The sequence below is a fragment of the Capricornis sumatraensis genome, chromosome 14 (genome assembly GCF_032405125.1).
Source record: "Capricornis sumatraensis isolate serow.1 chromosome 14, serow.2, whole genome shotgun sequence".
Taxonomy (NCBI): Eukaryota; Metazoa; Chordata; class Mammalia; order Artiodactyla; family Bovidae; genus Capricornis; species Capricornis sumatraensis.
Window position 1 is genome coordinate 51,254,109 of NC_091082.1, and position 143,518 is coordinate 51,397,626.

The 143,518-nt window shown below is 48.2% G+C and overlaps 2 protein-coding genes and 1 pseudogene across 2 annotated transcripts; 1 reads left to right on the forward strand and 2 right to left on the reverse strand.

Moving 5' to 3' along the window:
• Positions 1-4,529: 4,529 nt before the first annotated feature.
• On the reverse strand, positions 4,530-15,326 carry TMEM201 (transmembrane protein 201). Its single transcript, XM_068986461.1, has 6 exons — positions 15,214-15,326; positions 8,539-8,659; positions 8,009-8,200; positions 6,713-6,889; positions 5,179-5,531; positions 4,530-4,752 (listed from the first exon to the last, which is right to left on the reverse strand). The coding sequence occupies exons 1-6, from the start codon at positions 15,324-15,326 to the stop codon at positions 4,530-4,532; spliced, it is 1,179 nt and encodes a 392-aa protein (XP_068842562.1).
• Positions 15,327-20,185: 4,859 nt separating this feature from the next.
• Positions 20,186-51,762, reverse strand: SLC25A33 (solute carrier family 25 member 33). The gene is made up of 7 exons (XM_068986150.1): positions 51,648-51,762; positions 36,036-36,215; positions 30,060-30,137; positions 27,970-28,070; positions 25,432-25,498; positions 21,855-22,135; positions 20,186-20,652 (listed from the first exon to the last, which is right to left on the reverse strand). Exons 1-7 carry the CDS (start codon positions 51,701-51,703, stop codon positions 20,450-20,452), a joined length of 966 nt encoding a protein of 321 aa, XP_068842251.1. The 5' UTR covers positions 51,704-51,762; the 3' UTR covers positions 20,186-20,449.
• A 56,881-nt stretch (positions 51,763-108,643) lies between these two features.
• LOC138090237 (developmental pluripotency-associated protein 2 pseudogene) lies at positions 108,644-109,453 on the forward strand (annotated as a pseudogene).
• The last annotated feature ends 34,065 nt before the right edge of the window (positions 109,454-143,518 follow it).

A 143,518-nucleotide genomic window follows, 5' to 3' on the forward strand; every position in this document is an offset into this window, starting at 1 on the left:
GCGGTACAGATCACACCACACGACCCAGTGGCCCCAAGCCAGAATGTCAACCATGCTTCTGATTAAGGCAACTGATTACAGAGGGGGAGGGGGCAGAGGCAGTTAATAAGGGATTAGTCCGCCTTGTGGACGGAGCTGCAGAGGTCCAGCCTTACCTCGGTCCCAAGGGACAACTGAGCCCAAGGACAATGTGCCGACGGATGGGCAGGTTGGCTCAGGCCCTGCAGCAGAGCCGGGGGCTGGCTAAGGCGCCCACCCCAGCTGCACACCTGGGGTGCCGCTGGCCAAGCTTCAGTCTACTGATCTCCCTGGTTTTCACCCTTTCCCCTCATTTTAAATAACTTCTAAGAGGGGGGGTCAGCTGATGCTGGCCCGGAGACTCACGTGACCTTTTTATTGCCTTTCTAAGTGCCAGGAGGCCACCTGGACTTTGGAACCAAAGGTGGGCCCAGTGTTTGCGGAAACAAGGGGAGACATGGGGAAATCAAGGCTGTGGAACCTATCAAGCAAATCTATAAAGGACTCTGGGCACCTGGCTGGCTGGCCCCAGGCTGGACGCACCTACATTCCACCCAAGGACCCGTTCTGCCCAGAGTGACCCCTACCTCCTTTCCCTCAAAATGCCTGGGGAAGGTTCTGACTCTAAACACAAGACACAGGTTGGTACTGTCATTTTAGAACTATGATGCCATGCAGCAGGACAGTGACGACCGTGGGGAGTGGTCGGAGGTCGGGGGGGGATGCTCGGCACCGAGGGGCAGCGTGGGTGCACTGGGACCCTTGGCTAACTTGCTCCAGTCACACGAAGCCCGGCTACCTGCACCTATACCCCCAAGACCCCTGGCCGTAGTGTGCGGCAGCAGCCTGAGGGCACGGTGTGTGGGCCATGGTGGGGAGTGGGGGCGGGGGGGAGGGGGAGATGACGACACACACACACACACACACACACACACACACACACACGCCTGAGCCTTTCCAGGGGGCGGCAGCATCTCTGCCTGCCCTGGGCTTCCTGTGCTACCTCACTGGGCAGCCCATGGGCTGGGCCAGGCCAGGCACTGGCCAAAGTACACCGCAAGTAATTGGCAAGCTAAAGCCCAGTCAGGCCATGGGTCTTGGAGGTGGCCAGCTGGGCCTGACCAGCTCCTCCCTCCCAGGTCCTGCTCACACCCGGGGCTGCCCATCTGGCACAGGTGCTCTCCCAATCTCTGATGCAAGTGAGCAACGTGGCACTGAGTGGTTGGGGGGGAGGAGGGGACGGTTCTTCAGTCTGACCCTCTTGTTGGGACATGTGATGGCATCACTCAACTAGCAGATCGTGTGAAGTGTCAGGCATGAGCCCTTGTCCTGGCTCCACAGAAGACAGTCCTCGGGAGCCTCTGTCAAAGGAGCCCCACCTCCGCCAGGCTCCCGAGCGCTGCACTCAGACCGATGCTTCCTCTTAACAGCCCCCCACCCAGAGACCACCTGCGCCCTCAAACCGCATCTCAGAGAGGCGTCCGGCCCCGGAACCCAAGCCTGTGTGCCCGCCATGATGGAGGGGGTCTGGGGAAGTGGCGGGCTGCTGGCTGCACTGCACCCCATCTGACACTGAGGGGGGCCTCTTGTTCTCCAACCCCATCCTGGCCCAGGCCGGGAGCAGGAGAGAGAGGACAACACTTAAGGAGCAGCTTAGGGAGACAAGGAAGTAAACGTGCCACCCGAGGATGGTGGGCCCTGAGCTGCTCGGGGCCCATGTTGCCAGCTCCCAATCTTGACTCTGGTGGGCGCTCCCGTCCCTCGAAGCCCCCGCCCCTGGCAAAAAAGCCTCTGAAGGAACGAGAAAGAAAAAACAGAAAAGACGTGGTGCCTGATGCCCCCCGGTCAGAGCAGGGCCCCGGAGGCATTTATTGAAAATACAGCATCAAACACACTACATCTAAGGCCAGGAGTTGTGGTTACAGCAATTACAGGGTCACTAGACAGTCATCCACATCTACACAACAGAAAGGACGGGACTCGGTGACAGTCACAGGCAGAGGGGACACTGGCCTCTCCCGGGGCTCCTGGGTAAGCATTATGAGGGAGCCTACTTGGCCTGGGGTGGGGGGAGAAGACGGTCCCACGCCCCCACCCCTCATTATGCAGGGTCTGGAGGTGGTCCCCAGTGGAGGGGAGAGGAGGCCAATACACTCCCAGGGAATGAGCCACGGTCCCAGTGGTGCCCGCACTTCCTCAGCTGTCGCCAGTAATGTCGGAAGGTGCTGAAATATGCTCCACGTAATGGAATTTGAAGGGATAGATGCGTGGTTTTAAAAATCACACAAACTCTAAAAAAGCCAGGAAGCCTTCCTTCGATGAGATCCATCTCGCGACACGGGGGTGTCTTTCCGTCCCCGCCCACTAGAGGGCAGGAGAGATGTCTGCTCAGCAGGCTCCTGGCCAGCGTGAGAGCTGGTTACGGTTATTATAAATAATTTAACTTAAATACACGCGTACACACAGATGTCCTGCTTCTACTCAATGCCAAGAAAAGCAGTAATTAGCACCATGCTGCCAGTTTCCTTGAGAACAGGGGATTCCAGAGACCAGGGGACATACAGCCAACAGACACGGGTTCCCCGCTTGGCTCCCGCCGCCCCTCTCCGGGAGACTGGCTCACAGAGGTGAGGGACAGGCCGGCCACCCCACTCCTCCACCTTGTCAGTGCTCTTCCACCTCACCCTCCACCCAGAGCAAGCTGGGCCCAGCTCCTGACTCACCCAGCTCTCCGCCCATGTATCAGGGTGCAGCGCCACCCAATACACAGGTGGGTGGGTTGGCTGGCTTCTCAGGACCCCGAGAACAGAAGGATGGTGAGGATCGGGCCTGAGCTGGGCACTCTTCACTCACCCTGTAGGCTCAGTGAGGTGACAGCCCTTTTCCGAGTGTCACCCTCGCACATGTGACTGGCTCGTGCAGTTCCCCAGGTCCATACCTGGAGCGGGGTTCGTGCTTACCACGATTAGAGTAGGACACGAGGCCCTGCAGGGGTGCGCAGCCTTGCTCTACCCTCTGCCACGGCCCTGGAAGGCGGCCCCCAGGCTGAGAACAGCCTCCAGAGCATGTCCACTCCCACGCCAGCACCCCAGGGCCCTGGAGGGGTCCAGCTCTCATTGTACAGATGGCGCACAGGAAGGGGTGGTGGCGTCTGGCAGGCCAAGGCCCTGTGGACTCTGCAGCTGCCCCACGGGGAGGTGGAAAGCAGGAGCCTCCCCATGGGGCTCCAGAGGCCAGGAGGAAAGTGGTGACAAGCCAAAGAGGGACAAGGGACAAGGACCCAGTGTCATGGGCCTGCGTGTCCCTTGGGCCCCTTACCCAGTGCTAACTTCGGGCAGTTGGAACTTTTTCTGGGCATAATAATGGAGGTGGGGTTTGGGGAGGAAACTGGGGACATCCTGGCACGGAGGGAGGGGGGCAGGGCCCGGCTACCTGCCAATCAGAGCCACCTTGGCCCGGGAAGCCTGAACCCCAGCCCTGCAGGGAGCGAGTGGAGGGCTGGGCTGTAAGGGTTGGGGTCCTGCCTTTCCAGGGCAGAGCCAGGGGCTTCCCAGGAGAGTGGGCAAAGCGTGTGTGCCCCAGCTACACTGTCTGGCTCACAGTGGTGCTGAAAAGATAGGGAAGTAAAGAACGTGTCCCCCCATCGTTCTGGGCGATCTCCCACCATGGCCTGGCTGTTAGGAGAAACCTGCTGGCCACGGGAGAAGCACGATTTTCTACCCTCCACCTCCACACGGGCCTCGCCCCAGACTCATGGTCAAGGCCAGTCTGGGTCTAAGAACTGCATTCTCCATCCCTGGGGAAGAAGGCTGAGGGATAACGGGCTCTCAGAGCAGGGAACCCAGGGGGTCAGCCCTGCCTCCTCCTGGTTTCATGAGCTCGGGGGGGCTGTCTGGACAACAGGTAGGACCAAAAAGACAGACCAGAGAAATGAGGGTGGGACGAGGTAGGGGGCTCTGCTTGGCCCTGACTCAGCAGCACCTGCCCACACCTAGCAGCCCGAGTGGTCAGGCCACGCGGCGAGGGCCCAGCCTGTAGCCACCATCGCCAGCCCATGTCGGGGGCTCAGAGACGGGGCAAGGTGAGAGAAGAAGCAGAGAGCAGGCCCGTACCCCTCTTCCGATGGTGTCAGTGCCAGGAAAGGGGCCATGGCCAGTGTGGGGGTGCCTGAGCTGCCGGTGGAAGCCACGGGGCAGAGGCAGGCAGTATGGGTGCTGCCCTGTTCTGGTCTCAGAGCAGTGGCGGTGGGGTCTTTGGCCAGAAAGGTGGCGGCAGTGGTGACCAGCTAGAAAGCACTTGGGGGTGCTGGGTGGGGGGTGGCTTGGTGGAGCCAGAAAGGAATGGGGGGCCTGACTCCTAGGGGAAGTGGAGGGGCTGGGCCAGGACCCTAAGGTGGGGGGTGGGGGGTGGGGAGGGAGTGAGGCAGGTAAGAAAGAAGCAAGACAGAGGTGCCCTGTCCGGGCTGCGGGCAAAGCCCGGGGCCTGTTGGTCCGTCTGTCCTCCCCCCGCAGTCACTGCTGCTTCTCTGACCTTCGGGGCCGGGACCTCCGTGGGCCTGTCGCCTTCCTCGTGGCCACGGCTGCCGTGAAGCCCACCAGGCAGCACAGGGACGTGGTGCTGAACTTGAGCGTGTCCAGCCAGCTGGGTGAGGCGGCCTGCAGGTACTGCTCAGCCAGGTGCAGCCCCAGCAGCAGGGCCCACAGGCCGGTGGAGAAGGCGTCGATCCTCCGGAGCCTGTGGGGAGAGTGGGAGTGAGGGCCCATGATAGGGGTGAGGCCCCTCCTGGCCCCCACCTCCTGCCTCCTCCATTCACCCCGGCCCTGCTCAGAGGAGAGCACTGAGGGCCTGAGCAGAGCGTGGGGCTCTGAATGCCGCTTCCAACACTTCCTCACCCCCTGGCTCTGAGTCAGTGTTTCTGAGCCTCAGTGTTCTAGTCTGTACAGTGGGGCAAGGAAACCTCCCTCAGAGCTGCGGTGAGAGAGAGGGGATGCCGTTCGGTACAGGGTCTGCATCTGCACAGGCAAGCACTACACCCTGTGAGCTAGGTCACCATTGCCTGACTGAGGTGAGGAGCCTGGGGTGGGGAGAGGACGCAGTGTGGCCCCCAGGGCCCCTGCCTCCGCTGAGCTTCCTCCCACTGCGTCCCTGCCCCTCACGCACCTGAGGCGGCCGGCCAGCAGCATGGCCAGCAGGCAGGTGAGCAGACCCAGTGCCACGACGCCCATCTGGTGGCTCTGCCCAAAGGCCCAGGCCTCACGCAGCTTCTCAGCCACGTGCTCGGGCAGCAGGCCCAGCAGCTGCCGCCAGCCCTCAGCCCCGGCGGCTGTTCCGTTGTCTGGTGGGGCCGAGCCATTGCTACCAGGTGGCAGGGTCGGGGGCAGCGGGGCTCCCGGGGCAAAGGGGTTGCTGGTGCCATAAAGCGCGGTGGTCAGCAGGAAGGCACAGGCCAGGAAGGCGAGGGCCCGGAGCACAATGACCTGCGCTGGGGCCTTCACCGCAGACGCGCAGAAGCTCTGAGAGAGGGAGAGGGAGAGGCAGGTCAGCGACAGGGCCAGAGCCACCAACAGCCCTCTGGGTGCCCGCTCTGTGCAGGGGGGTCTGGCCAGGGGCCCCCAGCACTCAACAGAAGAACCCCCAGTGGTCAGAGGTGCCCTACATTCTCACGCACTCTTGGCTCCGTTTCTGGCTCACCCCTGGGTCCCATCAACCTGTCTCGCTTCTGGGCCTTACTCCACTGCGAGCTGCTGGGGCAGGAGGACCGTGCTGCCAGTCTCTACAGTACTCCTCCTGCGATGGCGACCTCTTCTTTCAGACACGTTCCCAATCATTCCCAAGTTATCCTAAGAAACTCCTGCTGTCTGGTTTTAACTAGAATTTTAATGAATATACACACAACCCTGGTCAAAGTTAGAAAACACCCGTTATTAACTTTGTTAACTTAGGCCCATAGCTGTCCCTCTGAAACTGTCACTATGTTGTTAATTGTCTATGCTCCGACATAAAATACAAAGTTAAAAAGAAAGAAAAAACAGTAAGTTGTTCAGTCTGAAAAACAGCGGAGGGGAGGAAAACAAGGGTCAGCACAGCTCTCTGTGCAAACAGGCGTGCGGGCCAGTGGTCAGGGGCCTGGCTGCAGACCGGAAATCTCACACCAGCTGGTTGGCCAGACGGCCACCACCAGCTAGGCACCTCTGGGGACCCCGGGCTTGGGGAGAATGGTTTCTACTTCTAAATCCATCTGCTCCTATATCACATTTTTTTATGCCAGGACACTCTAGCACCTGAGCACAGTGACAGAAACTAATGATGGTTTTAGCCAGCTGGTCCAAGGTTCAAACCCCAGGGATGCTGCACACTAGGCCCTCTCCCCGAGACTGAACCTCCCTGCCTGGTTTCCAGGGTACCTCGGAGAGCACCCACTACAAAGGTGCTGGAAGAATCCCCAGAGGTGCTGGGAGGTGCCCAGGCTCTGGAGGGCAGCCCAGAAATCCTGGCCACACACGCAAATGACACACATTCTCCTTGGGACCCCCCCACTCCACTCTGGGTTGGAGCACAGGTTGGGAGGCGGCCCCACAGAAAGGTGGCTGCCCCAGGGGAAGGGCCTGGCTCTGAAGAGCTGCCCCCAGTCACTGGCCCGCCCTCTGGGAATGGGTCTCCGGCACAGACTCGGGGGCTGGGAGGCCCCTCGCACCTGCATGTAGGTCTGGTCTGCCTCCCGGCGCTTGAACTGGTGGCTGAGCAGCAGGGCGCGGAGCTGGCGGTTCTGGTGCTTGATGTAGTGCTCCACAGCCGCCTGGCACGGCCGGCACAGCTTGTACATCTGCTCCAGGTGGTGCCGGTACACCTCGATCTCCTCGTCGTACCTGCCCTGTGGAAGGGGCACAGGCTCAGGGCCCCGGGGGTGACCATGTGCAAGTCATCCCTGTTCTGCACCTGCTTCCTCGGGGGCTCGACAGGACCAACGGCCTGGGAAGGGGGGCCACCCACAGCCCTGGACACAGCAGGGGCCCCAGGGGACATTCCAGCTAGTTCTGTGGCTGCCAAGGACACACCTCGAGGCCAGAGCCTGGCATGTGGCCCTTGCTCAGGCCCTGCTCCCGGACTCCAGACACCACCTGGGCTTGGACAGATGGGCCACCTGGAGGTAGACCTGCCTCCCCACTGAAGCCCAGTGGCCCAGGAAACACGAGAAAGCCCCTGGCCAGGTCAGGGCCTCGGCAGGAACTGAAGGGCCTCTGCACTTCAGGAACAGCCCAGGAAACGCGAGGCCCACCCTTCCTTCCCCATGAGATGCAGCACACCCCTCCCTGTTTGCAGGGGAGCCAGACATTCCAGTCTGCAGGGGCAGGAGGGTCCTGGTTTGGTCTCTTGCTAGGAGCGAACGTGCCAGACACCTGCCCTGGATGCCCCGTCACACGTGCCTGCCCTCCTCTTGGCAGCCTTCCCAGCTTTCTCCGCCCAGCCCCAGCTCACCTCTATTTTCTCCCTCCCCACCTCCCTCCCAGACTGGGCCTTGGGGAAAGTCAGGGTCTCTGGGCTTCAGCAAGCATTGTCTCTTGACGTCACGGAACCCCCAGACTAGGAGAGGAGAGATGGGCTAGACGACAAGGCTGCTGGCCTCCATGTGGACCCAGGAGGCAAAGGGCTGACATCCAGCCTCTGGACAGCACCCGCCTCCCCTCGCCCTCCACGAGCCAGCTGCCCACCAGGCGGTGGGCTAGACGGACTCAGAGGGACACAGACAGGATGGACCCAACAGGGCCCCGAGCTGGAGCCCAAGGACCCTGCCTTCCCTTGCCCAGGGACAAATCCCTCTGGACTGGCAGGTGCTCCTAGGCCTGGGGCCCCCACAGCAGTGACAACGAGACAGGAAGTGTGAGAAGCGCCTGGCTGAGATCACACACCAGAATGCAGGCCAGCACGGGGCTCCGGGTGAGGAGGGGGCGCCCCTCAGGGGCTCTACTGCCTCCAGGACCCCCCCACTCACCTCGTCACGTGGTGAGAAGGCGGCCAGCTGCTTGACCTTGGTGGTCTGGTGGTGGCTGCACCTCCGGCACAGCAGCACCTGGCTGCTCACCCACTGCGGGGGGGCGGGGGCGCGGGGGCCAGGCGAGCCGCTCACCACGTGGTTGAGGTGCTCCAGGTACTGTGCGGGGATCGGCTTGTTGTAGTCACCATTCTGAGGGAGGAGGACCTGAGTCAGGGGGAGGCCTCCCCACGGGCAGGAGCCTCCTGCCCCTGCTCAGACCAGGCGACGGACAGAGGCCCCACATGCAGATACTCCCCCAAGGTGGATCAACACTCCCTCTCTTTACATGAAACACAGAAGCTCTTCTTTCAAAGAACTTCACGGGGAACCCCAGCTCAGGCGAGACAGAGTCTGAAAAGGCCTGGGTCTGAACATAAACCCGCCTATGTCAGTGCCGTGACTCTGCCCACGTCACCCTGGCTCCCTGAGCCTGTGCGCTGGTCCTCAGAGGAGGCCCTGGATGGTGGCCGGGGCGGGCGGGGGCACACCTCCTGGAAGCCGTTGTACTGCTCGCAGTGGGGGCAGTCCCAGCAGTTGCGGTTCCCGTAGGGCACCACCGTGTCCTGGTTGCAGAACCAACAGTTAACGACGGTGTGTGTCGGCTTCATCCTGCGGACGAGCACAGAGTGGAGTCTGCGGGAGGATGAGAGACCAGGGAGGGTGGGCGGCAAGCAGGGCGGGGGACACCATGAACCCGTCCATGGGACCTGGGCTTATCCTCAGCCAACCAGGCCAAGCCTCCTTGACCCTGGGGTCAGCTGGAGACGCACCAGGAACCCGGGGCCAGCCAGGCTACAGGCCGACAGGGACCTGGCTCCAAGACCTCCTTCCCTCCCTCCCTGCAAGGCCCACAGACCTGGGCCCATTCCCAGGCTGCGGAAACGGTGCTCCCTGGGGAATTTCCAGATGGAAGGGGCCTCGGTGCTCACAGAAGCCCCAGGAGAGCCAGGGCCAAGGAGACCAAGGGTGGAGACTGCAGACAGCTGCTCATCCCGGGGCCAGCCCTCCCTGGCTTGGGGACAGGACAGGCTGGCCACAGTGGCCCTCGCCAGGCACACGCGTGGTGACAGGTGGGTGTGCAGGATAATCCCGGCCCAGACACTGAGGGATCTGTGCTCGAGTCCCTTCCATCCATCTCCCTGGCTGTTTGGTGGGTGTGTGTCGGGGGTGGGGGTGGGGGTGGGGGAGGTAAGGACGTGGCAACTGCCAGGGAAACCTCTCCAGTCCCAGAAATCTATGATAACAGGTGGTGGCAGCTCAAGCCTGGGGTCCTGGCCTTGCCACTCCTGTCCCCCTGCTTGCCCCTAGAATCCACCTCCAGCTGTGGGGTTGCCATCTGGGTCTCTGCTGGGATGGGCAGTCATATCACACGTGGACACCCCTGTTGTCCAGAGGATGGCACAGCCCCAAGCTTCTGGGAGCCAGAGTTCCAGCTCTGCCAATCCCTCCTCTCCCAGCCTTGGCAATCACGTGTTATCAGGGCCCAAAGACACAAGACACGCAAAGGTGCTCTGTAACATAGGGCGCTGGCTCTGGGGTTGTCGGGGGGCCTGGCCCCCTGGAAAGAGAGCTCCTGATTCTGACACTGAGCTGCCTCTTGGCCTTGCCTGTCCATGGACCATCAGGTCACAAGAGTTCTCCAAGCCTCAGTCTTATTACCTATCATCTGCGGACAAGACAAGTGTGGGAAGTGCTTCCAGAGTCTGGCTGACCGCTCAATAAACAGCAGTTTACATGGGGAGGGCAGGGGAAGAGAGGCGCAAGCCCAGACAGAGGACATGGAACCAGACCCTGCAGGGAAGGGTCCCAGGGTCCACAGCAGGCACCCTGGCTTGCCCCAGCATCATCGAGCTGGAGGGCAAGACTCAGAAATAGCAGTGCTGGGCAACCTGGCCCCGTGGTCACGGTGTGGCCTTCAGGGAAAGTCATTTTTTTATCTGGCTGATGGCGACAGCAACAATCCCTGCTCCAAAAAGGGTGCAGAGGAATCGAGTGAGAGAACTGAGGGAAGCGCTGGGCTAGGCAAGTGGTCAGCGGAGGCATTCTGACAGCCTCACTGGCCTTCAGGCCAAGAGCAGTGGAAGGAGGTGCCTAGTGGTATGGGAATCCTCTCTGCCGAGAAGCCGCACTTGGGCAATTAAGCACTTGGCTTTCTCTCTGTTAATTTGTAACCGCTTTACAGGCTTCTCTGTAATAGTGCACCAAGGGGAGGCGTGTCCAAAGGGGCGATGAGGCAGGCCTAAACACCTCTCTCCCCTGCTCCCCCAGGTCCTGCTGGCCTCATGATGGGCCCCTCTGCCCCCTCCACCCCAGATGCCCACCATACCACACCTGCTACTGGAGAGAAGCCAGCGGAAGAGCTGGCAGCCCACGAATAAAGACAAACAGGGAGTGAAAAAAGATGACCCGTGGTGGGCGACCAGGAACTGAGGCTTTGGGTTTGGGGGGCCAGGCATGAAGCCCCTCCTGCCCAGGAAGTCATCATTTTTGCCCTCAATCACCAGCTTCGTTGGTGGGGAAGTGAGCCCGGACTGGAAAGGGGTGACCGGGAGGGGAGGGGGGATTAGGCCTGGGCCAGCCCTGGTGGTGCTAGTGGTAAAGAACCTGTCAGCCAACGCAGGAGACGTACGAGACGGGGTTCCATCCCTGGGTCGGACGAGGGGCCTGGAGGAGGGCATGATAACCCACTCCATATTCTTGCCTGGAGAATCCCATGGAGAGAGGAGCCTGGTGGGCTACAGTCCCTAAAGTAACAGAGTCAGACACGAGTGAAGCGACTTAGCACGCACAAGCTGAGCCAGCAGCTCTGGCTTGGTAATCCCTGCTCAGGGTTGTGGGGGTGAGGGTCTTCTCTCATAGAGAAGCTGCCGGCCACCCCGGCCAGATGGGTTCCACCTGGTGGGGTGTCATCCCTCACAGCTCCCCTGGGGAGCGCCCTGAAAGCACGCTAAGGCCTGTGAGCGGCAGATGGACCAGCGATGCCAGGTGGGGATGTCAGTTCTCCAAGGACCAACGACGCTCCCACCTGCCCGGAGCTTCACATGCCAGACACGTGGGCGCATGTGACTCACATTCGCGGGCTGCACTTGATGGCTGACCTTGCAGCTCATAGTGTCCACAGCGGCTGGGCGGCGTTGGCCTGTGAGCCTGAACCCACCTCTACTGGGCCTGACGCGGGAGCCAGCTCAGCCCCATCCTGCTCAGGCTAACGCCCCCACCCTGTGCCCCTCCTAACCCCTTGACCTACTCCTCTTCCAAGCCAACCACCTCCGTCCCCAGCGAAGCTCTGGTCAAACCCCTTGTGGTGGACAAGGTCGGAGGGGCCAATAGAGAGTGACCTCGTGACACAGGCAGGAGCAACTTAGATGGGTCAAGGCCTGGCCACCTCCAGTAGAAGACCAGGCTCCAGAGGATGGGCAGTTGGCTTGGAGGCTCTGGAAGGTGCTTGCCCAGCTCCTGCTGCCTGTGTGCTGAGTTTCTCGGCTCTGCTTGGGTCAGGGGAGGCCTGAGGCAGCCAAGGGTAGGACGGGCCCTGTGGGAGGAACCAGGGGGCAGCTGTGTGTTTCGGAACCATCCCTCCACAGCCCCAAACACACAACGGGAAAAAGATGAACACAGGCCCTAATGATGGTATTGCCTCGTGAGCCCCAAACGTGCATGCTTAGTGATGGCAAAGTGCGTGCCCTGACATCCCACTACGTCCTAAGAGGTCAGGCGGGGGCAGGGGGTCAGTTCCAGCTCACCACTCTGAGGGCTGCAGCCCCATGCCCCTTGGACCTGGCCCCTGCCGGGGGTGGGCATCAGCGGTGAGCCCAGTGCCGTGTGAGGCGGAGGAGACACTGTGGGCTCAGTCCCTCTTAAGGGTTGGGGGCGGGGGTAGGGGGCTCAGAGTCTGGGGGAGGCTGATGTGTCAAGCAGTCTCCACCACATCAGGCTCTGTGAAGCCCCTCAAGGGGAACCGGGCACACAGCCTGTGACCCGTGTGCTGGTCCAGCGGGTCTGGAAGATGGTCTCTGACAGTCAGGCTGGTTCCCTCAGGACTCGAGAGGTCAGCCTCCCAGGTGAGGGGTCCCTGAGGGATCCCACACACTGCCTTGCTTGCAACTCTGTGCCCTGAGTATTGTGCAATCCACCTGCAAGAATCCAAGGGCCTCCTGCAGGGCAGAGGCACCAGCACCAACGGGCCTCCAGACTGCCCACTCCAGCCTCTAGGCAAAGCACACTTCGGTCCACAGTGGTCCAGCCTACACCACACAGAAGGCCTGGGGCTCTCAGTGGACGGCCTCCTCAGCATGGCCCAGCTGGAGAGGCACAGGCTGGGCTAGCAAGGCGGCAGAGATGCACGAGGCTCCCCACTCCTGAGCCGGACGCAAGGACAGAACGACGACTGCACAGGGCAGCTGAGACAGACGCCACAGCAGAGAGCCAACGGGCAGAGTGTCAGCCGTCACCCTCAAGGACAGGCCTGCCGGCCAGCAGGGCCCACAGGCAGATGGCCTTCAAACGGCTGGGACTGCCAGGCAAGGGGGCAAGGACCACCCAGTGTAGGTGTGGGGAGCCAGACTGCATGGCTGCAGGAGAGCATGGTGAGAGGTGTGCAGGAGTGTGGCCAAGGCTCCACTCCTTTACCCGGGAGGCTGCGCCCTCTCGTCTCCAAACACCAGACAGTGGACAATCCAATAACCACGTCTGGGGGCTCCAGCAGCCGTGAGCAGGCTGTGCTGGCAGAAGACGAACACGATGCCCAGCAGCAGAGTCCGGGGGCGGGAGTCTGGGTGAAGTGGGCACAGGAAGCCACCAGGACTGCCCGGGTCCAGGGTGAGCAAGCCCAGTGAAATATAATCTGGGCTTCCACCTGGCCTCCTGGGTGCAGAGCGGCAGCCAAGGTGCTCAGTGAGGACCGAGGGCATGAGGCTTGGTTAGGAGCTGAAGGGTCGTGGTGTTGCTGGGCAGGAAGCCCGAACTCCTCGGCCTCCATTTTCTCATCTGCTGAGTGGGGCCACCAGCAGCAAGCACTGCCCCCCAGGTCCCAGGCAGTCCAGTCAAGAGGACTCTATGGGCAGGAAGCCAGGCTGGCCCTGCCCAAGGCTCTGGGGATCACAGCACTTCAGAGAAGCAGGCTGCTGCCCCTGCTCCCTGGCCAGTCCTCCGTCCCTGTCCCTCTCTGCTGAGCCTGCAAACACCCACCCGGCCAAGTTCACTTCCAAAAACAACTCTCCTCACATGCCCTTTCCAGGGTCATTTAAAACCCGCACTATGGCCAAAGCCATTCCTCACTGTCACCGACCTCCTCCAGGAGGGAGAGGGGCTCAGTCTGGGGGCTCGTCTTGCTTCTGAATCGTGACCGTGGCCAATTTATGACTCCAGACAAAAGCCAGCACTCAAGGAGAATACCAGAGTCTCCCGGGAAAGGGCTGTCTTCTCGGCCAATGGGTCCCAGGGCCACATCACGACTCAGGTGTATCACTGGTACCCCCGTGGCTCCCCTCAGAGCAGCTCGCAGGACACTGCACGCAGGTCTCAGGCTCCTGCCTCCAGGAAAGGGAAGGCTGTGGCCGGCAGCCCAGGAGGGGAAGAAATAGGCGCCCCCCCCCCCCCACCCACCCCCAGAACAGCGGTAGCGCAAGACGGAGGCACAGTGGGCATATCCAGCTCAAATCCAGCCACACAATACGGGTGGGGGCCACAAAGCCTGGTGGCAGTGCCTGGCCCAGGCTGTGATCTCTGGGCTGACACTTCTTCATTCCATTTCCTGGGAGGCAAACTGGGCTCTGGACACACCTCTGCTGTCAACATTGCTCTGGGAATCTGAGCAAGTGGCAGGCACCTCTGCACCTCAGTACCTTCGTGTATAAAATGACTGATGTGAACCAGCTGATCCTGCGAGCCCCTCCAGCTTCCAAAAACTGGGCAGAAGCCTGGACATGTTGAGATGTGGGCTGTCAGGGGTCCCGCGAGGCCACCCCCTCCGCAGCCTGCCGTTCTGGCTCATCCTGCAGACACAGCTGATGTCCCTCCCACCCCTTCCTCCCCCGGGAAGACTGTGACTCAGTCGCTCTCACGTCTTTTCCCCTTGGGTAAGAAGCGGTACATGGTGGTGGCTAAGGAAGAACAGACAAGCCCTCCGGGTTCAAGTCTCAGCTCCCCCGCCTGCTGTTGACTGGCCGTGGGCAAGTTCCTTCGCTTCTCCCACCTAAGAGCTGCGCTTCCAACATCTGCTGCTGAAGCTACAAACCCACCCACCCAGAATGTTCTCACAACCCCACCTTTTTTCCTGTCCCCTGCGAAGGTGGATCAAGTGGGGAGACAGTGGAGATGCCCCTGAGGTCCTCCTGAAGTAAGAGGGCCAGTAAGCTTTTATCCCTGACCACGGAAGCCCATGATAGGCCAGCTCTGCATAGGGGTCAGCAAGGTCTGTGAACCTGGGCCAGGGCAGGGGGCCGCCGCTGAACCCACCCAGCAGGAGCCCAGCGCAGTATTTAAACACCCCTAAAGTATGTCATGTCAGGCTTTCCTGCTCTTGGAGCCTCCAGAGTCCAAAGGTTAGGGACGCAGGCTCCACGGTCGGGATGCTTCAGTTCACATCCTGACTCGTCTAACTGATAACAATTTTTGCAGCTTTTGTCCCTCCGCTTCTCTAGACATAGCGCAGTTGTGACTGAAATGGGCTTATGTGAGATTACAACAACGCCTGAGGCAACCTATGCCGCCTCAGGAATCACCGGCTAGTACTCAACCTACCCCAACGTGCTCCTGAGGACCAGGGATCAGGGCTCCTGGCGGAAGAGAGCGCGGCCCGAACCCCGCTCGACTCTGCCGCAGGGGTGGGGGGCCCTGCAGATCCTGCGGTTCGGTCTGCACGGGTCTCCGCGGGGGAGGAAGTTCGTACCCCTCACGCGCCCCACATTCCTGGGCTCCCCCAACCCGCTTCTCCGCCGCTTCCCGACAGAGGAGCCCCAGCCCGGTTTTCTTTCCGGGGGCGGGGCGTGCACGGCGGGTCTCGGCGCGGGGGCTAGCGGGCCGGGCCCCACCGCCACGCCGCGGCCTCGAGGCTGACGGACAAGAAGGTGCCGGGCGGCCAGGGGGCCGGCGCGGGTGGGGGCAGCCGCGGGCGGAGGGCGGGGGCGCGATACTCGCCGGCTGCGTGGGCCGCGCGCACTCACCTTCGCGCGATCCGGTAGAGCAGCACGCCGGCGGCGGCGCACGCCGTAACCCCCAGGCCGCCGGCCAGGCCGGCTGTGGGGCAGCGGGCCAGCAGCGCGCTCACTCCCTCCATGGTTCCCGGCGCGAGCGGTGGGCGGTGGCAGGCGGCGGCGGCGGCAGGGCCGAGGGCCGCGGGTAGGACTCAGAGCGGCGGCGCGCGCCTCCTCCCGCCGTGACCTTCGTCGCTTTGTAGCCGGCGCGGGCCCGCCCCCTGACTCGGCGCGCTCCCGGCGCGCAGCCAATCGGAGCGCGGGGCGAGCCCGGTGGGCGGGGCGCCGGCGGAAGTCGCGGTGTTGGCCCCAGCGCGCCCTCCCGTGGCCGGAGGTGGGACGTGACGCGGAGCCCGGCCCAGCCCTCTTCTGCTCCCGCCTCTCTCACTGGCGCCTTCCGCAAAAGTCCGCCAACTTCAGCATCTCAAGCTAGTGTCTTCCCCTGCTTGTCCTCTTTTCCCAATGCCTTGCCAAACCCGGCCCGTGCGCGCGATGCTGTTTTGCGGCAACTTGGAACTTCTTATGCTGCTTGCACTGAAGCCACTCCAATGGTCAAAAAATTAGTTTGTAGAAACATGACCCCTGCTCCTTGGATCATGGGACAGCCAACGCTTCAGAACGTAATCCAACTATTAGAATGTCAGAGCTATAGGTATTGTCTTAGAGGGATGAAACACTTAAAAAAAAAGCAACATGCACATTAACTTTAATAATTTATGTTTGAATAAACTATCATGTGTTGTTGTTCAGCTGCTCAGTCATGTCTGCCCCTGCGACCCCGTGGACTGCAGCACACCAGGCTTCCCTGTCCATCACCATCTCCTGGAGTTTGCTCAAAATCATGTCCATCGAGTTGGTGGTGCCACCCAATCATCTTATCCTGTCGTTCCCTTCTCCTTCTGCCTTCAGTCTTTCCCAGCATCAGGGTCTTTTCCAATGAGTCAGTTCTTTGCATCAGGTGGCCAAAGTATTGGAGCTTCAGCTTCAGCATCAGTCCTTCCAATGAATATTCAGGACTGATTTCCTTTAGGATCGACTGGTTTGATCTCCTTGCAGTCCAAGGGACTCTCAAGAATCTTCACCAACACCACAGTTCAAAAGCATCAGTTCTTCAGTGCTCAGCCTTCTTGATGGTCCAACCCTCACATCCATACCTGACTACTGGAAAAACCATAGCTTTGACTATATAGACCTTTGTTGGCAAAGTAATGTTTCTGCTTTTTAATATGCTGTCTAGGTTTGTCATAGCTTTTCTTCCAAGGAGCAAGCATCTTTTAATTTCATGGCTACAGTCTCCATTTGCAGTGATTTTGGAGCCCAAGAAAATAGTCTCTCACGGTTTCCATTCTTTCCCCATCTATTTGCCATGAAGTGATGCCATGATCTTAGTTTTTTGAATGTTTTGAGTTTTAAGCCAGCTTTTCCCCTCTCCTCTTTTGCCTTCATCAAGAGGTTCTTCAGTTCCTCTTCACTTTCTGCCATAAGGGTGGTGTCATCTGCGTATCTGAGATTATTGATATTTCTCCCGGCAATCTTGATTCCAGCTTGTGCTTCATCCTGCCCAGCATTTCACATGAAGTACTTTGTATATAGGTTAAATAAGCAGGGTGACAGTGTATAGCCTTGACATACTCCTTTCCCAATTTGGAACAAGGCCATTGCTCCATGTCTGGTTCTATATGTTTATAGAAACAGATGATTGTTAATACTGAACTGCAGTTACCTGGGAAGGGCGTGGTAAAGACGATTCACTTCATGCAAGTGTTTTAGTATTGGTTTGCGCTAAATTACTTCTATAACTAAGAAAAAAAAGGAATGCTTGTATTTAATGATGCAATATCTCAGTGTCGCCACAACTATTTATGTTTTGAGGTTAACATTAGAGTCCTTACTGTCCTGGGCTGTACTGGGTGATTTAGCAGCAGTTACCCTTGACTCCTGTTGCAGGTCAACCTGTCCCACATCCTAGATCTGAGCCTTCACCAGGAGTTGCCAAGAGGCAGGGCAGTGAGGAGTCTGGCGGATGCTCCACTGTCTTGAAAGTCTTTCCCACATTTTTGCTTTCACCATAAATCAGGATCAGTGAAACTCCCCTTCAAAATGTGAGACGCTGCATTTAAGCACCATTCTCTTTCCAAGGAAGACTGCTGGCATGACATTCCCCTCAAAGGAAGGGCTCTGTGATGTATGTGGACAGAAAATGCACCCCATTGCTCTGCACTGGGCATGACTAGTACAAGCTCATCTTGAACATCATAATCTTTAAGTGAATGGAATGGAACTATCTGCTGGACCTTGGCCTCAGAGCCAGATCATCGCCCAGGCTCTGCAGCCCCTTCCACCCGACATGCATCTACTCAACAGGCAGCACAAACCACGAGTGGTCGGTTTACAACTTACCTTGGCAAGCCTCAGTGCCTCTCACATCTGTAAGGTGTCAACGGAACTACACGCCTCACAAGGTTGTCAGAATTAAATTAGAAATTAAGTAGCACCTACTGCTTGGCACAAAAACAGGTAAACGATGGGTAAGCCACGGGACTACTGAAAAATGGTGAAATCTCCATGATTAAGCTTGTGGAGAAGAAAGCAATCAATCATGGGATTTCTCCATTAGCAGCTCAGTGATATTTCCCACTTTAAAATCCAATAACCCCTTTATAGAGAAAGTATTGCTTTTTTCCTGCTTCTCCTCTCCCTGCTTGTACTTCTGGTATTCAACATTTCTTTCATTTCAATGCCCTGGTGCTGAAACAAGCAGAGAACTAAAGGATGTCAGCTCAACATCAAATTTACCACTTCAAGAATGTGTAAGAATTACCTCCAAAAATTCTCATACCCATCTAGTGGATATTAAGCAAACTTTTTTCTAAAAAAAACTAATTTTGGCTGTGCTAGCTCTTTGTTGCTGCACGGGCTTTGCCTAATTAGGGTGAGTGGGCGGTGCTCTCTGGTTGAGGTGTTCGGGCTTCTTGTCGCAGAACAGGGGCTCCAGAGTGCAGGCTCAGTAGGTGTGGCACCCCGACTTAGTTGACCTAAGGCATGTGGAATCCTCCCGGATTAGGGATCAAACCCTATCTCCTGCATTGGCAGGTAGATTCTTAATCACTGGACCACCAGGGAAGTCTGAAACCTAACTTTTAACCTATTAAACTCTTGAGGAAAAATTCAGACTTTCATGCATGCAAAGGGTTTCATTCAAGCTGGTTTGGTCATGTCCAACTCTTCTGCAACCCTGCAGACTGTAGCCTGCCAGGTTCCTCTGTCTGTGGGATTCTCCAGGCAAGAATATTGGAGTGGGCTGCCATTTCCTCCTCCAGGGGGTCTTCCTGACCCAAGGATCGAACTTGCGTCTCCTGCATTGTAGGTGGGTTATTTACTACTGAGCCACCAGGGAAGCCCCCTCAGATCTTTCCTATGAATATTAAAATAGGAAGATGTCACTCAGTTAAAATGAGCTTCTGGAATAGAAATCTCTTTGCTGTCAAGCACTACAGAGCTTGACTAAAGTCATTTATTTTGATTTCCATTTAGTGTTGACAGTTGGAGCAAATTATACTAGAAGGCTCAGAAACACCAACCAACCTACTTTATGACCAAAAGTGAACAAAAGTTAACTCAACTGTATTTCAATTTGAAAATATCCTCCTCTCATCCCTACCAGAACATCTGCCTGAAACTGAAACTGAAGCTACAAGGTATCCATGATTAGAATCATTATCTTGCTAAATATTCAGGGTGAAAAATAACCTTAATGTATAATACATACAGACTGCAGTGAAAGGGCTAATGGGAAGATTGTACATAGATCTTACCTGCCTTCTATCTTACTTTTTGTTGTTTATTAAAGTTCCTTTATAAATGGGGGTGGAGCGGGGAGTGGTTTAAAACTCTGCTAATTTCTCATTTCCAGGACTTTTAACCTTTTACTAGGGTATTTCAGTATTACCTGTGCCTCCTACCAGGATAAAAGGGGACTCTCTTGGAGGAGCAGGCAGTCAATCCTGCACCCTGCCCCTCTTCTCCAGTGGTGGAGCCCCCACAACAGGGCTGAAGACCCCAGAGGGCAGGTCTGTCGCTTGCTAGCCATGTTCCACACTCAACCAACTCGGGAGGTGCCGAAGGCTCTCACAAGGTCCCTGGGCTTGACTAGGCTGAACCTGGGGAAATACACCCAGGGGCAAGGAAGTTGGTAAACTGTTCTTTAAAACTCTTGCCTTTGGCACTTCCCTGGTGGTCCACTGGTTAAGACTCCGAGCTTCCAATGCAAGGGGAATGGGTTTGTTCTCTGGTCAGGGAACTAAGATCCCACATGTTGTGCAGTGTGGCCAAAATAATATAAACTCTTGCCTTTGGTTCAAACTGGGGATAGAGGATAACTTCTGGGAAAGGTTTATGTATGCTCAGCTCCTCAGTCGTGTCCGACTCTGTGTGATCCTATGGACTGAAGCCCTCCATGCTCCTCTGTCCATGGGATTCTCCCAGTCAAGAATACTGGAGTGGGTTGCCATTTCCTCCTCCAGGGGATCTTCCCGACACAGGGATCAGACCTGAGTCTTCTGTGTCTCCTGCACTGGCAGGTGGATTCTTTACCACTAAGCTAACTGGGAAAAGGTTTATAGTTTAAAATATTTAGTGTCAGGAAGTTGTATTTTTTTTTTTTTAACTTGGCAGCTGGAGAGCTCAGATGATCTAGAAATGAAGAAGGGAGACCAGCTGGGAGGTCTGTCCTGGTCTGCCCGGTGCCATCAAGCTGTGACACTTTTTATCTTTCCATCAGAGCAGGATATAACATATTAGAAAACAATTGTTCTTTTAGTTTATCTCTGCATTTCTAAGCTTATGCTTAACTGAGGTCGTTAGCTACAGTTTACCATACGGTGGACAAAAAAGAGGACACAAACCAAATTTATACTTAAATTAAATACCATGATTTAATTTACTGGCTGCTTAATCCTGTATTCTCTTAAGTTAAAAAAACAAACAAACACAAACACCAACCAAAAGTAGTTATAATTAACTGTTAACGTTACTGAATTTACACCTTCCAGAAAGCATGAATCCAAAAGGAAATGTCCACCAGGTGATGTGAGCCAAGTATTCTATGGCTTTCCTGTTTCGGTCTCAAACATTCTACATGTCAATGGAAAAAAAATTCTCTAGGGTTTCTCAGTTTTATTCTTCTAGAGCACAGTTTTCTGGCCTGTTACTGAGCATGGTCTTCTAACAGATACACAATTAACTCGTAGGTAGACAACACAATGGCAGTGTTTGGTATCTGCCGGATGAGCTGGGCAAAGAGTCCTCTATAAAAGGCCAGGTAGCCTTCTTCCCGGAAGACCAGCCGAGCAGTCTGGACGAAAGACTTGTACTTGCTGCCCTCCTCCCGGAGCCGCGTCCTGATGACTTCTGCGGGAAGAGACACGCATTTCAGGCTATGGGTGAACTGAACTTCCGAAGGGTGCATGGAGAGAAGGCAAAGCACACAGCTTTACACACGTTAATGTGCAACTGTGGCTCTTTGCCACCTCAGCTCCGTTAAGATGGGGCAGCCACACAGACCATGAAGAGTTCTTTTCAGAACATTTTCTAACTCTAGGAATTGGTCAATTGTCCCAAGACTTATTATGTATACTTCTAAGGGCTAAGAGTGCCAAATGACTTCTAAAGGATTAGAAAAATAATAGTTTCATTTGAATGAGACAATTTTAAGACAGTTTATCGTTTTCTACTCCTAAGTAAATGCTGTCACTTCCCTAGAGGCCTAATTTATATTAAATATAGTGAGTGGTATCTCCAAAAAGGCTTATCTTCCCATGTACTCCTCAACTTTCACATCCTACTAGGATCCCTCTCCACTCTATCCAGCTTAAAAAACCACCTCCTCCTTTCTCAGAGTCTTGCCCACCTGGCCCGGCCTCACCCTGGCCCGTGGCATGACACCTGGCACTGCCCGTCAAGCGGACTTCAGGGCATGTGACGTGGGAAGTGGCAGAGCCCCTCCCTGAGAGCCCGTGGGGCTGCACGGTGCCCTGGCACATGACGAGGCCTCAATGGCCTGTTGCAAGTTGGCCGTGTGCAATGCCACAGCTGACCGTGCAGCAGGCATTGGAAAACAAAACCTGTTTTTCATGGCACAATAAACTGAGCTTTTTTTTTTTTTTTTTTAAGTAGTTCAGCAGAACATGAGGTCTATTATGAATTCCTTACAAAATAAACTTACCCAACAAAGTAGCTTTCCTCAGCACTCCATTCAAGGTGGAAGCTGAGATAATTTTTTTTTTAAAAAATGCTTGGCTCCCGTATCATTTTTTAATTGAGGAATTTTAAATAAAATCCAGATTTTTTTTGTTTCTTTGAAAACATCAGATGTTCCACAACACAGGGCTCACATTCTGCCGAGTGCTGGCCACAATCAGATGGAGCCAAGGAAAGCAGAACTCCCACCGCCCGCGTGACCTGCATGCACGAGATGAAGCCGGCTGCACTGGGACTCAGCTACCTTGCATCACCCGCAGGTACCTGCATCTCCATTTGAACCCCAGAGACCTGGAAGTACTGACACACACCAATGGCCACTGCACCGTGCCGGAAGGCCAGGCAGGACCTACCGTGGGGGTACGCGACACAGGAGGCGCATCCCTTAGAAAGAGCAGCAGCTGCCATAAGTCCAAAAAAATTTGTGGAATTTTTCTCAGTCCCATTTGTAGAAGAGGCTAACGGAGCTTCTTTCAGATACTTCTTTAAACTTTCATAAATAGCAAAACAGATGATGGTTTCCGAAATCCCAGCATACGAGGCAGTTAATCCCCTGTAGAAGCCACGGATGCCTTCCGTCTGGTAAACATATCGGGCACACTGGAGTGTGTTCATCTGCTTGGAGCCTCGCACTCTGCACAAAGGGGACCAATGACAGGCCGTTACGACACATGCTGAGGAGCCTGCCTGCTGCCCCCGAGTCACAAGGATGATAAAGAGAAAGTACATGGGGAGGCACCATAGTCCTCCTTGGTCTGGGGTTGGCTGAGTCCTGTCCACTGTGAGGCCAGGCCCATCAGCTACGTGGGGCCACAGGCGTACAGGATGGCACACGCATCTGTCCCAACTCGCAGACAGGCGCTCACAGTCTTCGATCTACCTTTGGGAAGAGCTAGATGGAGGGTGTTTACCAAAGAGGAAAATATGACTGCAACAGAATCAAAACCATCCATGTGTCTACACATTTGGATGGATGGTACAAAGACTAGACTGAAAGAGTCGTGAAGGCAGTAAGACATGGGGAAGCGCTTAAAGTGGAGAGCAAGACGAAATTCCATGAAAAGTACAATTATAATACAAACACGCTTTAAGGAAACGCTGAAGGAAAACCTGCCGAGAATCTCACCGGGTGGAGCTTATGTGCTCTCTGTTTCCACTGTAGTTTCCAAATGCTGTTATTTTGACTCTTTCTTTTTCGAGTTTACTTATCTGGCCGCGCCGGGTCTTAGTTGCGGCGTGCAGGATCTTTGGTTGTGGCATGTGGGATCTCAGTTCTGGACCACAGATTGAAACCAGAGCCCCTGCATCAGGATCTGGGAGTCTTAGCCGCTGGACCACCAGGGAAGTCCCTCCATTATTCCCACATTTGTAAAATTATAAACATGGGAGAAACTATACAATAACTAAAAGGCCTTCAGCTTGGATGCTCCTGCCCCACGACAGGAAGTTTCCATAAACTGCCTGGATACACACAGAATCCCAGGACTGGATAGCGTTCACACTGGGCGCACGTCGGAGACACTCCTGTGGGGGAGCAGATCAATGTACTGGGTTACCCCACTCCGGCTCCCTACCTGGAATGACCTTTGTAACGCAAATGCAAGCACCCCACTGCCCTGTTTACCATCCTCTCATATGGGGTCTCTCAGTCTTGGCACTACTGAGATTTCTGGGGCTGGACAGTTCTCTGCTGGGGGTGGTCCTATGTGTTGTAGAGTTCTAGCAGTCTCCCTGGTCTCTACCCACTAGATACCACCTAAGCTGTGAGAAACAAATATCCAGACGCTGCCAAACATCCCCTGGGGATAAGGCCCTGGAATCCCTGCTCTAATAGCTCTACACTGCCTCCAAATACAGCCGAGTCCAAGCTCCCGTTCCTCCCCAGGGCCTTTAAGGATGCGGCTTCTCCAGCGTTATCTCCCTGTACCTCTTTCCTTCCCCAGCACATTCATGACACACCCCATCTGTCTGCTGCTCAGAATGAACAAAGCTTCCCTGTCTCCAAATTGGCTGCACACCTGAGTCTCTGCCTGAGGCACCTTCACTGCCAGTGCCCACTGGGCTCCTGGGCATAGGGAGACATCCCTGCCACAAGAGCCCCTCCCTGGCTGCTTCCCTGCACGTCCCATGCAGACTGCATCAGGGACTCCTCTCCACCCCCTCAGGGTCCTGGAACACTGCTGGCCCCTTCTCCCACCAGCCTGTAATTCTATTTTCTGTGAGGCTGTGAGCTCTGGGAAGGCCAGGCTTGTGTCTTGTTCTCTGCTGCTTCTGCTGCCACTGGTGCACAGGAAAACATGCAACAAACCCTCGTTGTTGAGGGCTCTGTCAACAGAGCCCCCCCAAACATAGCTTTAAAATGTCCTGAGCACAGGTCATACCAGGCAGACTGTAACAAATGCACATAAAGAAGGCTCTCAGCTGACCCACGCGTTTACCCCCTGCTAAACAGAAGTGATGTGAGGACATTGTGTGCACACTTGGACGTAACTGCCTGAGGGTCTAGGAGAGGACTGGTCAGGAGGTCGCAGGACAGGAGGTTCTTGAGGGTTCTATCCCTGGTGAGGAAGGCAGATTCAAGGAGACCGAAGCAAGAAACCACGTGACATTTTTTGAAAATTGCCAAGGACCTTGAAGGTTAAGCTGAGGAGTTGGGATTTGACCCTGACAGTAACTGACATTCATTGAAGGCTTCTGAGCAAGATATCTCTTTTAAATGATTAGACTAGACCTGGTACATTTTAGAAGGTTCCTTCAGGTAGAACGGACAGGGAATGTCAAAGACCCACTTCAGAGGTTACCTGGGTCATTCGAGAGAAAAATAAGCAAAGGCAGAGCCCACCTTCATTTCTAGGTGGAGCTCTCGCTTGTTCTCTCCCCTCCTTTCTCTACAGGTAGCTTAAGGTTAGACTGGACTAGCTGGAAGTTTCCAGAGCCCCCCACAAATTTCTAGGCAACCTAGTAACAAAAGGGTACTTAGAATCCTGTCAGAAAACGTTGTTTATCATCATCATCACTGACTTGAAATTACAGTAGTTACTGGGATGTTCCTTGATCTTGTTATTTAATATACTAAAGAAGTATACTAACATATTATAACTTCTAAAAACATTGATAATTGTGTTTCAATAATTGGTTTTCATTGCTTTTAAAAATGTCATTCTAGGGCTTTCCTGGTGGTACAGGAGTTAAGAATTTGCCTGCCAAAGCAGCGGACATGGGTTCCATCCCTGGTCCACGAAGATTCCACATGCAACTAAGGGGCAACTAAGCCTTCAAGCCACAACTATTGAGTCTGTGTGCCTAGAGCCCATGCTCTGCAACAAGAGGAGCCACTGTAATGAGACGTCCAAGCACCCCTGCTCAGTGCAACTAGAGAAAGCCCACTTACAGCAATGAAGACCCAGTGCAAAAAAGAGAAAAAGAATCATTCCAAAAAGTGCCTGTAGGCTTCACTAGAGACTGCCAAAGGAGCCCAGAGCATAAGAGATGTTAAGAGTCCCTGGCTACAGTTTTGGGGGAGAAATCCAGGCTATTCGAGGGCCTTGGGAGACTAAAATGCCCCTTCTGAGGCTTTGGGCGCTGCGGTTCTGGCACCTTCCCACAAGAGAGGCCATTTAGAGCACAGTTCACAGCACTCCACCTGGGGGCGGGGTCTCCCAGGACTACCCCGGGGATCAGGGGCCACACCTGAATGAACTCCTGACATGCCCTTGTGTGTTATTTCTGCTGGCCTTTGTCTCCCCCCTGAGGCTTGGCAGTATAAACCTCAACACAAGAGAAGTTTCTACATATGCTTATATGCAGATAGAACAAAGATGAGGATAGCTAAGGATGCTACAGGTCTCACTCTATAACTGGAACTGGCGGAAGAAAAAAACCCCTAAGAATTCAAGTCTTACATTAGGGAAGTAACAAGTAAAAACTTACTTCCGTTCTAGCTGCATCCGGGTTTTAACCATCCATATAGGGTTCATTAAGGAATTCGTGACAAAAGCTGGAAGAAAAAAAAACAAAATAAAAACAAATACAAAATGCTATCACCGAACAGATCTAATGCTTATTAAAGCCATGTCTTCCATATGATAAACCTTGAAATCAGGCTTTCAATGGGTTAATAATAAAAATGGTTAGAAGCAGTTCCATTTCCACACAACAGATGAAAAATATAGTCCCCTAAAATGTAACATCTATTGGTAATTCTGAACTAAAGTAAATCTCAATTTTCTTGAGCCCTGTCCATGGACAGAGGATCCCGCCTGGAGAGTCGAAAGGGTCACAAAGAGGAGGACACAACTGAGCAACTGAGGATGACCACTAGTCCTTCCAGACTCTAGTTGGTGCTGTTGGTATTCCTGTTAATGTGATTCCTATGGTGGTAAATATGAAACTACTCTGAAACTCAATTGAAAGCATCAGGTCCAGAAATAATTTGTTTTAAAGAAATGATGATCTAATCTGAAAGAATATCTTATATTTAACTTAAAATAGAAGAAACTAAATCTCCATTTACCTGAATCCAAACTTAGACATTTTGATATCTGATTGATCATTTTAGGAAATCGACATTTTAAGACTGGTCTGCCTATAGGAACCATCTTTAAGTCCTCTCCACCTTAATGTTGTTAATCACTCTGCTGCTGCTGCTGTTAAGTCGTTTCAGTCGTGTCCGACTCTTCGCGGACTACAGCCTACCAGGCTCCTCTGCCCATGGGAGTTTCCAGGCAAGTGTCCTGGAGTGGGTTGCCATTGTCTTCTCCATCAACCAAAAAAGCACAAGTATCCTGTATCACTGACTTGACACACAGCAAGTCCTCTGGAATATGTCATCCCTTCCACAGTCTAAATAAATTGATTAGATAATACGATTGGTGCTGTTGGTATTTCTGTTAATGTGATTCCTATGGTGGTTAATATGAAACTATTCTAAAACTCAACTGAAAGCATCAGGTCCAGAAATAATTTGTTTTATATTAGATATATAGACTTATATTTTAGATTAGATAATTAGATAATATGATAAATTGATTAGATAATATGACCCTAGACATGCTTCAGTTGTGTCCGACTCTTTTCAACCCTATGGACCCTGTCAGGCTCCTCTGTCCATGGGATTCTCCGGGCAAGGATACTGGAGTGGGCTGCCATACCCTTCTCCAGGGCATCTTCCCAGCCCAGAAATCAAACCTGCATCTCTTACGTCTACCTGTACTGGCAAGCAGGTTCTTAACCACTAATGCCATTTGGGAAGACCCACGCAGATAGTCCTCAGGTCAACAGGACCTACTGTATAGCATGGAAAACGATACTCAGTATCTTGTAATAGACCATAAGAAACTGAATCACTCTGCTGTATACTTGAAACTAACACAACTTTGTAAATCAACTACACTTGCATTATAAAAAAAAAGAAAAAAAAAAGAATGCTACCAGGAAGGAGGGGCAAAACCAATTACAGCAACATTAGCTCCTTGAAACAGCAAATTGAGGATTATTTAAAAAACAAAATTTCCCTTCAGGTCCATTTTATTTACCAACAGTTTCTCTAAGTTAATTTGTCAAAAGTTGCAAAACCGGTACACAGCTTTTAGTTTATGGCTAACTGACTATTGGCTGAGGCAGTGAGGCCCCACACTCCATCCCTTTGACCTCCCTGCCAGCTCCATATCCTGTAAACATCTTTCTTGTGAAGCATCTTTGCTAATGTCATTTTCCATTTGGGATCCAAAAATTATCTGTAACTATTCAGATGGATTCCTAGTACTTTTATTTGGAGGAACAGGAACAAAATGGATACATACAATTTAGAGGTCAGCAGAGGGTGGAAATTTTTCATAAAACGTCAATTTAATTCTCTAAAATACCTATTTAAACAGACATAAAATTTATATTGAAAATGGCATGGCCTTCTTGCAGCAATCTACAACTGACATATTTCTGCCAAGAATTTCCTGGGAGAAAAATCCTGTTGTGAATTTTCTATGGTAGGTGGAATGATTCCCTCAAAAAAGAACAGAAACGACACCTGATCTATCACCAACCCTGCTGAACAAACCCCACTACAAGCCCCAAGCCCTCATCACAGAATCCAGCTGCTAAGGACAACTGTACACAGGGTATGCTAGACACCTGGGAAGTCACAGAAAAAGCAGCTCAAAGTTTAGAAAGTAATGTGATAGAAAGACATGAAAACACATTAATATTCCTTTAAAAGACACATCACACTAACCAACAGCACACATGAGAACATGTCAATCTTAACATGTCAATCTTAAGGGAGAATAAATGGAAGCAAGTTACAAGCTGTTCTCAAATACTCAGATTTCATCAATTCTAACATAGTTTCAGAAAAATGAGTTCGGGTGCAAAAGAAACAGAGAGCTAATTTTTAACTCCTGGAAAGAGACTTTCTGGCACAATGCATGCTTTAGGGAGCTGAGACATTCAGCACTCACTGGTGTAACACACCTGCAGAACCAGCTGAGAATATGTGCACGATGTTGCTGTTAGGCACGAAGACGCCATTGAACTGCTCTTTGGCTTTGGAGTAGCAGGCGAAGTACACAGCCCTGTCAGAGCAAAGAGAGAACACGGTCAGGACATCTTGGGACACTGGCTCCATGCAACCTCTTGATAAATTCAGGAATATGGGGAAGAGGTTAACAGGTAATTGCAAGCTTAACCTCATCTGGGCTCAAACCAAAACCTGCTGCAGGCGCCTTGGGGAAGCTCCCTTCTTGTCCCTCCAGAAAGTGTGATGATGGAAGTGTCCTAAATAACTGAGGAAGACGAGGTTTTGATAGTATACATATGAAGTCCATTTACATTCTTCATTCTGGATAAATGCCAATCCTCTTAAGCACCAACATATATTGTAATTGTTAAAATTTATAATAATTTCCAACATGTATCACATGTGTCCTGCCTTACACCACAAGGAGTGTGTCACATGTAATTTGGACTTTTTTCCTGATAACTCAGAACCACAAAGGAAACATGCAGGCTGGCACACGTTTCCATAAAGGTCTCCCTCCACTGATGCACTCCCAACCCCAGAAGGGGACCGCCGGAGGGGTGGCAGCCCCTCCCACCCCGCCCCAGCTCTCCAGTCTCCTCTGCCTGTCTGCTTTCCCCTCGTCTGTCTCCTCTCAGATCAGGGCTGAGGAGCAGAGCCTGCTTGTGGTTTTCCCTGCTCTTCACCAGCAATGCCAGGGAAAATGGCATTCTTTTTTTCCAGCTGGCCAATGGATCAATTACAGAATGTATTTTTCAACCTAGGATGCTGACTACTTATCATGGTTGTGTTATGAAACTGTCTTTTTTTTTTTTTTTCTAGGTCCCAACTGTTCTAAATGGGTGTGGTAGCTAAGACTCTATATCAGACTGATGGGCGTTACCAAGTTAAGCACTGTCCACAAGTAGAATGATTCCAGTTCTTCATCAACTACATATATGCAGCATGTCTGTGTTCTCTTAATAATGTGTGCCCCGTATAATCTCACAGGCTAGTACTTCCTGTATTTTCAATAGATTACACACACACAAGCTACGGAACTTCTAAAGGAACAAAAGGGTTTAATAAGAATCTGCATATTTATGATATCCTCAGGAAATCTGTGTAGAAACTGGAGCACTGACCTGTAAGAATTCAAGAAGCTTTTAGTCTTCACTTTATATAAAATGACATTCTCATTTTTGTTATAAAGATTCTCCTTAAAGTCTATTGTAAATGTCAATTCATATAAGTGTCCTAGCAGTTACACCCAGCTCCCCTTTCCGGAAGGCAACTTCTAGAAGCAGTTTCTTACCTATTTTTCAGAGATACACTGCCCCCACCCCTCCACATGCAGAAACATTCATTCCCTTTCATATCCACATGTGTGTATCCTCTGCATCAGTCCTGCCCAACAGAACTTCCTGAGGAACTGGAAATGCTCTACGCCTATGGTCCCGTAGGCAGGAGCCACTAGCCACATGTGAATGTTAAGTATCTGAAATGTGGCTGGTGAGACCAAGGAACTTAATTTTTAATTTTAATTAATTCAAGTAGCCCCATGTAACCAGTGGCTATTGTATTGGGGCAGTGCAGCTCGATGTATTCAAATAAACTTTAAAGAAATTAAACCTTGTAACAAAAATGGGGATTTTAAAAAAATACATAAAGTAAAACCTAAAAGCCTTTAAAATTCCTTCAGATGAGTGTTTCCAAATGCAAATTTTGATGTGGGTCTGAGATCCTGTCATATAAATCAGCTCTTCGGTGATGCCACTGCTGCTGACCACACACCATACTTAGGAGGAGCAAACAGAGAAAGTTCTAGGTGATGGGAGCAGAATAATTTTCAACTTAAGAATACAACAACCAACAGCCTCTTTCTAACACACACACACTGAAAGACATACCAACAGTTAACACTATTTCTATACATCAGATGCATTTAGGATTCTTACACAGAAAAAGAAACTAGTCATCTAGCAGTACTGCCCCTCTGGTTAAGAAAGGACTTGGTATATTACATACTGTATGTTGTGGGCTAGCTGAAAGGTTCAATGCTTACCTTGATGGTGCAACTCCAACCAAATTTGGACCCAAGCCTCTAAAAAGTGACTTTGGTCCCTCCTTCTCCAAGATTGACCTGAATAATAAGAAAAGGTGTATCTTTAAAATCCTTAGGCAAGGGCTATGCAAAATGATAAGGGGTAAATCTTCACATTAGCTCCTTGAATAAAGAACAGAATGTTTACAAACCCCCTGAGGTCTTATCTGATTATATTACAATACAGAATCAGAAGACTGAAGAATACTGCCTTCATTACTACAGTGAAAAAACATGCTTCAAAAGCTCTCCTGTCCACACAGGAGTAATGTTCAAGGTTTGCACAACATATGGGCATTCCTGTAAGGCAAAAAGAGCACCTGACAGGTATCACAGAATCTTTTCCTTACTAGCTGGTATCAAGTCCAAGCCTTGTAAGTGACCCCAAGGTGCACTCTTGTCTGCAAGGCCCAGACTCACTCTCTGGTCACGCTGAGGGTCACTAACTCTCTGCTCACCACACTAGACACCTCACTAAAGTACAATGCACATTTCTTTCTTCATGGCATCTGGGGAAGGTCAAAGCAGTGTGTTTCAAATGAAACCTGGCCACACAATGGAGTATCATTTGGTAATAAAAAGGAGAAGACTCTTTGAGAGTCCCTTGGACAGCAGAGATGAAATCAGTCAATCCTAAAGGAAATCAACCCTGAATATTCATTGGAAGGACTGATGCTGAAGCTCCAATACTTTGGCCACCTGATATGAAGAGCTGACTCATTGGAAAAGACCCTGATGCTGGGAAAGGTTGAGGGTAGGAGGAGAAGGGGTTGACAAGAGGATGAGATGGTTGTAGCATCATCAACTCAATGGACATGAGTTTGAGTAAACTCTGGGAGATAGTGAAGGGCAGGGAAGCCTGGCATGCTGCAGTCCATGGGGTTGCAAAGAGTTGGACATGACTGATCGATTGAACAGCAACAAAAAGGAAGTACTGATGACTCATACAAGGATGAAGCTTCAAAAAACATAAAAGCAGACACAAAAGGCCATATGTTGTATGATTTCATTTAGATGAAATAATCAGGAGACAAGTGTATCGATAGAATAGTGGTTGGTTGTCTAGGGCTGTGGGTTTGGGGATGGGGAGTGACTGCAAACAGTGAGGGGATTCTTGTAGTGGGAAGGAAAACATTCTAAAATCAAACTGTTGTCAAGGTTGTACAGAACTCTGTGAACATATTAAAACAGGTGAACTGTGTGCATTTAGTGGGCAATTGTATGGTACGTGAATTACATCTTAAGTGCATTTTGAAAAAATTTTTAATTGACTTTATTTTTTCATTTGGCCACACCATTTGGCATGTGGGATGCTAGTTACTGATCAGGGATCAAACTGGTGCCTGCTGCAGTGGAAACACTGGACTGCCAGGGAAGTACTCTGAATTACATCTTACTAAAGCAGTTAAACCAAGAAACCCAGAGACTCACTGAAGAAGTTCTAAAAGATGAAAGAAATATTGGCAGTAACAGTTTTCATGGTTTTGCTCTTGTGCTAAATCAATAGCTTAACAAAAGATAAACGATATAACTGGAATACAGACTGTGGATTAGTTATATCAATATTAAATTTCCTAAATTTGAAAACCAAACATTTTCAGATGGTTCAGGGGATAAAAAAAAGTATGTATATAGAGCAAAAACAAATAAATAAATGTGGCAAAATGCTAAACACAAGAGACCTGAGGTAGAGTATAAGCAAGGTATGTGCCCTGTTCCTGTCACTTTTCTTTAAGTTGGAAATCATTTCACAATAAAAAACTTAAAAATGAAAAAGCTATAGGTCATAGGTTATAAAAATACTGAACTCATCCTAACACTCTAAAGGAACTACATGTTTTACTGCGTTTTCACACTGGCCAGAATCAAGCCACTTGGTCCTTAACAGAGACATCAGAATTTGGTGTTTTCAACTTTAAATTCTTTACTGTTAACTCTTTCTCAAAACAGGATTCAGTTTAAAAAAAAAAACAAAAAAAAAACCATGCTCTCTGGGAAAAAAAACTTCTCTCAAATAACCACACCTTGAAGTGACCTACATCTCATAGTATAGTATGTGAAAGCTTTCAAATGGTCAATACATTTAGAATTTCTTCAAGTTTAGGCTCTGTCTGTGGTCCCCACAACTGTTCACTGTACCGCCAGCCCTAGGAGACACTTAAACACAATTAAGGGCGTCTCTGGCTCCAGGAAGCTGGGAGCCACGCATCTATAATGCAGTGAGGAACTGGTGTCCTCAAGTGACTCAGGCCTTTTAAGAGCTGCAAAAAGGCTGTCTCTATAGTGACGCACATTAACAGTGGGCAAAAAGTCAAATCTGTTATATAATTCAAACTTCCAACCTATCTAGATGTTTACAAAACTTTTCTGGAACAATCAAGTGCCTACTATAAATGGTACTCCTCAGCTTCAAAATAAAGCATGTTTAGGGCCCAGACTAAGTTTCCCACAGTCCTATAAGCTTTCATTTAGGAAAGAAATGCAGAAGGAAACTAGGGTCTTGTCTGGAGTGTTTTGTTCTCTTCCCTCTCTTAGATCAGGCGATGCATACCACAGATCAAGTTCCAAGACAAAGTTCTGAGCTGAAGCCATCAGCTTTTAAAATAAAAACTACCTCACTAACATATTACTTTTCACGTTAAAAAGGTACTTGAAAAAATCCTGAAATAGTTTAAAGAACAAGAGTTTTGACTGGAACAATTATTTTTTTAAAGATTATGTCCTAAGACTTTTTAAGGCAGATACTTGAATAAACTGATTATGACCCTTTGGAAAATTTAATAGAGAGAGCCTAATTGTGTTAACATCTTGTCTTCAAATAACTATATTCAAAATATAAAGGTAATCAGTGCTCCAATGGAGAATACCTTTTCTCTAATAAATTAACCTGAGACATAAGCATACACTGATTTGTATTTTGAAAAATAAAATTCCTGTAAACAAATTCTGTTGTCTGTTAAGTCTTTAAATGTAGCACTTCCTGGAAGAATAAGATTAAAAATAGGCAGCTTAGTTTTAAATGAATAACCATCTGACTATAGGCCACCAGGCTCCTCTGTCCATGGAATTCTCCAGCAAAGAATACTGGAGTGGGTTGCCATTCCCTTCTCCAGGGGATCCTCCCAACCCAGGAATCGAACCTGGGTCTTCTACACTGCAGGCGGATTCTTCATTGTCTAAGCCACCAGGGAAACCGCCTGATAAACCCAATGGCTTCTAATTGTGAGTAGATGACCTTGGTGGACTTTGTGGGACAGAGAAAAGGCCTGGATCCTTGCTCTCAGTTCACCACTTCCTAGAAAAAGAGCCTGCTCAGTAGCCCCTCACCACTGCTCTAGCCTAGGGGTGATTAGTGGAAGAATCAGAAAGCACAGTCCAGTAATCCAGGAGGGTGAGGAAGGTGGTGGGGAACCAAAAAGCAGTCATCTTCTATTAAACTATCCTGAACGACAATGCTGCTTACACTGGTATACTGTTTGATGCAAGTACTGGGTAACATTCTGCTTTCAGAACTTAGTGACAAGAAACATATGCCTACCCCGAGGAGCATGTGTGCTTTCTCCAGATGAGAGCTATGTAGGGTGACAGGCCCCCTTTTGCCTTCATTACCAGGAAACTCAGCTATAAATCTTATGTTTAAAAAGTACAGGAAGTAGGTATTATGACAGCAGCTAATACTGGTTATTTGCACGGCAGAGGGAGGAGTGGGTGTCAAGCTCTTCATATTCAACATCTTACTGATGCGTCATGTTCTCTTTGTCCTGCATTCTTGCCGTGAGGCAGGCATCATTCTCAGAGATTGGGGACACCTCAGTTGTCAGAACAAATCGAAGTCCCTACCTCTGGGGAACTTCTGTTCTGGGGGGGAGCCCCCGCAGGGAGAGAAAATAAACAATATAAATCAGTACATTACAGTGCACGATGGACAGAGGTAAATGCTGTGGATAAAAACAGAGCAGGACAGACAGAATGTGAAGGAAGGGCCTGGTTTTCAATAGCATGGTCACAGGAAGGCCTTCCTGCAAAGGGGACAGCTGAGAGGCAGCCACGCAGATAATGTCCAGCAGAGAGGCCCTGTTGTGGAATGTTCCAACGTTCTGGTCTTTTAAAGGGCCAGTAAGGAGGCCAGTATAGCCAAAACGGTTTAGGAGGGAGAAATTCAAGGGGGCGAAGTCAAGGAGGTTAATGGGAGGGGTCCAGGAGGCCCCATAGGTAGCCTCAGCTTTTACTCGGAGTGAGGGCAAAAGGATCTCCTCTGCTTTGCTGAGAACAGCCTGGGGATGGAGCAGGGTGCAAGGTCTTCCGCCAGGCCAGTTAGGAAGGTGGTTGTCTTGCATGTGGTGTGGGCGCTGTTCATGTGTTTTAAAAGATGGAGAGGTTGTTGGGTTTTTTTTTTTTTTTGGTTTACATTTTAGTAGAAGATGTGTCGTAACACACCTGAACTAGAGAAACATTCCCATTTATCTTAGGGGCTTGGCCTCAGTGACACCCTCGACTTCCGGGTAAGAGGTCCCCAGTTACAGTAAATAAATAAATCTACCAGTCATGCAAGACTGGCAAGTATGTAAGAGGAAGTTCACCTTGGATGTTAGCAAAGCTGGCAAATAACCTCTGTTTGACTATGTCCAAAGCCCTTCAAGTTCCTCAGGAGCAAGGCGTCACTGGAGACACTGCTAGTGACTAGACGAACGGGGACTGGTGTCTTCAGAGCCAGTCTCTCTCCTTGCTGACAGCAAAGCGCGCCTCCCATCTCAGTGCCCCACCTTTCCTGGCCTGCCCCTGACCTTCTGCATTTTGTGACTCCACAATCCTTCTCAGCATTCAATTAAAAAAAAAAGATTTGCCTCGAGTCTTGGCTATCAGCGACCTCTTTCTCTAGTTGGGACCTTGCCCTCAGCAGCTGGTGCTGTTGCCCAATTTGGCCCGAGCTTGGATGTACCCTGGTACATGTGTTTGGTGTGGGTGCCTGAATTACCCAGAAGTTGGCTTTACAAACAAAACGTACCTAAAAATAAATTAAGCACTTTCAAATCCATTCTACCTTATCTAAACTGTAACTGAACTCTGCTCCAAATTCAAAGTGTTGTTGTTAAGAAGACAGAGAATCTCCATTTTATTGCATCTTTTTCTAACGCTTCCCCACTAAACATCCACACTGGTACACGGCTGTGTCTCTCTTGAACCCGCGTTCTCCCAAAGATCAGCTTTAGAGCTCTGAGTGACACGCGGAGTCAAGTTCTCCTTTAAAAGCACAGGGTCCCCAAGCTAAAATGCAGACATTGCCAAGTGCTCTTCTGAATTTCTGATTTTGCCTTAAGCCAAATTCAACTTAAGAATATTCAGCGACTTGGTAAGCAAATGAAATATTTTAATACAGTAAAAACAGATAAACTAGGTGGGTAGGCTAGGTATGAAACAAAAATTATAAAGATCAGCTTATTAAACATATATTGTAGTTTTCCTATAAATGTAAAATTATTTTCAAATAAAAAGTAAAAAATTACAACATTTTGTTTCCATATTACTTCCTCTTAAAATACTAACAACACTTCTCTTGTGCAATTTTAAAATTCATTCTACAAGCCTCAGAGCTTCTCACTAGCACTCAAAAGACTTGGGGCAAGAGGAACACTCTGATGTAACAATTTAAACATGGATTGTTTTGAGTTTGCTTTGTTAGGTTTACTTTAACTGGCCCTAGATGGTGATCACTTGCGTGCCGGGAGCCCTGAGGCTAAGAGAGCAAAGTCAGAGCTAAAGACATTGGTATAGATACCTAGTTCTTAAATTTGGTCACAGCCTCTACAAACAGAATATCCCATCCAATGGGCCGGATAAACATTCTGTGTTGACATTGCGGGGTGCGTGGGGGTGGGGGTGGGGTGGCAGGGAGGGGAGGTGCGGGTGGCATGAGGCCAGAACCGGGACTGCACTTACTTCAGAACCTGTAAGAGTCCAGGCGTCACTGACGTTTGTCTCACCACCCCAGCTCCGCTGATGGTCCCCAGATGAACCTGAGGATAATAGACTGTCCGAAGAGCTAATCTTGAAGACTGCAACCTTGTCTTAATGACTTCTAGTGGACAAGTGAAAATAGCACCAACCGTGCCCCCACACCTGTAAGAAAGGAAACCACAACAGGGTCAGAAAAGCTATACTGAGCTGTGCATACATGAAATGGGAAATGGAATTTTTCTCTATTAAAAAAAGAAGAAAAAAAGGTACCTATGTTCATTTCACAATTAGAGCATACCAACAGGGTGGGACAAACGGAAAGAGCAGCATGGAAACATTAATACACTAACATATGTAAAACAGATAGCCAGTGGGAATTTGCTGTATGACTCAGGGAATGCAAACCAGGGCTCTGTGACAACTGAGAGGGGTGGGATGGAAAGGCTCAAAAGGGGAGACATATGTATACGTATGGCTGATTCATGTTGATGTATGGCAGAAACCAACACAATACAGTAATTATCCTTCAATTAAAAAGAAATTAAAAAAAAAAACTGGTTGAAATCCCAGTAGCTAAAAAGATAACCACCGCTAACATGTTAGTACATCCTTCAGGGCTTTTCATTACTGGCTTTTTAACCTCACATCTTTTTCTTCTTATCTAGATATTATGAATGTCTTTCCATGTCAATATATATACACCTACATCACCACCATTTGCAATGGTTGCATCCTATTCCTATCTATCAATGTGTAATATTAGATGTTCACGTCATTTCCAATTTCACTCTCATGCTGCAATGAATATTCTAGAAAATGTATCTTTTCACAGTGAAATAAAAATTATTCAGGTAGTGCTACTATTTCGAAAATCAGTGTTTACTACAAGTCAGATTTTTATTAAAATCTGACTAATTTGGACTCCACTGAAAATCAAACTAAAGCTTACCTTTTAATAATGAAGTCTGTGTGTTTCACTCAGAACTAATCAATTCATCCTCCAGAATTTCATGCACTGGCTCTGTGGGTCAGAGTTCCCTTAATGATCCTTCACAATTGGTTCATATAAAAATATTACCTGAACTTAAAATTTAAATATTTTCACCTATTTATCCTAATATACAGTACGTCAAGGCTGTGTATTGTCACCCTGCTTATTTAACCCATATGCAAAGTACGTCACGTGAAATGCCAGGCTGGGTGAATCACAGGTTGGAATCAAGATTGATGAGAGAAATATCAACAGCCTCAGATATGCAGATGATACGGCTCTAATGGCAGAAAGTGAAAAGGAACTAAGGGCCTCTTGATGAAAGTGAAAGAGGAGAGTGAAAAAGCTGGCTTAAAACTCAAAATTCTGAAAACTAAGAGCATGGCATCTGGTCCCATCACTTCATGGCAAATAGAAGGGGAAAAGTGGAAACAGCGGCAGACTTTATTTTCTTGGGCTCCAAAATCACTGCAGGGTGACTGCAGCCATGAAATTAAGACACTTGCTCCTTGGAAGAGAGCTATGATGGACCTAGACAGCACATTAAAAAGCAGAGACCTTACTTTACCAACCAAGGTCCATCTAGTCAAAGCTATGGTTTTTCCAGTTGTTGTGTGTGGATGTGAGGGTTGGACCATAAAGAAGGCTGAGAGCAGAATTGATGCTTTTGAACTGTGGTGTTGGAGGAGGCTCAAGAGTCCCTTGAATAGTCAAGGAGATCCAACTAGTCAACCCTAAAGGAAATCAACCCTAAATATTCATTGGAAGGACTGATGCTGAAGCTCCAATACTTTGGCCACCTGATGTGAAGAGCTGACTCACTGGAAAAGACGCTGATGCTGGGAAAGATTGAGGGCAGGAGGAGCAGGGGGTGACAGAGGATGAGATGGTTGGATGGCATCACTGACTCCATGGACATGAGTTTCAGCAAACTCCGGGAGACAGTGAAGGACAAGGAGGCCTGGCGTGCTCTAGTCCATGGATTCGCAGACTTAGCAACTGAACAACAATCATGAAATAGCTATTTCTGTCTTTTCTTAAACAATAATATCCATGAAACTGCATGTCTGGTGGGCTGGTTCCAGATAACAATGTCCCAGTACCACCTGAAGCCACTCCTAGACCACCAGTCACAAAGGTTCTTCTCTTTGGAGAAGATCAGAACACTGACGATCAGAACCTACATCGTATTCATCTTTGTATCCCTGGCATTAAGATTCACAGGTTCACAAACAATATGTGTTCGTCAGAAGAGGAATTACTAAACTGCCCTATAAGGGAGCTAAATGTCTGAAAATAGCACTTACTCTCTACCTTCTATCACAGGCTGGAAGGCAGGAGGTGTGTACTGTATGTTCTTGCACTTGGTTAGAGCACAGTACCGGCCAAACAGGTGGTTCAATAAAAATGAAACAGCAGAAGCATCTATGATTGGGAAAAACAACAAGAAAGAGGAGGGACAGGCCTTGGCAAACACAGAATCTGAAAGTGAGCTTTCTGACTCAATGCAGGTGTTAAAAATCTGGAAGCGAACCCAGCCCCTCAGCCCCCAGGACAGGCCCTGAGGTAAGGGGTGAAGTCAAGTTCCCAGGAAGCATTTTAAAACCAGGAGTCTATAGTTACATATAGCAAGTAAAATCCTGATAACTACAAGCTAGATAGATGCTATCAACTTAAACTGCACTGCTGCCACTGATGAATGATTATTTTATGACAAGAATTCAACCCTCCAACAATCCTACTAAGGTAGGATTGTTTAGCTTCAATTTACCACAAAGAACCTGAATGTCAGAAAAAAAAGAATGACATACAGACTAGGGAAGCAGGGAGGAGAGGAAAATAGCCATTTGGAACTACGTAGGTAAGTTCAGTTCAGTCCAGTCGCTCAGTCGTGTCCGACTCTTTGTGACCCCATGAATCGCAGCACGCCAGGCCTCCCTGTTCATCACCATTTCCCAGAGTTCACTCAGACTCATGTCCATCGAGTCGGTGATGCCATCCAGCCATCTCATCCTCAGTCGTCCCCTTCTCCTCCTGCCCCCAATCCCTCCCAGCATCAGAGTCTTTTCCAGTGAGTCAACTCTTCACATGAGGTGGCCAAAGTACTGGAGTTTCAGCTTTAGCATCATTCCTTCCAAAGAAATCCCAGGGTTGATCTCCTTCAGAATGGACTGGTTGGATCTCCTTGCAGTCCAAGGGACTCTCAAGAGTCTTCTGCAACACCACAGTTCAAAAGCATCAATTCTTTGGCGCTCAGCTTTCTTCACAGTCCAACTCTCACATCCATACATGACCACAGGAAAAACCATAGCCTTGACTAGACGCACCTTAGTCAGCAAAGTAATGTCTCTGCTTTTGAATATACTATCTAGGTTGGTCATAACTTTTCTTCCAAGGAGTAAGCGTCTTTTAATTTCATGGCTGCAATCACCATCTGCAGTGATTTTGGAGCCCCCCAAAATAAAGTCTGACACTGTTTCCACTGTTTCCCCATCTATTTCCCATGGAGTGATGGGACTGGATGCCATGATCTTCGTTTTCTGAATGTTGAGCTTTAAGCCAACATTTTCGCTCTCCTCTTTCACTTTCATCAAGAGGCTTTTTAGTTCCTCTTCACTTTCTGCCATAAGGGTGGTGTCATCTGCATATCTGAGGTTATTGATATTTCTCCCGGCAATCTTGATTCCAGCTTGTGCTTCTTCCAGTCCAGAGTTTCTCATGATGTACTCTGCATATAAGTTAAATAAGCAGGGTGATAATATACAGCCTTGACGTACTCCTTTTCCTATTTGGAACCAGTCTCTTGTTCCATGTCCAGTTTTAATTGTTGCTTCCTGACCTGCATACAGATTTCTCAAGAGGCAGGTCAGGTGGTCTGGTATTCCCATCTCTTTTCAGAATTTTCCACAGTTTACTGTGATCCACACAGTCAAAGGCTTTGGCATAGTCAATAAAGCAGAAATAGATGTGTCAGAAGAAATGGAGTAGCCATCATGGTCAACAAAAGAGTCCGAAATGCAGTACTTGGATGCAATCTCAAAAACGACAGAACGATCTCTGTTCGTCTCCAAGGCAAACCATTCAATATCACAGTTATCCAAGTCTATGCCCCAACCAGTAACGCTGAAGAAGCTGAAGTTGAACGGTTTTATGAAGACCTACAAGACCTTTTAGAACTAACACCCAAAAAAGATGTCCTTTTCATTATAGGGGACTGGAATGCAAAAGTAGGAAGTCAAGAAACACCTGGAGTAACAGGCAAATTTGCCTTGGAATGCGGAATGAAGCAGGGCAAAGACTAATAGAGTTTTGCCAAGAAAATGCACTGGTCATAGCAAGCACCCTCTTCCAACAACACAAGAGAAGACTCTACACATGGACATCACCAGATGGTCAACACCGAAATCAGATTGATTATATTCTATGCAGCCAAAGATGGAGAAGCTCTATACAGTCAACAAAAACAAGACCAGGAGCTGACTGTGGCTCAGATCATGAACTCCTTATTGACAAATTCAGACTCAAATTGAAGAAAGTAGGGAAAACCGCTAGACCATTCAGGTATGACCTAAATCAAATCCCTTATGATTATACAGTGGAAGTGAAAAATAGATCTAAGGGCCTAGATCTGATAGATAGAGTGCCTGATGTAGGTAAACCTGCCTTTAAATCATGATGGTAATACCACCCTAAACTGAGCTTTCACTGCCAAGTGCCTGGATTCAATCCCTGGTTGGGGAACTAAGCTCTCACGAACTGTGGCAAAAAAACAAATGTAACAAAACAAACAACAGAGCTGTCTCTTTACCCAGTGTTTGCTGAACTGTGGCCAAAACCCACTGAACACAAAGCAACCTAGAGGTTATCTCAACCAGAACAGGAAGGGAGGATGGCAGGAAGGACTTGACCTGTGCGTGGGACAACTATCATGTAAGCTCCTGATTTTGCAGGGTGGTACCATCCTGACCTCACAGGGAACCTGGGTCTCGATGAGGTTTATATACTTTCTCAAAGCCACGAGTGCCTAAGTGTCTCAACTGAAAACCAAATCCAGACCCTTTGTCTGCAGAGCCTGTGCTTCCCTCTATACTACGGTATCCTCTCTGGGAGTATTACGGAAGGACAGGTATTTATATATAGTTTGTTAAAAGCTAGTTCACACTATTTGCAATTCACAGTTAAGATGGTAAATTGTCAATTAAGACAACTAGGACTTATAACTTTAATGTGTCTTTCAGTATGAAGAAAAAATCCTGAGCCCAACTGAATGTTGGTTGATATAACGTGCTCTGAGCACAAAAACATATCTAAAGAAAATGGGATATAATAGCATTTTAAAAAGGGAAAAACAAAACAAAAACAAAAAACTCTTCCAAACCTGTATTGATTCACATAAAATAAATTGCTCTTAATCTATTACAATAAAAACTAGGTAATGATTCCATGTCGCTGAAAAAAAAAAAAAAAGCCCAGAGGTTGCGGTAAATTCTTGCATCAGAAAGTCAACAAGTTCCAATAAGACACTGGTCAACCACCTCTGCCTTGTCCCCAGGTCAGCTGTGTTTCTTACCTCAGCCAACTGTCGTCTACACGGATGCCACCGGTCAAAGGACGGCCTGCAGAAGTGCTAAGCAAACACCCGCTGACAGCGAGCTGGTCACCTCCTGGGTGGGGGTGGCAGGCCACACTCGCTCTACAGCCACCGTTCTGTATGTTACACACCCACATGCCCAGGGCAGAGGGCCGGGTGGTAAAAAGAGCCCAGGCTCCTCCAGGGGCAAACAGAGGGTCTCCACGTGCCTCTTCTACAAGAGGGGTGGTACCGCCTGCCCCACAGCATCCCAGGAAACATACATGGTGCTGGGAAAGCACTGCAAACTGTAAAGCGAGTGCGGCAAGAAGTACCTGCTCAGCAGCTAAGTCCCTTCTCATCTACCAGGAAACACTTAAATGAAAACTACCCAAAGGATATTTAATTAGAAGACAAAGGTTCTAACATTACACTAAATTGTCCAAAAGAAGATTCTTCCCGAAATTTAAGACATTCCATAGCAGAATTTTAAAAGCTAATCTTTCTGGGACTTCCCTGGTGGTCCAGTGGTTAAGAATCTGCCTTGCAGTGCAGGGGGCATGGTCAGGGAACTAAGATTCCCACATGCCTCAGGGCAACTAAAAACTCAAGTTCTGCAACTATTGCGCGCCGCAAAAAAAAAAAAAAGTTAATCTTTTGGTTCAACTGCTTTTTCTTTCTTTATGAACCAAACACGCAGGACATTCACCAGTGTGAGGAAGACAGTAGACAAAAGGAATCAAAATACTGACTTCTCTGAGATCAGCTTTCCAAATTCTCTAGATATTTAATGAGGTTGGGTCCAAAGCACTTAAGAATACAACAAATTATATTCTTTGTAGAAAAAAAGGCCCTGTCAATTCTCAATGCTTCAGTGCAAAGACCTTCCAAGTTAGCCCAGCTCCTCACCATGATCAATTACCCGGGATGAAGCCCCATCGACAGCGACTCTGCTAAAGGTATTAATATTAACCAAGCTTTTCAGGAATCTCCAGTCAGAAAGGGTGGAGACATCAGCTCTGTCTGCCAGTCCTCCCCAGCCCTTGCCAGTACTTCTTTTCAGCTGTTCTCCACCGAATCCCGCCTCTCCTGTCCTTTCAGCTTTTCAAATTTAGTCCCCTAGAACTTCAGTCTCAAATCTGATTCACAATTTGCCTCTGCCACTGCCAGCTAGACTGAGGGGACTTGGTCTGCTCTTTCACCTCTGCCCCATTCCCATCCTTTCAGGGCTCTCTGGGCACAGGTCTAGGTCTAGCTGTGGGTCCACCTGGCTACGTGTTACGTGTATATGTATTGGTGGCCTCATCAAATGTCATGAGTCAGTGTAAATGGTGTGCAGGCCTCCTCAGGGCGCTGCTCAATTCCCCCAAGAGCCCCGTCACTGAGAAGCCCTGTATTCAGACCCCCAGCAGTCCACCCCCTCATCTCCTTTTGGCCTGAGAACCTTGCTGGCAGCACTAGGTGTGTCTCCCCTTCCTCTGGTCCTCATTCCTTGACATTAAGCCAACGGGGCCCACTAGTGTCCTTCCACGCCCACCACGAGGCAACAAGACGGACACTCAGTAGGAAGTCACCCCAAGCCCTCTCCGAGCATACCACACCAGTCCCTTCTCATCCTGCTGGCGGTGGCTGATAAGGCAGCAGCCTTCCCCCTGCAGGACGCCTCTGGACACAGAACAAGGTATCCACATCTCAGCCTCACAAGCGGCTGGTGACAGGGATGAGAACAGTGACGGGCACAGCCTCTCAACACTCCACAGGCCACAACGCTGACAACTATAATCTATAGCCTTTCTGCCCTGCATATGCAGCCTCGGATGCAGTGGCCGATGGCTGTCCTCCTTCTAAGTCTCAGAGTAGGTTCAGCTGAGGGCCCGGGTAGCCGATGCTCAGACAGCAGGGAAAGTCACACTGGATCTGGAGTTTCATGGTGACACAGTGCTGGCCCTACACAGTTGGGCAACTGACTAATTCTGATCGGACACCTGTATTTTAGGCCACTAACCTCCACAGTGGGAGAATGCTCTAAAAGGCACGTACAAAGATCCACGGCCTATAGAAAGAAAGTATTACAGTCAAAAATAAAATTTCATTGTATTTAGAATCACCACCATTTAACTTCTATTTCCTGTGTATGTTTTATAACAGGTATAGAATTAATACGTTAATATAAATATACATGGGGATATGCACAAACATTTTAATCACAGGCTTGTGTGATCAGTCTGAAGACCACTCTTCTAGACCAGTGGTCTCAGCCAGGATGCTGCTGCCCTGGCTCCAGTGACATCCTGCAATGCCTGGAGACACTTTTGGTTGCCAAAATTGGGGGAGGGGTTACTAGCACCTAGGACAGGGATGCTGCTAACATTCTACAACGCACAGGACAAGCCTGACCTCTAAACAGTTGTTTGGCTGAGCTTGAGAAACCTGGCTCCAGATCGGTAAAATGGACAGTGTGTGTATTTGAAGGTGGTATAACCAATGTGGAGTACTGTTCCCAGCATCCATTCCTGCTTTCTCTGTCCCAAATTTCTTAAGTCATACAGTTTGGACAGGCTTCCCTGGTGGCTCAGCTGTAAAGAACCAACCTGGGATGCAGGAGACGCAGCAGGAGACAGGGGTTTGATCTCTGGGTCGGGAAGATCCCCTGGGGAAGGAAATGGCAACTCACTCCAGTGTTCTTGCCTGGAAAATGCCATGGACAGCTCATGGAATCACGAAGAGTCGGACACGACTTAGCCACTAAACAACAAATAGTCTGAATGGGATTAAACCCATTTCTAGTTTAGTCCTACGGAGAAGGCAATGGCACCCCACTCCAGTACTCTTGCCTGGAAAATCCCATGGATGGAGGAGCCTGGTAGGCTGCAGTTCATGGGGTCGCTAAGAGTTGGACATGATTGAGCAACTTCACTTTCACTTTTCACTTTCATGCATTGGAGAAGGAAATGGCAACCCACTCCAGTGTTCTTGCCTGGAGAATCCTAGGGATGGAGCCTGCTGGGCTGCCGTCTATGGGGTCGCACAGAGTTGGACACGACTGAAGTGACTTAACAGCAGCAGCAGTTTAGTCCTAACTCACTTAATCAACATAAAGCCATGTCATCTGTTCAGAGATGGCACATGATTCAGCCCAAGATAAGTGGCATAATTCCCTGGGGAGCAATACCACTTTAGAGCTGGATGCACATCCAAGTTGGTCCAGTCAGAGTTAAGCTCAAGGCTTGTTCAGTGGAGGAGAACAAGCTGAGAGGTGCTGGAAGCCATTCTGTGTTCATGCAGGGACCAACCTTGGAATCAAGCAGATATTTCTGGAAAGCAGAGCAGTCATCGAGGGGTCCCACAGTGACACTGTTGAGCTGTTTAGGTAAGCCCTCTCTGAAGACTGTGCTCTAAAATTTGGGTATACATGCCAATAATCAAGGCAGCTCTAAGTGAATTTGATTTACTACTTATAACTGAAAGTCTCCCAAATGAGCCTAGTCAATTAAAAAAAAAATTATACCCAAGCTTCTCAAGAAAGTACTTAAAGGGATTAACTATTACCAGTAATCTTCTAAAACACACTGAGGACTTGTGTTTCCAGTGGACTATGTTTCTAATGGCTATGAGGAAATTCCCTGGATGTTAATTTAATTTCATTCCTAAAATCCTGCTCTAGTCACGGATGCCAAAGCCAGAGACCACTGGACTATTCCGTACCCAATACCCAATACCTCTGGGATATTCTATTCAGTGAAACCATCCCAAGGGCTTGAACAGGGCAACAGAAAGGCCATGAACAGCAGTTAAATCATACATGTCTCAGAGCAGCAACAAGAGGCTCTCTGAAATCTATCTGCCTGATTTCCTAAAACAAAACAAAACTTATGACCTGTATTTTTCTGTACCTTTTTCTTCTTTTACTACTTGTCCTTCCCCTTACCCTCATTCTCTACCTTTCGTTCTTCCTGCTCAGAACTGAAGTCTCCTGTTTATTACATAAAGATGTATTTAACTGTTTATCTTTACCCATGTAGGCCTTGCTTTATTCTTCTAAAGGCTGTGGATTAGGCTCCTCCCCTCTACTTTATAGCAGAACAAAGCTAAGCTGGACCATTACTACTACAATATATACACTAGAATTTCTTCTATAGTCCTTATGTGATCAAAGATGAATTTTTACCTTTAATACATTTTTACCTTTTAACTCTGAGTTGCAAGTAACAAAGAGAATTTTAAAACCTAGACATTTTCAACAAGAAGCTGTTTTCTATACATAGACTCACTCAATTTAGACACTAAAGCCAAGACCAAAACACTCTTTATCATCATTGCTACCGAATTGACAGTAAACTGGTTTCTAGACTCACAGCTTACATGTAACTACAATATGGATTCTACTGACTAATAATATGGCCAGACACCCTGTGATCCCTAAATTCAGAGCCTTTGATAATTTCTCCCTTTCATCTGCTATCCCTATAGTCACTGTCTGAACAAAAAAGGAATGAATGCCTCTTTACACATAATTTTCTGGAATGTTTTATTTGAATACTTAGCACAAGGCTTAGAAGATTTTGATTATACAAATTCTGTGTTCACTCAGTAAAGCAAAATGCTTCTTTTTGATGCAGCTAACTATCCTTTAGATGCTATTTTCTATATCCTACTTCATTTAGGGAAAAAAAATGAAGTAGCACCTGAACCAAAAACTCTACTGTGGACTTCCATGGTGGTACAGTGGATAAGAATTCGCCGGCTAATGCAGGGGACAGGAGTTCGATCTCTGGCCCAGTTAGATTCCACGTGCCGTGGGGCAACTAAGCTGGTGCGTGTGCCACAACTGCAGAGCCCCTGGCTCTAGAGAACTCCTGAGCTCCCTTGCTCTAGGGCCCATGCTCCACAACAAGAGAAACTCCCTGCTCCATGCAACTAGATAAAAGTCTGTGCACAGCAACAAAGACCCAGTGCAGACAAAGATAAATAAATAAGGACCTAAAAAACAACTTTACAGTACTTTCTGAAATGGAAGAGAATCAGTATCTTTTACAAACACACAAATCCAAAATGTTACCTTATACTAATGCAGTTTTAGCAAATTTTACTACAGAGCCATGTTTATAATTACAAATACAGTAGAGCTTTTATTTGGGACAATTTAACAGGCTACACACCTCCAGGTTAGATGCACAATACCTTTTACTCATCTAGTTACTCGTTAAACAAGTAGCAATGATGTTATCTCTAACACATGGGGGTTACTGTATTTGGGATGGATCAGTGAAGAAAACAGACACGGCTGCTACCTGTAAGGCTTAAACTTACATGACGCATAAAGTTTAACAGGAATCTTTCATCCAAATATAATACATTAAAAAAAAAAGTTGCATGTATGAAATACACTGGAGAAAATCAATTTACAGCATTAGTATACTTATATAAGCCTCATATAAAATACATGGGCATACTATATTTGTCTTATCAAAGCTTCTTTAATCACTGCAAATAAATCATGCATCTTCTGTATATGGTTCCTGACCAAATATATTAACATATGCCTAATGAAAGTGAAAGTTGCTCGGTTGTGTCCCACTCTTTGTGACCCTATGGACTATACAGTCCGTGGAATTCTCCGGGCAGGAATACTGGAGTGGTAGCTGTTTCCTTCTCCAGGGGATCTTCCCAACCCAGGGATCAAACCCAGGTCTCCCACATTGCAGGAGGATTCTTTACTGTCTGGGCCACAAGGGAAGCCTAAGAAAACTGGAGCGAGTAGCCTATCCCTTCTCCAGTGGATCTTTCCAACCCAGGAATTGAACCGGGGTCTCTGCATTACAGGCGGACTCTTTACCAACTGAGCTATCAGGTATACCTAATACTTCAAAGCTAACACTTAGCTGATACAGATTAAACCTGCAGGGACAGGGACAGTACAGAGTACAACAGGTGACAGCTGTCTGCAATGAGGGGAAAGACTGAACTGTGAACATAACTTAGATTATATTATTTTTAAAACCTTAAAGACATACATATCCCCATTAAAGTACAGTTTAAAGGTCCTGTAAATACATTTAGTGACAAGAGAAAACACCATGCCATAAAAATAAGACCTAAAGCGTATAATCCAGGCCATCAAGCTCTAATCTAAAGACAGCTTAGTAGAGCTATTTCAGGTGCTAAGTACTCTCCTGAATGCTGCTTGTTCACAACCAGAACTGCCAAGTCATTCCACATATGTGTGCTCAGTTGCTTGGGCATGTCTGACTCTTTGCAGCCCTATGGACTGCAGCACTCCAGGCTTCTCTGTCCAAGGGATTTTCCAGGGAAGAAGACTGGAGTGGGTTGCCACGCCCTCCTCCAGGGATCTTCCCAACCCAGGGACTGAACCCACGTCTCCCATGCCCCCTGCACTGGCAGGCAGATTCTTTACCTCTAGCACCATCTAGGAAACCCAAGTCATTCCATAGGGAAAGTTTAAAAGATTTTTCTCTGTCATGAGGTCTACACATGGAAGGGCTACTTTGGAGGATTTCCGAGTTTCTCTTAATGGGTTGGGTTTAAATAGTAAAAAGGTTTTGATAGGTTTTGTTTTGTTTTGATAGGTTTTGTTAGGGAGTAACAGTAAAATTGGTTTAGGTTTTTGACAGTGCCACCCAGATTTGGGGATAGGAGAGAAGAAAGCAGAAAACAGTAGAATCCCTAAAGATACTACAGTGAAAGTGTTAGTCGCTCAGTTGTGTCTGACTCTTTGCAACCCCTCGGACTGTAGCCCACCAGGCTCCTCTGTCCATGGGATTCTCCAGGCAAGAATACTGGAGTGGGTTGTCATTCCCTTCTCTAGGGGATCTTCCTGACCCAGTGATCGAACTCAGGTGTCCTGAATTGCAGATTCTTTAGCGTCTGAGCCACCAGGGTGGCCAGAGACACTAAAAACCAACATAAATGAATAAGGTTTGCTCACACAAAGAACCCACCCTAGGAGATGGCTAATGAAGGTGCTGATAGCGATCAAAAGTCTTAAAATTGTGTTTTGACTCAGCAATTTTACGTACCATTAACACAGTTTACCCTCAGGAAATAATCAGATGACTACACAGGTACACATAAAGATGTCCAGTTTTATAATGGCAAAAATTAGCAACGAGGACTTCCCTGGTCATACAGTGGGTAGCAATCTGCCTGTCTATGAATGGGGCACGGGTTTGATCCCAGGTCTGGGAAGATTCCTCATGCTGCAGGCAACTAAACCCCTAGGGCCACAACTACGGATCCCAAGCTTTAGAGCCTGCCCTTGAGCAGAAGCCACCACAATGAGAAGCCTACATATCACAGCTAGAGAGTAGCCCCCACTTGCTGCAACTAGAGAAAGTACTCGCAGCAATGAAGGCCCGGCAGAGCCAAATATAAAAAGAATTTCAAAAAAAATGAGCAATGAGAGGTCAGAAAGAAATTATGTAATCAGAATAAATTAGGTAGCCCTGTCATAAATGATGGTAACAGCCTCACTGAACTCCTGCCACTGGGCTTGGAAATGTTTACATTCCTCACTGCAACCACGGAACAGTGAGGGTTGATTAGAAGTCTATTCAGAGAATTCATTACCATGCTGCCATCAAAACTCAACATATTTCTAAGGAGGAAGCAACACATAAAGAAGGGGAGCCTATTTTAAAATTAACTATGAAATTACCTTTGCTGCATATATATATGCACACAGACCTGATTCTGAAGTGCTTATTTCTAGGTATTGGTTTGTGGGTGGTTTCCTCTTCAGTTCTCCTCTTTCTTAAAGGGCAATGCTATACTAAAAAGATGACTATTAATAAAAACCTGACTATTACAGGTTAATTTAGGAGCATTTTTGCCTCTGCAAAGAACCCCTGCTTTTAATAATGTAGGAAATTTAAAAGACTATATGAGTTGTTTTGGGTGAGGTTTTTATTTTCTAGGATCTAAAATTAATTTTCAACTATTCTTAAGTCTGTTAGACCTGGTAAAAATATTAACTCAGTATCATCAATTAGTGATAGCATTAAACTTGTTTGATGTCAGTTTCCAACAGCTATTCAATAAGTAGAAGAAATGTGACAGTCTAAAAAGTAGGGTCTCTGACTTCTTTTCAAAAGCAGTAAACTCAGTTCTCTGGAAAGAGGGCAGCTTAACAGTGGAAGCTAGTTACTTTGAGCAACACAGCCTTCCAACAGACAGGATGGGACCACTGCACTGCCTGATTTTAACTGCAGGATACACCCACCCATTTGATATTTTAGCTCCTTTAATGTTCTTCCCTAAAAGAACTGGAGGCACTGTATTCTAGGCTGGTGGGAATGAGTCAAAATCCAATTAGCTACTCTGAAAGCATCCTTTTCAAACACTTATTTTCTTGCAGATCAGCAAGGAATCTTGAACTGCTAATGAAGGAATAGAAACCTGTTAGATACAATGGCCCCAGGCACCACCCTAATAACCTCCCCCGTTTTAATAAGTTCGGAGCTGTGCTGGCTAATGCAGTTTTCCTCCATCACAAGAGGCTGGTGCTCCAGCAGGAGAATCAGCAGCCAGAGGGCACTGTGAAGGGCGCGCTTGGGAGAGTCAAGTCGACAGGGGAATCGATCACACAGCGAGCCTCACAGAGGCTGCTCCAGAGCAAGGAACTCTCTGGGTTCGGAAGACAAGCATTAGAAAAAAAGACCACCTCACTAGAAACAGTAAATCAAAATCACTGAGAATAAAATAATTAAAAAAAAAAATCCCTGTTAGCTTAAGAAATTACTTTAATAACATGGCCAACTTGTTTAAAATCCTCCAGAATGACAAATCAATATTCTGTCTTAATTTAGGAACGCGGCCCCCTCCCTAAACCTTGTGTTACTCTCAAAATAAATCTCAATGGAAAGATGAAGCAAAATGAGAGGGAAGGGCAGAAAAGAGATGAATGAGAAATCATGCCTATGTCTGAAGAACAATCAAATTTTCTGACCGGACAAACAGAGTACCTAGGTAAACAACTACAATAAAAAGTACAAAAAAACTCAGGAACACTCTCATCAAGGGTATTTTTGCAGACAAATTCTTAACCACTGCTTGTTTGTAATAAGGAACATATCTGGGTAGCAACTAAAACACAAAACTGCAACTAAAATACTCAAATCACAACAATAGGATAAGTCCTACTTCATGTAGAATTGTCCTACACTTAAAAATGGCTGTGCCAGGGCTTGTGAGGTCCTTAAACAAGACTCCAAACATCTAGAAGACTCCAAAAGCACCCAAAGGCTGTACTGAAAGAAAACAAATCACTAATACAAAATATTTTAACTTCTATCTCCCGAAAAACAAAAACACCAGCTCCCTTCCTAACCTCCCTAAAAATACGTTGCCGCCACTGAAACATAAGATGCCATGACGATCCGCCAAACGATGCTTTCAAAACAGGGCACATCTTAGAATTACGTTGTTTCTGACGCTCCAACCAGCAGGTAAGAAGCATTTCAATACACCTTCCCGTTCTCACTTGATCCTGCGGTCCCCCATCAGCCCTCACACCGGTTGCTGACCCCAGCATCACGGTTCACCAGCACTTCCCAGGCCCCTGCTGATGCCCAATACCGGCATCTCTACCTTATCAACTCGTCCCTGCGCTACACTGAGGAACTCCCGGGCCACACTGAGCATCTCCAAGCCCGCCTAGGGCCTTCGGGAAAAGGCCTTGGGGGAGAACTCTGAGGTCGCTAAGTGCAGCGTGGCCAGACAGGACCGCCGAGTGACACTCGTCAGACCAGCCACTAATTGTTTAAGAGAAGAAAAAGGAGGAGACGCCGCGGGGATGGGGATGGGCGTGGGCGCCGCGTAAAACCACCGTCGGGGGATGTGGTCTGGTGGGGGACAGGCCTCGCGCCCCTCAGGCCTCCCCGCTGCCCCATTGCCCGGACTTCCTCCTTCGAGAGCCCGCATTTCAGCCCAGGAAGGGCCGGTAACCGGCCCCGGTGCACCGAGGGTGCGCGGCGCGGCAGAAGGGCGGGGGCGCGGGGTCGGGCCGGTAACTCACCCGCCGGCGAAGAGGTGAAGCAACGTGTTCTCCTTCTGCTGAGTCCCCGTCGCCATGGCCGCGCCGGCTCCGCGGCCCGCAGCCGCTGGGTGCCGCGGGCTCGAGGCGGCTCGACGGGGTCGCGAGGTAGTCGCTCCGCTCTCCCGGCTGCCCTCAGGAGGCCTCCGGTGCCGCCTCCATGCGCGCGCAACCCCGCGACCGGCTCCCTCAGCTCGCGCCCTCGGCCGCGTGGCTGAAGGCGCCTTACCGGCCACTGCAGCGCGAGCGCGGCAGCCAGAGAGAACCAGCCGCGCGGCTGTCACGTGCGGGGGCCGGGTCGTGACGTCACTCGGCGGCGCGGGCTCGGGGCGGTGCGCGACGGGGGTGTGGGCCCGGATTCCGCGCGCCTATTGGTCAGAGGGCGGACCTGGGCGGAGCCACTGCGCAGCCCTGGAGGGTGGGAGCCGCGGGAGCCAATGCGCTTGGAGTGAGAACCGGCTAAAGCTGCCTGGTCCCTGATCTGGGAGGCTTAGAAACTGGGATTGGTGGAGCCTAGCGAGACCGTGCGCCTGGCCTTTGTTCATTTTTATAGTCGTTTACTTTGTGATACTTAAAGTGTGTAAAAAAGTATATAAATTACGTATGACAATTCAAGCTCTGTGCTTATCACCCAGTTTAGGGCAAAAACAAGATCCAAACAGTTTTAACTCCCAGTGGTATCATTTTGTGTTTCTTTGATTTTTCTAGAAATAGCTTTTTGGTCTCTTTCCTGATCATTTCCAGCCCAGACGTCTGAGCTTCAAGTTTCTGTATCCGAGCTGTTTCTCTGCTTGTGTGTCTTTGGGTCATCGTCAAGCTTAACCTGGCAACGTAACTCCAAGTCTCCACGCTCACGCAGGCCTTCCTTTGCCCCCGTTTGCTGTACGTTCTACCACGTGACTCTAATTTCCTCACATAGGCTTCTGCTGGTTTTTTGTTGTTTTATTTGTGTAAATTGTCCTTCCGCCCCTGGAGTGTAAGCTTCAAGAGTGCAGGGACTTTGTTCCTTTCTTTCAGGGTTTTCCCTGAGAAGGTGTCTGCCCCTTGGCAGGTACCAAGGTATAGGCCCAAGAAAATAATGAATGAATGCCCTGAATAGGACTCGTCACTGCATTCTTCCCCTCCCCCAAACCTATCTGCCTCTTGTATTTCCTGTCCTGGAAGAAGATGATGCCACCATCTGCACAGCCACCAACGCCAATAACTTTCCTATTACTTTCGACTCCTCTCTCTCTTTCTCTCTCTCCTCAGCCCACCAGGCACTTCTGTCCTTGGAATTCTCCCGGAGTCATCCCCCTCTCTGTGTTCCTTCCACTGCGGCCGCTGGTTTCAAGTCTTCCTGTCTCTTGCAGCAAAAATCTTCCACCTGTCACAAGCCACCCTTTCATTCCTTTAGTTGGTTGCCCTCCACTCTCATCCCCCTCCAGAGGCACCAGGTACAGACTATACCAACACTTTGTTTTCAATCTCCCAGGGCTGCTAAAAGCAGTACCTCAACCAGACCAGGCTGCTAGCTGTCCTGTGTGTAAACACAGTGAGAGCTTAGGCAGAAGGGAAATTGTGTGCAAACACAGGAGCTGGGTATTTGATTGCTGGGGCTCTTTAAAAACAAGTCTTACGAGCAGTCATCCAAAATACAAATATGGTGACTACTGTATATTAAAGCCATTACTCCCCCTAGGAGCAGGAAAAGTCACATCAGTGCTCCATATATAGGGAGAAATAAGGGAAGAAGGAAATGAGGCAGCCAGGAAAAAAAGAAAGCTGTTTCTTCCTGCTTCCTGGATCTCTCAAATCCCTTGATTCAGTTGCTCAGAAAGTCAATGTTTGTTTTAGCTGAAGATGGTTTATGAGGCATGAGTAGAAAACAGGAGAGAGTAATGCAATCATGTTAACCAGGAGAAAGCTGTTCCCATCCCGGTGAGATTCCAAACCCAAGGAGATTCACTCTTGGAGCACAGCCCTCCTTCTTGGCTGCTTTTTCACACAGGTGTCTGAGGCTGGAACCCAGGCTTCTCACCCACACAGCAGCCCCCCGTCTCCTCTTTCCCTAAGCATTGTCAGTCTAGTCTGTGCCGGACACATAAGTGTGTGTGTGTGTGCCAAGTCGCTTTAGTTGTGTCTGACTGCGATCCTATGGACTGTAGCCCACCAGGCTCTTCTGTCCAGGGAATGCTCTAGGCAAGAATATTGGAATGGATTGCCATGCCCTTCTCCAGGGGATCTTCCCGGCCCAGGAATCAAACTCACGTCTCTTATGTCTCCTGCATTGGAGACAGATTCTTTACCACTAGCAACACATAAGCAGTCTCCCCCATCCCCTTGTTAATGGTAATGCTGCCTTCATGTTAGAGTTTTTCCAAGGTCTTTCTGTATTAATCTCATTGGATACTCACACTGTTTGGCAGCCCTCTTGTTTTCCTTCGCTTTTATGGATAAGCAGGGTAGATTTGCCCAAGGTCACTCAACTAGTTAGTGGATGATGCAACAACCTTTCATGCCGCCTTGACTTGGGCCATGCTGTTGCTTATGATGTCCTCTTCCTCAGTTGGCCAGACTCCTTCTGGACCTTCTCTGAAACCAGCTCAGAAATCACCTTCTTTGTGAAGTCACCCCATGGAGTGCTTCTTTCTCCTAGCCTTCACTGCTCAGCCTAGAATGCTGACAAAGGTACCTATGGTCAAAGCTATGGTTTTTCCAGTAGTCATGTATAGATGTGACAGTTGGGTCAAAAAGAAGGGTAAGCGCCAAAGAGTTGATTCTTTCCAATTGTGGTGCTGGAAAAGACTCTTAAGGGTCCCGTGGACTGCAAGAAGATCAAACCAGTCAATCCTAAAGGAAATCAACCCTGAATATTCATCAGAAGGACTGATGCTGAAGCTGAAGCTCCAATACTTTGGCCTGATGCAAAGAGCTGACTCACTGGAAAAGACTTTGATGCTGGGAAAGATGAAGTCAAAAGGAGAAGGGGGCAGCAGAGGATGAGATGGTTGGACAGCATCCGTAACTCAGTGGACATGAATTTGAGCAAACTCTGGGACATAGTGAAGGACAGGGGAGCCAGGGGTGTGACAGTCCATGGGGTTGCAAAGAGTAGGACATGACTGAACAACAACACACCAGCATTCATTCCCTGGTATATGTGTTGGTGGGAGTGAAGACTGGGACATTTTCAGAGAGAAATGAATTTCTGACAATATGTTGAAATGCATGTATGCACACATCGTTTGATCCCCATGTCAAGGAAAGGAAGCTATCTGGTTCATTTTTTCAATACATTTTTATTGAGCATTGACTCTGTTCAGAAAAAGCACTTGAGGGACTTCCCTGGCAGTCCAGTGATTAAGACCCCGCTTTTCAATGCAGAGGGTATGGATTCAATCTCTGGTTGGAGAGGTAAGGCCCCACATGCCTCCGAGTGTGGCCAAAAATTTAGGAAAAAAAAAAAAAGACATTTGATAACACAGAAGACCCATTCCTGAAAAAAGTTCTTAGCAAACTGGAGCAAGGAATGAAAGGTGTCACAATAAACCTACAGCTGACATCATAATTTTTGGCATAAGTCTGCATGTCTGTCCTTCTAAGGTGGGCAACAAGGAAAGATATTTACTCTTATCATTTATTCAAAGTGGTACCTGAGGTCACAGTGCAGTAAGATAAGAAAAAGAAGAAAAAGGCTTAAAGATTGAAAAGGAAGATGTATAAATAACTGTCTTTAGTCATAGATGATGTAATAGTTTACTAGGAAATCCTAAGGAATCTATATAACATCTGCTAGAACTAATCAGTAAATTTAGCAAGATCAAAGGAGACAAGGTCAATATACAAAAAAAGAAATACTTCCTTTGCTAGCTACAAACCATCTGAATATGAAATTAAAAAAAATTATTTACAATAGTATCAGAAAACCCCAACAACAATAAAGGAGCCAGACATAAAGGAGTACATGATTCTATGAAAAGTGTGAAAGCGTTAGTCTCTCAGTGTCCAATTCTTTGCAACCCCATGGACTGTAGCCCACCAGGCTCCTCTGTCCAAGGAGTTTTCCAGGCAAGAATAGCAGAGTGGGTAGCCATTCCCTTCTCCAGGAGGTCTTCCCAACCCAGGGATCGAACCCAAGTCTCCTGCAATGCACGCAGATTCTTTACCATCTGAGCCACCAGGGAAGGCCACAGGATTCTATATTTATGAGAAATTCTAGAAAAAAACTAACCTTTAGTGACAGAGAACAGATCAGTAGATGCCTGGGGCTAGGGCTGAACTGGGGGTTGGGAAGGGGATTAATGACAAAGAGGCCAGAGGAACTTCTTGGGGTGATGAAAATGTTCTGTATTCTGGTCAGGGTATATACACTTGTCAAAACTCAATAAAACTTCTATTAAAATGGGTGCATTTTATTGTATGTAAATTATATGTGAATAATATTAATCAAAAAGAAAAACAAAGTAAGGCAGGCTACATATATGCATATGTGAACATCATATCAAGTTTAGACATGAGAAAGGGCTGACGGATGTTTACACTGAGAGATCCACTTAGACATTGCTGAATTTCAGAGGACGTGAACTACTCCCAGACTTGGCTGGGTCTGGAGGAGAGGCTTGTTTGGGATTTTGGTAACCAAACCTGAGGTTTTTGGCTTTAAAGGGCCTGAACCTTCCTGCTGACTTATGAACCTGTTTTGTTTTTGCTTTCTTCCTCTGACTGTCAAACCTCTAATTGCTTCCTTAATCCTTGTTTTTCCGCAAAAGGGATAGCATTAGAAAAACATTCCACCACTCACCCTACCCTCCAGGGGCTGGGATTTCATTTTTACTTATTTACTTATGTATGGCTGTACTGAGTCTTCGCTGTTGCGCAGGCTTTTCTCTAGTTGCGGTGGGAGGGCTTCTCATTGCCGTGGCTTCTCTTATTGCAGAGCGCAGGATCCCGGCGCAAGGGCTTCAGTAGTTGCACCAACCCCAGTTGGACTTGGTGACTGTGGCTGGGATTTCATTTCTTTGCAGGAAATTGTAAGGAGCATTTTCGTTTTGCAGAGCCTAAGGCTGGGATAGACCCCGTGCATGCATGCTAAGTCGCTTCAGTCGTATCTGACTGTGCCACCCCGTGGACTATGGCTCATCAGACTCCTCTCTCCATGGGATTCTCCAGGCAAGAATACTGGAGGCCCCAAATCCACAAATGCTGAAAGGCCTGTGTCTGCCTGGTGGCTGGAGGGAAACAGAGGCAGGTGATGAGATTGGGGGCAAAGGACACACGCCCAGCAGGCCTCTCTCCCTCCTTTCCTTTCTCTTCACTATACCCAGCCTGAGCCGTGTTTCCGGTTACAGTCCTAATGAGGCTCTGCAAAGCCAAGCCTTCTTGTCGATGAAAGGCTGTGTTGTTCTGGCTCTGGCAAGAATAAACCACTGCCAGTGGGTCTCTCTCTCCTAGTCCACCAGTCTGGAACCTGTTTTTTCAAACGTTTTGTAAGCTTTGTCCCTACCCCCACGTTTTCCTGACAGTTCCTTAGAAGGAAAGCACCTTAGGTAAAAGGTCAGTTCTGGGAGGCCCAGACTCGTGTTCCCGATATGTTTGGAATAAAACTTGGAAACTGACTGGATGGTCTGTCCGGCTGGGCAGGCACTGCTGGGGTGGATAATGCCCATTTTCTTCACTCCTCCCCCTCTCCCACTCTTTCCTTTGTCCCAAATTCTGAGAGGCAGTGGAGCATAGGGCTGTGTTGCCCAACTGCCAAGTTACTTAATCTCCCCATGTCACCCCACCTATTCAACAAGGCTAGTTAAGGGACATACTTCAGAGTGAGGGTTCACAATAATTCTGAGGGTTTCCCTGGTGGCCCAGTGGTTGAAAATCTGCCTTCCAACGCAGGAGACTTGGATTCCATCTCTGGTCTGGAAAATAAGATCCCACATATTGTAACTACTGAGCCTGTGCCACAATTGGAGAAGCTCACGTGCTGCAACAAAGATGTCGAGTGCAGAAACTGAGACCCGACGTGGTCAGATAAATAAATATTAAAGTAATAATGATAGTAATAATAATTCTGCTAACACTTATTATGTGCCAGACATTGTCCTGAGTCTTTCTGGGACCCTTTCGGTTGGAGCTATGATTTGTATCCCCATTTACTGTGTCATGGGGTAGAGCGGTCACACAGCATGCCTTGCTAGTAACTGACCGAGCTGGAATTTGAACAAAGAGAATGCGCTTAATCACCCAGTTGCATGGTCAGAGGTAGAACACATGATGGGCTTAGAGCCCTATCCATGATCAGCACTGAAAACACGGTAGTTTTTACCAGAATTTGCACCACTATCTATTTGCATCCATTGAAAGCCACAAGAACTCTTGTTTCTGATTTAGAAGAGTAAAGTGGGCTGGAAAGAGGGGTTAAGGACATGAAAAAGAGAGGAGGGTTATTTGTTGATCACCTGCTATATGCCAGCCTTGTGCAAAGGATGCTATAAACACAGCTCCTTATCTAAAATCTCAGGTGTTTCACAAGTCTGAGTTATTCTAACGATTTTAGAGACATCGGACAGTCCATAAACTGCATGCTAGATGACACTCCAGGCCCAGGGCAGCAGTCCATCAGCAGCCACACTGTGTGGGATTAAAAAACACTGTGTAAATGGAACTTTTTAAGAGGGCAGAGGGACTTCCCTGGAGGTCCAGTGGGTAAGACTCCATGGTCCCAATACAGGGGTCCCAGGTTCCATTCCCGGTCAGGGAACTAGATCTCACATTCCCCAACTAAAGATCCCTCATGCCACAGCTAAGATCCTGCACAGTCAAATAAATAAATATTAAAACAAATAAGATGACTGAAATGCCCTCTATTGTGAATGTATGGTGATTATATTGGTATATGCTTTGATTAAATCTTATCAAAGTATACACTTTAGATATATACATTTTATTTTAAATTATACTTTAATAAAGTTTACTAAAAAAAGAAAAAAAAAACAAAACATTGTATAAATAGTCTTGTGATCCAGCAAGGTCAGATTCTGCTACCAAATGAGGCAGATCCAGATCCAGGTCAGGTTCTGCTGCCAAGGGAGTTCACCTCCAATTTTCAGGGCATTTTGGAATTTAGAATGGTGGTTAAGGGATAGTGGAGTAGTGTTTCACTTCATCCTTCCATCAGGGTTGGGAGGTGGGTATTCGTCCACCCAAGTGGCCAGGCTGAGTGAGGACTTTGCCTGAAGTTACAGAGTCTTGAGTGCAACAATGGCAAGATCATTTACACCAGCCAGTTGACAGTCCAGCTTTCTTTATAGTCCAACTCTCACATCCATACATGACTACTGGAAAAACCATAGCTTTGACTAGACGGACCTTTGTCGGCAAATGTCTCTGCTTTTTAATATGCTGTCTAGGTTGGTCATAGCTTTTCTTCCAAGGAGCAAGCATCTTAATTTCATGGCGGCAGTCACCTTCTGCAGTGATTTTGAAGCCCAAGAAATTCCATTGTTTTCCCATCTATTTGCCATGAAGTGATGGGACTGGATGCCATAATCTTAGTTTTTTGAATGTTGAGTTTTAAGCCAGCTTTTTCACTCCCTTCTTTCACTTTCATGAAGAGGCTCTTTAGTTCCTCTTTGCTTTCTGCCATAAGTGTGGTGTCATCTGCATATCTGAGGTTGTTGATATTTCTCCCATCAATCTTGATTCCGGCTTGTGCTTCTTCCAGTCCAGCATTTCTCCTGATGTACTCTGCATATAAGTTAAATAAGCAGGGTGACAATATACAGTCTTGACATACTCCTTTCCAATTTGGAACCAATCTGTTGTTCCATATCCAGTTCTAACTGTTGTTCCTGACCTGCATACAGATTTCCCAGGAGGCAGATAAGGTGGTCTGGTATTCCCATCTTGTTAATAATTTTCCAGTTGGTTGTGATCCACACAGTCAAAGGCTTTGGCCTAGTCAATAAAACAGAAGTAGATGTTTTTCTGGAATTCTCTTCCTTTTTCTATGATCCAACAGATGTTGGCAATTTGATCTCTAGTTTCTTTGTCTTCTCTAAATCTAGCTTGAACATCTGGAAGTTCTCAGTTCACATACTGTTGAAGTCTGACCTGGAGAATTTTGAGTGTTACTTTGCTAGCATGTGAGATGAGTGCAATTGTGTGGTAGTTTGAACATTGTTTGGCATTGCCTTTCTTTGGGATTGGAATGAAGACTGATCTTTTCCAGTCCTATGGCCACTGCTGAGTTTTCCAAATTTGCTGGCATATTGAGTGCAGCACTTTCACAGCATCATCTTTTAGGATTTGAAATAGCTCAACTGGAATTCCGTTACCTCCACTAGCTTTGTTAATAGTGATGCTTTCTAAGACCCACTTGACTTTGCATTCCAGGATGTCTAGCTCTAGGTGAGTGATCACACCATCATGTTATCTGGGTCTTGAAGATCTTTTTTGTATAGTTCTTCTGTATATTCTTGCCACCTCTTCTTAATATCTTCTGCTTCTGTTAGGTCCATACCATTTCTGTCCTTTATTGAGCCCATCTTTGCATGAAATGTTCCCTTGGTATCTCTAATTTTCTTGGGCTTCCCTGGTAGTTCAGAGGTTAAAGCATCTGCCTGAAATGTGGGAGACCTGGGTTTGATCCCTGGGTTGGGAAGATTCCCCTAGAGAAGGAAATGGCAACCCACTCCGTATTCTTGCCTGGAGAATCCCATGGACGGAGAAGCCTGGTGGGCTACAGTCCACGGGATCACAAACAGTCGGACATGACTGAGCGACTTCACTTTCACTTTCTTTTGCATGAAATGTTCCCTTGGTATCTCTAATTTTCTTGAGATCTCTAGTCTTTCCCATTCTATTGTTTTCCTTTATTTCTTTGCATTGATCACTGAGAAAAGCTTTCTTCCTCTCCTTGCTATTCTTTGGAATGCCAGTCAGGTCCAGTGCTACCTAATTTAATCCTCCCATCAAGCCATGTCTTCTTACTATACCATTTTATAGCTGAGCACACTGAATTTAGGAGAGGTTAAGTAAGCTACCCTGCCTGCAGAACGGGAATGCTTTATCACCAAGAGGGGGCAGAAGATAACTGTACTCACCCTGGAGTCAGGCCATGTGGGTTCAAAGGCCAGAACCTTGGGCAAGTCACTTAACCTCTCTGAGCATCTGTTTCCCAACTATAAAGAGGAGATGGACAATATATTAGTGCCTGCTGGGAATTCCCTGGCAGTCCAGTGGTTAAGACTCCGTGCTTCCACTTCAGGGGACACAGGTTCGATTCCTGGTAAGGAAACTAAGATTCCACATGGCAAGTGGTGCAGCCAAAAAGAAAATGAACAAATAAAAAATAATGATAGTGCTTGCCTTTCAGGGTTGTGGTGAGGATTACATAAGATAATTGTCCCTTGATCATAGAAGCTGCCAGTAAACATGCATGCATACATGCTAAGTCGCTTCAATCACGTCCACCTCTGCAAACTCCTGCCAGGCTCCTCTGTCCGTGGGATTTTCCAGGCAGGAATACTGGAGTGGGCTGCCATTTCCTTCTCCAGGGGATCTTCCCGACCCAGGGATCAAACCTGGGTCTCTTGCATTGCAGGCAGACTCTTTACCATCTGAGCCACCAGGGAAACCCCTGAAAGTGAAGTGGCTCAGCTGTGTTCAACTCTGCAAACTCCTGGACTGTAGCCCACCAGGCTCCTCTGTCCATGGGACTTTCCAGGCAAATACTGGAGTGGGTTGCCATTTCCTTCTCCAGGGGATCTTCCCAACCCAGGGATCAAACTTGGGTCTCCCACATTGCAGGCAGACTCTTTACCGTCTGAGCCACCAGTAAGACTATAAACCCATAAAGATTTAAGCTACACTGATTGGTGGGGGCGGCTGGCATTTGCCAAGGCTATTAGGCGAGAGAGAGACTTTGAGAAGTGGGGTCTGGGTCCTTGCCCACAAGTTGGGGCTCTGAACTGGGGAGAGGCCCTTGTTCTCCTCAACCTGGTACCTGAGGCTGACTGTGCTGACCTCTATGGGATGCTGGGCCAGGAGTATCAACATAGATGCAGCTATCCCAGGGAGACACAACTGTGTCTAGACACAAAGCAACCTCTAACCACTGAAGAGTTGGGCTGAGCAGGAAGGAGAGACAAGGCAGACACTAATTCATTCATTCACACAACTAATACTGATTTGCCCCCTACTCTGTTGCAGAGCTGAGCATAACAGAAGGCATCTTTAGGGGCTAAACTTTAGAGGGTCCTGTATGCCTGGGACTTCAGTCTCTTGGAGACCTGACGATTAATGGGTAACGAACTAAGTCGGGGGACTAAAATCCCACAAACTGTGTGACATGGCCAAAAAAAAGTGTAGACCCAACATAGATGACATAGAGCCTGGGTGCTCATCTCAATATCAACACTGCTGACCACAAATGTCAGAGCCCAGTGGGAACCCCCGTCATCCTTTTGTGAAATCCTTCACCCATGTTAGCAAACAGGGAGAAATGCGTTGAGAACTCTCCTTGGGGAAGCTGAGAGAAGAGCTCTTTATCTCAGGGCAGTTTCAGCTCAGTTGTAGTTGACAAAATCGGGGGGAAAACTGCTCTCTCTGGCCTCCTGTGGGACCTCAGGTAGTTGGTAGCTGGGGGATATGGGAACAGGGCTGGGAGTCCCAGCAGATCCCTGCAGACGTGCAGAGGGGCACAGGTGCCTGCGTATCCTTGGATTATCCTTCAAGCTCTGATGGTCACTTCTCAATGGGCTTTTGTCCTGGGCCTACTCACCCAGGGAGGCGGAACCAAGGCATGCTTCAGAGGGCCAAAGGGGTGATGTGCCAGCAATTCCAGGGTTTGAAGGATTCATTAGCTCCTGGAAATTATCCCATGTTTGCAGTCCTCCCAGGGAGCTGGCTCTGGTTGCAAGCCTGGCAGTCTCACAGTCTAAGCAGGGGCTGAGCTAGGCTACTGCCCTGGGCCCAGGTCAAGGGGAGGTGGCTGTTCTAAAAGAGCGACCCAGGATCCTAGCTAACCTTTTTTCTTTTTTTAATATGCATTTAAAAATTTTATTTGGCTATGCTGGGTCTTAGTTGTGGCATGTGGGATCTTAAATTGTAGCATGAAAGTCTCAGTTGCGGCATGTGGGATCTAGTTCCCCGACCACAGGTCGAACCTAGGCCCCCTGCATTGGGAGTATAGAGTCTTCACCACTGGACCTCCAGGGAAGTCCTCTAGCTAACCTTTATAGAGCACCTGTACCTGTGTGAACTCATTCAACTGTTCCTAGATCCTGTGAGGTGAAGACTGCTATTCTTGACCCCATTTTACAGAGGAAGAGACCAAGGCACAGAGTTTTTGAACCATGTTCCAACCCTCCCAGCACTGGATTAGGGACTCTCAGCAGAATACATTTCCATTCTTTCTCCCTGACCTGTAAGTCACCTTCCCACTGATCACTCCTCTTTGTGCTGACTGGTAAATCTGTTACCAGTGAAGGAGGAGGAACACAAGGGTAGGGAAGGAAGACAGACTGGGTTCTTACCAGAAGGACTTTGGCTGCCATGGCCATGACCATCCAAGTTAATAACAGCTGAGCACATCACTATGTGTTGCGCTACTTAATGGGCTGTATAACTTGGGTTGAGTTACCTGACTTTCCTCTTTTATGAAAAGATGCTTATAGTGCTTACTTCACCAGGTTGTTCAGAATCTCCCCCACACATACTGTCTCTCATAGGTGGCTCAATGGTTAAAAAGTCTGCCTGTCCATGCAGGAGATACAGGTTCAATCCCTGATCTGGGAAGATCCCACAGGCCGCAGAGCAACTAAGCCTGTGGGCTACGATTACTGAGCCTGTGCTCTAGAGCCTGGGAGCCACGATTACTGAGCCCACAGATCCTAGAGCCTGTGCTCCGCACCCGGAGAAGCCATGCAATGAGAAGCCTGAGCACCGCAACGAAGAGTAGTCCCTGCTCCCTACTGCTAGAGAAAGCCCGCATACGGCAACGGAGACCCAGTGTAGCCTCACCCACAGGTTGTCTTCTAGGTCTAAGCTCGGTTCAAGTGCTTAATGGAGTCATTGTGATTTGTTTTTGTTTTTGTTTTTACACAACTTCTACCTGAATTCCTTCTGATCTGGGCACTAGGAACTCAAGTAAGAAAAATAAGTGGTCCCCGCCCATCACAGAGCTCAAATTCCAGCAGAGGTGACTGTCAATAAACAAAGGAACAAATGGTCTGTGAAGTTAAATTATTACCTCATGTCCCACTCCATGAAGGAAGGAAGTAGGGTGCTGTGATGGTAAACTGTTTGAAGTACCTGACATTCACTTCAGAGAGGATGGTCAGGGAAGGCCTGTCTGCAGAAGTGGTATTAGGCTAGATGTGGAGCATGCAAAGGAGCTAGATGTGTAAGAGCCTGGGGAGAGTGTCCCCACCAGCGACACAGCAGGTGCAAAGGCCCTGAGGTGGGAGTGAGCTTGGATTTGTGAGTAACTGGAAGAAGGAGGCCTGGGTGGCTGGAGCCTTGTCAGAGAGGGAGGGGAGATGCCAGGTCAGCACCAGGCCAGACAGTCTGTGTGCACAGACATGGACTTCAGGATCTGATTTTACCCCACCCACACCCCTAGTCTGGGGATTGTCTTGCAGCAACCTACACTCTGAATACATCCTAGAACTTCACTAATTCAAGCCTCATGAATCTGTAGCAGTGCAGACATGGCTGAACCACACACTCAGGGAGAAGCAGGCTCTCTGATGGCATTTACAAGACTGTGAAGGGGATGCTGATGGGGACGCTGAGGGATCTTGCAGGCCCTTCACGCTTTGGTACCAGAGCCTGTGTTTCTGGAAATACGACTGATTTGAGATCCTGAAAAGCACCCTTGCTGCAAAACTCCTCCACATCAAGATGGGACACAAAGGAGAACTTTTAAAACACAAAATCAGTTTTTCTCTGATTTATTTATTAAAAAAATTTTAATATACCCTTAAAAATTGTTTATATTTTTGTATATGGTCTTTTTAACAAATACTTTTACAATTTCACATTATTACTTTATTTAATTATTTTTGACTGCACTGGATCTTCATTGCTGTGCATGGGCTTTCTCTAGTTGCAGTGAGGTGGGGCAGCTACTCTTTGTTGCGGTACATGGGCTTCTCATTGCAGTGGTTTCTCTTGTTGCAGAGCACAGGCTATTAGGCACTTGGGCTTCAGTAGTTGTGGCTCACAGGCTTAGTTGCTTCGTGGCATGTGAGAACTTCCCAGACCAGGGATTGAATCCATGTCCCCTGCATTAACAGGTGGGTTATTAACCACTGGACCACCAGGGAAAGTGAAGGCGAAAGTCACTCAGTAGTGTCTGACTCTTTGTGACCCCTTGGACTACAAAGTCCATGGAATTCTCCAGGCCAGAATACTGGAGTGGCTGGCCTTTCCCTTCTCCAAGGGATCTTCCCAACCCAGGGATTGAACTTGCATCTCTTATATCTCCTGCATTGGCAGGCAGGTTCTTTACCACTAGAGCCAGCTGGGAAGCCTGGATTTTAACATAACTGCCCGTAAAGTCAGGGGACAAAACTTGTCTGTTCATCTGGACACAAGGAGGAAGAACAAAAGAGCTCCTCTGAAAACTTGTGACCACAGGCCTGCCTTCATGTGAGTTTGGAGTCTGAATTTATACCACCTTTGTGATCCAGAAAGAACCAAAGGGGAGGGACTTCCCTGGTGGTCCGGTGGTTGAGACTCCGTGATCCCAACGCATGTGGTCTTGGATTCAATCCCTGGTCAGGGACCTAGATCCCACATGCCACAACCAAGACCTGGCACAGCCAAAAAAAAAAGAAAAGAAAAAAAAAAAAACTAAAGGGGAAATTTACGTTTGCCTTTATTTATGTTTAGTTCAGTTGCTCAGTCATGTCTGACTCTTTGTGACCCCATGGACTGCAGCACGCCAGGCCTCCCTGTCCATCACCAACTCCCGGAGTTTACTCAAACTCCTGTCCGTTGAGGCCATGATGCCATCCAACCATCTCATCCTCTGTCATCCCCTTCTCCTGCCTTCAATCTTTCCCAGCATCAGGGTCTTTTCAAATGAGTCAGCTCTCTGTATCAGGTGGCCAAAGTACTGGAGTTTCAGCTTCAGCATCAATCCTTCCAATGAATATTCAGGACTGATTTCTTTAGCATTGACTGGTTTGATCTCCTTGCAGTCCAAGGGACTCTCAAGAGTCTTCTCCAACACCACAGTTCAAAAGCATCAATTCTTCGTCCCTCAGCTTTCTTTATAGTTTAATTCTCACATCCATACATGTTTGCCTTTGCTTTTCCTCAAAGTAGGGCCTGTGAGAAGGCCCTGGGTTGGGCCAGTCTGTGTGGGAGGTGTTCATAGGTGGGGCAAGGAGGTGAGTAGGGAGAAGAAAGATAATGGGGTGCCAATGAGCTGTTACTCATGTGGGGATGTGGGGCCAGACCCTGAAGGGACCCCAGGGAGACTGAGTGGAATGAAGCTCAGAATGTCCCTGCGGGGGGTGGGGGCTAGGCATCTCTCCATCAAAGTGACTCTCAGGGGACCAGCTCCTGGTTCACTCTGAACATGTGTCCCCACAGCCTGGAAATGTTCTTGTCCTCACAGAGGATTCCAGAAGCCATGGGGGCCTACTGGGAAGTGTCCACCATGACGTGGGGCTGGTTGAAGAGAAGCGGTGAATCCCGGACAATGTTTTAATCCATTAAGTTCAGTCGTCCTGGGAGCAGTGTTAGAGGGTCTGGCAGAGGCCTCATACCCTCAACCCTGACTCTGCAGAATTCCCATCCTAAGGTGCCCAGCTGAATGCGAGTCCAAATTCACCGGGGCCTCCCAGGCAGTCCAGTGGTTAAGACCCCACGCTCCCACTGCAGGGGACACGAGGCTCAGTTTCTCGTGGGGGAACTAAGATCACACGTGCAGTGCGTGTGTGTGTGCTCAGTCGTGTCCAACTCTTTCGTGACCCCATGAACTGTAGCCTGCCAGCCTCCTCTGTCCACGAGATTTCCCAAGCAAGAATACTGGAGTGGGTTGCCATTTCCCCCTCCAGGGGATCTTCCTGACCCAGGGATCAAATCCATGTCTCCTGTGCCTCCTGCATCGGCAGGTGGGTTCTTTATCACTTGAGCCATCTGGGAAGCCCTCCCCCATGCTTCGAAGTGTGGTGGAAAAAAAAAAGCACAATCTTCCCCGAGAGTATCACCAGTCCTTCCTCCATGTGACGCTTTCATGTCCCCATGCTTTTGTACATGCCATGCCCTCTCCCTGGGATTCTTTCCCCTTTTGCTGATGTAAAGTAACCTTAAATATCACCTCCTCTCCTGGGGGAGCCCTGCTGCTGTCCTCCCCCGCCCCCACTCAGCATTCCTTCCTCTGCAGCCCCAGGGACTCCCTAGGACATTTCAGCCGGATGTCCCAGGGAGAAGCATTTGTTTACAGTTGTCTTTCCTGCTACAGTGTTTACGGCTCACCCTATGCCCAGCCCAGGAAGTACAAGTAAAATGAGTAGATAACAGAGTTGTGAAAGATACTGACCTGCTCCGACCTCCTTCTCATCCATCACCTCAGCAAGGGTGAGCCTTGCTATGGAAAAGTTCGTCCACTTAGTTTCAGTAAGTAACTCTGTACCCATGAAAATAATAACACTTACTTCTTTAAAACAGTCCGTGAATTTTATGGGACTTCCCCAGTTTGATCCCTGGTCAGGGAACTAAGATCCCACGTGCTGTTCTGTGCTGCCATAAGATTTAAAAAAAAGTCTATGAATTTTAGACCAGATCTCCTTTTAAAGTGTTTTGGTTTTGGTTTTAAATCGAGGTGAAATTCACCTCCCGTTTAGTGTAGAGTGAGGTTTTTGCTTTTTAACTTATTTTATTGACGTATAGTTGATTTACAATGTTGTGTTGATTTCTGCTGTACGGCAAAGTGATTCAGTTATATTCATTACATACATAGTCAACACATATATATTCAATACATACACAGACTTTTTTTTCATATTCTCTTCTACTATGGTTTATCACTGGGTATTGAATATAGTTCCCTGTGCCATACTGTAGGATCTTGCTGTTTATCCATGTGCTCAGTCACTCAGTTGTATCCGACTCTCTGCGACACAATGGCCTGTGGCCCCCCAGGCTCCTCTGTCCATGGAATTCTCCAAGCAAGAATCCTGGAGTGGGTTGCTATTTCCTTCTACATGGGACCTTCCTCACTCAAGGACTGAACCCGCATCTCTTGTGTCTCCTGCATTGGCAGGTGGGTTCTTTACCTATCTGGGAAGCCCCTGTTTATCCATGGAGGGAGGTTTTAAACACACTTCTTGGTTTGGGGCATGCACCGGCCGACTTGATGCCGCTTCCCCGCTGTCGCTGTTTGTGCATCCCTGGGAGACTGGCTGGTCCTGGCAGTGGTCCCAGGTACTTGCTGTACTGTGAGGTTGGAGATGTTTCCTTCCTCTAGATCTGCCCTCTCACTCCTAGGGCTTTCCTTGGGGGAGCACAGAGGAGCTTGGCTGATGCTCTAGGATAAGCCTGGGGTTGCCAGCACTACTTTAGCAACCACAGGGATGAGCCAGGCTTCCAATGAAGGAGCAGAGCTGGCACTTCACGCCTGCTTGTTAGGGACATCATGCTGGGACGTGGCTCCCGTCTGTGCCCTTATAGACAGCCCGTGCAGTCACGGATCAGATTTCCATTCCCAGAACTTTAGAAGCAGATTGGGTCACACAAGTCACAAGTCTTGAGTGATGAGTAAACTGGGAAAGTGAATATAAGTGAATATTTCCATTCCAGAATCAACTTTCCAGGGTGGAGGTGGAGATACCCATCCTGCATAAATAGCCCATCTTACGTTTTCTTTCTTTTTTGGCCATGCTGTGCAGCATGCAGGATCCTAGTTCCCTGACCACAGATTGAACCTGCATCTCCTGCAGTGGAAATGCAGAGCCCTAACCATTAGACCACTAGGGAAGTTCTGTCATCATTAAAAAAAAAAATTGACATGAAGTTGATTTTAGGCTTCCCTGGTGGCTCAGTTGGTAACGAATCTGCCTTCAATGCAGGAGACCCAACTTTGATCCCTGGGTCAGGAAGATCCCCTGGAGAAGGAAATGGCAATCCACTCCAGTATTCTCAGCTGGGAAATCCCATGGATAGAGGAGCCTGGAGGGCTACAATCCATGGGGTTGCAAAGAGTTGGGCACAACTTAACGACTAAACCACCAACCACCACAGCTGATTTACAATGTGTGTTTGTTTCTTTTTTTGGTTTGTTTTGCTTTTGTTTGTGGCTGTGCTGGGCCTGCATTGCAGGAAGCAGGCTTCTGTAGTGTCTAGTCGTGGCAAGTGGGCTTAGTTGCCCTACAGCGTGTGGAACCTGAGTTCCCCAACCAGGGATCAAACCCAAGTCCCCTGCATTGGAAGGTGGATTCTTAACCACTGGAACAGCAGAGATGTTCCTGTTGTGTTAGTTTCTGTGGTATATTCTTTTTAAAAATATTCTGTCCCATCATGGTTTATTGGAGGATATTGAATATAGCTCCTTATGCTATACAGCAAGACCTTGTTGTTTGTCCATCCTATATATAATAGTTCAGATCTGCTAATCCTGGACTCCCAGTCCATTCCTCCCACCCTCTCCCTCCCCCTTGACAACAAGAGTACAGCAAGTCTGTGCTCTAAGTCTGTGAGTCTGTTTCTCATTTGTGTCATATTTTAGATTCCACTTCTAAGTGATATCATATAGTATTTGTTTTTCTCTTTCTGATTTACTTCCCTTAGTATGATAATGTCTAGGATAATCTCCATCTGTGTTGCTGCAAGTGGCATTGGTTCATTCTTTTTCATGGCTGAGTCGTTTTCCATTGCATCCGTATGCCACATGTTCTTTATCCATTCATCTGTTAGTGGCCATTTAGGTTGTTTGCATATCTTGGCTATTGTGAATATTGGGAGGAACCCATCTTAACTTCGATTTTGTAGCTCAGATATGACATCAAGGATCATATCCATCTGGCTTCCCTGGTGGTCCTGTGGTTAAGAATCTGCTTGCCAGTGCAGGCGACATGGGTTTGACCCTTGTTCCAGGAAGATTCCCACATGCCACTTGGCAACTAACCCTGTGTCCACTACTACTGAATCCCGGGTGCCTGGAGCCCATGCTCCACAGCAAGAGAAGCTACTGCAAAGAGAACCCCGAGCACCGCAACAAAGAATAGCCCCTGATCACCACAACCAGAGAAAGCCCTAGTGCAGCAAGGAAGACCCGGAAGCCCAGCCAAAAATAAAGAAAGAAACATGTAATTAAATAAATCTTAAAAAAAAAAAAAAAAGACTCATATCCATCAAGAAGGCATTGAAACAGAGGAACCCTGATGAATCTGTTAGACTCTGGGTCATTTTATTACATATTTGGCTTGATGAATTTTTTGAAAAAATAGAATAAGGGTCATCAAACTGTAACCTTAAGGTCTGTTTTTGTATAGCCCAGAAGCTAAAAATTCTTCTTATACTCTTAATTTTGGGCGCTGTGCTGAGTCTTTGTTGCTATGAGAGGACTTTCTCTAGTTGCAGTGCTTGAGGTTCTCGCTGTGGAGGCCTTTCTTGTTGCTGAGCATGGACTTTTGGTGCCCAGGCTTTAGTAGTTGTGGTACATGGGCTTAGTCGCCCCCTGGCATGTGGAAACTTCCCAGACCAGAGATTGAATCCATGTCCCCTGCATTGGCAGGCGGATTCTTAACCCCTGGACTACCAGGGAAGTTTTATTTTTACTTTTTTGATTTTTTTTTTAAGTTGTATTTTTTTCTTGGCCACATCATGTGGTTTGCTGGATCTCAAGTTCCCTAGGATTCTCTGGGAATCCCTAGTTCCCCAACTACGGACTGAACCCATGTCCCCTGCATAGGGAGCACAGAGTCTTAACCACTAGACCATCAGGAAGTCCTGGTTTTTACATTTTTAAAGGATTGGGAAAGAATCACCAGGATAATAATATTTCATGACAGGTGAAAACTACAGAAATTTAAATTTCTGTGTCCTTCAAGTTTTGTTGGGACACAGCCCTGCCCATTCATTTATGTAGTGCTCATGGCTGCTGCTTTCCCTATGTAGGCAGAACTGTGTAGTAGAGACATAAATGTGGTGGCTGTAAAGCTGAAAATAGTTACTATTTGGTGCGGAAAGTTCACTGAGCCTTGGGTTGTGATATTGGAGATAAAGGAGTTAATGATACTGCCACACCCGGTACAATGCCCCTTACACTAAGCATAACTTACACTGAAGGAAGGAAGGAATGGATGCTGGGAATGAGCAAGATCACTTGGTCTCACATGGAGGTTTCAAAGTTCTTGTTACCAGATCCAGGTTCCCCCCACCCCCCACTCCCCAGCTGGCTCAGTGATAAAGAATCCACCTGCTAATGCAGAAGACACAGGAGACATGGGTTCAAACCCTGGTTCGGGAAGATCCCCTGGAGTAGGAAATGGCAACCTATTCCACTATTCTTGCCTGGAAAGTTCCATGGACAGATGACCCTGGTGGGCTGCAGTCCATAGGGTCACAGAGTCGGACACGACTGAGTCGGACCCACTCACCTCAGATCCAGGCTGCACCAGCATCAAACCCTGAAGGGAGATGTGGTAGTCATGGCCTCCAGAAGCCCACACACTTCTGGACAACGAGGATGAGATTCTCAGGAAACTTCGCCCTGGCCGGTCACCCAGGAACCCGCCCACCCTTCTCAGGAATTCACCCTCCCTGCCTGGTGGGTGTCAATGCCACTCCTTATTCTCAAATGCCAGATTACCTAATGTCTCAGTCTGCTTGGGTTCCCTGCACAAAGTACCAGACTGGGCGGCTGCAGCCACAGAGAGGGATTTCCTCATAGCTCTGCAGGCCGAGACTCCGCGATCGAGGTGCTGAAGGTTTGGTCTCTCCTGGGGCTTCTCTCTAGGCCTGCAGACACTACCGTCTCCCCGTGTCCTCAGCCGGCCTTCCCTCCCTGGCGTCTCTCTCTCTTAGCTTTGAGCCTATCTGTATGACCTCATTCAACCTCAGTCACATCTTTTAACGCCCTGACTGCAAATACAGTCACGTGCTGAGGTCCTACCAGTTATGGCTTCTGAAACCGAGTCTACCTCAAAACTGAAAGAACTGAAACCAAGTATTCCTGCCGAGTTTATGATTAACCTCTCTTTCCAAAACTTTATTCTCTTTCTTGTCTGTTCCCCATTCCCCTCAGGATTGAGGAGTATCTAAGAAAAGTGGGGAATTGGAACTAAGCGGGACTCTCCAGTGTCCCCCTGGGAACAACAGTACCTCCACCGTCTCTTGTTTCTTGCTTGTAGAAAAAGACTTCAGTCTCCTAGGCTTTCCCCAAGTTCCAAAGAGCAGATCCAGCAGTTAATGATTAGGACAATAAAGTCCCAGGACTCCTAGTTCCTCCTGAAGGGACAGGATAACTATCTGATCTAACTCTTTGAGTTGTTCTGCATAACCTTAGACCCCACCTAGTGGAGGATGGTGGTGACATGCTGACCACAAGCACCAGACCCCAGGCTGGTTGGAAGCAGAAGGTTAAAGCCTGAGATTCCCATTCATCACTCTATTGTCACACCACCAACCAATCAGAAGAAGGTCCATGATAAGCCATCCTACCCCCTAAACACTGTCTTTAGTGTCACACATTCAAAAAACTAAGATCATGATATTCAGTCCCATCACTTCATGGCAAATAGAAGGGGAAAAATTGGAAACAGTGACAGATTTTATTTTCCTGGGCTCCAAAATCACTGTGGATGGTGATTGCAGCCATTAAGTTAAAAGATGTTTGCTTCTTGGAAGAAAGCCATGACAAACCTAGGCAATGTATTAAGGAGCAGAGACAAAACTTTGCCGACAAAGGTCCATGTAGTCAAAGCTGTGGTTTTTCCAGTGGTTGTGTACAGATGTGAGAGTTGGACCATAAAGAAGGTTGAGCACCAAGGAATTGATGCCTTTGAATTGTGGTACTGGAGAAGACTCTTGAGGCTCCCTTGGACTGCAAGGAGTTTCATCCTAAAAGAAGTCAACCCTGAATATTCTTTGGAAGGACTGATGCTGAACCTGAAGTTCCAGTACTTTGGCCACCTGATGGGAAGAGCTAACTCATTGGAAAAGACCCTGATGCTGGGAACAGTTGAGGGCAGGAGGAGAAGGGCATGGCAGAGGGTGAGATGTTTGGATGGTATCGCTGACTCAATGAACATGAGTTTGCGCAAACTCTGGGAGATCGTGAAGGACAGGGAAGCCTGGTGCACTGCAGTCCTTGGGGTTGCAAGAAGTCGGAGGTGACTTAGGGACTGAACACCACCACCACCACTGTCTTTAAAAACCCTTGCCATCAGAGAGTTTGAGTCTTTTAATCATGAGCTGCCCATTCTCCTTGGTGCTCTGCAAATAAATCTTTCTTTCTCCAGAAACTCGGTGTTTTGTTTTGTTTGGCCTCACTGTGCAGCACTGATACTGCAGCTGAAACTGCAACACTTTGACCACCTCACGCAAAGAACTGACTCACTGGAAAAGACCTTGATGCTGGGAAAGATTAAAGGCAGGAGGAGAAGGGGATGACAGAGGATGAGATGGTTGGATGGCATCACTGACTTGATGGACATGAGTTTGAACAAGCTCCGGGAGTTGGTGACAGACAGGGAAGCCTAGCCTGCTGCAGTCCATGGGGTTGCAAAGAGTCAGACATGACTGAGCGACTGAAATGAACTATGCAGCAAGCACACGGACTTGGGTTTGACAATTTCAGCATGAGTTTTGGGGGAGATGTGATTCAACCCATGTCACTTAATTTTCTTGATTTCGTTTAAATCAGAGTGTATCTGGGGACTTCCTGGGTAGTCCCATGGTTAAGAATCTACCTTGCAATTCAGGGGACACAAGTTAAATCCCTGGTTGGGGAAATGAGATCCTACTTGCCTGGGAACAAATAAGCCTGGGCACCATAACTAGAGAGTCCATGTGCTGCAATGAAAGATTCTGCAAGGGCTTTCCTGGTGGCTCAGTGGTAAAGGATCTGCCTGCCAGTGCAGGAGACATGGGTTCAGTCCCTGATCCAGAAAGATCCCACATGCCTCAGAGCAACTAAGCTTGTGCACCACCTCTATTGAGCCGGTGCTCTAGAGCCTGAGAGCCATAGCTATTGAAGCCTGTGTGCTGTAGAGTCTGTGCCCTGCAACAAGAGAAGCCACAGCAACGAGAAGCCAGTGCATCGCAGCTAGAGAGTAGCCCCCACTCTTCGAAACTAGAGAAATGTCTGCACAGCAAGAAGACCCAGGACAGCCAAAAATTAAAAATAAATAAATATTTTAAAAAAAGATTCTGCCAGCCCCAATTAAGTCTTGACACCAGCAAATAAATTATTTTATTTAAAAAATAATTATATTTTTAAAAAGTGTAACTGCTCTGGAACCCTGTCAGGCAGCAAGGAAGGGAAATTCACTCTCAGGAAGGCAGCTCTGGCTTCCTGCCTTCCCACCTGCAGAGATGCTGAGGGTCTCCAGAGGCCATTGAGACCCTAGGGGGCAGGACCCCTGGAACTTCCCTCCTCATTGGTCGGTGCTGATATGCCCTTGTCCTAGCTGCCCACTTCCAGATGAAACTGGGAGCCCCACTCCCACCTGCCCCAACATCCTCCAGGTGCTTGCTCCCCCGGGGCCCCCCAGGGATACAGACCAGCCCTCAGTTTGCCCCTTCTCTGCCGGCCCCTCCCTCAGCCCCCAGCCGCAGGCAATTCAATTCTTTTGAGTCTAAGAAGACTCTGAATTTGGCCTCAGAGCAGAGAATTCTAAGTGTCCAGCCTCAAAACCCAGTTGGTATGTCTTAAGGAGGAAGGGAGGGAGTAACAAATAGCTGGGTTCTTTTTTCCAAGAGTAGGGAAACCAAATGCTCACATTCCATAGTTTAGTAGATGATGCTGGCACATACAAGCTTTCTGCCCTCCACTGTGCTCTCTCTCAGCAGTGGCCTCTGCAAATCTCTATTCTGCTTGGAACCACCCTCTGCCACCCTCCTCCATGCCCCCCCCACCCCCGCCCCCGGCTGACCTTAAATGATGCCAGCTTGTCTGCCTCCTTGAACTCCTGTGACTTCCTGCCAGCAACCCTTGCACACGGCACCATCTCTTCTCCCCTGCTTCCCTGGGAGGTGGAAAGTTCCAGCCCCAGGCCAAGTGCTCCCCACTCTCCTCCAGCTCCATCAGTGGCCCCTCTTTTAGATTTTTTTTTTTTTTAATAAAGTTTTATGTTTGGTGGTGGTTTAGTTGCTAAATCCTGTCTGACTCTTGAGACCTCACCATGGACTGTAGCCTGCCAGGCTCCTCTGTCCATGGGATTCTCCAGGCAAGAATGCTGGAGTTGGTTGCCATTTCCTTCTTCCTGACCCAGGGATTGAACCCTGGTCTCCTCTACTGTTTATGTTTAGAAACATTGATGATTTACAGAAAAGTATACAGAGACTTCTCATATACAACCCTCTCACCCAGTTGTACACTACTATTAACTAAGTTCACACTTCACTCAAATTCCCTTAGTTTTTACCTAATGTCCTTCTTCTGTTTCAGGGTGCCACCCAAGATGTCACATGACATTCTGTTGTCATGCCTCCTTGGGCTACTCTTGGCTGGGACAGTTTCTCAGACTTTCCTTGTCTTTGAGAATCTTGATGGTTTGGGGAAGTATGGTTGTCAGTAGACTGTCCCTCATTTGGGGTTCGTGTGGTGGTTTGTTTGTTTTTCTCATGACTAGACTGGTGTTTAAGGGCTCTTGGGAGGGAGACCACAGAAACGAAATGTCATCCTCATCACAACGTTTCAAGGCTGCCTGATGTCAACATGCTCACTGCCGTGGGTGTTGACTTTGATCACCTGGCTGAGGTGGTGTCTGTAAAGGTCTTCTTTGTCTCTCATTCCATACTGTGCTCCCTGGAAGAAGTCAGTAGGTGTTAGCCCCTGCTTAGTGGGTGGGGAGTCAAGCTTCATTTCCTTGAGGGGTCAATATTTACATCAATTATTGACAATTTTCCTATACAGAGACCTCTCTCCCTCTTTTATTTGCTTATTCAATCATTTATTTGCATCAATACAGACTCACAGATATTTATTTTATCCTTTGAGTTGTTATCAAATATATTATTTATTTTTTGTTCACATTGTTCCTACCTTTGACTCTGGGTTGAGTCAATTTTAGTAGCTTCTGTGGTCCTTTGATGTGGCCCCATCCCTTTGTTTTGGAAGCATTTCCTTCCTTCCTACCCGGCTTCCAAGATGCTCCAGGCTCCTTCCCCAGGCTAGAATCAGACACTTCTTCCAGGAGCCCTGGTGTCTGTTATCAAGGAGAACAGGCTTAGGAACCTAAATCTGGGTGCCGTGTGCTCTCTAAAGGAACAAAATTGGAAATTTATGTGGAAATATAGATAACCTGTGTATAATACAGGTGACTAGGATGCTGGAAGAAATATCAACAACCTCATATATGCAGATGATACCACTCTGATGGCAGAGAGTGAAGAAGAACTAGAGTTTCTTGATGAAACTGAAAGAAGAGAGTGAAAAAGCTGAGTTGAAAGTCAACATTAAAAAAACTAAGGTCATGGCATCCAGTCCCTTCACTTCATGGCAAATAGAAGGGGAAAAAGTTAAAGCAGTGACAGATTTTATTTTCTTGGGTTCCAAAATTAGTGCAGATGGTGACTGAAGCCATAAAATTAGAAGATGCTTGCTCCCTGTAAGGAAAGCTATGACAAACCTAGACAGCATATTAAAAAGCAGAGATACCACTTTGCTGACAAAGGTCCATCTAGTCAAAGCTAAGGTTTTTCCAGTAGTCATGTATGGATGTAAGAGTTGGATAATAAAGAAGACTCAGCACCAAAGAATTGATTCTTTCGTATTGTGGTGCTGGAGAAGATTCTTGAGAGTCCCTTGGACTGCAAGGAGATCAAACCAGTCAATCCTATAGGAAATCAATCCTGAATATTCATTGGAAAGACTAATGCTAAAGCTGAAGCTCCAATATTTTGACCACCTGATGCAAAGAACTAATTCATTGGAAAAGACCCTGATGCTGGGAAAGACTGGGGGCAAGAGAAGGGGGTGGCAGAGGATGAGATGGTTAGATAGCATCCCTGACTCAATGGATATGAATTTGAGCAAACTCCGGGAGATAATGGAGGACAGGAGAGACGGGCATGCTGCTTTCCATGGGGTCACAAAGACTTGGACATGACTTAGTGATTGACCAATGACAACAGCATTTCTGTATTTACCCATCTCTATTTTTATAAGATAAATGAGTTGCTGCTTATATCTCCAACTTTAAACCAGTACCACGTGGTTCATTCCAGCCTTTCCCTTGCTCATCTATAACTTCCCTCTGCAAATGGGAGAGACTCAGCTCCCACCACCCGTCATCCCTTTACTTATTTATTTATCCATGTGATTCAGCAGTGTTACTTGCTCACCATGAGCAATGAATTTATCAGGAAGAGAACAGCACTACATGCAGCTCCCTTTGTCAACAGACTTTGGCAGGACGAGAAAGGGGAAACAGAGAATGAGATAATTGGATAGGATCATTGACTCAGTGGACATGAGTTTGGGCAGGCTCCAGGAGATAGTGAAGGACAGAGGAACCTGACGTGCTGCAGTCCATGGGGTCACAAAGAGTTGGATATGACTGAGTGATGGAACAGCAACAACAAAGTTTTATGGCCACCAGTCATTCCCACAGTTGCTTAAGAAACTTCAGATGAGCACCTCTTCTCCCCCATCTCCTTCAGGGAGGTTATGCGACTTTTCTAATACAGTTACATTCTTTTTTCACAGTCTGCACTCTATCCTGGGATTCCCTCACTATCTCCTAAATGAATTTTTTTTAAAAAAATGTGTCTCCATTAAGGTTTGCTCTGTGCTGTAAAGCTCTGGGGATTTGACAGTGGACAATGTCGTGCATCCGTCATCACAGTGTTATACAGAACCGTTTCATTCCACCCCCCTAATTCTCCTGTGCCTTCCTTCCAACCCTTGGCAACCACTGATCAGTTTTCAATTTCTATCTCCTGCATTTTATTTATTATTTTATTTTTTGTCTTTTCATGGCTTTATGGCTCATTTCCTTTTAAAAAAATTCTTTTTGGAGTATAGTTGGTTTAGTGTTGTGTTAATTTCAGGTGCACAGTAAAGTGAATCAGTCATACACACACACACATTAATATATGTGCTGTGCCATGCTCAGTCGTTCAGTCATGTCTGACTCTGCAACCCCATGGACTGTAGCCCTCCTGACTCGTTTGTCCATGGGATTTCCCAGGGAATAATACTGGAGTGGGTTGTCATTTTGTCCAGGGGATCTTCTCGGCCCAGGGATTGAACCTGCATCTCCGATATCTCCTGCATTGGCAGGAGGATTCTTTACCACTGAGCCACCCGAGTAGCTATATGTAATATATATATGCACATACCCCTTTTTAGATTCGTTTTTCCCGACAGATCATTACAGAGTGTTGGGTAGAGTCCCCAGTGCTCTACAGTGGTTATTAGTTATCTCTGTCTTATATATGTATATGTGTGTGTGTGAGTCGCTCAGTCGTGTCTGACTCCTTGTGACCCCCATGAGTTGCACCCACCAGGCTCCCATGACTTGGGGCCCACCAGGCTCCTTCATCCATGAGATTCTCCAGGCAAGAACATGGGAGTGGGTTGCATTCCCTTCTCCATATCTTATACAAAGTAGTGTGTATATGTCAGTTCCAATCTTCCAATTTATCCATTCCCCCACTTCTTGCTAGTGACCATACTTTTTTTGTACATTTGTAACTCTATTTCCATTTTGTAGACAAGTTCATTTGTATCTTCTTTTCAGATTCCACCTATGAGTGATATCATATGTTACTTGTTTTTCTCTATGTGACTTCTCTTGGAATGATAATCTCTAGGTCCATCTCTGTTACTGCAAATGCATTTTAACTGTACTCGACTTTCTCCATGGACTCCTGCCCACCAGCATTTCTCATCTTTGAAAATCCTTCTCTCTAATCACTTTGGGTATCTCCCACTATGACATCACCTCTTGTCTCTCTTTCAGAGACAAACTCCACATTTGCCCTGAATTTGAATGAACTTTTTGGCCAGCTAGACGGTGCATGTGGTTCCCTTAAGGACATTTGTACATCTGCTGGCTGGTGATGCCAAAAAGAAAAGCAATCTGAAAACTTGCTTACACGAATATTCATAGCAGCATATCCTTGAGAACTAATTAGCATAAAAATCCAAATGTCTATCAATTGATGGGTGGATAAACAAAATGTGGTCTGTGCTCATAATGGAATATTACTCAGCAGAAACAGGAAAGAAGTGCTGATACAGGCTATGACGCAGATGAACCTTGAAAACATTGCACTATGGGAACGAAACCAGAGACAAAAGGCCCCGTCTTATGTTACTATGATTCCATTTATATGGGAGGTCCAGAACAGCCAAATACATAGACAGAAAGAAAAGAAGACTGGCAGCTGCGAGGGGCTGAGGGGAGGGAGAATTAGCGGGCAATGGCTAAGGGGTGATCAACATGTTTTAAAATTGATTGTGCTGATGACTGCACAAGACTGTGACTATACTCAGTCAGTTCAGTTCAGTTGCTCAGTCGTGTCCGACTCTTTGCGACCCCATGAATCGCAGCACGCCAGGCCTCCCTGTTCATCACCAACTCCCGGAGTCCACTCAGACTCACATCCATTGAGTCAGTGATGCCATCCAGCCATCTCATCCTGTGTCTCCCCTTCTCCTCCTGCCCCCAATCCCTCCCAGCATCAGAGTCTTTTCCAATGAGTCAACTCTTCACATGAGGTGGCCAGAGTACTGGAGATTCAGCTTTAGCATCATTCCCTCCAAAGAAATCCCAGGGCTGATCTCCTTCAGAATGGACTGGTTGGATCTCCTTGCAGTCCAAGGGACTCTCAAGAGTCTTCTCCAACACCACAGTTCAAAAGCATCAATTCTTCAGCGCTCAGCCTTCTTCACAGTCCAACTCTCACATCCATACATGACCACTGGAAAAACCATAGCCTTGATTAGATGGACCTTTGTTGGCAAAGTAATGTCTCTGCTTTTGAATATGCTGTCTAGGTTGGTCATAACTTTTCTTCCAAGGAGTAAGCATCTTTTAATTTCATGGCTGCAGCCACCATCTGCAGTGATTTTGGAGCCCCCCCAAAATAAAGTCTGACACTGTTTCCACTGTTTCCATATCTATTTCCCATGAAGTGATGGGACCAGATGCCATGATCTACATTTTCTGAATGTTGAGCTTAAGCCAACTTTTTCACTCTCCACTTTGACTTTTATCAAGAGGCTTTTTAGTTCCTCTTCACTTTCTACCATAAGGGTGGTGTCATCTGCATACCATCAAATTGTACACTTTAGATAGGTGGATCGTATGGTATGTGAATTACAGCTTCATAAAGTTGTTACAAAACAACACAAAACAATTCCCTCACTGATTTGTGCTAAGGCAATATCCATTGAGATGAGTCATACTCACTCTGTGAATTCTCAGGATGACTCAGGGTTACAGGGTTATTTTCATGACAGCCCCAAGTTGGGCTTCAGGTCGACCCAGGACCAGCCAGGGAGGTTTATTCGAAGGTGCTCAGAACTGCTCTACGCAGGAGCTGGCCATGCACACCTGTGAAGCCTCTTTGGCTATGCGGTCCCAGAGATGGAGCAGGCTGTGAACAAAAACACTGTCAGGGTCATTTCAGCTCTGGACCCTCCTTTCCCTCCATTCTAGGGCTTGAATTGGGATTGGAACCTGGGACAGTTCTGCAAATGACAGAATTTGAGCCCTGTCTGTAGGACTGTGGCCCACACCTCCAGGGTGGGGGTGGAGTGGGGGGACCACTTTCTGATGCCAGATCAAACGTGGACGTGATTACAGCAGTAGGGTTAGGTTGGTTTAAATTGCTCAGTCGTGTCCGAGTCTTTGTGATCCCATGGACTGTAACACGCCAGGCTTCCCTGTCCTTCACTGCCTCCTGGAGCTTGCTCACACAGCAACAAAGCAGCCAAAGAAATTGGTGCCAGAATCTAATCTGAGAGGGAGTGTCACACATAGAGTCATACGCATTCGTTCTCAATGGGAGTGACCTGTCACGGGGGACGGAGATCAGGTGGATTGTCAGAGCAATTACGTAGAATTCGCTCTCCCTCCAGTTCCAGCTCTACTTGCTGACCTGTTGGTCTTGCTCAATACCTCCCAGCATGTTCGTCAGTAGGAAATCTGGACACTCTGTATTTCCTGCTGATCGGTCTCCCTGTCCACGACCAGAGGGCAGGCAATGAAGGAGCTGGTTTGTCTTCCTTTACACCACTAACTCACCTGGTCTTACCCTCTGTGGTGGGTTGAATGGTCCCCAAGCCCCTGCCCCCATGGATCTACCTAGAACCTGTGAACATGACCTTATCTGGACAAAAGGGTCTTTGCAAATGTAATTAGATATTTATTTATGTATTTGACTGCACTAGGTCTTAGTTGCAACACCTGGGAGCTTTAGGTCCAGCAGGGTAACTCTTAGTTCTGGTAAGTGGAATCTAATTCCCTGACCAGGGATCGAACCCGGGCCCCCTGCACTGGGAGCCCAGAGTCTTAGCCACTGGACCACCCGGGAAGTCCTCTGCAGATGTAATTAAGTCAAGAATCTCTACTTGAGATCATCCTGGATTATCTGTCATTGGCCCTAAATCTAATGACTGATACTTTCATGAAGGACAGAAGAGGAGAAGCCACACAGAGGGGAAGGCTGTGAGAAATGAAGGCAGAGATCCAGGCGGTGCACCTCAAGGCGAGGAAGGCCTGGAGCTGCTGGAAGCTGCTAGAAGCCAGGAAGCCTCCTCCCCGAAAGTCTTTGGAGGGAGTTGGGTCCTGCTGACCCCTTGATTTCGGACTTCTGGCCCCTGAAATTCTAGAGAATACATTTCTGTTTTTTTATGTCACCAAGTTGGTGGGGATTTGTTATGGCCGCCTCCCCAAAAGTCTTTGGAGGGAGTTGGGTCCTGCTGACCCCTTGATTTCGGACTTCTGGCCCCTGAAATTCTAGAGAATACATTTCTGTTGTTTTATGTCACCAAGTTGGTGGGGATTTGTTATGGCCGCCTGAGGAAATGAATACATCCCTGAGTCTCTGAACTTCATCTATAAGATGTATTAAAACAAAACAGCATGGACCATGTGCCAGGGATTACGTAGGCTAAGCCTTAACCTACTTATGCCATCTAATTCTTGGTATTCCCATTTTGCCACGTTGGAAGGAGGTGAAACAGGAGGCTGTGACTGCCGTGGACAGGCAGGACCTGCTGTGTGGTCAGCTCCCCCAGGGCTTTTGTCCTTGGCTCGCTAACACTCAAGCACTGGGAGTCTAACTCATATAGCCTCTGGCCTGGCCTGTTTCTGAGATCTTCCATTCTGTGCACCAGCAAGCACTGCAGGGACTTGAGGGGCCACCGGGGGATTAAAGGGTTAAACCCAAACCTCAGTGGCCAGGCCTCTGATGTGGTCCTATTGCTGTTGTTCAGTCACTAAGTCATGTCCAAGTCTTTGTGACCCCATGGACTGTAGCACACCAGGCTTCCCTGTGCTTCACTATCTCCCGGAGCTTGCTCAGACTCATGTCCATTGAGTCAGTGATGCCATCCAACCATCTCATCCTCTGTCCATTTCTCCTAACTACAGGGAGGGAGCACAGCCCCATCTATCAGCAGAAAATTGGATTATTGGATTAAAGATTTACTGAACATGGTCCTGCTCACCAGAGCAAGACCCAGTTTTCCCCACAGCCAGTCCCGCTGTCAGGAAGCTTGCACAATCTTCTTATCTTCATCCATCAGAGAGCAGACAGAATGAAAACCACAATCACAGAAAACTAACCAAATGGGTCACATAGATCACAGTCTTGTGTAACTCAGTTAAACCGTGAGCTATGATGTGTAGGGCCACCCAAGACAGACGGGTCATGGTGGAGAGTTCTGACAAAACGTGGTTCTCTGGAGAAGGGAATGGCAAACCACTTCAACATTCTTGCCTCAAGAACTCCATGAATAGCATGAAAAGGTAAAAAGTGGTCCTGGGGTTCTCCTATTGCTCTGCCCAGAAGGTCCTCTTAGCAGCTCTTCCCATCCCTGCCGACCCCTAATGTACCCTGATTTGGAGAGGAATGCTTATGCTGGGAAACAGAGTAGACCCAGAAGTCCTCCCAAAGAGCATCCTCTCCTCATCCAGAGAGACACTGAGTCCAACCTGGGTGGTGACAGGCAGGTTGGCCTGTTGCTTCGTTTTGGTGCTAGTGTGGACCGTGACTGCAGCCGTGAAATGAAAAGATGCTTGCTAGCTAGAAGAAAAGTTATGAAAAACCTAGACAGCAAAGCAGAGACATCACTTTGCCAACAAAGGTCTGAAAAGTCAAAGCTATGATTTTTCCAGTAGTCGTGTACAGATGTGAGAGTTGGACCATAAAGAAGGCTGGGCGCCAAAGAATGGATGTTTTTAAATTGTGCTGGAGAAAACTCTTGAGAATCCCTCAGACTGCAAGGAGACCAAACCAGTCAATCCTAAAGGAAATCAACCCTGAGTATTTCTTGGAAGGACTGATGCTGAAGCTCCCATACTTTGGGCACCTGATGTGAAGAGCTGACTCATTAAAAAGACCTTGATGCTGGGCAAGATTGAAGGCAAGAGGAGAAAGGCGTAGGACAGGGTAAGATGGTTAGCTAGTATCATGCACTCAATGAACAAGAATTTGAGCAAACTCGGGGAGATACGGAAGGACAGGGAAGCCTGGCATGCTGCAGTCCATGGGATCACAGAGAGCTGGACACAACTTGGCAACTGAACAACAACAACAAGTGGGAGTCATGGCAAGATGTTGACGGCTTGGCAGGGCAGAGACAGGGCCTGTGAGAAGAGTCATGGTCACAGTGCACAGGGCAAGTGGGCTCACTGGGAGCCCCCCACCCTCAAGGGTGGGGACCCCTTGTCCCTTCCTAGAGCCACAGCTTCTAAGCACGATGGCTCCTAGGAGGCTGCCCGCAGGCACTCCTCATCTCCCATCCTTTAGCCTCAGAAGAAAGCAGCGTGGTTTGTTAAAACACATTTCATAATAAAGTAAACAAGTTTGGGTCCCAGGCTGCAGGACACGTGTTCAAGGCAAGTAACATGAGCCCTGTGACCTTTCCCACGCTGGCCGGCTGGGAGCTTGTCCACCTGTTGGGCCAGAACAAGTGCACCCATGAAAGTCACCCAAGCTGCCTCCTGCTGTTCCCTCTTCCTCCAGCAGCAAATAGCAGCTTGCAGATGCCATAGGTGCCAGCTGAGGCCCAGGCGGGACTGGCTGTACGCAATGGCTCCTCTGGGGCTGGGGCCACGGCACAGTTATTTATAAGCTCTGGCTGCTGCCAGAGCAGCCTGGATCAGGCTGGTTTGTTTGAGTCTCTGGTGCCAAGTTTTTTCCTTTTTTTTCTTTTCCCAGTGAGCATCTGAATCTGAACATTGCTGGAGAAACCCAGAATAAATCACTGGATCAATACTTGCTCAACACCCACTGTCTAGGCCTCAAAGTTACAAATGTATGGTTTATCACCCACTCTCCCCTGGAATGATGGTGGGGCTGCTGGGTGTGTGTGTTGGGGGGTACTTCCAAGAGCACCTGCTTAGAATTTGTCCTTGAGTATGTCTGGTGGCTTAGTGGTAAAGAACCCGACTCCCAATGCGGGACACCCAGGTTCAATCCCTGGGTTGGGAAAATCCTCTGGAGAAGGAAATGGCAACCCATTCCAATATCCTTGCCTGAAGAATCTCATCGACAGAGGAGCCTGGCGGCCTACAGTTTATGGGGTCACAGAGTCAGACACAACTTAGCAACTAAACTGCAGTGTCCTTTTCAGAGAGGGCTATGTCAGAGATTTGTTGTTATTTACCAAGTAGATTGATGTCCCTGAAGAAAGGATATCCAGAGTATTTGCATAATGTAGGGCTCAGGGCTGCACTGTGACTTCCACAGGCCCTGAGCACTTCTGTTTTTTTTTTTTTTTTTGGTCTCATCCTTCATTAAAAAAAAATAATAAAAAATTTTAAATTAAAAATTGGTATTGGGTTGGCCAAAAAGTTCATTTGGGTATTTTAATATCATCTTTCAGAAAAACCTGAATGAATATTTTGGCCATCTATCACTTTGTGGGAAATAGATGGGGAAACAGTGGAAACAGTGTCAGACTTTATTTTTGGGGGCTCCAAAATCATCACAGATGGTGACTGCAGCCATGAAATTAAAAGACGCTTACTCCTTGGAAGAAAAGTTATGACCAACCTAGACAGCATATTCAAAAGCAGAGACATTACTTTGCCAACAAAGGTCCATCTAATCAAGGCTATGGTTTTTCCAGTGGTCATGTATGGATGTGAGAGTTGGACTGTGAAGAAGGCTGAGCGCTGAAGAACTGATGCTTTTGAACTGTGGTGTTGCAGAAGACTCTTGAGAGTCCCTTGGACTGCAAGGAGATCCAAACAGTCCATTCTGAAAGAGATCAGCCCTGGGATTTCTTTGGAAGGAATGATGCTAAAGCTGAATCTCCAGTACTTTGGACACCTCATGCGAAGAGTTGACTCATTGGAAATGACTCTGATGCTGGGAGGGATTGGGGGCAGGAGGAGAAGGGGACGACAGAGGATGAGATGGCTGGATGGCATCACTGACTTGATGGACATGAGTCTGAGTGAAGTCTGGGAGTTGGTGATGGACAGGGAGGCCTGGCGTGCTGCGATTCATGGGGTCGCAAAGAGTTGGACACGACAGAGCGACTGAACTGAACTGAACTGAACTGAACACAAAACAGACATAATTCAGGATGGATTTGCTGCCATATATTCATTATTAATGTATTCACTTTTTCCTTTTGATTTTGTAAATTGTGTGTGTGCCATGCTCTCAGTCATGTCCAGTTCTTTGTGACCCCATGGACTGTAGCCCACCAGGCTCCTCTGTCCATGGAATTTTCTGGGCAGGAATACTGGAGTGGGCTACCATTTCCTCCTCCAAGGGATCATCTCCACCCATGGAGTGACCCTGAGTCTCTTGTGTCTCCTGCTCTTGGCAGGAGAGTTCTTTGCCACTGCGCCCACTGGGGAAGTAATTAAAACCTTTTTGAGGGCTCTTAAAGTCCCAGGGCCCAGTGAGTGCCTCCTGCTGGGCCTCTCTCCCAGAGCTGTTTTATTCTCTGATGGTCACCCACATTCAGATTTACTGTGCTAAGTGATTTACATGCAAAGTCCTATTTCTTCTCTGCAAAGTCCATGGGGAAGGTAGCCTCCCTACCCCACATCCACAGATGGGGAAGCTGAGAAGTGAGATCACTTGTCCAAGGTCACGCACAGCTGGGGCTGCACCCACTGCCTCATCCTCAACTTCCACGCTAGATGCCTCTTCACCCACATTTGACTTTAAAAAGCTTTCATGCCCACAGTTCATGCTTCCTGGAGGCCACTTGGCAATAGCCACTTGCTCCTGGCCCAGTGAGATGCTACCAGGAATAGAAGGTCCAGGCAGAGGGAACCACAGGGGTGTGGCTGTGTCTGGAGCCAAGCTGTCCCTTCCCCACCTCCCTGGACACCCCTGGGCCCAGTGGCCTCAGTGTTGCTCAGTACCCGAGGCAGCTGGCTCTGTCTGGCCTTGACTGCCTCAGACCCAGGGCTACTGCCCTGTGAAAATTAGTAAAAGGCGTCCCTTCCTCAAGACCCTTGATTGCCAGGAAACTGGTGCATTAAACACCCAGATCTATGATGTGCAATGTGTTTGTTACGTGAACGGGGCCCCTTGTAACGTGTGACACGTGCATCCTGCCCAACCAGACAGGATGGCCCTGGCCAAGCTCCCAGAGCCCTGGCGCCAATGCCCGCTTTCAAGGATGCTTTAAGTGATAATAGGCCAGTGTTGGGAGAAGGCTGGAGATGAAAGCATTTGCCGCAGAGAGGTGGAGGGGGGTGCAGGGGAAAGTCTCAGGCTGGCTCCACAAGGAGGGGTTGGGGGGCTGCAGTTGGAGTTGAAAGCAGAAATCTTGGCTGCCTGACGGTCACATGGGGAGTTGTACTTGAGGTCAGGAACATCCAGCCCTGCATGAACCAAAGGTGGGCCTTGGAGCATGCACCGAGTGCTACAAAGGCAAAGACAAAGAGGCAAGTACGTCTGCCGGGGCAGAAAGGACAACCAAGAAACGCTTCATGAAAGACAAAACATCTGAGCTGGGCTTTGGCAGGATAAATAGGCGTTCACGGTACCAAGAATCCAGGAAGAACATTTTAAAAAGTGTGTAGGGCTTCCTGGGTGGCTCAGTGGTAAAGAATCCACTTGCCAAATCAGGAGACATAGATTTGATCCTTGGGACAGGAAGATTCCCACATTGTTGTAAAGCAACCAAGCCCGTGGGCCATGACTACTGAGCCTGTGCTCTAGAAGCTGGGAGCTGCGAGTACTGAACCCAGGTGCCCTAGAGCCCATGCTCCGCAACAAGAGGAGCCACCACAATGAGAAGCCTGCACACCGCAACTCACCGTGAGTAGCGAGAAGTCCATGTAGCCGTGAAGACTCAGGAGAGCCAAAAATAAAGAAATAAAATTATTATGTTTTAAACAAGGTGTGTGGAAGAGAAGGAACAGAGAGGCAGGAGACTACAGGATTTCAAAAGACCCCTGGGTCACCCCTGTCTGGCACTGACCCACTCTGTGTTACAGGAGTGGTTTACCACATTGCTTTCCCACTGCACTGTAGGCTCTTGTGGGCAGGGACTGAGTCCAGTTTGCTCATATCTCAGAACAGGTTATGGCCTGGCATAAACAGGCTCTTGGTAAATACGTGCAGGAAGAATGTACCCCCTGTTGTTTGACTAGCTGTTGCAGCCAGAGTTTAAGGGGTTGGGAGTTGGGATGGGGAGGTGGGAGAAAACAAGGCAGAGAAGACCAGCTGGAGACACTGTGTGGTCCTGGGGGCTCTGCCACGGAGCCTATGTTTCACTGTGTTGGGGATGTGGGGTCAACAGAAGGGTGATCCAGACCTGCCTAGGTCACCAGATCTGTGGCCAAAGGTTTGAGGTGGCCTCCAGTTCAAGGGTGGCTCAGTGGTAAAGAATCCACCTCTTAATGCAGAAGTTGCAGGAGACTGGGTTCGATCCCTGGCTCAGGAAAATCCCTTGGAGGAGAAAATTGCAACCCACTCCAGTATTCTTGCCTGGAGAGTCCCAAGGACAAAGGAGCCTGTAGAGGGTTGCAGAGTTGAATATGATTGAGTATGTATGCACCAGGCCAAGTGGGCAGAGCCTTGAGATAACAGAGGAGAGAGGAGGAAAGTGTTGGGGCTGTGGGCTCCTGGCCATATCTACTTGCTCTAAAATGATGAAAACTGGGGAATTCCCTGATGGTCCAGTGGTTAGGGTCTCCCACTGTCACTGCCAAGGCCCTGGGGTTCAATCCCGTGTTGGGGAACTGAGATCCTACAAGCCATGTGGCATGGTCAAAGGGAGGAAAAAGATGGAGACAGTCCCACTGAGGGAAAGAGAGAGTTCTCCAGTTTAGAGGCATGAGTCAAGAAGAGCACCATAGTCTCCTGGGTCAACTTGGATGTGGTAACATTTGGAAAACATAACCTGTCACAGGGCTAGAATATAAAACTATTCACTCAGCACCATGACCAAGTGGGATTTATGCCAAGTGTGTAAGGCTGGCTCAACATTTAAATGCCAATGAATGTAATCTATTGTATCAACAGGCTAAAGAAGAAAAAGAACCACATGATCATACCAACAGATGCAAAAAAATCATTTGACAAAATCCAACACTCACTCAAGATGAAAGCTTCCAGCAAATCATTAAGAGGAGTACTTCCTCAACTTAAAAAACACCTACAAAAAAACTACAGCTAACATCATACTTAACGGTGATAAACTTGAAGCTTTCCTGCTAAGATCAAGAACAAGGCAAGGATTTCCCCTCTCACTACTCCTTTTCAACATTTCGCTGCAAGTCCTGGCTAATGCAATAAGACAAGAAATGGAAGTAAAAGTTATACAGATTGGGAAGGAAGAAATAAAACTGTATTCACACATGACACAATTTTCTCTGTAGAAAATCTGAAAGGACCAACAACAACAACAAAAGCCCTTGGAATTAATAGGCAATTTTAGAAAAGCTGTAGGATACAAAGTTAATATGTAAAATCCAGTAGCTTTCCTGTACCAGCAACAAATGAGTGGAATTGAAGTTAAAAACATATCATCATTTACATTAGCACCCCCCCGTATCTATATAAGGAAAACTACAAAATTCTGGTGAAAGAAATCAAAGAACCAAATAAATAGGAAGGTGTCCATGTATCAAGATGTCGTGTGTGCTAAGTCACCCAGTCATGATCAACTCTTTGTGACCGTATGAACTGTAGCCTGCCAGGCTCCCCTGTCCATGGGATTCTCCAGGCAAGAATATTGGAGTAGATTGCCATGCCCTCCTCCAGGGGATCTTCTCTACCCAGGGATTGAACCGGCACCTCTTATGTCTCCTGCATTGACCGGTGGATTCTTTTACCACTAGCGTCATCTGGGAAGCCCAACAAGATGTCAGTTCTTAACTTGATCTGCAGATTAACGTGATCCAAATCAAAATGGCAGCAAATTATTTTATGGATATTGATAAGCTGATTCTAATGTTTATTTAGAGAGGCAAAAGACCCAGAATAGCCAACTCCGTATTGAAGGAGAAGAACAAAATCAGAGGACTGACTTGACCCAATTTCAAGTCTTATTATAAAGCTATACTAATTAAGACAGTATAATAATAGCAAAAGAACAGACAAATAGATCAATGGAACAGAATAGAAAGCTCAGAAATATACTCACATAAATACAGTTAACTGATCTTTAATAAAAGAGCAAAGGTAATACAAAGGAACAAAGAGAATCTTTTCAACAGATGGTGCTGGAACAGCTGGGCATCTACAGGCAGAAGAAGCATTCAGACATAAATTGTACATTCTGAAAAATTACACAATGGATGCTAGACCTAAACATAAAGAGCAAAACTGTAAAGATTCTCGAAGATGATAGAGAAAATCTCGATGGCCTTGGGTATGGCGATGACATTTTAGATATTACACCAAAGGCAAAATCCATGAAAGGCAGAACTGATAAGCTGAACTTCATTGAAATAAAAACTGCTCTGTGAAAAAAGATGTCAAGTGCATGAGAAGACAAGCCACAAACTGGGAGGAAATATTTGCAGAAGACATATCTGATAAAGGATTGTTATCCAAAATACACAACAAAGTCTTAAAACTCAACAAGACATCAAACAACTTAATTATAACATGGCAAAAGAAAAAAATAAAATGGCAAAACATTTGAACAGATACCCTACCAAAGAAGATATACCGATGGCAAAGTGCATATGAAAAGATATTCAACATCATATGTCATTAGAGAAATGCAAGTGAAAACAATGAGATACCACTAGACTCTTAACAGAATGGCCAAAATCCAGAGCACTGACAACACCAAATGTTGATGAGGGTGTGGAGCAGCAGGAACTCTCATTCATTGCTGGTGGGAATGGAACATGATTCAGCCACTTTGGAAGACAGTTTGGCAGCTTCTTATGAAACTGAACATACTCTTACCAATGTAATCCAGCAATCTCAGTACCTGGTATTTACCCAAATGAACTGAAAACTTATGCCTACACAAAAGCCTGCACTTGGATGTCCAGAGCAGCTTTATTCATAATCTCCAAAACTCGAAAGCAAACAAGAGGTCCTTCGGAAGGTGAATGGATAAATGAACTGTGGAACATTCACCCAATAGGATATTATTTACGAGAATTCCCTGGTGGTCCAGTGGTTACAACTGCACTCTCTCACTGATATGAACCTGAGTTCAGTACCTGGCCCAGGATCTAAGACCCTCACAAGCTGTGCTGCCAAAAAATAAAAAAGAAAATAAGTAACCCTGAAGCTTGTTAAAAGACGCTTATTCCTTGGAAGGAAAGTTATGACTAACCTAGATAGCATATTGAAAAGCAGAGACATTACTTTGCCAACAAAGGTCCGTCCAGTCAAGGCTATAGTTTTTCCAGTGGTCATGTATGGATGTGAGAGTTGGACTGTGAAGAAAGCTGAGCGCCGAAGAATTGATGCTTTTGAACTGTGGTGTTGGAGAAGACTCTTGACAGTCCCTTGGACTGCAAGGAGATCCAACCAGTCCATTCTAAAGGAGATCAGTCCTGGGTGTTCTTTGGAAGGAATGATGCTAAAGCTGAAACTCCAGTACTTTGGCTACCTCATGCGAAGAGCTGACTCATTGGAAAAGACTCTGATGCTGGGAGGGATTGGGGGGCAGAAGAAGAAGGGGACGACAGAGGATGAGATGGCTGGATGGCATCACCGACTCGATGGACGAGAGTTTGGGTGAACTCTGGGAGTTGGTGATGGACAGGGAGGCCTGGCATGCTGCAATTTACGGGGTTGCAAAGAGTTGGACATGACTGAGAGACTGAACTGAACTGAACTGAACTGAACTGAAGCTTGTTTTTTTAAAAAAAGAATATTATTCAAGATTAAAAAGAAATGAGCTCTCAAGCCATGAAAAGATGTAGGGAATACAAATGTATGTTACTAAGTGGCAGACATCAATCTGAAATGGCTACATACTTTATAATTCCAGCCACATATATGACATTCTGGAAAAGGCAAAACTGAAGATGGGAAAGGATCAGTGGTTGCCAGGGGAGAGAGCGGGATCAACAGGAGACACACAGAGGCTTTTTAGGCCGTGACGTTTCACTCTGTAAGACACTAGTTAGTACAATAGCAGATGCGTGTCCTGATACATTAGTCAAAATCCATAGAATACACAACGCCAAGAATGAACCCACCTGGAGCATGAACTCTGGGCGATGATGTGTCAGCATAGGCTCATTGATTGTAGTGAAAGTGTCACTCTGTGGGGCAGGGTGAGGGAGGCTATGGTGTGAGACTTGTGGCTTAGTCTCTGTGTCATGTCTGATTCTTTTGCAACCCCATGGACTGTAGCCCACCAGGCTTCTCTGTCCATGGGATTTCCACGGCAAGAATACTGGAGTGGGTTGCCATTTCCTTCTCCAGGGGATCTTTCCGACCCAGGGATCAAACCCACATCTCCTGCGTTGGCAGGCGGATTCTTTACTGCCAGGGAAGCCCGTGAGTGTGAAGTGACAGGAGGCAAAAGGGAATTCTCTGAAATTTCTGCTCAATTTTGCTGTGAACCTAAACCTGCTCTAAAAAATAAAGTCCATTACAAATTACTGAGTCAATCTCCCTTCCTACTCCTGTCGTCAGTCCCTGAGCTGGGGGTGGAAGGAGAGATGGGAGCTCACAGGAGAGGGGCTCCAGAAGAAGCAAAGGACCCCAGCAGTCCCACATCCAGGCCTGCTCAGGTCATCCCCACCTTCCCAGGCCTCAACAGCCTAGGAGTGGACACTTGAGGGGGTTGATGGTGACTGTAAAACATGGGCTGAGTGGGGACTTCCCTGGCGGTCCTGTGGTTAAAACTCTGTGCTTCTACTTCAGGGGACACTGGTTCAATCCCTGGTCGGGGAACTAAGATCCCACATGACCAAAACAACAAAAACCAACTCCCACCCCCAAATCCAAGGGTTGGGTAGTCACCTCTGGGCAAACTGCCTCTGGACTCTGGCTCCAGAGGTCCTGGCTCCACCACTTTTCAGCTGGGAAACTTGCCAAGTGGATGCCTGTCTGTAAAATGGGCGTAGTGCAATCACGATAGTGCATCTACTGTGGGCGCCGATGAAAATTACCGGAGTAACCCAGGCGGATGGCCTAGAGCGGACAGCTGGACAGCAGTACCAGCCAGGAGGCAATCGTAAGATCTCCACGTTCCTGCGCGTGCCGCTACGCCCCCTGGTGGCCGCATAGAGAGCGGCAGCACTAGCCGGCGGCCTGGGGCAGAGCCACGCTCCCTCCTGCGGCTGTGTGCGGCTTGCTTTGCCAGCAGTGAGCATTGCGTGCTTGTGTGCCCTGTCGCTTCAGGAGCGTCCGACTCTTTCCGACCCTATGGACTGTGGCCCACCAGATTCCTTCTGTCCATGGGGTTCTCCCGGCGCGAATTCTGGAGTGGGTTAGTGTGCCCTCATTAATCAAGCGTCCCTAGAGGTGGCCATGCTGTTTTCTCTGTTTCCTCTTTCTCGGGTCCTGGGGTCGCCATCCCCAGGACAGGTTTGGTGGATGCTCGTAGAAGTGTGCTCTAAACGCTTTCACCCACCGATAACCGATAACCAACTCTATCCAGGATGGAGCCCCTACCCCTTGTCCTGTGTCTCCCCCTTGGGCTCTCCCAGGACACAACCCCAGAGGTGGAGGAGCCAACCCCTTCCTCTCTGGAAAGCATGTACCAGCCCCAGGCAGCCCACCCTACTAAGCTGGACTGGTAGGGATGGATGTACCGACAGGTCCTCTCCAGGGACTGTCTGTCAGGGAGCAGGAAATCCAGGGAAGGGCCCTGCTCCCTGGTTTTTAAGGGATGCTAAATGCCACCACTTGGAGGGGCTTTAGACACTCCTGTCTCCCCTGTGCATGCCTGCTGGGTGTGCGCTCAGTCGCTCAGTCGTGTCTGACTCTTTGCGACCTCATGGACTGTAGCCTGCCAGGCTCCTCTGTCCATGGGATTTCCCAGGCAAGAATACTGGAGCGGGCTACCATTCCCTTTCTCCAGGATGTCTTCCCGACCCAAGGATGAAACCCGTGTCTCCCAAGTCTTCTGCATTGGCAGGCGGATTCTTTACCACTGAGCCATCTGGGAACCCCATCTCCCCCAGCAACCACAAATAAGGAAAAAAAAAATTGGCAAAATATGTGTTTCAAATTCCCAAGTTGATGGGACTACTGTTTAATTCATCAAAGGAAGAAATTAAGAGAAAACAATAATGTACTGGTGAAGTAATTGATTGGTCATTAGGGGAAAATTCTAGATTCTACTTTAAAAAACTCTATTAGGTAACTTATTTGTAAGGATAAAGTTTTTTTTTTTTTTTAAGTGTACCTAAATTTATTTATTTATTTTTTGACTGCACCATGTGGAGTGCAGGGATCTTATTTCCTTGGGATTGAACCTGTGCCCCCTGACTTGGGAGTTTGGAGTCTTAACTACCAGGGAAGACTCAGGGATAAAATATTTATTAATAACATCTTTCTGGATTATTTTCTGGTGCTGTCCTCAGTTGGCATCTCAGATGACATCTTTCATGTCAGTGTGCCCTCAGTCCCCTGCTAGAGCCCTTGAAGAGTCACCCTCGAGCCCTCTGATGAGAGTGGACCCCCACCAGCCTGACTGTTGGTATCTAGGTGCCCATCCTAGGACAGCCTGAGTATTATTAGATTCTAGAGGAAACTGGCCAAGGGCACAATTCTGCAGGCCAGAAGCTGAGTGGAGCCCCCGCCCCCTGCCCCTGCCCAGCTGGGATAGCAGAGTGGGAACCGTGGGGGAGGGAGTAGAGAACTCTGTGTCCATGCGTCCGTGTTTGGGGTTTTAGTCTAGACCTGAGCAGGTTGTGAAATAAGGGCATTTGGGCCATGTTTATTGAAATTTCTAAGGGCCAGTTTGGCCCAAAGTGACACATTTAGTTTAATATCACTGATGTTGCCTTGGATGTAAGAGTGCTGCCAGAAAAAGGCTCTGTGATCAGGCTGCCAGGGCTGGAGGGTGGCTGACAGTTCTGCAAGGAGAAGAGAAGGGCCTCTGAGCTCAGGGAAGAAGGAGGGGTCCGAGGCTCCCGTGTGGACTGTGGCCAAGCTAGGAACTAGGTGGGGGCCTCGCCTGTCCCCACCTGCACTCAGGGTTTCACAGATCCCCGTGTTTCTTACCACCTCTTTCACAGGCTCAGAAATCTCAAAAGGACGTGGAAAAATTTGAGGTTCTGGTCGTTTGAAAGACATCAATTGTGCAGCATTTTTCATTTTTCTCTGACAGAGTTTCATGTGTGTTTTCTGTTTTAAACTTCATTTTTCTGTGATCAAACTAGTAGAGCCAGAGAGAGCTGGGGAAACTGGGGATGAAAAGCAAGTAAAACCCCTGTAGCTCTATCATAAAACACGGTTGGCACGTGGTTCCATTCCCTCTGTTCATGAACATGGCTACAATCCCAGGTCACTTGAAAATCTAAGTTATGTGTTAAGATAGCAAAACATGGAGAGAGTAGGTCTTAAGTGTTCTTAATACACACACACACACACACACACACACACACAGAGGCAATTATGTGAAGATATGGGTGTGTTAATTAGCTTGATTATGGCAATCATTTCATAGTGTATACCTGTATCAAATCTTTTCTTTGTATACTTAATGTATATGATTGCTGTCCATTAAATATAAAGTTGGAAAAATTTAAAAGCAGATTTCTTCAACAAATAAACTGCAAGATGATCAGGGAACCTATAGATAAAAAAAAAATTTAAATGTCAATTTAACCAATCAGTGGATCCTGATTCAAACAGACTGTTTTTTTAAAAAAAGAGTATTTTTGGCATCAAGGAGACTATTCATAATACAGCATTGATGATTTAATTATGTTGAAGTTTATTTTTAGGTGTGGTGAGATTAAAAAGATTCTGTACTTTTTGTGCATTTAGAAATATTTACAGATGGAACAATATACTCTCTGGGATTTGCTTTAAAATAATAACAGTTGGAAGGAGAGGGTAGAGGTCAAGATGAAATGAGGATAAATTTGACAACATGTTGATGGCATGTGAGATCTTAGTCCCCCTACTAGCGATTGAACCGGTGCCCCCTGCACTGGAAGCATGGAGTCCTAACCATGTCAGGGAATGTCAGGGAATTCCCTATTTCTCTATTTTTCAAAAAATATGTTTGCAAAAAAAAAAATGTTTACAATTCCTCATAATGAATGCCCCATAATAAAAAAGTAAAAAAAAAAATTTTTTTTTAAAAAAGGACACACAGGGACTACGATTGACCTTCTTTTGTTGCAAAGGGACTCAGCCACTGAGAGGTACCCCATGGGCTTTGTTGTTTTTTAGTTACTAAATCATGTCGGACTCTTTTCGACCCCGTGAAGTGCAGCACACCAGGTTTCCCTGTTCTTCACTAACTCTCAAAGTTAGCTCAAACTCATATTCATTGAGTTGATGATGCCATCCAGCCATCTCGTCCTCTGTCACCCCTTTTTCCTGCCCTCAATCTTTCTCAGCATCAGGGGCTTTTTCAATGAGTCAGCTCTTTGCATTAGGTGGCCAAAGTATTGGAGCTCCAGCTTCAGCATCAGTTCTTCCAATGAATATTTGCTGGGAAGAGGCTATTCAGGCTGGTCCAGCCACCAACTCCCTCCAGATGCCCCTTCCTAAGGCTCAGTAGGGCTTTCCAGGTGGCTCAGCGGTAAAAAATTCTGCTGTCAATGTAGGAGACATGGGAGGCTCAGGTTTGATCCCAGGAAAGATCCCCTGGAGGAGGAAATGGCAACTAACCCCAGTATTCTTGACTGGAGAATTCCGTGGACAGAGGATCCTGGCAGGCTGAGGTCCATGGGATTGCAGAGTCAGACATGACTGAGCAAGTGAGCATGTATGAAGGCTAAGTATCCAGTGTCCGCCAGAGGGCGACTGAGACCATGTTTAACTGACCCAGAGCCGAGGGGCTGGACTGCTATTTTCTGGACTCCCTTTGAGATGTGCTGAAATTTCAGACTCCGTGGGGAAAGTTTGGGCACATACCTAAAGATGTGCAGAGGGTCAAGGCAAGGGCTGAGACAGCAGGAATGTTGCTGAAAACCTGTGGATGAAAATTGGGCTTTCCTGATGATTTCTCGAGAGAATTTTATTTCTTTGGCTTCTATCCCTGAGTTTCTCTAGTCTCCATTGTGGGTTTTTTATTTTTTTAATTGTTTGAGGGGGACATATAATTCATATATCATAGTGTTTACCCATTTAAAGTGTACAGAGTAATCATTTCTAGAATATTCACAGATATGTGAAACTACCACCTCCTTCAATGTTAGTTTTTTGTTTGTTTGTTCGTTTTTTGAATCCCCTCAAAAGGAAACTGCTGGACTCCCCTGGTGGTGAAGTAGGTGGGACTCCGCCTGCCAACGCAGGGGATACAGATCCGATCTCTGGTCCAGGAAGATTCCACATTAGAGCAACTAAGCCCGTGTGTCACAACTCCTGAGCCTTTCCTCTGCAACGAGTAAAAATGAAAATCGCTCAGTCGTGTCGGACTCTTTGCGACCCCATGGACTATACAGTCCCTGGAATCCTCCAGGCCAGAATACTGGAGTGAGTAGCCTTTCCCTTCTCCAGGGGATCTGCTCAACCCAGGGGTTGAACCCAGGCCTCCTGCACTGCAGGCGGATTCTTTACCAGCGGAGCCACAAGGGAAGCCTGCAACAAGAGAAGCCATCACAGTGAGCAGCCCTTGCACAGCAACAAGTAGACCCCGCTCACTGCAGCTAGAGAAAGCCTGCACGAAGCAGCACAGGCCCAACACGGCCAACAACAGAAAAGAAAGAAACTGCGGGCCATCTGGCTGTCTCCTGACTGCCTTCCTGACCCCTGCCCCTAGCTCTAAGCCACCACTGATCTACTTTCTGTCCATAGATTTCCCCACACTGGATATTCCCTTGTGGTTTTGATGAGTGAGGAGGCTTTTTTCTCTCTCATCCTGGAAGTGAGAGCATTATGGGGACCCCCCCCCCCTGCCGAGGGCCTCCTGTCCCTCCCTCTGGGTAAGCTTGGTCCAGAAGTTGCAGGTTGCCGTGACACCCTCTAGACTGCTCAATGAAACTGGCTTCTCCAAAATTAGGCTCTGAGGAGGCTGGGGTCCACTGGATCACAGACCCCAGTACACACATGTGTGCACACGGGAGGAATTACAGTGGGCTAAAGAGCAATTTCAGTTCAGAGAGACTCCGAATGCCCTCATAGCTGGCCAGGGAGATTGTATAGCCCCTGTGGAAGTGAGTTGGCAGTTCCTTAAAAACTCAAAGTCACCACATGACCCAGTAATTCCACAACTAGGTTTACATCCAAGAGAATTGAAACTGTACATCTGTGCAACAGACTTGCACACAAATCTCTTAGAAGCATTATTCACAATGGCAAAAAAACCCAGAAGCCACCCAATGTTTATCAACAAAGAAGCAGATAAAATGTAGCATACATGTACAACAGAATACTATTCAGTCATAAAAAAGAATGAAGTACTGATACACGAATGAACCTTGAAAACATGAAGGTCAATGCGTGAAACCAGACACAAAAGGCCACATATTATATGATTCCATTTGCAGGAAAGGAAATAAACAAATCCATGTAGACAGAAAGTAGATAAGTGGCTGCCTGGGGTTGGGGGAAGAGGGAACTGGGAATGACTGCTAATGGGGATGGGGTTTTTGAGGGGAGATGAAAATGTTCTGGGGTCAGATAGTGGTGATGGTTGAATGACCCTGTAAATAGTTACAGTGAATTTCACACTTTAGAATGGTTAAAATGGTGAGCGGAGAAAAAAAGACTGAACCCGAGGGGCCGCCTTTCAGTCAGGGAGATGGGCAGTAGGTCTGAAGACTCCTTCTAGAACTGCGGTGCAGAGCAAAATCTGAAATGTTCCAGATCATGGGCTGCGATTGCCCTCACCGCTCCCCTGAAATGGCTCTTGTCTGGGTCACGGATGATATGCTCCTGGTTTTCTCCTGCTTCTCTCAGGGCTGATCTTCAGCCTCCTCCGCTGGTCCCTCCTTTTCTGCCTCCCAAGTGTCTCCAGACATCAGTGCAGCCTGAACTGTCCCTGCCTCCAGCCTCCCTCGTCCACCTGCCTCTCCATCTTGCTGAGATGCCCAACAGGAAGTTCAAAGCTAACTTCTGCACAACCGCTTCCGCCCTCCCCATCCCAGTCTGCTCCTGACCCCTGTGATCTGTACTCCATCTTTCCAGTGGCCCAGGCAGAAGACGCTGGGGTCATCCCTGGCTCTTTCTCTCACACTCGACATCCAGTCTCTCGGAAAAATTCTTGCAGTTTGGTGACGTGAGAAGATGCTCTGGATTTGACTGTTCTCACCACCTCCCCTGCTTCCTCTCTCGACCAATTACTGTAATAACCCCCTGGGGAGTCTCCCTTTTGCTCTTCCAGAATCTTCTCAATATAGCAGCCACACTGATCATTTTAGAAAATAATAAGAATTAATTTTATTTTGGACTGCATGGGGTCTTAGTTGTGGGATGCGGGATCTTAGTTCCCAGATGAGGGACTGGATCCAGGGAAGCCTCACATTGGCCCTTTTATTCATGAATCAGATCATGTCACTCTTCTGCTCGAAACCTCCCAAGGCCCCCATTTCACTGCGGGGGGAAAAAGCTGAAGTTTGTTCTGTTACCGAGTCTAAGCTTGTACTGCTCGCCTGAGAGGACAATAATTGAGACATGAGTTGTTGGGGCAAGGAATCACTTTATTCAGAAAGCAAGCAAACTGAGAAGATGGTGGACTCACGCTGCCAAGAACCATTCTAACTCTTGCCCGAGTTAGAATTCTGGCTCTTTCTATACTAAAAGGGGAGGGAGCAAACTCAAACACAATCTGCTTCCACTCAGACTCTGGAGGGGACGTGTTCATTTCTGTGCATCACCTTACGGTCAGCATCACCGACTCAATGGACGTGAATCTGAGCAAACTCTGGGAGATGGTGAAGGACAGGGGAGCCTGGCATGCTGCAGTCCATGGAGTCGCAAAGAGTCGGACACGACTTGGTTACTGAACAACAACAAGGCTGCAGTCATTGACCGATGGACCTGCTCAGGATGTTCCCTGTGAGCTAACAAAGGTGTTTTAGCTTAATGCTCATTACCTGGGAAGTAGGGTTCCCAGAGCTGGGCTATTATGTATAATTTAAGCTTATGGGCACCATCTATACAGTGATTAACTTCCAGCCACTTTACCCAGGGAAGGATGATTGAGCTGTGTGTCAGCAAAGAGGAGTCTGCAATGCCAGACTGCAGCCCCATTTAATTTTTTTATTGTGGTAAAATACACATAAGTTTTCCAGGCGGCCCTAGTGGTAAAGCATCCAGCCGCTAATGCAGGAGACTCAGGTTTGATCCTTGAGTCTGGAAGATCCCTTGGAGAAGAAAATGGCAACCCACTCCAGTATTCTTGCCTGGAAAATCTCATGGACAGAGGAGCCTGGTGGGCTACAGCCCATGAAGTTGCAAAGAGTCAGACATGACTGACTGAGCATGCATGCATGCAAAATACATGTAACATGAATGTTGCCGTTTAAAACCATTTTAGAGTATGTACTTCAGTGGCATTAAAGGCATTCACCATGCCGGGCAACCACCATTATTGTTTGGTTCCAGAACTTTTTCATCACCCCAAAAAAAGACCCCACACCAATTAAGCAGCTGCTTTCAGTTCTTTCAGACTTCCCTGGTGGCTCAGACAGTAAAGCGTCTGCCTACAATGTGGGAGACCCGGGTCCAATCCCTGGGTCGGGAAGATCTCCTGGAGAAGGAAATGGTAACCCACTCCAGTATTCTTGCCTGGAAAATCCCATGGACCGCGAAGCCTGGTAGGCTACAGGCCAGAGGGTCGCAAAGAGTCAAACACGACTGAGCGGCTTCACTTTTTTTTCAGTTCTTTCTTCCCTCCAGCCCCTAGAAATCATTTGTCTGCTTTCTGCCTCTATAGATATACCTATTCTGGATATTTCTTTTTTTTTTAATTAAAAAAAAAAACTCAACTCTTAGTTGAGTCATGTGGAATTTACTTCCCCGACTTAGGATCAAACCTGAACTTCCTGCATCGGGGATGTGGAGTCTTAGCCACTGGACCACCAGGGAAGTTCCTCTCTATGGGCATTTGCAGGGACCTGGGATGCTGGAATGACCAGGGGAGGGGGTCGGGATGGTCCCAGAGCTCCAGGATTACCCGCTAAGTCACATGGCTTTGCTTCTCATGTTGAATGTGCTTTAGGCAGAAACATCACGACACAAAGCGGTTTCCTCTTACAGCCTGATAAAGAGGATCCAAGGAGGGCAGAAAAGCAGGCCAGGAACAGGAAGAAAACTCACGCTCAGATAGAACATGTGATTCCATGAGTATCTCAAATATGCTCAATCCAGCCAAGATCGTGTCTGCAATCAGGCCGATGAGAAGTCCTTGCACAAAAATAGCACCCTTGGAGATAAGAAGATGTTTCTCACCAGGAGAATTTTCTTTTGGGTCTTCACATAGTTCACCAGTGACTCTGGAGGGAATTTTGAGGAACGAAGGCAATAAATGTGATGAAGAGGTTGGAGGGCCTGATTATGAGTGAAGATGAAACGACAGCTTGGCCATAGCATGGGTTTCGGGGAGTTATGGCCTCCATTTGGCAGATGCGAAGGGTCCCAGATGGAAGGAGAGGTTGGAGGAGTCTGGGAGGGTATAAGTAGGAGTAATGGTGTGATATTATGAAAAGAAAGCGATAGGCTGTGGATAAGATGGTTTCTGGGCAAAGAGCCTGTTTAAGAAACAAATAGCCTCCGGAGGGCGGTGGACGTACCTCATGGCTCGTTAAGGCAAACGTTTGACAAGATCAAAGTCTTAGAAGCTGCTCTGTTGGGAGTGACCACCTCCTCCCCAACTCAGATGCTTCATCTCCACGCCCCTTGTCTCTTTCACAAGTTTGGAAGTGCCGTGTGGGTTTGCAACCCAGGTCTTCAGGGTGGTGGATGGAGTTCTGGGCCGTGAGCACAGGCTCAGAGGAGAGCTTAGCAAGGAGGAGCAGATAGATGAGCTGGCTGGAGAGCATCTTTATCTACCCAGGGAGAAGAGGATGGAGGGTGCTGTTGGAATCCTGGGGTAAACAACACATGTGCTTCTGGCCTCTGGCCTGAGCCAAGCAGATATTGGAACAGTCCTACCCGGGCCAGTTTCTTTGATTTCTATGGTTCCTCTGCCCACTGGGTTGTGATGCCTCAACGTTTCTGGTTGACAAGGCAGTTTCATGTCTATTACCTCCTTGATCGTCCTTACTATTTGAAGCTGACCCTTCAAGTGGCAGAAGGATTTGCATCATCTTGTCTGTTCCCCTGATTTGCTGTTGAGAGTATTGGGGCCCCCAAAGAGCAAGTGACTTGATCTGAGGTAGCTGGTGATTCCAGACCTTGCGTGTGGAACACTGGAACCACGCGTGTGACACATATGAGAACAGCGCTTTGGTGAACTCCAGAAGGTTGCCTCTGGGAAGAGAAATGGGTGGCTGGGGGTGGACAGGGGCTGGAGAGAGACTTACTGTGTTTGCCCATGTACACTGAAGATTTTAAAAAATATATTTATTTAATTTTCTGATCCAGAAGTTGCCCCTTTCTTTCTTTTTATTTATTTGGCTGCGCTGGGTCTTAGTTACAGCATGTACATCTAGTTCCATGACCAGGGACTGAACCTGGGCCCCCTGAGTTGGGAGCACGGAGTCTTAGCCACTGGACCACCAGAAGTTGCCCCTTTCTGACAGCAGAGACCATTTGGAATGTGGTCCACTCCTGTGTCTAGAATTCTGCCTGCTCTTTTTCCCAGGAGCCAGTCAGCTCTCACTAGGGAGGCAGCAACCTCTGAGCTGGTGGTGTGGCCACAGGGGCCTCAGGACAGCTCCCTTTGGCTGGTGTCCGCGCTGCGGTCAGTTGCATGGAAGGGGCAGCATGGGCCCTGGAGCCGCCATCACCTCACACTGGCAGAACTGGATGCTCTTCACCCGGTATCTGGTTTCCTCGTGCTGCTTTTCCTTCAGGAACAAACAGTTCATCAAGAGCGAGTGTGAAACCTTGTTTTGTGGGTCGGGAAGGCCACCTCTCACTGCTCCGTTGGAGGAACCCATTTGGCTCCTGGAGTCACCCCTGATGGCTAGTGGACAGAGACGAAGCTGACCATCCTGGGAGCCCCACAACCCTGCACAGAGCCCTTGGATTGGCTGACCTCTGACCTCTGAGTCGGCTTGTTGGCAGATGGGCTGGCTAAGGGTAGGACCATAGCCAGACTGCTGCGATACAAACGTCACCCTGGCACTTAGCAACTGTGTGACTTTGGGCAACTTACTCAACCTCTCTGTGCACTGTGCCCCCAGCTTCCATAACATGTGGTAATAATAACACCAACTCCACAAAGCTCTTATGAGAATGAAATGGTTTGGTAGCTGCTCTTAGGACAATGCCTGGCACAAAAGGTTCTGTAAGTTCTTGTCACATAAACTGAAGCAAAGAGGGTGATCCTCAGCAGGACTCTGGCTCTCTCTCAGGTTCCAGAGTACTTTGTCACTGTGCTCTTCTGGTGCTTAGCAATTTTTTCTTTCTTTGGCAGCGCTGCCTGTCTTTGTGGGATCTATGTTCCCTGACCAGGGATTGAACCCAGGCCCTTACAGTGAAAGCACCAAGTCCTAACCACTGGACTGTCAGGGAATCCTCTGGCACTTAGCTATTTTTTAAAAAAGAAGATTTGTTAATTTTATTGATTCTTTTGGGTGGTGGGGAGGAATCAGTTTCTTCCATTGAATTTCTCTACTGTTTTCCCATTTTTGGTGTAATTGAGTTCTGCTATTTATTAGCTCCTTATTTATTTACTTATTTGGCTGCACTGGGTCTTAGTTGCAGTATTTGGGATCATCAATCTTCCTTGCAGCTGTGGGATCTTTAGTTGTGGCATGTCGGATTTAGTTTCCTGACCAAGGATCGAACTCAGACCCCTTGCATTGAGAGTCTGGAGTCTTAGCCAATGGACCACCAGGGAATACCCTGGTACTTGGCTATTTGTAACTTATATTATTGTTACTGGATCCAGGGTGGACATTGCCTTAAATATCTGGGCCCCACACACTACCTGGTGCAGCATCTGGGTCATAGCAGCTCTGGATGAGCACTAATGAATGAATAAGCAAATGAAACATCCCCCTTCTTCCACATTAATAGACTGTTCCTGGAACAATGAATCACCAGGAAACAACCTTTGACTTGTCTGCTGGGGTATCTGGGTCTGGTTGGGAACTTGTAGGGTCACTGTATGACCTCAGTGGGAGTGCATGTGCCACGCAGGTGCTTCAAATCCAGGCAGGTGCCAGGTGAATGGCTTGGCTTCTCAGAGTGACACGGAGCAGGACCTTATGGTCCTGCCCCCTACACCCTCTGCCTGTCTTTTGTCTGTGGACAAACTTTAGTCAAAGAATAAGTTTAATCAGAGAAGTGAGAAACACAACAAAGGAAAATAGTCACAGGAGACCAAATGATGATAGGGTAGTCACTAAGCATCGTCAAGGACCTTCAGCTCCTTCTCAAAGACTACAGCTAATATTCTGGGCCATATCCTGTCAGCTGTCTTACAGGGACTGAAACAGCACGTGGAGAAAACTGCATGATGAGCAGACTGCACCCAGGACATGAGCTGCCACACTTCTGAGAACTGGCCACAAGGAAATGGAAACAGACTCACCCTGGAACTGAAGACTGACTGTACCTAAAACAACCAGGATGACGTTGCTCAGACACTGATGACCAATTTGAAGATGACTGTCAGAGCTGACTGTGCTGTTTCTGCGTGTAGCACTCCCCCTACTTCTCTCTATAAAAGCTCTTGCCCCGCTGGTTGCCAGTGTGGGGTGGGGAGTCAGCCTTTGGACAGCTGTCCACCACCCTCCCCCAACAGTTGCTGGCATCTGAAAGTAAGCAAACTTTCCTTTCCACCAACCTGGCCTGTCTATTAGCTTCTGAATGGTGAGGAGCAAGATCCCACACACTCTTTTGGTAACGAGAGGAGGAGGCTTCCAGCCTGCCAGGCCCTAAGCTGCTGACCCCAGGAGAGAATTCAACAACAGGCTCTCTCCATACTTCCAGGAAACAGTGGGGTCGATTCTTCCTGATCAAGTCCTAGGATGGGCCAGGTTATTAGAATGCTAGAGTCCTGGTGAGTGGTCTATCTGTGGAAGTCAGACCAGCAGCTCCAAGAGGCACCAAGTGTCCAGAGAGAAGACTTTTGCTCCCTGACAGGTAACTGGAGAGACTAGGGAAGAAGAACCCTGGGAACAAACTAATGTTGCTTATCATTAGGGCAAAGGCACATGCACACCTTCATCCTTTGACTCAGGACAGTGGGGCTTCCCTGGTAGCTCAGAGGGTAAAGAATCCACTTGCAAAGCAGGAGACCCTGGTTTAACTCCTGGTTCAGAAAGATGCCTTGGAGAAGGGATAGGTTACCCACTCCAGTATTCTTGGGCTTCCCTGGTGGCTCAGATGTTAAAGAATGTGCCTGCAATGCAAGAGACCTGGGTTCGATCCCTGGGTTGGGAAGATCCCCTGGAAGAGTGCATGGCAACCCACTCCAGTATTCTTGCCTGGAGAATCCCCATGGACAGAGGAGTCTGGCAGGCTACAGTCCATGGGGTCGCAGAGAGTTGGACACGACTGAGCAACTAAGCCCCCACAGCACAATCAGTCCCTGGTACCCAGGGCAGTCCCACCCCATCTGTTGACATCTTAACTGGCATCCAGAGGGGTGATCCCTTCTGGGACACCCAGAAACAAGGAAAGATATGCCTGGGAGGCTCCTGGCTCCATCACACCAATGTCAGCTCCCGAGCCCTTCTCTGCTCATGGGAGACCCAGACGCTGCCTCTGAGTGCATGGAGCCAGCTGACCAGAGGCAGGAGAAACCTGACATCACTGCCTTGGCTGCAAGTCGGAATCATCAGTGAGGGAGGGCGACAGCAGACGACCCCTTCTGGCAGCCTCCAGGCTCTCACATTTAAAGTCATGAATGTGGTCACTATGAGAAGCATTAGACAGGCTTTGGGTGGTGTCCCATGCTGGGGAAGAGACCTCGGTGCTCCCCACATCAACAGTGGGAGTCGGAGGCCTTCCTTCGAGCAGGTCACATCTCTCTGAGTGCCCACTCCCCTTACCCAACCACAAGCGGGGTTGGGGTGGGGCTGTAGGGAGGGAAGGGCCCCAGAGTCCAATTTCAGTCAAAGCAAAGATCAATCATTGAAATATTAGATGTTGCATCCTTGTACAGGACAAAATGCTTGTCTGGATGAAGGCTGCTGCATAAATTTAAACTCTGTATCTTTGGGGAAAATCTTGGGAAATAAGCTCTCTTTTCAAGCGGTTCACTTCATTCAGTCAACAGACTTGAATGACATTCAAGTGACATTTAAATATGTCTTGAAGCCTCACCGTGGCCTGAGCACCTTACTGTCAGCAGGGAGCCAGGTGCATATTCAGCCCTGAGGATTCATGTTTGAGATGTGGGCAGATAATTAACAATGTACAGGCAAGTGCTGTGACTGAACCACCCGCAGAGTTGTGGGGAGCCTGAGGGACGTGGCTCCTTGCAGGATGAGAGGCGGGGCACTGAGTCAGGGAAGGCTTTTCAGAGAAGGTAATGCCTGAACTGAGTGATAAAGAATGAGTAAGCATTTGGGGGTCGGGGGTGGGGGTGTGATGAGAGCATTCTGGGCAGAGGAGGCAGCAAGAGCAGAGATCCTAAGGAAGGAAAACATCGTGTGTGTGTGTGTGTGTGTGTGTGTGTGTATGAACTGTGTGGCTGGCATAGTAAACAAGATGGAGGGGAGTGGTACAAGGGATGAAGGAGGAGGGAGACAGGGCTGGATCAGGGAGGCTGTGTGTTCCTTGCTAAGGAGCTGTATTTTACTTTATTAGGGATGGAGGTATGCAAAGGCAAGTGAGTGAAATGCCACATGTATTGTTTGGGTCTCTTTTAGTCCCATATTACAGAAACCCAGTTGCAATCAGCTTGAGCACAAAAGAACCTGATGGCCTTTCAAAAGTGAAATGTCTTGGGGACAGTTCTGCCTTCAGGCAGAGTTGGATCCAGGTGCTCAGACAATGTTGACAAGAACCAGCCTCCTGCTGAAACCTCCTGCTGAGTCTTCTGGCTAATTTATAATTAAAATAATATCTGGGTTTCTGTTCTTTTTTAAAAAATTATTTATTTATTTTTGGCTGTGCTGGGTCTTCATTGCTGCCAGGACTTTCTTCTAGGTATGGTGAGCAGGGGCTACTTACTCTCCAGTTGCTGTGCACAGGCTTCTCATTGCAGTGGCTTCTCTTGCTGTGGAACACCAGCTCTAGGGCACCCAGGCTTCAGTAGTTGCGGCTCCTGGCTTGGTTGTTGTGGCGCATGGGCTTAGTTACTTCTCAGCATGTGGGATCTTCCTGGATCAGAGATCAAATCGATGTCTCCTGCATGGACAGGCAGATTCTTTACCACTGAGCCAGCAGGGTAGCCCCCGGTTTCTGTTCTTGATCTCCCTACTCCTCTTTGTCCTAGCCCAAATCTGTTTGCAGAATTTGTTTGCTGAATCAATAAAAAGTAGTGAACATCAGGTGCTGTGAGCCACAGCTTTCCGATAAGCATCACAGTTGATGTGATGTTCTAGGTTATCTTCCAGGTCAAGATGACCTGTGGCGCGCTATGTTGGCTTCACAGACCATGGGTTCAAAGACACATATACCACAGACGATTCAGAAGATTAACCCCAGCGCCTATGCTCCCCTTAAGAAATCTCTAACTCAGAGACCAAGTTGGAGTGGATCTGAGACTTGTTTCCCATCCCCTTGCTTGGAGACCTGCAGCAAAATCCTTGCTTCGTTGCAAACCCCTACTCTCAGAGTTTGCCTTTCTTTGCATTGGGCACAAGAGCCCTTTGCTTAGATGCAGCCCTTTGCTTAGATGCACCCTCTGGGTGGGTATCTTTCCCAGATGGGCACTCCTTCCATGATGGCAAAGGTGGCTGCCAGTAACCCCAGCCTCCCATTTTGCTGGTTCAGCAAGCCAAGCAGAGAGCACCTTGCTCCAGAAGAAGTCCTGTGACTGCTCTCATTGCCTGGGATTGAGTCACAAGCCCATCCCTGAGCCAGTCAGGGTGGCTGATTTGCCAGACTTGGATCATGTGCATGCCCCTGCACACAGTGGGTAGGGCATTCAAGTGGACTGAAGGGAAGGGTGGGATGGCCTCCCCAAAGTAAAATGTGGGTGCTATGGTCAGCAGAAGGGGAAATGGTGTTCTGGGCAGCTAAAAACAACCAATGTCTAGTTCCATATTGTGTGACTCCATTTATATGAAATGTCTAGAGGAGATAAATCCAGAGACTGAAGGTGCATTGGTGGTTGCCAGGGGCTGGATAGAGTGTGAACATGAGTGATGGTGGTTTAACGGGTAGGGGGTTTCCTTTTGGCATGATAAAAATGTTTTAGAACCAAACAGAGGTGGCGTTTGCACAACACTGTGAATGTACTACTAAATGCCATTGAGATGTTAACCACTTTACTGTGGTTAATGTATTATTATTCTTATTATTTGGCCATGGGTTACCCTGGCCATGGATTGAACCCTGTGCCCCTGCAGTGGGAGTATAGAGTCTTAACCACTGCACTGCCAGGGAAGTCCCAACAAAGGTTAATTTTATGGTATGTGAATCTGGTTGGATAGCATCACTGATTCAGTAGACACGAACTTGGGCAAACTCCAGGAGATGGTGAGGGACAGGGAGGCTTCATGTGCTGCAGTCCATGGGATCGAAAAGAGTTGGACACGACTTAGTGATGAAAAACAACAACAACAAATGTGAATCCTACCTCAGTAAAAAATTAAAAAACAAAACAGAAAAATGGCACACCCATATTATGAGAATTCCTTTGAAGAGGCATTAGGTAAAGGAAAAATGATTATTACATTGGTTCCAGTTAATGAGAGAATCAATGTGGATCTGCTGAGTACAAGTGATCAAGTTCATCCTCCTTAAACAAATGAACAGCTTGAAGCTTGCCCCAAATCTAGTTGCAGTAAACCAATTTCTCCTTGCTGACCATGATGCCTCCAATTGATAAGGTTCGTCAGGACACTTTGCAGAACTGGTGCCAACAACTTGAGTGCCAGTGGCCAGAAAATAGAGATTATCTGAGACTCCAGAAACTTGCTTATGCTGAAAAAGATGAGTAAATTCCTGAGTCATCTCAGGAGGCCAGATTGCAGTCATGTTGAAGGAAACACAAGATGGTGACCAAGAGCACAAGCTTTTGGAAAAGTAGGATAAGTGAGAGCAAGGAAGGAACTAATATGGTTGAAGTGATAACTTCAGCTCAGGAAGCCATGCTGGCAGCATGGTCAGAATTGCTGAGGGACTTCCCTGATGGTCCAGTGGTTAAGACTCTGCACTTCCAGTGCAGGGGCCACCGGTTTATCCCTAGTTAGGGAACTAAGATCCCACATGCCCCATGGCCTGGCCAAAATAAATACATAAAAAGATGTTAAAAAAAAAAAATTGCTGCAAGCCATTCAACCTAAGGCTGTGAATTCATGGCCCCTTCCTATCTCTGTTTAGCCCATTCTGCCACAAGGTTCAGGTGTCCAGCAGTGTGTGATCCGTGGCAGACTGTTCCCAGCAGACACAGAAGGTTGGGTTCACCTGCAGTTCCATGCAGGTCAGGCCTGAGTCCCTGACACTCCCAGGAGATGTTCTCTCTCTTCCTGCTACCTGCCGGCACTTTCCCATCCTCAGACCTAGAAGAGAATATGGTATGCCCTGAATATGCTAAAAGAAATAAGAAAATTATGAAAAGATTAATTGCAATGGGGAAGAGGAAGAAACTTGGTTTGGACACACAATCAATGCTTTTTTAAAATAAAAAATTAGTAATTTATTTTTGGTTGTGCTAGGTCTTCTTTGCTGCTCTCAGGCTTTCTCTAGTTACTGTGAGCGGGGGCTACTCTTCTTTGTGGTGCACAGGCTTCACATTTCGATGGCTTGCATAGGCTCTAGGTGCATGGGCTTCAGTAACTGCAGCAGGCGGGCTCAGTAGTTGTGGCGTTCAAGCTTAGTTGCTCTGCTGAACAGGGAATCTTCCCAGACCAGGGATCAAACCTATGTTCCCTGCATTGGCAGACGGATTCTTATACACTGCACAACCAAGGAAGTCCCATCACTGCTTTTAGATGGTTCATATCAGGAATTCCCTGGTGGTCCAGTGGTTAGGACTCAGTGCTTTCACTACTCGGCCAAAGGGGGAGGGGGAAAAAAGGAATATAGATGGTCAGTGTCTTAATACAAAATAAATGGTTATCAGAAGGGAATGGGTTTGGGATGCATGAGATGGGAGAAGGTGGGGGTAATTGTACGGTAATAATGGTAGCTAGACTATCATGGTCTACTATTTTGCAGTGTACATAAATAATTAATTACTATGTTGTACATCTGTAACATAATGTTATATACCCATTTTACCTCAATTAAAAGATCTGTTAGAAAAAAAGAAACCCAGAACACCATGATATCAACTCCCAGGTATCCTGGGACACCTCTTTATTTCACAGGGCCGCCTGGATGGCATGAGTAGGAAGGCTTTCCCTTCCTTCTCTTTTCCGTTTTAAACCTCAGAGAGTTGGGGCTTGCAGTGTAGCTGAAGCCAGAGGTGATTTTGGGTGTGGCCGCTGGCAGAGCCACTGCCCACCACCGCGGCCGTGGAGACCTGGATGCTTGGTCCAGAAACTGAGCTCATAGCTTATCATGAGACCTGGTAGAGCGGGCTCCAGTGAGATGCCAAGGACGTCTTGTTCACTAGCTGTACCTGTTTTCCTCCCGGCTTTGGGTGGTGGACGGGAGCTGCACTCCACAGAACTTAACGCTGCAGCTCCAGCTGGCCAGGAGGACTTGGAACGCCGGATTGCCATCATCTCTTGGCACTGAGCATGCGCAAATGACGTCACTGCGAAAGGGCGGGTCTCGGGGAAAAGCTATTGGCGCTTGGAATTGTAAAGGGGAAAGAGGGTTTTGGCTCATTCTCTGGGCCTTTCCAGATCCTCTGTGCTAGGGTTTGGGCAGAGCCCAGAGCCGCCCTGGGGCTCTCCCAGAATGAGCTTGCATTTGCTTCTTCAGGAATGGAAGTTTGAATCCAAAAACTCCTCCTTGGGTTGCTGGGCACCAGCTGGCTGCGCCAGGGTGAGGCCCTCTGGTCCCAGCAGGCCCGGCCCGCTGGACTCATCTGGCCTGGACTCTGGCTGAGCTGTGCTGCCTGTTCCTGCCTTGAGCTGGCGACACGCTGAACTTAACCCCAGAGTCTGATCTCAGTGATGCTTCAGGGCTTCTCAGGACATGGTTCTCAGTCAGCCTCCTGCACTTAGTCACCTGGGGTTCAGGGTCCTGTTTTCAAAGCCGACCCTGGTTCCCCTCCCCCACCAGCCGACTGGGTCAGAACCTCTGAGAGGGATTTTTTACAGACTTCTTTCAGGGATTCATATACCAACTGAAGTTAGAGAGTGTCTAGAGGATGGGACCATGTTTTGCTCCGGAAAGCTGAGGATTTCCTACTTGCTTTCCCTCCTGCCTGGGAGTGCAGGGTAGGAATTCTCCCAGATATTGGGCTCAGGCAGAAACCTTAGAGAGGATCCCAGGACTGTGGGACCTGGGTTTGAATCCTGACTCCACCACTTTCCAGCTGGGGACTTCTGGACTAACTGCTTGCTTCCCTGCTCCCCAGTTTCCTCATCTCTAAACAGGGGTCCCCCCAAGGAATTCCTTCGTGGTCCAGTGGTGGTGGTGGTTATTTAGTCACTAAATTGTGTCTGACTCTTTGCGACCCCACGGACAATAGCCCACCAGATACCTCTGTCCATGGGATTTCCCCACCAAGAATACGGTAGTGGGTTGCCATTTCCTTCTCCAGGCGATCTTCCTGACCCAGGCCTCAAACTCATGCCTCCTGCACTGGCAGGCAGATTCTTTATCACTGAGCCACCAGTGGTTAGGACTTCGCATCCTCACTGCCAAGGGCCCGGGGTTCGATCTCTGGCCTGAACAACAACAACCATTACACTGTGCTGTCTTTCGCAAGAGGGAGCAGAAGGAGAACCCGATCATCTCTCAGCAGTCAGCCTGTAGCCCTGGAGAGGACCAATCTGCCAAGAAGAGCATCCCAATGAGTCCAGGGGGCACCCGCCCTGCTGATGTATTGCCTCACTCCACGCCCTCCTGGCTTCCAGAGGCTGGAGCCCTGGGAGGCCCCTGGGAGGGAGTGGGAGTGAGGAGCAGGCTGGGCAGGGCAGCGGCCGACTCAGGGTGAAGAATGCAGGCCGCTGTGAGGAATCATGGCACGTGGGCCAGCGGCTGCCTGCTGACACATCACACCCCAGAGGCAGGACAGCGGTGACCTCATGCTGGTGTCAAACATTCGGGGCCCCTCCCAGCACTGCTGATGCCTCAGCATTGCCCAGAGGGAGCCGACCCCACCCCAGCCTGCCCAAGTTTTCGTGCTCGTCCCTCCCCTGCACACACAGCAGGACAAGCACACCGCCCGAGCCAAGGCTTCAGTGGAGGTTTATAATTTGGATGCTCCGGGATGGGCGAGGCCAGCAGTTTCCACTTCCCCGAGGGCAGCCACATCGTAAATCCTGGAATACGCACCCGCACATCTGCCACAGCTGCTGGGGGAGGGTGTGATGGGTTTCACGGGGACCGTTCCCAGCGTTCCCAGGGCTGGAGTCCGCGCCTCTCCTGCCTCCGTCTATATAAACAGTGGCTCACAGTTGGGGAAACTGAGGCCCAGAGCTGCTAAGGACCAGCTACACACCTCCAAGTCAAAGCTTCTTGGCCACAGAGCTGGGACTGGAATGGAGAATTTATCTTGGACCAAGTTCTTGTCTATCTCCTGGACCAGGGTTGTCATCTTCTCAGCCACTGCTGCAAATCTCAGCTCCCCTGATCCTGGAGGATGTTTTCCGCCCGAGTCAGGGTGCTGTAGTTCCTGGTTTCTAAAAAGCACTCTTATTTCCTTGGCCCTCACCTTCTGACCTCTGAAAGCTCCTGACCTGTCTTCCTGTGGACTTATCCTCCTGTGGTGGTGGTTTAGTCACTCAGTCATGTCCGACTCTTTGTGACCACATGGACTGCAGCCCGCCAGGTTCCTCTATCCATGGGATTCTCCAGGCAAGAATACTGGAGTGGGTTGCCATTTCCTCCTCCAGGGGATCTTCCCAACCTAGGGATTAAACCTGAGTCTCCTGTGTTGACATGCGTGTTCTCTACCGCTGAGCCACCGGGAAAAATCCCATGGACAGAGAAGCCTGGGGGGCTAGAGTCCATGGGGTTGCAAAGAGTCAGACACAACTAAGTGACTGCTCACACATGCGCACCTTCTGGAGGTGAATATATCTACCTTTAGCATTGATTTTAGCCCCATGAATGCCCTCTGTGTCCACCCCACCTTCAGAGAGAGTTTTCTTGAGACTCTGGCTTTGAGTTCTTAATGTTTCAACAGATGACACTGAGCAAGGATTTTTGAGAATCTACCAAGACTCAGGGATCTGTTCTCCATGCTAGATGGAGGTCAGGTGTCAGAGTATGCAGGGCACAGGCAGCCCCTAACCTGGACTTTGTCCCCCACGCTTCCCTGTGGGTGAGCCAAATCCTCGCATGGGCTTTGACAAGCATCTGGAACAACGGGCAGGGCCACTTTGAGCTCCCCAAGGCTCCTGCTTATTTATTTTACCATCATAACTTGAAGCCAATATTTAAGCATTACCAAGGCAACAGCCCAAATCTCCCAGCCCTTGGCCCCCGTCCACCTCCACATGGTGGGGACAAGGGCAGGAGGGGAGTAAGGAAAATGAGTCAACCATTCCCCACCCCACGACCACCTGGGAAAACAGTGACCCAAAAATCAAATCCCAGCTTCTCTCAAGGGGTAATTGGTCTTTTCCATGGGTCTACGACTCAGTGTTTCTCACACAAGAGGAACAGAATCGAGCAAGATCTCTGTCCCTATATTTTATTTTGTTTTTGCAGTTATGGTTGGAGACGAGAGGTTTTTCAAACATTTTATTGAAGCTTAAGGTACACAAAGAAAGTGGACAAGTTGTAAGGGTACAATTTTATGTTTGCAACCTGAACTCTCCCTTTCCCCAGCACCCCCATCAAGAGCAGCACCCCCAGTTTTCCCTGTTCCCTCATCACCATACCTCAGGGTGACCAGGATCCTAGCTGCTCACAGTTTTGCCTGCTTTTCACCTAGAGGGAAGCATACATCGCGTTCCATCTTGGATTGAAGCCAATAGCATTTGTAGGTTCTGGGAGGTTTCCTTGGTCCTTTTCACCGGAGGGAAGAGCACAGAGGAGCAGAAAGCGCCTTCTCTGCTCCACAGGTCGTGGGGGTGTTCTCAAGCTCAGGCGTAGAGAGTGGGCCGGAGAGTGGTTCTGCTTTCAGAAAAAAAGCCACAGCATCCTTTCCTCTTTTGATGTGTGTCTCAGGTCCCCACCTGACGTGCATCATCAGAGAAAGGAGGGGGTCCTCGAAGTCATAACAAAGCCTGCCCGGGGGCTTTTCTGGTGGTCTAGTGGCTAGAAATCCACCTTCCAATGCAGAAGACTCAGGTTCCCCATCAGGGAATTAAGATCCCTCATGCCTTGGGGCATCTAAGCCTGTGTGCTGCAACTAGAGAGCTCATGTACTGCAACTAAGACCTGACACAACCCCCCAGGAGGTCTCCAGAGACCCCATTCCCAGAGTCCTCACTTCTCCTGGCAGGATGCCTGGGGCACCCACATCTTCTTTACTGGCCAATACACCTTGTCACTGCAGGCCTGGCTCTGATGGTCCCTGTTTTTATGCCTGGTCGGGGCAGGACAAGGGTTTACCCCAATCTGTGTGTCCCAGTGGGGATGGGGGGCCTGGGCTCCCGGCTGCCTGATCAGCGCCCCCATGCATCCTCCCATGGCTGCCGCTGCATGGATTTCACTTTCTCCCAAGATTGAGGAGGAGTTCTTTCCTTGGCGCTTCACATCCCTTGGGCCAGTGAGTATCTGCAGGGAAGAATGTTTTGTTTTCCACATTTCCAAGCCATCACAGACTGCTGCCTTTGCGAAATACAATAACCTTGTCACAGATGGGAAAAAGCAATGAAAGAAATAAAAGCTGTACAAAATACAAGCCCACATTTCTTTTCTTATTATTTTATTTCAGATATAGTAGGACAAGCCTAAGAAGGAGTGAAAGGGATATAGATGTTTCTTGGTGCTTTCTCTTGATTTCTATACTTACTCTGTGGAGCCTGTGATCCGCTCTTAGCTGACCAATACAGGTCTGAGGACCACACTTGGAGCAGCCTCACCTTAGACCGTGACTGGTCTCTACAGTCTGCATTTGCTTGTGATCCCCCTTCCCAGCTCCTTGCAGGGTTTGTCCTCTTCCTATTTCTATGCATGTTGCTTTAGCAGGAATAAAAGCAAGAGAAACATTTACCCATCTACTTTAGGACTTTATATGAGACTCTGAGGGCTTCCCAGGTGGCGCTAGCGGTAAAGAACTGCCGGCCAATGCAGGAAACGTAAGAGATGCCTGTTTGAACCCTTGGTTGGGAAGATCCCCTGGCGGAGGGCATGCCAACCCACTCCAGTATTTTTGCCTGGAGAATCCCACGGACAGAGGAGCCTGGTGGGTTTCAGTCCATGGGGTCACAAAGAGATGAACACAACTAAAGCAACTTAGCAGAGCACACACACGAGACCCTGAGCTCAGAAGCCTTGCTCTTTTCAGTTTCTTATCTTTGGGAATTGCACCTGGCTTCTTGTGACTTCTCTGTCTTAGATGTGGGACAAGTTTCCTCTGGAGGCAGGTTGGAATATTATACAGCTGACAAAAGGTGCCAATCCTGTCTCCTCCCTTCATCCCCTTCTATCCACTGCATCCCGGCATCATGATGTCACTCTCCAGGAGATGCTGAGAAGCTGGGAAGGGTTCCTGGAGGGTGTCTGAGGCTCCTCTGCCCCCTCCTTGCTTAAGAGACTCCATCCTGTGGTTCAGTCCTGAGCCCTCATGTCCTGGACTTTTCCTGGGGGGAAGGCTCTCAGGATCCAAGTGGGCTGGCAGCTTCCTCCAGGCTGAGGTCACCACCAGGGAGGTAACCAAGCCCTCCACCCCTTGCATCTTCTCTGTCCCCATAGGAAGCCCATAGTTTTGGCTCCTTTCTCTCAGGAGGGACAGCTCCTCTGCAGCCATCCATGGTGTGTCCGGCCCCTCTGGAGGGCAACCCACATGTGCTCTCTGGCCCTAAGTGTCCCCAGACCCATCTGACCATGGGTATGTGTGAGACCATGAGCGGGGCAGACTCCGTTTTCCACTTGAGATTGGTTTCATCTGGGCTTCTTTAGGGACAGATGTGTTTAGCGAGGACCGAGTAGCCCCAGCTAGAGACACAGGCAGATCCAGGGGTGTTGGTTGAGATGTATAAGCTGTCACCGGTCCTGCTGCGTACAAGCCTTCCTGCTGTTCCCTTTCCTCTCCTCATTCTTCTGCTCCTCCCCCACCCCCTTTTTAATAACCCTGGCTGCATATTTTCTGTAAACCAAACCATCTGTTTACTAGCTTTTCTAAGTGGTAATAAAGACAGTGGAGACCCGAGCGCCTGTTGGGTCCAGGCTCCTTCTCTGGCTGTTCCCAGGTGGCCCAAGAGTGGGGCTTGGAGGTCGCGTGTCCAGCAAGGTCCTTTCTGCCTAAAGTTGCCTGTTCAAAGCTGCATCTCCTTGGAAACCAGCTGTGGCTACCTCCCCACCGCTGTTATTTGCAGCTGTGATCCAGGACCGTGGGGTCACCTGCCTGCGGCGAGCTGCCTGCTGGATGCGGAGCTGATGGAGAGGAGCAGGGGAGTGAGGCTGCTGGGCCATCCGGGCTGCCTGGGCTCCAGGTTCTCCTCCCAGGGAATGTACTGAGCTTGGAGGACAGGCGAGCCCAGGAAAACATTTCGACAACAATGCTGAGTGCCTAGGTGACGGAAAGAAAAAAAGAGGAGTCTGTTTGGGAACAGATTTCGGCCTCCTCTTCCAAGGCATTAGTAATTCAAGCAGCAGCGAGTGTCATATTTACTTGGGAAACTATGAAAAGTCATATAACAATGTTCTCTTCACAGCTTTCATCATCGGCTTCCTGGGTTCTGAGTGTAGTCAGCCCCCTAATCATAAACAGGGGTGTGCTCTGCATCTGGCAGCAGGAGTGAGAATGTTGCTGGCAGCTGGGACCCAGGCCCCCGCAGTGCCCAGTGCCCTCCCTCCCCAGGCCCGGTGTCAGCTGCCAGGCCCCAGGAAGCCCAGAGTGTCCCCCACCCCAAACTACTGAGGTCAGGATGGCAGTGCACACCGCTTGGACCAGGAAGAAGCCAGGGCTGGTGGTGCTGACAAACACATGTCCGGCCCAGCAAGATGGCCCAAGGAAAGATGAAATCTTAGGTCAACAAACCTTCACTTGATTATGTTTGGCTCAGATGCTAAAGAATCCACCTGCAATGTAGGAGACCCAGGCTCAATCCCTAGGTCGCTTTATTATGTTATGTCATGTTATTTTTAGTTTTTGGCCACACCCCATGGCCGAAACCCATCCTCTGTTTCCGTCTTCTCCTTTTGCTTTCAATCTTTCCCAGCATCAGGGTTTTTTCCAGTGAGTGGGCTCTTCGCATCAGGTGGCCAAAACATTGGAGCTGCAAAATTCTCTGCTTTCTCTATGACCCACGAATGTTGGCAATATGATCTGCCTTTTCTAAACCCAGTTTGTACGTCTAGAAGTTCCTGGCTCATGCACTGCTAAAGCCTAGCCTGAAGAATTTTGAGCATAACCTTACTAGCCTGTGAAATGAGCACAGTTGTACCGTAGTTTGAACATTCTTTGGCATTGCCCTTCTTTGGGATTGGAATGAAAACTGACCTTTTTTCTGACTATTAGTGGGAGGAGCCAGTTCAACTCTTTACAGGCCAGGCAGGTAACCTGACAGTGAAGGGGGCAGGTGTGGGCCACAGGTGGCCTGTGGGGTGGTGGTACCAAGGAGACCTGGAAAAGAGGCTTCTCCTCTTCCCCAACCCATCACTTCCATGCAAAAATGTGAGCCCTGGGCTGCCACACATCTGAGTTTTTAAAGAATTCTTTTTGTGTGGAAATTCCCAAATTGAGAAATGTTGGCTCACATATTAAGGACATCTATAGGCCAAACAAATACCTCTGGATACCAAGTTGGCCTCTGGGCAATTGGTTTGCAACCTCTTGGTTACACGGTTTCTAAGTTTCCTGTCAGCTCTGAAGTTTAACAATTTTACAACCTTCAGCTAGCCCTCTCCTCTGTTAACTGGAAATGAATCACATGGCTTATTTTGAGTAAGAATAAGCAGACATAGATGTTACCAAAGCTGATTCCAAAGGGTTCATTCTAAAAAGCAGTTTCTCAGAACTTCCCTGGTGGTCTAGTGGCTAAGACCCTATGCTCCCAGTGCAGGGGGCCCAGGTTCTATCCCTGCTCAGGGAACTAGATCCCACATGCTAGAGATGGGAAACTAAAGAGTCCATGTGCTGTGACTGAGACCTGGAGCAGCCAAACAAGTAAAATAAATAAATATTTAAAAAGAAGTTTTTCCAAAGGAGGCATTATGTTTCCAGAAAAATCTCAGGGAAAATTATTGCAAGCAACAACAGGAGCTGTCGAATTGGGCTCTAAAGAAAAGGGTAAAGAGATTGAACCAGCTAGTGTGAAAGTTGGAGATAAAGTTCTTCTCCCTGAATATGGAGGCACCAGAGTTGTTCTAGATAACAAGGATTACTTCTTATTTAGAGGTGGTGACCTTCTTGGAAAACGTGTAGACAGAAATAAGTCACTACTGAAACGACATCACGTGATGCTGCCCATTCCACTGAAGTTCTGAAATCTTTTCATCATGTAAATAATTTTCATGTTTCTCTTTTGTAATAAATTAATGAGATTTTTTTTAAAAGTGGTTTCTGCAGACTATCCCAGGCCAGTCTATTTCTCTGTTGATTTAGGCGCTGCGGTGAACTCAGGGTCGTTAAGATGTCTGCTCTAACCTGGAGGAACAGGGAAAGCAATATGCTTAGTGAAAGAGGCCAGACACAAAAGGTCACATGCTGTATGATTCCATTGATATGAAACATCCAGAATAAGCAAATTCATAGAGACAGAAAGTTGATTAGTGGTTGCCAGGGGCTGGGGGAAGGAGTGATGGGGAGTAACTGCTAATGGGTACAGGGCTTTCTTTTGGGGTGATGCAAACGTTCAGGAATTTGCTAGTGATGATGGTTACACAATGTTGTGAGTATACTAGAGACTCCTGAACATTGTTTGAGAATGGTGAGCTTTATGGTATGTGAATTACATCTTAACTTAAAAATATACTGTAGGGACTTCCATGGCTGTCCGGTGGTTAAGACTTCGCTTTCCAATGCAAGGGGTATGGGTTTGATCCCTGGTTGGGGAGCTAATATCCCACATGCCTTGTGGCCAAAAACCAAAACAGAAGGCACTGGCACCCCACTCCAGTACTCTTGCCTGAAAAATCCCGTAGACGGAGGAGCCTGGTGGGCTGCAGTTCATGGGGTCACTAAGAGTCGGACAAGACTGAGCGACTTCACTTTCACTTTTCACTTTCATGCTTTGGAGAAGGCAATGGCAACCCACTCCAGTGTTCTTGCCTGGAGAATCCCAGGGACGGGGGATCCTGGTGGGCTGCCATCTATGGGGTCACACAGAGTCGGACACGACTGAAGTGACTTAGCAGCAGCAGCAGCAGCAACACATTCAACAAAAACTTTAAAGAAGGTCCCCATACAAAAAAAATTCTTAAAAGAAATACTGCTAAGTTGTCAATTCTCAGATCAGTCTATAGATTTTATGCACTCTCAGTCAAAATTCCAGCAGGTTTTTTGGGGTAGAAATTGACAAACTGATTCTGGAATTCAAATGGAAATGCAGTGGACAAGGAATACCCAAAACAACTTTGAAAATGGAGGGGAAAGGAGGAGTTCTTATACCACCTGATTTTAAGGCGTGTAAAGCTACAGCAAGCAAGATAGTGTGGTATTAGCATAAAGACAAACAGGTTAGTGAAACAGACTAGAGAGCCCAGAAGTTGACCCAAACACTAGATCCCACATGCTAAAGATGGGAAACTAAAGATTGCTAAAGATATGGGAAACACATATAGGCAATAAAATTTTCAAAAGAGTTCCAAAGGCAATTCAATAAAAGAACAGTTGTTACAACAAATATTCTGAAACAACTGGATATCGATATGCAAAAAAAAAAAGAATCTTGATCCATACCTTACATCATATAAAAATATTAACCCCAAACATACTTAAATGTAACCCTTTTAACTATAAAACTTTTATAGGAAAACACAGTAGAAAATCTAGTAACTTTGGCTTGCTGCTGCTACTGCTGCTAAGTCGCTTCAGTCATGTCTGACTCTGCAACCCCATAGACAGCAGCCCACCAGGCTCCCCTGTCCCTGGGATTCTCCAGGCAAGAACACTGGAGTGGGTTGCCATTTCCTTCTCCAATGCATGAAAGTGAAAAGTGAAAGTGAAGTCCCTCAGTCGTGTCTGACTCTTAGCCACCCCATGGACTGCAGCCCACCAGGCCTTCCGTCCATGGGATTTTCCAGGCAAGAGTACTGGAGTGGGGTGCTATTGCCTTCTCTGCAGGCAAAAAATTTTAAAATATGGAATGAAAAGTACTACCCACAAAAGAACAAATTGATAAACTGAATTCATCCAAATTTAAAAGTTTTGGTTGTTGTTGTTGTTGTTGTTTTTTTTGGAAAGACACAGTTAAGGAACTGAAGACAAGCCATAGACTGGTAGAAAATATTTACAAGCTATACGTCTGATAAAATATGTAAAGAACTTCTAGAAGTTAAGAAAACAACCCATTAAAAATGGGTGAAATATTTGAACAAATACAGAATGATTATTTTGTTTAATAAGCTTGTACTTTTCTTAGTGGACAGCCAATAAGCATAAGAGAAAATGCTAAAATCATTACTCATTAGGGAAATACAAATTAAAACCACAGTGAGATGCTGCTACACACCTGTTCAGTTCAGTTTCAGAGCTTAGTTGTGTCTGACTCTTTTCGACCCCAAGGACTGTAGCACACCAGACTTCCTTGTCCATCATCAGCTTCTGGAGCTTGCTCAAACTCAAGTCCATTGAACTGGTGATACCACCCAACCATCTCATCCTCTGTCATCCCCTTCTCCTCCTGCCCTCAATCTTTCCCAGCATCAGGGTCTTTTCCAATGCATCAGTTCTTCACATCAGGTGGCCAAATTATTGGAGCTTCAGCTTCAGCATCAGTCCTTCCAATGAATATTCAGGACTGATTTCCTTTAGGATTGATTTGTTTGATCTCCTTACAGTCTGAGGGACTCTCAAGAGTCTTTTCCAACACCACAGTTCAAAAGCATCAATTCTTTGGTGCTCAGCTTTCTTTATGGTCTCCAACTCTACATTACCTTTTTCAAATGTAGGATGTCCCTACATAATCTTAAAAAAAAAAAAAACTTTAGCAAAACTGTATTTATTTGACTGTATCAAGTCTTAGTTGCAGCATGTAGGATCTTTAGCTGCTGTATTTGGGGTCTAGTTCCCTGACCAGGGATTGAACCTGGGCCCCCTGCTTTGGGAGCCCAGAGTCTTAGCCACTGGACCACCAGGTAACTCCATTAAGTTATTTTTAAAAAAGCAATTTCATGGGCTAAAATTTCAAAGGCAGTCTCCTCCAAGTGTCTTGGACCTGGTTTACTTCCAGCTCATGGATAGGTACCAGGACCATGATGATTTAGGGGCTCTCCCCCAACCACTCATTTGACTCAGGCCAGGCTCCATATCACTTGCTTTCAGCCCACAGACCAAGCTTCCTCCTCCCCCAGGAAGGATATTGCTCCCTACTGGCTACATCCTTACCTCTTCCTCCTACTCCAGGTCTCAGTGACAACCTCCATTCTGGCAATCCCATTCCTGGGTATATATCCAGAGAAAACCATAATTTGAAAAGATATATGCACCTCAGTGTTTATTGTTGCACTATTTATAGTAGCCAAGACATGAAAGCAGCCTAAATGTCCTTTGATGAAGGAATGGATAAAGAAGATGTGGTACGTATATACAATGGAATATTACTCGGCTGTTAAAAAAAAAGAATGCAACAATGCCATGTGCAGAGACATGGATGGACCTAGAGATTGTTATACTGAGTGAAGTAAGTCACTTCAGTATTGGAGAAGACTCTTGAGAGTCCCTTGGACTGCAAGGAGATCAAACCAGTCAATCCTGAAGGAAATCAATCCTGAATATTCATTGGAAGGACTGGTGCTGAAGCTGAAGCTCCAACACTTTGGCCACCTGATGCGAAGAACTGACTCATTGGAAAAAACCCTGATGCTGGGAAAGACTGAAGACAGGAGGAGAAGGGGATGACAGAGGATGAGATGGTTGGATGGCATCACTGACTCAGTGGACATGAGTTCAAGCAAGCTCTAGGAGTTGGTGATGGACAAGGAAGATTGGAGTGCTGCTGTCCATGGGGTTGCAAAGAGTCGGACACGACTGAGCAATTGACCTGAACTGAACTGAACTGATGTAAGTCAGGCAGAGAAAGACAAATCTTATATGATGTTGCTTATATGTGGAACCTAAAAATATTGTGGCTTCCTGGGTAGCTGAGCGGTAAAGAATCCATCTGCAATGCAGGAGGCCCGGGTTGGATTCCTGGGTGCAGAAGATCCCCTGGAGAAAGAAACGGCAACTCACTCCAGTATTCTTGCCTGGGAAATCCCATGGGCAGAGAAGCCTGGTGAGCTACAGTCCATGGAGTCACAACGATTTGCACATGACTAGTGACTGAGCAATGAGAACAAAAGAAATGGTACAAGTGAACCTATTAACAAAACAGAAAGAGTCATAGATGGAGAAAACACACTCACCAAGGGGGAAATTAGTGGGGAGGAGTAAATTAGGAGATTGGGACTGATGTATACACACTACTGTATGTAAGTAGATAACTACTAAGAACCTACTGTTTAGCACAGGGAGCTCTACTCAATACTCTGTAATGACTATATGGAAACAGAATTGAAGAAAAGAGTGGATATATGTATTTGTATAACTGATTCACTTTGCTGTACAGCAGACACTAACACAATATTGTAAATCAACTACACTCCAATAAAAATTAATTAAAATGTATATACTAATCTCCAGGTCAAAAACATGGAGTAGGAAATGGCAACCCACTCCAGTATTCTTGCCCGGAAAACCCCTTGTACAACGGAGCCTGGGCAGCTACAGTCCTAGGGGTCACAAAGAGTCAGACGCGACTGAAGCAACTTAGCACGCGACACACACAGGTCAAAAACAAACAAACAAAACCCTGTCTTGACAGACTTCTAAAAATGCCCTTCTCCGTTCTGTCTTGGGCTTCCCTGGTGGCTCAGATGGTAAAGAATCTGCCTGCAATGCAGGATACCTGGGTTCAATCCCTGGGTCAGGAAGATCCCCTGGAGAAGGGCATGGCAACCCACCGCAGCATTCTTGCCTGGAGAATCCCATGAACAGAGGAGCCTGGCAGGCTACAGTCCATGGGGTGGTAGAGTCAGACATGACTGAGTGACTAACACATGCTATGTCTTAATCCTTGGACCCTGTGACTAGGAGGAGACATCACTCCTGCAGTTGTGTGATGTTGTATGGCACAGGTGATCTTAAGATGGGAGGACACAAGCCCTTAAAAGCAGAGAGCTTTCTCCAGTTAGTGACAGAAGAAGTGGAGGGATGCAGGGTGTGAGAAGGACTAGACACAATTGTTGCTTTGAAGATGGAGGGCCACATGAGAAGTAATGTGGGTGCCCTTGAGTTGCTGAGAGTAATCCCTCCACCCTTGCTGACACCAGCCAGAATATAGTCCCTCAGTCCTTCAGTTCAGTTCAGTTCAGTTCCGTCGCTCTGTTGTGTGCGACTATTTGTGACCCTATGGACTGCAGCACGCCAGGCCTCCTTGTCCATCACCAACTCTCGGAGCTTGCTCAAATTAATGTCCATTGAGTCGGTGATGCCATCCAGCCATCCCATCCTCTGTCATCCCCTTTTCTCCTGCCTTCAATCTTTCCCAGCCTCAGGATCTTTTCCAGTGAGTCAGCGCTTCACATCAGGTGGCCAAAGTATTGGAGTTTCAGTTTCAGCAGTCTTTTCGATGAATATTCAGGACTGATTTCCTTTATGATTTGCTGGTTTGATCTTGCAGTCCAATGGACTCAAGAGTCTTCACCAATGCCACAGTTCAAAAGCATTAGTTCTTTGGTGCTCAGCTTTCTTTATATTCCAACTCTCGCATCAGTACATGACTACTGGAAAAACCATAGCTTTGACTAGATGGACTTTTGTTGACAGAGTAGTGTCTCTGCTTTTTAATATGCTCCCTAGGTTAGTCATAGCTTTTCTTCCAAGAAGCAAGCAACAAACCTCAGTCCCGGCTATAGACTAAATGTTTATGTTCCTCCAAATTGAAGTGTTGAAACCTAGTCCCCAGTGTTGTAGCGCTTGGGAGTGGGGACTTAGAGAGGTGATTAGGTCAGGAGTGTGGAGCCCTTATGGATGGGATTAGTGTCTTTATAAAAGGGACCTGGGAGAGTGCCTTTGCCCCATTCTGCCAAGTGAGGATACAACCAAAATACGGCTGTCTACAAACCCAGAAGTGATCTCTCACCAGACACTGAATCTGCTGGTGCCTTGATCTTGGACTTTCCAGTTTCTATTTATGGGCTTCCCAGGGTTCACTGATGGCTCAGTTGGTAAAGAATCCACCTGCAATGCAAGAGACCCTGATTACTGGGTCAGGAAGATCTGCTGGAGAAGGGATAGGCTACCCACTCCAGTATTCTTGGGCTTCCCTTGTGGCTGAGCTGGTAAAGAATCTGGCTGCAATGCAAGAGACCTGGGTTTGATTCTAGGTTGGGAAAATCCCGTACAGGAGGGAAAGGCTATTGGCCTGGAGAATTGCAAAGAGTCAGATATGACTGAGCAACTTTCACTTTTACTTTCACAAGCTTCTCAGATGGCTCAGTAGGTAAAAATCTGCCTGAAATGCAGAAGATGAAAGAGACATGGGTTCGATCCCTGTGTCAGGACGATCCCCTGCAGGAGGGCATGGCAACCACTCCAGTATTCTTCCCTGGAGAATCCTATGTACAGAGGAGCCGGTGGGATACAGTCCACAGGGTCTCACAGGGTTGAAAAGAGTCGGACATGAGGGAAAGCAACTGAGCACGTGCACATGTATATTTTAAATATTTATGTTTGCATGATTTGGCTGCCCTGGGTCTTAGTTATGGCATGCGGGATCTAGTTCCCTGACTAGGGAGCAAACCTGCACCTGCTGCATTTGGAAGGTGGAGTCTTAGCCACTGGACCACCAGGGAAGTCCCCAGTCTATAGTTTTCTGTTATAGTAGTTCCAATGGATTAAGACAGTTCTGTGGATGCTAGAAACTGGATTCTGTGAACAACTGGAGTGAGTCTGCAAGTGGATTCTTTCTAAGAGCTTCCAGGGAAGATTCCAGCCCAGGCCACACCTTGATTTTTGCTGTGTGAGACCCTGAGCATAGAACCCAGACATCTGACCTATAGAACTGAGAGCGAATAAATGGGTGTTGTTTTGAACTGTTGAATGTGTGGTAACTTGTTATGGCAGCAAAACTCATCTACCTCCTCAGAGAGACTCCCTGACCATCCTGTCTGCAGCAGCCCCCACCCCCAGCCACCCAACAACTTTGTAATTTTCTCTCAGCCCTTCAGTTACAGCAAAGCAGTAATTTTGTCTGTTTTGTCTGACTCTCTCTGATACTACGACTTAGCCAGGAGGGCAGAGACTATCTATTTTGTTCACCTGTGGATCTGGAGTCCCAGCCCCCAGGCCTGACCTGCAACTGGCCCTTAATTAGTGTTAGTGAGGTGGGGGGTGGAGGGAAGAGGGGAATAAATTGGGTGTTTGAGATTAACAGATACATATACTATATACAAAATAAACACTTAAGAACCTATTAGACTTCCCTGGTGGCTCAGATGGTAAAGCATCTGTCTACAATGTGAGAGACCTGGGTTTGATGCCTGGGTTGGGAAGATTCCCTGGAAAAGGAAATGGCAACCCACTCCAGTACTCTTGCCTTGAAACTCCCATGGACGGAGGAGCTTGGTGCAGGCTACTATCCATGGGGTCAAAAAGAGTTGGGCACGACTGAGCGCTTCACTTTAAGAACCTATAGCATAGCATGGGGAACTATATTTAATATCTTTATAATAATCTAAAGTGGAAAAGAATCTGAATATATACATATATGTGTGTGCGATGTGTAACGAAATCATTTGTTGTATACCTGGAACTAACACAGTACTGCAGATCAACTATGTTGTTGTTGTTTAGTTATTCAGGCATGTCTGACTTGTGACCCCATGGAGCCTGCCAGGCTCCTCTGTCCATGGGATTTTCCAGGCAAGAAACTGGAGTAGGTTGCCATTTCCTCCTCCAGGAAATCTTCCTGACCCAGGGATTGAACCCACACCTCCTGCATTGGCAGGCAGATTCTTTACTACTGAGCCACAAGGAAAGCTGTAGGTCAACTATACTTAAGTTAAAAATGTCAGTGAATAGATGAGCGATCCTTGAAGATGTGCAGCCTAACCTCCAAGGAAAGTCAGATGATCTTCCTTGCACCCTTCTCTCTAAGACATGCAATTAAAAGATGTGAAATTGAATTAACATATTTCTCAACATAAGTTTTTAAAAATGGGATTTTTAAAGTGTTATTTTGGATTTCATCTAACCAAAGTAACTGGTTAGCCAACTTTCTTAGCTAAAATTGGAATTTAATCCTCGTTCTTGTTTAGAATCTTTCTGGAAAGATCCAGTGATACTGTTATTGTTTTGCCCAAACATGACCGACCAATTCTTAGACGAAAAGGATAGAAGCAGCCTGGCAATTCCTGGAAAGATTAAAGATAGAATTTCCACATGTATGTAGTGGTGGTTACACAATTCTGAATATACTAAAAACCACTGCATTGTATAACTTTAAAAGGATGAGTTGTATTGTATGTGAATTATTTCTCAGAAAAAAAAAAAAAGGGTATGTTACGAAGGGAAGAGTAAGAAAAAAGTGGGACTTCCCAGGTGGCCCATTGGTTAAGATGCCATGCTTCCAGTGCAGGGGGTGCCAGTTAGATTCCTAGTCAGGGAACTAAGGAAAAAAAATGTGAACGGGGTGAGCGTTGTCAGCATCACAAAGGTAAAGGATGGATGGACCCATGAGAGGGAGGGAGGGACTGTGGAGTCCTTCCCACACCTACATTCCTCCTTGGAGGTCAGACTGCTTCCCTCAGTACCACTGCCAAGACGCTGAACCTAAGAAAGCTCTTACTTTCCTGCTGAAAACACAAAGATATTTCCAGGTTTGCTCATTGGTATTCTTGTACTTCCAAGGAAAAAAAAAAAATCTGTCTGTAATTTGGCATGTTAAGGCCAGAGAGTGCATGCAAGCTTCATCTCTTCTCTAGGTGTGCCCGTGATGTCATACAGGGATCTTCTGAGTTTCTTTCTCAGGTTCCCTGCTGAGCCTTCCAAGAGCCCAGCCTCGTACCCTCTCCAGGCGGTGGCCACCTGCCTCCTCCTGGTGTCAGCCTGCAATGAAGTCCCTCTTGTCTGATTCCGAGTCCATGGCCAATCCTTCCAAGGAATAACAGAATGCATGGAAGGAACTAGGTTCCCAAATAGCACATATAGCAGAGAGAGAAATTCCTGTTTCTTTCCCAGTTCCTCAGGGTTCACGCCCAGAGCCCCTGATTAACCCTGAACAGTCACATATGTGATTTACAGAAATCAAATCACCCACCTGTGGTATCTTGGTGTGGGACCTGGAAACATCACACATGTAAATCTGAGCCTGGAGAGATTCTTGCAGTGTCAGGCCTGTGTCCACCTACAGCTTCCTCTAGGTGTCAAGCTGAGGCCTGGAAAGCACAAAATTCATTTTCCTTGGCCTTTCACAGACTTTTCCTCTTGACCCAGAAGATGAGTCCTGCTGCTGGGCTATTCAGAGACCAGGCCTTTTTATAAGCATATCGTCTTTGTTTTGAATCTTTCCTTGGAATTTCTGTAATCAAAGCTGACAAGTGCTTTTATCCCAGATGGACAGAGACGCTTGGTTCAACTCAGAGGCTTCCTGGTGTCTGCCTGGTCCCTCCTCACCATGGAGAACCCTGAGACCTCAGCAGTGACGGCTGACTGGCCATGGCTCCTTTTCCTGGGTCGGTCTGCATTTGGGACCAGGAGCCTGGACCCCTCTGGTCCCATCTGGCTTTCCATGATCTCAGCCCTTCAATGGTCTCTGCATCTTCCCTGGGATAAACACCTCCCTCCCCACTTGGCTAACGTCTTAACTAGGTTTTCCCAGATCGAACCACGTCAGCTTCACCCTGTCTGAGGATGCAGACTCTGAAGGATCATGAGTAAAGCTAGTCATCTTGGGTTTCGCACAAAGGTGAGAAGATGTTGTTGGGTGACTGGAGATGGAGGTTCGAGTCCACTGCCCTGGATGCCCACTCTGGGCGCTCGGTTGGGATGTTTTGATCCACTCTCGCCAGAGGGCGCCACACTCCTTTATTGTTCCCCCAGTCTTGCTTCCAGATTCCAGAGGCTCAGGTAAAGGGGGTGGGCGCTTTCTAGATTCTCACAATCGCCGCTTGGCAAATGACTCAAGAGGCATCACGTTGCCTGTTGGGGAGCTTGATGCTTTTAGGAGCGAAAACTCAGCTGACCTGACAAAGGCTCTTTGATCAAATGACCAGCTTTTGTACTGAACCACAGACGGCAAGCAAGAGTTTCCTTCTTGATTCCTATTCCATTTTATGACTCAAAAATAATTTCCTCCTTTTCCGAGGACAGCATCCACCCCATCTGGGATCTTTCGTGGCATAGAGATCCAGGAAAAAAAAAGTGCATCTGAAAAAGTGGATCCATATTAATCTTGGGTGCAGCTGTACTACACCAAGAAAATGCACCAAGACATTTATCTTTCTTGGTGCTGCTGGTCATTCAAAGGAGGGCAGGACGGAAGCCCTCAGCCACACAGGAATTGGACCATGTCCTCTTCCTCATGGGCTGGACAGGGGGTCCAAGGACAGACCTTCCATCAGCACAGCTCTCACTGTCCACGGGTGAGTGAAAAGCTGCTCAGAATACTACCTGGGGGAGCCCAGCCCAGGAGTCCTTGGAGATGGATCTTAACTCTCCCACCAGGGAGCAACAGAGGCGTCGTGCCATGGTGTGGTATGTATGTGTATGTAAAAGTTACAGGGGTGCAATCTGGGGGAGTCCCTCCCCTGACTCTGCCCATCGGTGCAGTTTGCACTCAGGATGCAGAAGCCGGGTCCTAGAGCTGTCTCTGTTCTTGTTCTGGGGATCTGTGCTGCTCTGTTTCCCCAGGTGGCCAGTCTCCCTGTCCCAGCCTAGATACTTTAACTGCAGAGCCCCTCCGGGCCTCTCCTGGGATGGCTGGGGGCCCTGGATGGGAAAAGCAGCTCTGGTTTCATCCAGGGCCTCTACAGGTCAGCTCGCCTTGGTCCCCTGGGGTCTGTGTTCTGGCCACCACTACCCTGGCTGGGAGGCACGCCATGTCCCTCAGCCTAGTTTAAGCAAGTTTTTGCCCTGGAACTTTTTTAAAAAAATAATTTTTAAAATTTATTTTTGGCTGTGCTGGGTCTTTGTTGCTGCATGTGGGCTTTCTCTAGTTGCAGTGAGAAGGGACTACTCTTTAGCTGCAGTACACGAGCTTCTCATTGTGGTGGCTTTTCTTGTTGTGGAGCACCTGCAGGCTTTAGTAGCTGAGGTTCCTGGCCTCTAGAGCACAGGCTCAGTAGTTGTGGTGCTAGGGCTTAGTTGCTCTGAGCCACGTGGGGTCTTCCCAGGTCAGGGACTGAACCTATGTCTCCTGCATTGGCAGGTGGATTCTTTACCGCCTGGGGCCAGGGAGGCCCCACAAGTTTTAAAAATAATTTTTAAAAGAAATTATTTTGGGGTCACGCTGTCCAGCATGCACGATCTTAGTACCCCAACAAGGGATCAAACCTGCACCTCCTGCAGTGCAAGCACAGTCTTAACCACTGGACCACCAGGGAAGAGCCTGTCCTGGGACATTTTTACAACAGAGAATTCATGTGGTGGTTGTTGTAGGGGTGGAGGCTCTCAGAAAGACATCAGAAAAACTTGTTTCTCCCACAGGCCATCCTTCCGGAGCCCCACCCCCGCAGAGGGCCTGGCTCCTCGGTGCTGCTGCCAAACTGGGTGATGGAGAGGTGCTCTCCAGTTCATGGCTTCCCATGGTTTCCTTTTTAAATGGAACCACTTCTCATGTTTGCCAAATAAGAACTTTAAGGGCAACAGCAACATACTATTCTTCTCCTTCTTTTAAATTTAGCCCTGTTGCAAGGCACAGGGCTTCCCTGTTGGCTCAGACGGTAAAGAATCTGCCTGCAATGAGGGAGACTCAGGATCGATCCCAGGGTTGGGAAGATCTCCTAGGGAGAGGAATGGCAACCACTCCAGTAAACTTGCCTGGAGAATTCCATGGACAGAGGAGCCTGGTGGGCTACAGTCCATCAGGTCACAAAGAGTCGGACACGACTGAGCGACTAACACTTTCACTTTGTGAGGTGTATGGGATCTTAATTCCCCAACCAGGTATTGAACTTGAGCCCTCGGCAGTGAAAGTACGGAGTCTTAACCATCAGATCACCAGGGAATTCCCTATTCTTATCATTTTTTAAAAAGAAAGCTCTTCCCAGGAAATTGTTTACTCTCAGAATGAATGACTAGTGTGTGTGTGTGTGTGTGTGTGTGTGTGTGTGTGTTTTAAATTTATTCTTGGCTTGGTGGTGCAGCTTATAGGATCTTAGTTCCCCAGTCTGGGATCGAACCCATGCTCCCTGCAGTGGAAGCTTGGAGTCTTAACCACTGGACCACCAGGGAAATCCCCGGATGGCCTTTAAATGAAATATAGCTTGCTTTATGAAACACTTGGCACATTCCCCCTGGTATTTTTGCATTTCCCTGCTCATCTGTGACCCTGTTGTCAGGCCCCTGTGTGCCCTGCAGACCTGGAGCCTCTCTTCCACCTTTCCTCCTCTCCCTTGGGTCCTATGTCTACCTCTGGTGGGACTTGGCATTGGTTTTTCACCAAGACACTTACTTGCATTGCATGTCTCTGCGTGCTTATCCTAGCACGTCTCCCCATGGCACCTCCAAACCAGCCTCATTACCTTGAATGGCAGTGGGTGGGGGCGCTGCTCAGAGTGGCTAAGCCAGTGGCATCCAACTTGGAAGTTTCCCAGCTTCCTCTACTAACCTGTGACCAAATGGGTATGGGACAGAAATATGTAGGTGAGGGAGAAAGTTTGGATTTGCATTGAAAACCTTTGAAGCGTTCCAAGAAGAAACCAAGTTTGAGTCAAACACTGAAGGGTCAGGAACCTACCAGAACTTTCAGTAAGTTCATAATCCCTCTGTAGAGTAAAGGCACACTGAGAATTTATCACCCCTGGGAGCTGAGGACCAGGTGATGCCCCTGGAGATACTCCCTTAGGAGCACAGCCCAGACCCACTGGTCCAGAGCATCCTTCAGCTCTGGCCTTGATGCCACTGGGCTCTTCTTGTTCACAGCTCAGAAAATGGTCTCAGCCCGGGGGGTGCCTTTCAACTTCTGTCTCTCATACGTGCAAAACATACTTTCTCCTTCCCCCAAACAGCTTCTCTTTCATCTTCCCTGTTTTGTCATCTCCCTTCCCCAATCTTCCTCATCCCCAGAGTTGACCCCGTGAGCTGCTCCTCTTCCCTCCATGAGCTCCATCAGTGGTCCTGGACTGAACATTCTTCCCTTACAAGGTCATGGGGAAGAGCGCTTTTCCTCTTCTGTCTGCTCCCAGCCCACAGGCCGATTCCACCTCTGCTTTCTACACTTTACACAGGGTGGCCACCCGTGGAGCACGTGATTAAATACTAAGTTGACGTGCTCTAGGTTGTCTTGTCTCCTGCTAAAGAAAAAACTATTCAATGACACTTAAAAAAAATTTTTTTTTTTTTAATTTATCTGGTTGTGCTGGGTTTTAGTTGGGGCACGCAGGATCTCTTAGCTGTGGCATGTGGGATCTAGTTCCTGGACCAAGGATGGAACCTGGGCCCCCTGCATTGGGAGCGTGGGGTCTTAGACCACCAGGGAAGTCTGTAATGACGTTTGCTGAAGGCAGGAGAGCAGACTTTTATTTTAACAGGGGCCATGGCAATGGGTGCAGGGACCCCTGCAGTGGGATCTTGCAGCGGGAGAATAATCTCAGCTCAACACGGGGTGGGCACGTGGGGGTTTACAGCCAGAGACCAGGGTTGGGTGGGGTTGGTGGATGGAAAATTCCTAAGAGGAAACATCAGGGGTGAGCTAAACCAACCTCACCGGAATTTTGCTAAAGGCAGGCCAGGGTGGGCAGACAGCCCCTGGAGGCTGGTGGGGGATGAGAAACTGATCAGATTTCGAGGGTGGAGACTTCTTGCTAAAACTGGATTTTGTAAGGAAGGGCACAGATGGGCCTAGAAAGTTCAGGAGTCTGAAAAAGTTTGATCAAGCAAAGAATCTTCATTCCTTCCCGATATTTGCCTATTGGAAGTACCGATTTTTCTCGTCCCCATGTGGTGCCAGGTATTAAGTGTATCCCACAGCTTCTCCATAAAGCTGTGATGTGGGAAAAATGACTTTCTTACCCACGCGAGATCAGCATTCTCCTCAGGGAACAAAAGGTCTTTGTTTAGGAAAATACCCCATGAAGGGGTGAAAGGTGAAAACCACAGAAAAGGAGACAGGAAACCAAACCAAACCCCAACCACTTTAAACTCTTCTGCATAGTCAAAGAACAGGTATCTGGGGGGAGAGAGAGAAGCAAGAGGTGGGGGTATGAAGGAAGAGATGGTTGATGGATGTTTAAGAACAAGCAGAAGGCTCATATTCTGTTATTAGCATTCATAAACTTGCTTCAACTCCCCAAACCTTCAGCAAGAATGCAGAAACGTCTTTTGACATTATCATTATCCTTACTTGGTTTTCATACAGAAGGCATGAGGTCACACCCGTGCCAGAGTTGATGCCAAGCTGGAGATAAAGCAACAGGCAGAATCAGAGCAGGAGCAGGGCAGATTGGACTGCGGGGCAGAGAAGTGTGATGGGAAGCAATCTCGGGGAGGCTTGGACCTGCCTAAAGGACTGGAGGGGACGGTGCCTGCAGCCTCATCCGGCACTCAACAAGCCTGCCTGGACTCATCTTGTGGATGGTCTGTATGCCACCTCCAGACAGGGAGGTGTTAATGTTAAGAGTTTGGTGAGTCTTCACTTTCAACAGACATTTATGCTGCACAGACTGTGTGGCAGGCACAGTTCCAAAGGAGACACAGGAGGAACCAGCTGATCGGTCCACAGTTTCCATTGCTCCTTGGAATAATGCTCGCTTCCTTGCTTAGAAAGCTTTGCCAGCTCCTCCTGCCTGGAAGTGATGTCAGCATTAGCACATGTTCCCCAGTGTGGCCGATGATCCCTTCGGGCCCTGCCCCAGTTCACCTATTCAGCCTCCTCCTCTGAAATCCCTCAGGAAGCCCCTCGCCCTCAGTTCATGGCTGATTACTGGATATTCCCAGGATGCCTCAGGTCAGGCTACAAAACCTCCACACACCAGATTCTATTCCTTCTTCCCTGGACCTTTCCTGTGTATCTTTTCAAGCCAGGTCATGGCTGGGGGTCCTTCCTGACCACTCCTTCCTCTCTCCCCAACCCCTCTCCATTCCCCAGGGCCCAGCAGCCTCCACCATGTTGGTGTCTGTGTTCTCATGGTGCTCTCCATGGGCCAAGATGGACCGCATTATCATGATCCATTTTCATAGGGTCTCCCCTCTTGGGCGGTAAAGAGGAGAGGGACCAGTCTTACTCATCTCAGGGCCCACATGGCACCTGGTGCTCTATCAGCATTGAACTGTTTGGACAGTGAGGCTGAGAGATATTTTCACCTGAGGATCCCGAGAACTTTCTCCAGCATCAGTAGGACAAGGAACAGCAACTATGGCTGCAGCCTGCCCTCTGACTCATTTTCATCCAACTCCCGGTATAAATAGCTCCCTTTCCCCATATCAGAAACCATCTGCTCCCACTAGCTGCCCAGTCTATAAATATCCTGTTGGATCCAGCCTGCCTTGGCACAGCGGCTGAGAGGACTTGAGGGGAATGAACACCAAAAGAGATGAGGGCGGTGGGAGTGAAGATGCAGAAATCGCCCAGTCTCGCACTTTTTGCATCTCCAGCCACAGGCTGACAACACTTCTCACGTGGGCTTGGAAACCCCCAAAATATTCCTGGGAATCCGGCAGAGACAGATAAACATCAGCTACTCCTGGTCTGGTGGTTTTCAACACACTGTCTGCCGCGTCTCTCACCGGCTGAGACACAGCTTGGAACTCAATTTGAGGCAACCCTCCCCATTCCAGTGGGATTCCTGCAGGATGGGAAATGATACGGCTTTGAAAGGAGTTGCTTTTCAAGCACATTTCAAACGGAGTTGTGTAACTCTATGCTCCTCGAAGCTCCTTTTTACATTTAACAAATGAAAGACCTCCATTCCACACGGTATTGTGCTCTAAAACCTGCACAGACTGCCAAGGAGGCAAAAAGGAGGCTAGTGTTTGGGAGAAGGGACCTGGGTTATGTTCCGGCTCCTCCTGCAAACACAAGCCCACTGCAGGCATCACGCACCCTGTTTGTGAAACTGCCTGGTTTGTGGGTACAGCAGAGTGAAGCCTCTTCTTTACTCTTCAGGGCCCACCCTACACACCTGGGGGGCTGGGGTTCTTTCTAATATCATCCTTGCCCCCCCACCCCCAACCAGGGCACTCTCAGCAGCCCCTGCCTTTGAGCAGCCACTGGGTGGTAGAAAGTTCTCTGGTCAGTTCAAGTCTACAGGGTCTCTCCACAAGGCAGATGGGCAGAGGTTCAACTTCTCCCCTCCCCCCACCCCCAGCTCTGGCTGCACCCAGCCAGGACCCTGTGGTGAGAGATGGTAGATGTGCCTTTCTTCTTCTATTACTTCTTTTTTTAAAAATATTTATTTTTATTTTTGGCCGTATCAAGTCTTAGTTGCAGCACGTGGGGTCTTCCTTGCGGCATGCAGGCTTCTTTCTAGATGCGGTGTTCAGGCTTAGTTCCCCCAAGGCATGCAACCAGGGATGGAACCTGTGTCCCCTACATTGAAAGGCAGATTCTTAACCACTGGACCACCAGGGAAGTCCCCTTCTTGAAGTCCCCTCTGTGTTTTCAGCTGGGATCTCCAGAGAACGGTTAGGAGATAGAGGTATGTTTTTACTCAAGAATTGGGCTTCAAGGATCATGCAGGTGAATGTGTTCAAGATCTGGAGACGGTAAGCTGGAGACCTGGGAGAGATGAACTTCCCTGGTGGCTCAGACTGTAAGGAGTCTGCCCGCAATGCGGGAGACCTGGGTTTGATCCCTGGGTTGGGAAGATTCCCTGGAAAAGGAAATGGCAACCCACTTCCGTATTCTTGTCTGAAAAATCCCATGGACATAGGAGCTTGGCAGGCTACAGTCCACGGGGTCCCAAAGAGTTGACATGATTGAATGACCTCACTTCTTTCTTGGGAGAGATGAAGGCATGCATTCCAGTGGGAGTGAGAGTCTGAAGGCAGAAAGCAGACGATGTCCCAGTTTGAAGACAGTCGGGCAGAGAGAGAGCTTTCTTTCCTACTCAGCCCTTCAGTGGATTGGAGAGGCCCACTCACAGTGTGTGGGGGTGGGGAGAGAGCTTTTGGTTTCATTCTGTCTGTGGTCTCAAATGCTAAGCTCATCCACAGACATAAGCAGAAATAACGTTTGGCTCAGTCCCTAGGCCCCCTGCACCTGGTCAAATTGACACATGGAATGGACCCCCACACTTGGTTTCTCCACATTGTCTGTCTACTCTCCTCCTTCCCACTCACTAGGCTCCTCCAGGGTGAAGTGGGTGGGGGCACCCATGTCATCAGCCATTGTTTCCTTTGGCCATGGCAGACATTTAAAGCTGTGAGGGGCTTTGAGATCCCTCAGAGGCTCCCAGGAGCTGGGGGATGGCTCACCTGTGGTTCCCTTGAGGGGGATGGAGCCTCACTCAGCTGGGGTTTTAGCTTCATGGCTCAGCCTCCGTCTCAGGGCAGCCATCTGGGGTCAGCTCTTTCTCATGGCCCATATCTGGTCCATGGGAAAGGCAGGAGGTAGAACTGTGTCCCTAATTGTGCAGCCAGCTCTCCTTGTAATGACTTTAGGGCTCCTTGCCATTAAGATTTCTCTAGTATGTGACTCACTCCAAGCTCCTGGGTATGTATGTCAGCCCTGTGAATGGCATCCTTGAAGTCCTCCTTACTAGGCCCCCTCCTCCCATCCATGGGTGGGGCCACAGCCTCCAACATCTCTCTTTGAAGACTTCTAATTGAAGTCTTCTAATTTTGATGCAGATGTATAGAACGGACATGTGGACACAGTTGGGGGTCAGGAGAAGGAGAGGGTGGGACAGACTGGGCTATTAGGATTGACATGTATTCCCTACTATGTGTGAAATAGACCGCTGGTGGGAGGTGCTGCATAGCACAGGGAGCTCAGCTTGGTGCTCGGTGACGACCTAGAGGGTGGGTGGGGTGGGAGGGAGGCCCGAGAGGGAGGGGATATGTATGTGCAGATAGCTGACTCACCTTGCTGTACAGCAGAAACTAATGCAACACTGTAATCCAATATTACTGATATTCCAATAGAGAAAACAGAAATCATCTAATTTTCAATCTCTCCCTGTCTGCCTTGCCACCTCTGGTCTGTGGTTGGTCACAGCTCTTTGCGGGCCATGCAGACATGGTCTAGTGCCTCCTTGGAACATAGGAGTGGTTGGTACCTACTGGTTTGTTCTCTGCCTCAGGACCTTCACCAGAGTTGAAACAGAATCCCTTGTTAATATCTTACTCCATTTGTATTAGCTGAGGGTACTAGGCCAGCAGTTAGTTTTAATAGTACAGTTGTCTTCTTTGGATTAATGATAGGGATAGACTCAAGGCATGAAAACGTTTATCAAACTCTAGGACAGGGCTTCCCTGGTGGCTCAGTAGTAATGAATTCACCTGCCAATGCAGGAGACACAATCAATCCCTGGTCCAGGGGGATCCCACATACTGTGGAACAACTAAGCCCGTGCACCACAACTACTGAGGCTGTGCTCTAGAGCCCAGGAACTGCAACTACTGAGCCCACGTGCTGCAACTACTGAAGTTTGCAAGCCCTGGAGCTTGTTCTCTGCAATGAGAAGCCACTGCAAAGAGGAGCCCACGGACCACAACTAGAGAGTAGCCCCTGCCCGCTGCAATTAGAGAAAAACCGGAGCGGCAAATGAACCCAGCACAGCCAAAAATTTTTAAATGAAATAAAGTATATGTACGTACTTGAAAATGGTGAGTAGAGAGGCCTGGATATATTTATTTTTAGAAGCCTAACCCATTGCATTCCCAAGGCCTGCCAACAAGTTCTTCCTCCATATTTGAGATGGATGTCGTGTCTGGCGGTGGGAGAACACCCCCAATATTCTTCCATAAAGACATTTATTCAGGCTGCCTCACCTCGCTCCGCTTCCACCTCCCTCCAGCCCGCTGTGGGGCTCCCGGTGCCTGCTCCGAGCACAGAGAACATTGCCAGGTCAGCAGTATGCACCATCCCTCAGACACGAGGAGTATTATTTAGTCTACAAGCTCTCAGAGGAAATATCTGCTTGCACGTGAAAAATCTCTGGAATTTCTCTGTTCCTCTCAGTCTTGCGTCCCTGTATCTGTGAGACCGCCTGGAAAAGCCTCTGTGTATACAAGTGCTGCCTTGTTCTGGGGCTGGCCACCATAGGCCCAGCTCCAGGACACCTAGATCCCCATCAGCGTCACTCCGAGCTGCCCCTGTCCTTCTGAGACATGTTGTGTCCAGGAGGAGGAAGGGGAAGAGGAAGAAGAGCGAGAGGAGGAGGGAGGAGGGAAGATGGAGAAGGGAGGGGGAGGAGGGAGAGGATGAAGGAGGATGGAAGAGGGAGGAGAGAAGAGAGAGGAAGAGGAGGAGGGAGGAGGATGGAGGAAAGACAGGAGGATGGATGAGGCAGGATGAAGGTGGGAAGAGGGAGAGGATGAAGGAGGACTGAAGAGGGAGGAGGGAGGAGGACCCTCTGAAGATCAGAAGTGAGAAGTCCTACACAGCTGAGAAAATATAGGAACAAAACCCACAGCCTTAACCCCCCTGGTCCTTGAGTATCCAAGCCTTAATGCTTTTTACTAATGAACCAGAGGAAGATTTGGGCTCTAAGTGATAATGCAGACTCCTAACACCCAGCTCACCCACAGGCTCTGCCTGGGCTGCACATCCCTCTATTCCCAGCCCCACTCACTCCCCTTCTAGATTCTCCTTCTTCCTCTCTTGAGTGTCCCCTGCTCCCTGCCCCTCCTACAGGCAACTGTCCACAGATCTGGAGTTTATTTAGACAAGGTGCCCTGGATCCCAGGGGGCATCCAAGGGCCTACTAGACAGGCTGTGAAGGCATAAGTACTGAGGGTCTGCCTTTAACTCTTTCACACGAAACCAGGGAAACCCTCTTCTCCCAGTCTCCCGCGCCTCTCTATCCCTCACCCTCATCACTGTCTCCAGGGCTGTCTTGTCTCCATCTGAGCCCAGTTCCGGCAGCACAAGACCACAGCTCTTCAGCTCCTTTTAAAAATGTCCTCCTCTTCATGCCTTTGGGTTGGGTCAAACCCAGCAGGTTGGGTTAAGCCAGACTAGCACGGAAAAGGGATGGTGGAAAAGAAAATTCGGGGGAGAGAGGGTACCCTTTGGAAAACAAGAAATAGTCAAGTACCAGGTGTGAGCGTTTTAAATAGAAACCTGCTTACATTGCACTTGCCATAACAACAGCTGGGCTGGAAGGTCCTACTTCTTTTCAGAAGACTAACATTTAACTTCCAGACGGTTCCGGAACAGTCTTACCATCACATGAACTCATGACAGCAAAGGCCCAGTGGCCTGGCCTGCCTGTGCATCTCAAATTCCTGGTTCTAAGTTAGGTACTAAACCTCTCACATTCGGACACACACACATACAATAACCCTGTTTTTCAAAATGCAGTCCTACATGGGAATTTATGACATCAAACCCTTAAAAATGTGGAAACTTCAGTTTCAAAATACTTCATAGGGGAAAATAATAAACCTCTTGATTCACAACCCCTTTGCTCTGCTTATGGTTCATTTCTGAAACTGTGACTGACTCGGGACTTAAGAGGCATAATCGAGTATTCATATATGCCCAGGCTTAGCACTGCAGACTGCTCCTCTGATCTGGAAATATTTTCCCTTCAGACAGGAATAGAGAGGTTACTTTTGGGTCACTCCCAACCTCACAAAAAGGCTTTTCAAAAAGGAGGAAAGAAAAAAAAGTTCTGATGTGTCGGGAGAAACCAGTGAGCTTTCAAATGATGAAGACGTGGTGAGCCTCCGGGGCTGTGAACCGCTTGGGTGGGGAGTGGGTGAGAAAGGCAGGGTTCCAGGGGGGTGGAGAGGGGTGGAGGCCCTGTTTCCTCCAGGTGTCCTTTACACAGACTTTCCAGCCTGGCTGCTGGCTGCAGGCTCCGTCCCTCTCCTGTGGCTGGGGCATCAGCTCGCGCGATCTTTCTGGAAAGCTTGTGTAACGGCCGTCCGCCTGCCTGTGGCTGCCGCACCCGCCGCTCCGCCAGTCCCGGGGCTCTGTTAGCAACCGGGGAGGTGACAACACGTCAGATGCATTTCCTCCTCAGGAGCTCATAAAAAGCAGAGCCGGTTGGCCCCGGCAGAGCGAACACCTGTGTTCCTAAATCATCGAAGGTTCTGCCTTTCCTCTGGAATGACCTCCCCTTTCCTGTGTCTGTTGGAAAAGCAGAATATACAGAATCAAGGGGGCAGCGAGGAAGAGAGGCAAACTATTTGTCCAACTCTTCCCATCTCTTTGAGGAATCAGAAAGCTTCCTTCAGCTTCTAGAACTATTGAGTTCCTTTGCTGTTGTTGTTTAGTTGCCAAGTCCTGTCTGACTCTTTGTGACCCCATGGACTGCAGCACGCCAGGCTCGTCTATCCTCCACTGTCTCCCAGAGTTTGCTCAAACTCATGTCCATTGAGTTGGTGATCCCATTCAACCATCTCATCCTCTGCCGCCCCCTTCTCCTTTTGCCTCAATCTTTCCCAGCATTAGAGTCTTTTCCAGTGAATCAGTTCTTCACATCAGGTAGCCAAAATGTCGGAGCTTCAGCTTTAGGATCAGTCCTGCCAATGAATATTCAGGTTGATTTCCTTTAGAACTGACTGGTTTGATCTCCCTGCTCTCCAGTGGACTCTCAAAAGTCTTCTCCAGCCCCCCAGTTCAAAAGCATCATTCTTCAGCATTCAGTCTTCTTTACGTCCAACTCTCACATCTGTCAGAGAAGGCAATGGCACCCACTCCAGTACTCTTGCCTGGAAAATCCCATGGACGGTGGAGCCTGGTAGGCTGCAGTCCATGGGGTCTCTAAGAGTCAGACACGACTGAGCGACTTCCCTTTCAGTTTTCACTTTCATGCATTGGAGAAGGAAATGGCAAACCACTCCAGTGTTCTTCCCTGGAGAATCCCAGGGACAGGGGAGCCTTGTGGGCTTCCGTCTATGGGGTCGCAGAGTCCAACATGACTGAAGCGACTTAGCAGCAGCAGCAGCTCACATCTGTACATGACTACTGGAAAAACCATAGCTTTGACTATACAGAACTTTGTTGGCAAGTGATGTCTCTGCTTTTTAATATACTGTCTAGGTTGTCATGAAGCACAAGCTGGAATCAAGATTGCCAGGAGAAATATCAATAACTTCAGATATGCAGATGACACCACCCTTAAGGCAGAAAGTGAAGAAGAACTAAAGAACCTCTTGATGAAAGTGAAAGAGGAGAGCGAAAAAGTTGGCTTAAAGCTCAACATTCAGAAAACTATGATCATGGCATCTGGTCCCATCACTTCATGGCAAATAGATGGGGAAACAGTGGCAGACTTTATTTTGGGGGGCTCCAAGATCACTGCAGATGGTGACTGCAGCCATGAAATTAAAAGGTGCTTACTCCTTGGCAGGAAAGTTATGACCAGCCTAGACAGCATATTAAAAAGCAGAGACATTATTTTGTCAACAAAAGTCCATCTAGTCAAGGCTATGGTTTTTCCAGTAGTCATGTATGGATGTGAGAGTTGGACTATAAAGAAAGCTGAGTGCCAAATATGCTTTTGAACTGTGGTGTTGAAGGGGACTCTTGAGAGTCCCTTGGACTGCAAGGAGATCCAACCAGTCCATCCTAAAGGAGATCAGTCCTGAGTGTTTATTGTAAGGACTGATGTTGAAGCTGAAACTCCAATACTTTGGCCACCTGATGCAAAGAGCTGACTCATTTGAAAAGACCCTGATGCTGGGAAAGATTGAAGGCAGAAGGAGAAGGGGATGAGAGAGGATGAGATGGTTGGATGGCATCACTGACTCAATGGACATGAGTAAAATCCGGGTGTTGGTGATGGACAGGGAGGCCTGATGTGCTGCTATCCATGGGGTGGCAAAGAGTCTGACACAACTGAGTGACTGAAATGAACTGAACTGAACTGAGCTTTTCATAGCCTTCCTTCCAAGGAGCAAGCGTCTTTGAATTTCATGGCTGAAGTCACAATCTGCAGTGATTTTGGAGCTCAGGAAAGTAAAATCTGTCACTGTTTTCACATTTTCTCCTTCTATTTGCCATGAAGTGAGTTTCTTAAAGTAGAGTGAATGCCTAATCACTGAATAGACTTTGCAAAAACATCCAGTGTCTCGGCTAGTGCCCAGTGTGCAGGGAATGCTCAGGAAATCTTTCAATGTGTATTTAATGTTCTTCAGTCACTAAATCATGTTTGACTCTTTGTGACCCCATGTATTGCAGCACAACAGGCTCCTGTATCCTCCACTATCTCCCAGAGTTTGCTGAAACTCATGTCCATTGAGTCAGTGATGCCATCCAACCATCTCATCCTCTGTCACCCCCTTCTCCTCCTGTCTTCAGTCTTTCCCAGCATTAGGGTCTTTTCCAGTGAATTGGCCTTTCACATAAGGTAGCCAAAGTATTGGAGCTTCAGTTTCAGCATCACTCCTTCCAATGGATACTCAGGGTTGATTTCCTTTAGGACTGACTGATTTGATCTCCTTGCTGTCCAAAGGACTCTCAAGAGTATTCTCCAACACCAGAGTTTGAAAGCATCAATTCTTCAGCACTCAGCCTCCTTTATGGAGGAAATGTAAGCCCTATTACAGGTATTGGGCTGTGACAGTGAACAAAAAAATGTCAAATCCCTGCCTGCACAGAGCTGGTGTTCCAATGAGGGAGGCAGGCAGAGAACAGACAGGTAGCAGCTGCTGTTACAGATATGGATGAAAGCTCCAGGGATCATCTGTGTGGAAGGAAGACACACAGGGGTGGGTGGCTGGGGCGGTCCGGGGAGGAGCGTGGTTGGGAAGGTCTCACTGGCTGGCAGGCATGTGGATGAAGACCTAAAGGAAGGGATCGAGGTAGCCACGTAGATGACCCCAAGAGTGTGTTCCAGATGGAGGAAGCAGCACATGCCAAGACTCCAGTTGCACGTGTGTCTGATAAGTTCAAGAATCAGCAGGATGGCTGGGGTGGCAGCAACTGAGTGGACAAAGAGCTGAGGTGATGAGGCCAGAGGGGGTGAAGGAAGGAACTTTGTTTAGAGTCTAGTGTTCAAAAATTCCCAGAAGCACATGCAAGGGAAAAGATCGTTTCGATTGGAAGGTGACATGACAATGGTGGCTAGAACAGACAGCAGCACTGACAGCAAGTCATGGGGGTTTGGGTCACAGGAATGAGTGGATAGAGCATCTTGGGGCTGACACAGGTTGTACTATTTTTTTTTTTCAAAAATATTTATTTTTGGCTGTGCTCGGGCTCAGTAGTTGTGGTGCACGGGTTTAGTTGCCCCTTGGCGTGTGGGATCTTCTTGGACCAGGGACTGAACCCGTGTCCCCTGCATTGGCAGGTGAATTTGCAACCACTAGACCACCAGAGAAGTCTCAGGTGGTACTCCAGAGGGAGGATGTCAGGGAAGTGATCTGAATCCGACTCAACTCGAACGGGCTCTTTAGATCCTCCAGTGGGCAGAGATGTTCTGAGGTCTCCTGCGGCCCCAGGGCTGACCCTTTGGATGAGAGAGAAAGCAGAGTATTCCTAAAACAACAGTGCTGAGGTCAAAGGAGGAGAGCGCTTACGTCTTTACATCTGGGACTGTGGCTCCTCCACGCTGCTTTCCGGCATGTGTGTTAGCAGCCCCCGGTCTCATTGCTCTGTTAGGAGGTGAGAACGTGGGTTGTGGCATGTCCTCTGGCTTGTCAAGGTTGAGAAAGAGGAAGCTTCCTTGTTGAATCTGCCTTTGCCTGCAGCTCCTAAACCACTTTCTACTCCAGATTCCCCTCCACTCTGCCCCAGATTTTAAGTGAAACCATCTCAGCATATGATTCCCATGATCACTGTGGAATCCAAAACAAATTGCTATCTCTAACCTTCCTAGGACCTTATCTCATTGAGATAAAGACATTCTGGGCTTCCCTGGTTGCTCAGACAGTACAGAATCTGCTTGCAGTGTGAGAGTCCTGGGTTCGATCCCTGGGTTGGGAAGATCCCCTGGAGAAGGGAATGGCAACCCTCTCCAATATTCTT

Bases quoted from the DNA above. Each gene is read 5' to 3' on its own strand.
- SLC25A33 (XM_068986150.1), bottom strand. From the start codon at position 51,703: ATGGCGACGGGGACTCAGCAGAAGGAGAACACGTTGCTTCACCTCTTC. The intron at 30,138-36,035 runs GTAAGTGCAGTC...CTTATTATTCAG, and splicing joins GGACTCTTACAGGTTCTGAA to GTCAATCTTGGAGAAGGAGG. The intron at 20,653-21,854 runs GTAGGTCCTGCC...CTCTTCCCGCAG, and splicing joins CTGTGTCGCGTACCCCCACG to AAGTCATCAGGACGCGGCTC.
- TMEM201 (XM_068986461.1), bottom strand. From the start codon at position 15,326: ATGGAGGGAGTGAGCGCGCTGCTGGCCCGCTGCCCCACAGCCGGCCTG. The intron at 8,660-15,213 runs GTGAGTGCGCGC...GCTCGTCCGCAG, and splicing joins CTCTACCGGATCGCGCGAAG to GATGAAGCCGACACACACCG. The intron at 4,753-5,178 runs GTGCGTGAGGGG...CTCTCCCCACAG, and splicing joins CTGCTGGCCGGCCGCCTCAG to GCTCCGGAGGATCGACGCCT.